The 144,179-nt window shown below is 36.3% G+C and overlaps 8 protein-coding genes across 16 annotated transcripts in view; 2 read left to right on the forward strand and 6 right to left on the reverse strand.

The window, feature by feature from the left end:
• The window catches only part of ret (ret proto-oncogene receptor tyrosine kinase), a 31,711-nt gene extending 7,491 nt beyond the window's left edge, over positions 1-24,220 (reverse strand). The window contains exons 1-8 of the mRNA XM_067422510.1: positions 23,970-24,220; positions 11,067-11,303; positions 9,603-9,896; positions 7,777-8,015; positions 7,460-7,655; positions 6,819-7,018; positions 6,078-6,360; positions 95-223 (exon numbers count right to left, since the gene is read on the reverse strand). Of these exons, the coding sequence (XP_067278611.1) occupies positions 95-223; positions 6,078-6,360; positions 6,819-7,018; positions 7,460-7,655; positions 7,777-8,015; positions 9,603-9,896; positions 11,067-11,303; positions 23,970-24,033 (1,642 nt within the window). The 5' untranslated portion in view covers positions 24,034-24,220. The remainder of the gene's footprint in view (positions 1-94; positions 224-6,077; positions 6,361-6,818; positions 7,019-7,459; positions 7,656-7,776; positions 8,016-9,602; positions 9,897-11,066; positions 11,304-23,969) is intronic.
• Positions 24,221-27,519: 3,299 nt separating this feature from the next.
• si:dkey-192p21.6 (uncharacterized protein LOC565246 homolog) lies at positions 27,520-60,261 on the reverse strand. 6 transcript variants are annotated; one of them, XM_067422512.1, is made up of 19 exons: positions 60,059-60,261; positions 59,482-59,505; positions 59,292-59,386; positions 58,933-59,051; positions 57,728-57,846; positions 54,221-54,290; positions 53,409-53,475; positions 52,066-52,145; positions 48,328-48,404; positions 47,057-47,087; positions 46,479-46,639; positions 40,471-40,583; positions 40,129-40,250; positions 38,294-38,417; positions 37,801-37,887; positions 36,560-36,637; positions 30,198-30,268; positions 28,625-28,737; positions 27,520-28,539 (listed from the first exon to the last, which is right to left on the reverse strand). In XM_067422512.1, exons 2-19 carry the CDS (start codon positions 59,501-59,503, stop codon positions 28,358-28,360), a joined length of 1,731 nt encoding a protein of 576 aa, XP_067278613.1. In that variant the 5' UTR covers positions 59,504-59,505; positions 60,059-60,261; the 3' UTR covers positions 27,520-28,357. The 6 variants fall into 6 exon arrangements, with proteins under 6 accessions (XP_067278613.1, XP_067278612.1, XP_067278616.1 ...); XM_067422511.1 differs by having other exon boundaries at positions 59,482-60,261; XM_067422515.1 differs by lacking the exon at positions 59,292-59,386 and having other exon boundaries at positions 58,998-59,051; positions 59,482-60,261.
• A 127-nt stretch (positions 60,262-60,388) lies between these two features.
• Positions 60,389-64,992, forward strand: pcbd1 (pterin-4 alpha-carbinolamine dehydratase/dimerization cofactor of hepatocyte nuclear factor 1 alpha). The gene is made up of 4 exons (XM_067420965.1): positions 60,389-60,549; positions 63,983-64,114; positions 64,227-64,307; positions 64,534-64,992. The coding sequence occupies exons 1-4, from the start codon at positions 60,547-60,549 to the stop codon at positions 64,624-64,626; spliced, it is 309 nt and encodes a 102-aa protein (XP_067277066.1). The 5' UTR covers positions 60,389-60,546; the 3' UTR covers positions 64,627-64,992.
• A 279-nt stretch (positions 64,993-65,271) lies between these two features.
• Positions 65,272-78,470, reverse strand: sgpl1 (sphingosine-1-phosphate lyase 1). The gene is made up of 14 exons (XM_067420962.1): positions 78,209-78,470; positions 73,889-74,054; positions 72,718-72,785; positions 72,087-72,234; positions 71,759-71,838; positions 70,365-70,493; positions 69,950-70,038; positions 69,654-69,762; positions 69,444-69,542; positions 69,192-69,338; positions 68,342-68,580; positions 68,043-68,189; positions 67,770-67,890; positions 65,272-67,216 (listed from the first exon to the last, which is right to left on the reverse strand). Exons 1-14 carry the CDS (start codon positions 78,218-78,220, stop codon positions 67,052-67,054), a joined length of 1,719 nt encoding a protein of 572 aa, XP_067277063.1. The 5' UTR covers positions 78,221-78,470; the 3' UTR covers positions 65,272-67,051.
• A 4,287-nt stretch (positions 78,471-82,757) lies between these two features.
• neurog3 (neurogenin 3) lies at positions 82,758-83,408 on the forward strand. Its single transcript, XM_067420964.1, has one exon. It carries the CDS (start codon positions 82,758-82,760, stop codon positions 83,406-83,408), a length of 651 nt encoding a protein of 216 aa, XP_067277065.1.
• An 825-nt stretch (positions 83,409-84,233) lies between these two features.
• On the reverse strand, positions 84,234-97,626 carry pdlim1 (PDZ and LIM domain 1 (elfin)). The gene is made up of 7 exons (XM_067421795.1): positions 97,381-97,626; positions 94,741-94,892; positions 93,242-93,329; positions 90,755-90,939; positions 87,439-87,584; positions 87,105-87,222; positions 84,234-84,931 (listed from the first exon to the last, which is right to left on the reverse strand). Exons 1-7 carry the CDS (start codon positions 97,471-97,473, stop codon positions 84,745-84,747), a joined length of 969 nt encoding a protein of 322 aa, XP_067277896.1. The 5' UTR covers positions 97,474-97,626; the 3' UTR covers positions 84,234-84,744.
• A 12,474-nt stretch (positions 97,627-110,100) lies between these two features.
• Positions 110,101-121,436, reverse strand: rel (v-rel avian reticuloendotheliosis viral oncogene homolog). Its single transcript, XM_067422242.1, has 10 exons — positions 121,317-121,436; positions 120,602-120,637; positions 119,643-119,782; positions 119,388-119,536; positions 118,789-118,880; positions 114,154-114,294; positions 113,025-113,129; positions 112,316-112,531; positions 111,631-111,774; positions 110,101-111,530 (listed from the first exon to the last, which is right to left on the reverse strand). Exons 1-10 carry the CDS (start codon positions 121,324-121,326, stop codon positions 110,755-110,757), a joined length of 1,809 nt encoding a protein of 602 aa, XP_067278343.1. The 5' UTR covers positions 121,327-121,436; the 3' UTR covers positions 110,101-110,754.
• Positions 121,437-124,525: 3,089 nt separating this feature from the next.
• The window catches only part of papolg (poly(A) polymerase gamma), a 24,163-nt gene continuing 4,509 nt past the window's right edge, over positions 124,526-144,179 (reverse strand). The window contains exons 1-22 of one of the 4 annotated variants that reach the window (XM_067422239.1): positions 139,945-140,091; positions 139,140-139,307; positions 137,541-137,607; positions 133,189-133,270; positions 132,942-133,051; positions 132,802-132,855; positions 132,601-132,712; positions 132,415-132,504; positions 129,330-129,468; positions 129,113-129,185; positions 128,897-129,017; positions 128,724-128,808; positions 128,592-128,645; positions 128,087-128,206; positions 127,751-127,860; positions 127,504-127,625; positions 127,237-127,403; positions 126,696-126,805; positions 126,374-126,576; positions 126,117-126,197; positions 125,919-125,978; positions 124,526-125,845 (exon numbers count right to left, since the gene is read on the reverse strand). In XM_067422239.1, coding sequence (XP_067278340.1) covers positions 125,747-125,845; positions 125,919-125,978; positions 126,117-126,197; positions 126,374-126,576; positions 126,696-126,805; positions 127,237-127,403; positions 127,504-127,625; positions 127,751-127,860; positions 128,087-128,206; positions 128,592-128,645; positions 128,724-128,808; positions 128,897-129,017; positions 129,113-129,185; positions 129,330-129,468; positions 132,415-132,504; positions 132,601-132,712; positions 132,802-132,855; positions 132,942-133,051; positions 133,189-133,270; positions 137,541-137,607; positions 139,140-139,307; positions 139,945-139,961 — 2,244 coding nt within the window. In that variant the 5' untranslated portion in view covers positions 139,962-140,091 and the 3' untranslated portion in view covers positions 124,526-125,746. Of the gene's footprint in view, positions 125,846-125,918; positions 125,979-126,116; positions 126,198-126,373; positions 126,577-126,695; positions 126,809-127,236; positions 127,404-127,503; positions 127,626-127,750; positions 127,861-128,086; positions 128,207-128,591; positions 128,646-128,723; positions 128,809-128,896; positions 129,018-129,112; positions 129,186-129,325; positions 129,469-132,414; positions 132,505-132,600; positions 132,713-132,801; positions 132,856-132,941; positions 133,052-133,188; positions 133,271-137,540; positions 137,608-139,139; positions 139,308-139,944; positions 140,092-144,179 lie in introns of those variants that run through there. The other 3 variants (XM_067422238.1, XM_067422240.1, XM_067422241.1) reach the window with 3 other exon arrangements.

The following is a 144,179-nucleotide window of genomic DNA, read 5'->3' on the forward strand; positions in this document are numbered from 1 at the left end:
TAAAAATTGTCCTTTCGAATGATAGAAACAGCTCTACAGTAATACGGTAAGTGCAGTGTATTTGATTCTATGCCACTTTAGAAGTCAAGGTAACCTTTATTTGTCCCTTGTCTCCACTGGCATCTGCCTGTGGGGGCTCCCAGGCCTCGAGACGCCTCACACTCCCCTCGCTGTCTCTTCTCTGAACAAGCCAAAACCCGCTGCTCGTCCATCCTCATGCGATCTGCCACACGGCACAGTCAGATAGGAAAAAGCAGAGCACAAAATCACAATCCGACTAGCACTTCCCTTGTGAAAAAGAAGTGTGCTTAATTGTATTGAAAGTGTATTTTTTGTGCACTTAATATATTTAAAGTATATTTTTTAAAAACTGCACTTGTAGATAATATGATATAATTAAAATTAAGTGCCACTTAAGTGTACTTAAAGAGAATACACTTTAATGACAATATTTCTAAACACACTTAAGTACACTTTTTTAAAATTCACTTTGTAATAATATCAAATTAATTTGTATTTTTAAAAAGTAGACTTTCATGACAATATTTATAAACACACTTTAGTACACTTATAATAAGTGCACTTTGTAATAATATATAATTAATTTGTACTTTTAAAAAGTACACTTTCATGACAATTTTTATAAACACACTTTAGTGCACTTTTAATAAGTGCACTTTATAATAATATCTAATTAATTTGTACTTTAAAAAGTACACTTTCATGACAATATTTATAAACCCACTTTAGTACACTTATAATAAGTGCACTTTGTAATAATATATAATTAATTTGTACTTTAAAAAAGTACACTTTCATGACAATATTTATAAACACACTTTAGTGCACTTTTAATAAGTGCACTTTATAATAATATCTAATTAATTTGTACTTTAAAAAGTACACTTTCATGACAATATTTATAAACACACTTTAGTACACTTATAATAAGTGCACTTTGTAATAATATATAATTAATTTGTACTTTTAAAAAGTACACTTTCATGACAATTTTTATAAACACACTTTAGTGCACTTTTAATAAGTGCACTTTATAATAATATCTAATTAATTTGTACTTTAAAAAGTACACTTTCATGACAATATTTATAAACACACTTTAGTACACTTATAATAAGTGCACTTTGTAATAATATATAATTAATTTGTACTTTAAAAAAGTACACTTTCATGACAATATTTATAAACACACTTTAGTGCACTTTTAATAAGTGCACTTTGTAATAATATATAATTAATTTGTACTTTAAAAAAGTACACTTTCATGACAATATTTACAAACACACTTTAGTGCACTTTTAATAAGTGCACTTTGTAATAATATCTAGTTAATTTTCACTTAAAGAAAGTACACTTGTATGACAATATTTATAAACACACTTAAGTGCACTTTTTAAAAATGCACCTTGTAATAATGTCTACACCTAAATTTACTTAAACCATTTTGATTATGAGTTTGTTTCATAAAGTGCACTTATTTTACTAATGACAAAGCACATGGAAAATAAATGATTTAAAAAAAAATGAGTTGTCCAAATTTACATTGGTTAATTTTATTTTTCTTCAAAATTTCACTCGCTTACACTCCAGTACAACATACTGTTGAAATGTTATAACTAGCTCCTATGAACTCAACTACAAGTGTCAGTTTTCTACATAATTTGACATTGTCAATCTTTATGAGAGGAGTTGCCTATACTGTAGGCTACTTTACATCTGTGTACAGAATAACCTGCTTTAAATATTATGTTGTTGTATGGCGATTAAACACACATTTAATTGCATTAATTGCAAGAAAAAGTTGAACAAATCTAAACCAAATTAATTTGCATTAAAATTCAGTTAAAATAGGCTACATGTAATTTTAATCAGACTCTAAACATGATTGACTTTTAGTTAGGTGAATGAGTCAAGTTCTCTGAAATACAGTCCAACTACACAGTGTGTTAGAACAACCTGAAGAGAAAGGGATGATTAATACGTCATTTATAATCAACATTTAATGCACGAAATATCTTATTTTATATGTATACTTAATATTTCAATGCGCATGCGCCAAAAATACTACGTCATGATTTTGAAAAATGCGCGGTCTGCCATGTTTGCGTCATCGCGATGCGTAATGAAGCTGAAGGACAACAGACAACAGAGGAGCGAACCGTTTGGATCATTACAGATGAGACGTTATATGCTACAAATAACGATTCAAGTAAGTATATCTAGATATAAGCTCTCTTGATTTTACATTTTCACCGTAACATGGTAGCTCTCTATTACGGTGTAGTTATTTAGTTTAATCGCAGATAGGGGACTCGGGAGGTGAATTCATCATGTTTCCTATCATGTATCTAACGCCGGCTTCACACTGCACGCGTAAGCAGGGCGTAAGCAGCGCGTATTTTTTTCGGCGCTCATGTTAACAGATGAGTGCATTCACACCGGCAGCAGAGGCAGCGCAGCGGCGCGTAGCAGGAGCAGAGCAGAAGCGGCAGTGCCGCGATCGTTTCGGCGCCAGGTCTATTTTTGACGCGCTGCTCACGATGAATTAAAGCCACACTATATTGTTCTGATCAAAATTAACCTGGTTAACATGAAAAATAACACATTTAATCGTGAAATAATTTAGTGAAGTGTTCCATGTGTTTCTCAGTCACCATATGACATCCGGCGCTGTGGAAAAAGAAAGAAAGTTCTACACAAAAACCGAAGTCACTGCCATAAGTTTTTGCCTGAACAACAAAACTAATTTTAAATAATGTATGCCAGTTTAGCTTAAATTAAATATGAATTAAATTATGTATATATTATATCTATACGCTGGCATAAAAACAGAAACGATAAACAAAAGCACGTGGTGTCACAGGCAGTGTTCTTCAGAGTGCACCTGCTGCGACATATTTGAAGGACGTTTTACCAAGCTTAACTCTAACAAAGGGCACACAAAGATTATAATTTGATTCAGAATGTAATATATAATTGCCTTGTTGTTTCTGTTTAATCAAACGACAAAGAATGCTGTATAGTGTAGACTATATAGGGAGGCCTTACTTGCACTCCCATTGTATGCAAACGTGTAAACTTCTCATAAGACCGTTTTTGCACTAACTTATAAATCTAATTATAGGTTAGATTTTTTTCAGGTTAAGTAGAATATGATGAATATATAGGCTAATATAATGCATACATTTAGTGAAAGAGTTCATCTCTCCCGTGTTTTATCGACGTCTTTCTGCTGTTGAAACACTGAACGATTACACAATGTGATACGTTTTAGTAAGTTGTAATGTATCCTTAACATACCTTCTGATGTTAATTCATGTTTATTCTTTGACTATGACAAGGTGATCACATTCTGTCGTGCCGCGTTGCTGCTTGAACTGATGTGTCTTTACAGTGATCTGTCATGTCACATTAAAGAGCATCAATATGGCATCACTTGAATTTAATGATTAAATTGACAGAATACATATGTTCTTATGAAAACTTGTATTGAAGTGTGTTCCACTCATTAAACAAGCCGTCTGTTAACTGTTAAAGATTGCATTCGTACTGCTCGGTACACACGTGCACTGTACCGGAAGTCCTTTACCGAACCTGTTTGGTATGAATCATAGACCGTAAAAAAATATGGACGACTCGACATCATCTGTTTCCGCTTGCCATATTTGAAGCTTTCAGGCGGGGGTGCACGGCGCGGACATCTTGGGACCGAGTCTGCGCAGTAGCGATTTCGGGACCGGAGTTGTGCAGTAGAGCGCAGGAAGTAGAGCAGGAAGTACAGCTGCGATATCAAAAGCCCGCCCACACTCTCGCAGATGCAGCACAATTAATTATGTTTGTGTGAAATAAACAGTTATGGAAATGTAGAAATTAAAGCTAAAGCACCAATCTGCTCCCAAAAATTCCGAAAAAAGTCCGTTAGTGCCTCAGTGACAACTTCACTCAGAGAAGCCATCAGTCTCAGCTGTCAATCATGACGTCACACCCCCTGTTTTTATAGCATCAAATAACTAACTCAAACTAAACTTATTTTAAAACCGAACACTTGAAATGAAATCATCGTGATGATTACTGCCTTCAATGACATAAACTAACTTTGGGAAAAAATTTTGAAGTGTAATTTTATTATTTAGTTTGCCTCGCGTCTATTAGAAAACACAGAGGGGCGGCTATACTGGGACCGGTCACCGGGGGGGCGATCGAGGCGCGAAAGCTTCAGTAAATGAGAGGGAGACTGCAGGCTTGGTATGAATACATGTGCCGTTACACCCCTAATTAGTAAATGTTGAAATTAACATTAACTAAGATAAATAAATGTTTATATTATTATTCATTCTAAGTTCATGTTAAATTAAGTAGTTAACTAATTAAACGTTACCCAAAGTTTTGAATCTTAGTGTTGTACATGAAACGATTCTTTTCTTTCCATTTGTTTGTATTTATTCATCTGTTGTGTGAGGTACTTTTCTGTGACGGGTAGATTTAGGTACCTTTGAATGAGGGAGATATATAATAATGCATATAATTACATATAATTGCATATAATCCTCATTGTCCTCCAGACTCTTTCTAAATGAATTTGTGTTTGTGTAAATAGTTTTTTGGGTTTTTCTTGGGCATCAAAAAATTTTTTTTTGTATATTTGTTTTACAGATTGTTTTGTCAATAAATGTGGAGGATTTAAATTTGGATGTGTTTATTATACAAAATTGCAGCTGTATTATTTGAAAAATTTAATTATGAATGTATTTCATTATATTAGAGTGTACATGTAAATTACGTTAAGGTATATTTTAGTTCATATTAATTGCTTGTTTTTAAGACAGTAGAATGGATGTCAGTACATTGAGCAGTGCACTTTAATTACAATTTTAATACACTAGAAGCGATTATGAAAGTACATATAAAGTTGTATTTAAGTACCACTTAAGTTGTTCCAAAAAATCACTCTTAATTGCAACTTATTGTATTTTATTTCAACTTAATATGTGATAAATTTGAAATCAATTACATATAATGTGTGTGAAGTACACTGAAAACATTGCATTTAATTCACACTTAAGTGTATATTTAGCTGACATTAAAGTATGTTTTAGTTCACATTAATTGCTTGTCAGTACATTGAGCAGTGCACTTTAATTACAATTTTAATACACTAGAAGGGATTATGAAAGTACATATAAAGTTGTATTTAAGTACCACTTAAGTTGTTCCAAAAAATCACTCTTAATTGCAACTTATTGTATTTTATTTCAACTTAATATGTGATAAATTTGAAATCAATTACATATAATGTGTGTTAAGTACACTGAAAACATTGCATTTAATTCACACTTAAGTGTATATTTAGCTGACATTAAAGTATGTTTTAGTTCACATTAATTGCTTGTCAGTACATTGAGCAGTGCACTTTAATTACAATTTTAATACACTAGAAGTGATTATGAAAGTACATATAAAGTTGTATTTAAGTACCACTTAAGTTGTTCCAAAAAATCACTCTTAATTGCAACTTATTGTATTTTATTTCAACTTAATATGTGATAAATTTGAAATCAATTACATATAATGTGTGTTAAGTACACTGAAAACATTGCATTTAATTCACACTTAAGTGTATATTTAGCTGACATTAAAGTATGTTTTAGTTCACATTAATTGCTTGTCAGTACATTGAGCAGTGCACTTTAATTACAATTTTAATACACTAGAAGTGATTATGAAAGTACATATAAAGTTGTATTTAAGTACCACTTAAGTTGTTCCAAAAAATCACTCTTAATTGCAACTTATTGTATTTTATTTCAACTTAATTTGTGATAAATTTGAAATCAATTACATATAATGTGTGTTAAGTACACCGAAAACATTGCATTTAATTGCACAATTAAGTGTATTTAGTATAAGTATATTATCTGTGTAATAAGTACACTTTATAAAAGTACACTAAAGTGCACTTTTTTTTCACAAGGGTTGGATCAGCACATCTGTTGCTTTCACACCTATGGTTCAAGCCCGGTATTCATGGACATAGTCTTGTGAACTTTTGACCTTACCTTCACCCTCAAATATGATGAGAAGCTGTGTCTTGGCCTGAAACTTGCTCTGCTCCTCCTGGGCAATAACTGCGTACTGCAGCACCTGGCACTCAGATCTGCGTAACACCTCAGTGTCATTCACATAGAGAACACCGGTCTTCTCTTTTGGGTTCTGTGCAATGCCAACTGCCATGTAACATGACTGATCATCAGCAGAGATGTTCCTGTCTGCGATCTCTATCTGATATGTGACATCAATGCCCTTAAACTTCAGACAGTTGTCCACACAGACGTTTCCAATCTAATAAAGACACAAATGACACATTAGTGGGGATAATCTGGAGTAATCGGTTAAGAAAATTGTATTTCCGTTTATTATTTGAAAATTGTCAAATAGAAAAAGCAAAAACAACAAAACAGTATAATTCCATGTGCACTAAGAAATGTATTGGTACAGGTGAATTGTGACTGAGTTAGTATTTCTTGTCTATTTAAAACATCTTTAGCCCCTTTACACAGCAAATAGTGATCTAAAAGTCTTATGTTGTATTGAATTTGTACCAGCTTCGATGTCATTTCATAAACTCTAAACTTACCTAAAATGTTTCTTTGTCACTACATAAAACATTATTCTTTATGCAAAGACTGGTATTTTCTTCAGGAATTGCAAGTCTGTTTCTTTATATTGTCTATTTAAAACAGCACTTCTTTACTCCTGCATGCACATGTTCAAAATGATTAAAAACATAATTAAAGCACCTGGGAGTATGTTGTTGCTTTCTTTGAGACAGTGAACAAGTAGGTGATATTGGAGAAGCGAATAGGAACCGGCAGGATAGTCACATTGAAATGTAACAGCACTGTTCCCTCGGGGCCTGGAAAAGTGGTGTCATTGACCAGGTAGTCCAATTGAAATGAACGTTGCTCCATCACAGACAGATTCTGACTGAGCTTCAGCTCTGAGGGCAGACAACATCGGTCACATTCATACACTAACCGTCCTGTATTTCAGAGCTTTAAACATAAGGCTGGAATACACAATCTGAACAAATTTGAAAACACAAGGCATCAGAATCTTCACACACAAAGAAAGGATGAACATTGTATAATAAATGAGTGAGGTACATGACGAATCCAAATAATGCGATCTAAAACCAGCTCAAAATACTCAGATTGGATGGAATCAAAGTGGAATCAAAGAAGCTAAACTACACTTCACACAATCACTACATGATTTTCTGTCAATTCTGACTGGCCAAATTCTGCAGAATGCCTTTGAGTCGACTAGCATTGACTGTAAATCTGGGCAAGAATCTGGAAAAAAAGTTGTGAAATGTATTCCAGCCTTATGTCCACAAAATAACTTTTTAAAAATGTATTCACAAGGAAAAATTACTCACTGTATTCATGAACCGTCCCACGGATATTGCCAAAGATGGCCTTTTCTTCCCTAAATTTGTGTTCAATGGTAAAAGTGTTTCTGATCCAGGAGTCATTCGTCTTTAGGGTGCCCACCAATTTATTTTGAATTTGGTTTGTGGGATAAACGGGTGTTGTGTCCCTGTCATATACAATCAGAGTTCCATAGACAGTACCCTATAAAAGAAAACAGATTACCATTATTCAGTCACTTTCATATTTCATATATGAACTCAAAAGGCCATGTATTTGTGAGACAGACAGACAGGCAGTTGTCGTTACAGTGCCTGATACGCACCTCACTGCGATTAAATTCTATTATGACGTCCTCACTGTCAGTCCCGTTCACGTAAGGAGGATTATCGTCCTCATCAAAGACGTTCACGTGCAGAGAAGAAAAGAACTTCTGCAGCTCATCTTCTGTTCGTACCATACACACTATATCCAGATGGTACACTTCCTTCTCCTCACGGTCTACAGGTGCAGTGACCACCAATTCTGAAGTGGAGCCGTCGACCGCAAATGGAACTGGAGAGTCTGAATTGAATACAATAACAGAAAATTAATATCACTGTGCTGGAGCGACTGAGATAGATAAGACACACAATTATTTGCTTTACTTGACAAATAATCCGCAATACCCCTCACACAACAAGCAAACCATGAGGTAGAGTTTTATGGAACACCAGGCCTCCGTTTACTGTGGTAACAAAAACAAATCCTCAAGACAAAACTGGTTAACAGCTCAAGCGGATGTTTCACACTAAATTAACTTTGAAACAGACAAATGTACACTTTGTCAATACAGTCCACCCTAATCCTTTATTCCCTATGTAATCATTTTGTAGTGTTTTGCCTATGTGTTAATCTAAACTCTTTAAATGAACTCTTTGTTTTAGTCTTACTTACATAAGATCACATGTATACCATGTTTGGTATCTAAGGCCTGGTTTCACAGACAGGGCTTTGATTAAGCCAGAATTACGTCTCAGTTTAATTAGGCTTTTATAAATGTGCCTTAGAAAGAAAGACTGGTGTGACTCTTGAGACAAAACAATCATTTAAAACTGTTAAAACAACTCAATAATGCATTTTAGTCTGGGACTAGGATTAAGCCTTGTCTGTGAAACCAGCGGTATTTTACCAGCGGAGTTTCTATTTTAAAATCCTAAATGATCATTAATTACATGTTGATACCTATGCATATTAGTATTATACAAATCTTTAGTTTCTTTATCCAATCAAATTACAAATGCAAAACACCCTGCTAGCAGACAAAAGATCATAAACTTTCCCTTCTAAAAGTTTAAGTTACCATTGGCTCACAGACTCCCTGGAGACTTTATGCTTTAAAAGATCACAGGGATTCTGAGAAATTTGGATGTGAAGATGATGCTGAGCTAAGACTTCTAAGGTCACTCAAGTTTGTGCCAGGCTGAAGCCTTGTCTTTCCAATCATCAAAGATCCTCTGACTTAAACGTATTCTCTCTCATTAAAACAGCTTCAGCAAAAGATCATCTGGAGTCTCAACTAATTGCATCAGGACACTTTTATTTAAATGGGTGAGACATGCAGGTATCAAACGTAGTCTCATTATTTGATACATTAAGTATCCCCTAATATTTTTAAAGAAGGGTGTGTCAGAACCGGTCAGAACTAAGAAACGGATGGTTTGCTATAACTTCTTGCTTTCCTGTATTCTGCTTTAACTCTCTTTGCATTGTGTAGGCGTGTGTGCAAGTTAGATTAGTCTGTTTAGTTAATAAAGTCTTGTTCTTGTCATACGTGAAGTTGTTGTTTGTGGTTCATGCATTCATACTAGAGTCACTAAGCTTGCACATTTTGCAAATACATGCTCCTGAGTTGTTCTGTACAGTAGCAAAGTTATTTCCCATACACGAAATGTACATTTCTTAGAGTTAATAAACAATCACCACAGAGTGTTTGCTGGACAAACAGGTTAGTTGATTGTGGTATTTATTCTGCTACATTAAGCTCATTCTTAGAGCTGATCTAAATATTTATAATGAATTATAACTATATATAATAAATCTTTTTAGGCTAACTTACTTGTTCTGTAATATGCAAAAAGCATTGACATTTACACTGGGTTTGGTTTGTACCTGCTACCACTCCATAACTGATGGTGTAGTTGGGGCAAATGCTCGCGTGTGTATAGCGATGAAGCAGACGTAGGGCCCCTGGCATACGGTTCTCTGTGATGTGGGGGTTTGAAACCCTTTCAGGGTAGCACAATGTGCTCAGCTCGACCTGACCACAGGAGGGCGCTGTGTCGTTAATGAACGTCAGTCTGACCTCCACTGTGGGAAGGAACAGGCACATCACTTTCTGTAAGGGCACTGAAGAGACTCCGACCTTCAGGTTAAGGTCTTTATCGGACCTGCCCAAGCTGCTGCCTGGAGGAGAGAAATCATGAAGAGTGTCATTTACCCTAGTAATCACCTGACAAGGCTCTCTAAACACTGTCAGATGTACATAATAACATTATATTTCACTGCAAAATAAATAAAATAATAATAATAATAATTGTAATCAGTATTTTTGAATTTATTCCTAGAATTATCTACACATCCTTAAAACAAATTACTTTTAAAGCAAAATTGCTTAAGATTAAGAGTAATTAAGACTTATTTCATACCTCAAAGGCAAAAAATGTTCTTGTTTTAAGCATGAACCTAACACATTTTAGTGATATACACACAAAGAAGAAAAACTATAATAAACTTGTATTTATTTATTTATTTATTTATTTATTTATTTATTTATTTATTTATTATTATTTTTAAATTATCTTTACAACTGTTTTAACTATCCTTTTATTTTTATTTTTAATTTGTACACATGTTGTTCTTTTTTCTCATGCATATGTTACCACTATTTTAATTAATTTCTATGAAAAGCACTCTGAATTGCCATTGGTATGAAATGTGCTATATAAATAAACTTGCCTTGATAAAGACATTATCTAAAAAATGGATTTATTATCCTTTTTTTTTTTTTTGCACATCTATCAAAGTATAAAAAAAAAGGATACAATCATTTATTTGCAGTGTTATACTCTAAAAAAAAAATGCTGGGTTAAAAACAACTCAAGTTGGGTTGAAAATGGACAAACCCAGAAATTGGGTTGTTTGAACCCAGTGAATGGACACATTCAATTTCTGGGTTTGTCCATTTTCAACCCAACTTGAGTTGTTTTTAACCCGGAATTGTTTAGAGTGTACACTTTAATACAAGCATAAAACTATTATGGTTCAATCTACTTTTTTTTTTCAAAACAATGTTCTGTGATGGATGGCGTGATATATTAGCAAAATATTGAGTAATATTAGCCTATAATAGTTCACTGTCTGAAATACAATTTGAGTACACTTATGCAGATGAAACTGCTATATAAGAAAGCATTCAAACAAAAATGATGATGTTGGTTTAACTAAAAAAAGTTACATGGTTGCCTTAAAAAGTTTACAATGTATACGTATAAAAAGAATACAATGAAGGAGATTGGTTTATTCAAAAGATAACAAATCATGAAAATATTTTTTTACAGTGTATGTCAAACTCACGTATAATACTACTAAAGTCGCTCCACTCCAGGGTTTTGTTCATTGAAAGAATCCCAGATGCCTCATCCATGTGAAACCATGATGCATAAGTGTCTCTGTGGGAGCACAGGTAGAAATAGGGCCTCTCTGTAGAGCTTTCCAGCATTGAATGGACCTGAAGCACTGGTGATCCCTGCGGCTGACCCACATAGATGCTCTCCGTGTACATCCTTTGTGGAAAATACAGTCCAAGTGAACCTGTCCAAAATACACATGAAATGTCATACTGTGTGCACCGTGGAGATTCATCATTTCAGTTTAATCAGAGCCACTGTTAACTTTTGGCTATACTTTAAACATTTCTTACTAATCCTCAATACACCTGTATTGACAATGAAAAATTGAGTAAGAAATTGAATCACTCCCATAAAAAAATAATAATAATAATACTTTGGGTTCAATAAATGTTGAGCTCAATCGACTTTTGAGATCCGCCTTTTCCTTAAAACAATGTAAACAAGAAAATACTTAATTGCCTTCAAACCTTTTCTGTGTAAAGAAAACTTAGTGGTCATAAAACTTTACACCTAAAACGACCATAAAAATGACAACTTTACAGCTCAAATAACACAGAGATTATAACAAAAGAACAATGTATGTGTAAGATCATAAAATCATAATCCTCCCATTTCTGCTTTTAAAAAATAAAAAAAGGTCCCAGTTCACTTCCATCGTTTCACTGTTTTGTTTCTTTTTGTTTTAAAGATGACAGGCAAGCTTGACTATGGTAAAATAGAACATTTCTTCAAATATCTTTACTGTTTATAGGTGTGCATTTGGTAAAGCAACGCTTGGCTGTTGATTCTCAGTAAATGATAAAAAAGAACATTCTCTTGCAATCATGATGCATTCAATAGTTTGCAATTAACTCCATCAGATCTCTCCTTATTGATCGGCTTCTTATCTCAATCTGTCGTACAACAGAAACGTCCACGCAAGTAGGCAGGTTACACAATGAACTCATTAAACACATCCGCTTTTCTGTTGAAATAGCCCTCGCTCCTCTGTCATCGAAAAATGAAACAGCGGCTCATATGACATTGACACTGGTCTTTTAATGAATTTCTCACATGGTCAATATAATGCGGTCTCCAATTCTCCTTGGGTTCACCTTGAGAAGTTTAATTACAGTGGATAACATAATACTGCCTAGAAATGAATCATTACCTGCAGGACGAGTGTGGATAGAGGGGGGGAAGGGTAATCTATAAAACACTGTAAGATCCCCATGTGTTTTACCAGTAAATGGAGATGCAAGTGTTCAGGCTGTAATTATATCTCTCCTGTGTTCCTGTCCGACGACGGTGGGCGGCCACTTAGGAACGTACTAATATCATTAGCAGACAGCAAAACTAGATTTTCTATTTCTGTTGCTGCAGTTGAAGCCTTGTCTCTGGTTTCAGACATTGATTTAATTTAGCTGTGCTGGGATGACAGGAGGCTGGATTGATGGATACAATGTGGCCAACCTTCCTGAAGGATGGAGACACAGTCAGGAACACTACAACCATTTTTATTAAATGCCTTGTCAAGACACAAAGACAACACAGAACTGGTTTGTGTTCCTTTCCTTTATGGGCTCAACAGCCACATTTGCGGACATAAAACATTCTTTAAAGACCTCATGAATTCAAAATTAAACTTTGGTGGTTTTTAGTGTCTATTAGATTCAAAGCCATCAATACTAGTGTACAGGTAAACGTTAACACAGATCTTTATCATCTGGGGAAAATGGACCAAAATATTGATGCCCATTCACGCCCAACTTTTTATCCAATCGAACTCTTTCTAGAATGAGAATGTTCCTCCATAATACCACCTGGCTCTGAAAGGCAATATCAATAGAGTGCTGCAGGGATGACGTATTTTGCAGGCCAAATTCCGGGAACAAGCATTTTAGCACTTCCAGTTCCATCATCCTGAAGTCAATGAGTTTTTATAAGTTTTTGTTAAATGTCTGAAATAGTTTTGTTTTAAGTTTATACTACAACAATATATATTAGTACATATTTTAAGGTTTGAAAAAGGTGGTTGCTAACAACTGGCTAAATGGTACTACAGAGGTTGTCAAGGACATTAAACAGGAAACTCATCTACTCACTAGTCCGTTGTTCTTGTAACCTATTCTAAATTAAACTCAAAGGGATAATTTTTTAAATAAAGACTGAAGAGAGCTTAATAATGGTGGTGATGCTGAAGTCATGTGACTGTGCAACGCGATCACATGGTAATGCGTATCAATAGTACGATTGCAAAATCTTGTGGAATGGATACGCCAAAATGAGTTTTGGCGTGCATATGCTATGCAGTTTTTCGCGTGCATATGATATGCACTTTTTGGTGTGCGACACACTCTTGGGTAGGATTAGGATGGTGGGGTGGGTGGTTCTTATGTATAATACGCCATTAGCCAATTGTATTTAGGCTTTAAAATGCATAAAAGTTGTGTTTAAGAAGACCACATACTGGAATGCTGTATAGACAATTAAAATCAAAAGAGAAATTTAGCGATTTCAGAGTGATTTCTGCGTATAAAGATCACGGCAAATTAAAGCACCAAACTTGTGCTATAGATACGCAGTCCCAGGAGATTGGAAAAAAAATTATCATGATGAACAAAACTTGTAAAAATCATGATCTTTTGTTGGTCGCTAAGCTTATTTTTTCTTTAATAATCTAAAAATACAACTGGGTTTGTATACTCAATAACCTTTTATGGTAAAAAGGTGTAGGGAACCAGGGTGATGCTAACTTCTTACTCTATAAAGTAATAACGGTTTTATATATATATATATAAAACAAAAGATGAGTCTTTTGACATGTCCCACCACATCTTCCTGTTTCAGTTCAGAATGTCTATTCAAGAAAGAAAAGACATCAGGCCATTTAATAGATTTTTACAAAGACAAGGTGCATGTGCCAACGACCAGGCTGTCTGATCCATGTTGTATTTCAGGTGCACTTTTTAGAGAAAGTCAATAGTACAAAGAAAGGCTTGTGTGCTTGGTTCATAAACCATAGCTGCAGGAGAGCTGAGGGATGGCATCATTAATCTTAGCTGATGCAGATACTGTGTTGAACAAGCCAGTGGATTTGCTGTGACACTCATTCATCATCCTGTGTCAGTGTATCAGGTGGAGTGCTTAGCAGCGCTATGCCACTCTAAGATTTAGAGCAGGGCTGATGGCATTTACTTTCATTTGGACTTAAATAAACGCATGAAATTGGAGAAGTTGTGTGGTCCTCCTGGGACAAGGATTCCCAGACTAAGAACATGGTAATGCAAGCAAAACTCTTTGCCTTGTTGCTCCAACGCAGAATTCAGGGATCGTGACTGACAGCTTTATACATCTGGAAACTGCACAAGTTATAAAAAAGTGTAGAAGCGAGGGTGATCACTTATCCTAATATTTATAAATATACTATTATATGTCAGAATGTGCAGTATACAGCAGAGCACACTGAAACACTGTATCCCACAATGCAATAGTCTCAATTTGACCCACCATTTCCTGTGTTATGAATAAACCAGTAATTACTTTTGACATTACTTAAACGGACAGCCAAAAGTTGACATTATCATACATTTTCATGGCTTAAAATGCAATAGAATATCAGTTATCAGTCAACATAAAATATCTGTTAATTTATCATTTTTGGTCACTGTTAAAATACCTATTGGCCAGCACTGGATATTCAATTGTGCATTGTCATTTCTCCTATTTTTACATTTACTGTCATCACTTAAAATTAACTTTAAAAACACCAATAGTTTTATGTCTTTATGTACATTATAATGTTTTGATGCCATCATTTTTATTTTAAATTATTTCAGACAATTATACATTATTTTAGTATCAGTCATTTATCAGCTATCAGCTAAAATTATTATTGGATTATGAGAATTAGCCAGAATGTCAGAATGCTATTTTTATTTCTAACCAAAACAAAGTAAGACACATAGTGCTGTCAAATCAATAAATTGCGATTAATTTTATCCAAAATAAAAGTTTGTGTTTACATAATATATGTGTGTGTACTGTGTATAATTAATATTTATATATCAATACACACTCAATTGTGTATATATTTAACAAATATTTGCATGTATATACTGTATATATTTATATAATTTATATACACATCATTATTTTATATATAAATATAACAAAACTTCTTACATGCGTGTGTGTATTTAAATATACATAATAATTATATACAGTACACACACATATATTATATAAAAACAAACTTTTATTTTGGATGCAATTAATTGTGATAAATCGATTTGACAGCATTAATGACACACCTTTAAGCTAAGCCTAAAAACTCTTAAAGACTCTTAAAGAGTCTCCAGGCTCATGGTGTCCTGAACACCAATACTTACACAAAATATGAATCACTGTCTGAGATTTCACAATAGATTTATGTTAAAGATGTTTCAGTAGCAAACTAGTACACTTTCATGTCATCCCCTCCTTTCTTATGATAAAAGATACCTAAATCACAACTGCAGAGGCTTTTTAAAAAGAGAAGAAAGAACACTTCTTTTATAATCACTGAAACGTCAGTTCAGCACTTTTATGAAAATTCCAATTAAAAAGCACAATGTATTGTTACAATGAGAGCCTTTGCAAGAACACAGGACACGAGCATTCGCTGTGAGCCGGATCTGCTCTGATTGGCCATTCCGTTATGTGCTAAACAGACAGCTTGTGATTGGCTACAATTCTCAGTGCTGAAAAAAACATATAAATAGAAACCTTCGATGCAGCAGGAGTACATTTAATTGTTAATTGTGTGGGAGATCCAACCTGTCATGTGGTTATAATAGATAAACACGAGATAATGGCAGAGTGTAAACAGAGTGTAAATTGTGCTGACTTCAGAAAGTAGTCAACACGTATTCCAATCTGAAGATAGAGAAGTGTTGGCAAAAACCAAATGCTTCCAGTGATTAGTGATCAAACGTTGACAAGGATCCAACAAGCATAAGTAAATTGCTCTAACAACACTGTTTAAACTGTAATTTCAATGTATCGATCTGTTTCTCTGCTTAATTATTCACGTAAATGTTGTGATTAAATGTAATGAAGCACAAAGTGATCAGGACAACAACTTTAAATACGATGATCTTTTTCAGGTTCAAAGTGTGTATGCATGTATTCATTTTACATTTAATCTTCAATCATAATTGTTACTCTTTTCAAGAAGCTTTCAAGCTCAATAATCAGTGATTTGAGGGTCCTCCTTGAGGTAAGAGATAATCTTGAGCAAACATCAAGTCATTTGAGTTCTAAACTTTTACGTTGTGGCAGCTGCAAACTACAGTCTATCCAACTGATTTGAATCATTCCAAATTCAATTTATTTCCAGGCCGGAAGCCAACAGAAAGCAGTTTATATCAAGCTAATTAACTCAGAGAATCAAAAGCAGTACACAGCAGGAATGACTCTGTGACATCACAAGATTGACATACGGTATTTAGGGAGTCGAATATGACAGGATGTGACACGTGGATGAGAATTCTGTGAGTATTAAGATGATGGTAGAAGGATGGATATACGGAGTTATGGCTGATCACTTGATCAGATTGGGCTCACTGCTCCGACCTCTCACATCCACATCATGGATCATGGTTGTAAACACTATGATGCAATCTGACATATTGATTTCAGCTCACAGGAGAATCAACTTTGAACTTAGCACACGCCTACGCACAAACAACACAAGAAAAGCTTAACGGGTGAAATCACGTGTCATATTATTTTTGAATTAGGAATTATATGAAACATCTGCAAATAATTTCCATTAGAAATGTGTTCATTGATGTCATGGGTCAAAAGACGGTGTGCCAGCTCTATGACTCTCGAGTCTTCTACTTGAAAACATTTCTGATGATGCAACAAGCTTCAATAACAGGAGATCAATCAGTTCTGAATATAAATAAACCGACGATGATTTCAGAGCATTCATTTGGAATTAAATGGACATATACACAATGTCCTGAGTTACGGCATCAGTCACTGCTTTGTTGAGGTCTGCATGTTTTCAAGCAAGATCTCTCAGCGAGAGAACAGGTTAATGGGGGGACGACCTCTGGACCGGACTGCTCAAAGACAAGAATTCAATTAGCTCAACATGCACACCGCCGCACAAATGTACCATCTATGAGATCATGGGAGCTGGAAGAGCGCATGGGTCTTTCTTGCCATTTCCTTGAACTCAACTCAAAGGCGGAAACAAGCTAGCAGTCAGAGCAATCCACTTTCCATAATCCACTTACTCCTCAAAGGGCTCCATTCATGACATGCTGTATGTAAACACAGGGATGTGTTTGTTGCAATCACTAGCATTGCCATCTAGCTTTATATCTGCAGCTACAACGGTTGGAAATATCACCAAAGTGTAATCTTGATAATGATTCGGTCTGACAATCCGAACTTCTTTCTGCTGGGATCATCATAAAGCAAGCTGATGTCGGCCCCTTGGCCCCTGCCAAGGTCAATGTGCAGAGCATCCGTCCCCAGTGATGACCAAATCGAGAAGTAGCAGGCCAATCAATAGCAATATTAATCAACAGCTGCACACATTCAGCCGATAACCGTCCTGCATTAAGCAAATATTTGAGCAAATATGCAAAGGACATCACCAGACTCTCGCGTTGAAAAAAGCCACTTAGTTAAAATCAGCAAAGTTAGTAAGTAGTGTAGTAGCAGCACACTAAACCTACAGATTTATAATCAAAAATGATAAATGGTAAACATAATAAAATTTGTTCTTGTTATTATTAATATATATTTTTTTACAACTCAGTGTTTCTAATAAGTAATAACGATAAAAAATATATAAATTAAGTATAAAAAATATAGTATTCAGAGCAGCTAATGTCTTGAATTAAGATAAATATGTGACTGTGTGGACCACAAAACCAGTCATAAGGGTAAATTGAGATTTATACATCAATTATACACCAAGCTTTCCATTGATGTATGGTTTGTTAGGATAAGACAATATCTGGTCGAGATTCAACAACTTGAACATCTGGAATCTGAGGGGTGTAAAAAAAATCTAAATAGAGAAAATCACCTTTAAAGTTGTCCAAGTAAAGTCCTTAGCAATTCATATTACCACTGCTAATCATTTTTAAAAATATATATTTACAGTAGGAAATTTACAAAATATCTTCATGGAACATCATCTTTACTTAATATCCTAATGATTTTTGGCATAAAAGAAAATTGTATCATTTTGACCCATACAATGTATTGTTGGCCATTCTCACAAATATACCTGTGCGACTGGTTTTGTGGTCCAGGGTCACATATGACACACTATGGACACAGCGTAAGAGGACTAATCAAAGCAAACATATTTAATTACAAAGCAAAATGATTAAAACTCCATCTCTATAATATACTAATGAGAATCATTACTCTGTGACCACAACCATTTAATTAACTAAAAGGCTGCCAATTACGCTATAATTCAATACGGGACTATTATTATTGATTATTATGGTTAAATTCCCCTAACTCTAATGTGCACGGGTTTCTTTTTCTTTAGTATGTGACATTGAGAAGGTTTGAGATGGCGGAGTGATTTGCAAAGGACAAGAATTGTACAATTAGTACACATTTATCGAATTAGCCAAATGCAACATGGTAGATTTCTATAACAGAATCTGAAAAGAGCACAATTAAACATATCTAAAGTGTACATCTAAAGCTGTTATCAAACAACCATATAATAATATTCATCATCATCATCAGAAATTCAATGTCAGAAATGTAATTCAGCATCCCATCAATGTAAGCACGGAATGGACGTCCGTCATTAAGAAATCTAATTTCACATCTCCTGTGGGATGAGGAAGTATGCTTGAATTTACTTTATAATCTCTTTTGGGATTGGATGGGACATTAGAGCTCATAAATGAGGGACCTTTGAACAACATGCTCTCTTGGATGGTATCATTACCATAAGCAATTACCAACATTATTCACTTAATGTTCTAATATAAGCCAGAGACAGAGACAAAACAACAATCAAGATTAGACTAAACACAGAAACAAAACATGAAGGCCTTTTCCCCATTTTTTCCCAATTTTTGTGCAATATTTTGAAATAACCTCCACAATCCAGTATATTCCTGTGTTCACCTCCACTGCTTCAAACTGCACTTTTTTGTGACTTTTACCTGCTGAGTCTTAAAATTCACAGTGCATGGTTGAAATGGGCCAGTGGGTGAATTTACATGGACTAGTGAGTTTGAGTCATTAGGTCATCAAGAGCTGACATTTTCCTAAATGCTAGGTCTAGAATTTTAAGTGTGCAATGTAAAGCCAACCATATACTGATAAATATTTGAACATTCATTTGATATTCAAGTCAGACTATTATTCACAATCAGTGAAACAAACAAAAAAAGGATTACACCAACAGCAGGTTAGATCAGGTATAAATAAGGCAACAATGGCAGGTTACCACTTTTCACAGTGAAAAGGGTCTCATGATGCCAATGTTGTGTGTGCATTTCTAAAAGTTGTGCAGTTGTGGTTTTAAGAAACTCCGCTGACTCATTTTCAGGTAATGAATGAATCTCAACATGACACCCATTCACAATCCAGCACCCTTCCCCCTCCAAACACACTCAAGACCAAACGAGGACAGTTAAGTCCTAACTAAGCCGTTGTGTTGGTTGCTCATTGTTGTAAATGATCAGTCAAACACACCATGCATCAATGACCACTAGAAAATAACACGTAAAGACCCATGTAGAAATCGAGAGCCCCAAACGCCCTTGGGACACAATTTCAATCAATGTCTTTTTGTCCTTCCACCAAAGCAAATTAGATTCCACTGATACGTGGAGTGGAAATGTGACCCATACCAATCTGAAGGATCTGGGATATGACACCAATAGGTACAAAATTAGTCCTCTGCACAATTAGTCTAAACAAGGTTTTTGATAGATTCATTAATTTAATTCACTAATATCCTGAGGAAAACAGCCTTCAATGTGACAATACTGACACAAGAAGTGGCACTAAGGCACTGAAATTACACTTAAGGAGCTATTTCTACCTTATTAACTTTTAATTAAATAATGGTGTTTCCTAATGCATTTAGATTGATTTAGTAATAAATAATTGTTCAGATAAAAAAAAGTACAATACAGCATTACATGTGGTCAAACTGTTGCCTTAAAGGTGCAGTGTGTAGTAATTATGAGGATCTACTGACAGAAATGCGTATACATAATATACATAACTATGTTTTCAGTGGTGTATAATACCTTACATAATGTACCATTATGTTTTTATTACCTTAGAATGAGCCATTTCTATCTACATTCACCGCGGGTCCCCTTACAGGGAAATCACCATTTTGCGCCATCATGCTTAGAGTAGCCCTAAATTGACAAACTGCTCTACAGAGCACTATTCACTCTCCACTCTCTCCGACGATGACATTTTTTGTCCTGTGTTGGCCCCCGTAGCTTCTATATGTGCTTCAAAAGGGAGAGGTAGGCGCTGGGTTACTGCAATTCACAACCTCACCTCTAGATGCCGCTAAAATTCACACACTGCACCTATACTTAAAGGCCTTATAAAATGTTGTGAAAATTTTGAAAATAGTAGGCCATTGAACTTTTTTAAAGATTAGAAGGAAAAAAAAAACTAAAGTATATTTTGCTTCTTTCTTTAAGGTATGAACAATCTGCACCGATAATACAAAAATTAAACAATATATGTTTTTCCATAATAATAATCATGATAAAATTAGTGATGACGGTGGGGAAATTGGCAGGATTGACTGGTTTCAATAATTGTCCTGATGCAGGATTGTGAGGTGGTTTGAACTTGATTCCCTAATGTAACTTCTCATTGGATGGGTGATCTGTGGCCTGATCGTGAAAAAATACCTCTTGGGTGAGGGTTTCAGAGGTCATAAGCCATTGCACTCCAACAGATAAAGTAACAGGGTCAAAGCTGTGTATCCACAAATCAATGCCTCAAACACAATACATGACACTGGGTCTGGACTTATTTCATGCAAACAACTTGCGTGATGGAAAGCTATGTGACTTTAGAGGTCAAAGGATATATCTGATTATCAATCACAAGTATACTCTACTTCATTAAAAAAGCTCATCACCTTATTAGTCGTCTATTAATTTAAGCATTTTTTTTTGCTTTATTTACAATATGCAGCATTTATTGATTAAAAAAAAGTCTGTCTACCATATATTTGGTGACTATAGCATAGCTCCTGCTTTTCATGAAACAAAAGGACAAGACAGTAAACTTGAGCTCTTATCAACAACAAACAAGAGGTCTTACATCACTATATTAATGACGCATTCAAGGACAAACTGTATAATCCAGCCAAACAAACTGTATTTTAAATGTCAAACCATCAAGTGTGGCGACACCAGACCGAGATACATGATTACATGTATCCCCAGAATGGACAAAACCCATTGCCTTTGTCATCATCCATTTTCATGGGATGGCTTGTCATAAAATAGATGAGATCCATTTTGCAGGAGGCGCTGCCAACCATCCTGTGTCTTTAATGAGGGGTTTTAAGCCTCATCTGTTATCAGAGCTGTGTACTCTATTATTTTACTGGCAGTATTTTCCTTTCGGAAGACAAACACAATGTGTTTGCCCAGAGCGAAGCACACCTGCTGCACACCTGCCCTCTGACCACCTCTCGGCTCCAGGCTTTTGTTTTTCCTCACGGCAAAGAATCAAGGTGCTTCCGCATCATCTCGAACAAAGGTTAAAACAAGAGCCATTCAATATGAGATCTAACCCTATTGTTCTTTACCACCTGGTGATTACCAAGATAATATTTACGTAAATGCTTAAGCAGAATTTGTGTTGAGAACGATCAATTAAAATGTAATTTTTTTACTGAAAAATAAGACAAGCACATGATGAGCCACTGCCCCCAGAGAATAATAGATGAGCAATGAATATATTAAATAAACAGACCCATACAATTCAAAATTATTCCTTAAATGATCAAATCGATTATTAATAAATTAATACATAATACTAGAATAATATGATGTATTTGTTTCGGATATGTGGTTATAGTTTACTTTGTATTTTTAGCTCCCGAAAATGCTTTATTATAATTCAATAAGCTTAGCAATCAACCTTCAATCATACCACAATATGCATTATGTATTATAATTCAATCTAGTAATATGATAATCAAAAAGCACAACAAAGTATGTAATGCACTTTGCACGACAACATGCACATCACTTAAAAAACAACAACATTAAACTGTGTCCAACAGATCATGATACTTCTGATTTTACTTCCATTTTAGGAAATTTTGTATTTGATTTTATAATTCCTGGTGATTTACTGGATGGATGAATACTTGATGAGTCAACAAGACCAATCCAATTCAATTTCCCATTATCATTTAGACTGAGAGATTCAGTTGCATCTTGTTGTTTTCTTACTTTGGACTCTTTAAGTGATTCAGTCATCACCGCTATTGAGCTAAAACAAATGCAACACTTTTGCATTCACACACTGCCAAATGTCTTCCGAATGACCAGAATAGCTGTGAAACCTTTGCTATGTTTCACTTTTGTCAGTATTCAGGCTGTTGCGATGTGACCGTTCCTTTTTAATGCAACAGGCCACAGGATCTATTCAGGAACGCGTTCAACTCTAGTTAACTCCAGTTATTTTGAGAGAGGTGTGTTAGTACAGTTGGGCAGAGAGGTTTTAAATGGGATTATAATATAATGACGTATATAGAGACATGCGTATTCCTTGCACGGACCATGTGGCACATTAGGGTTGCACATATTTTGGCTTCAGCTCCAGATTGCCTTTATGAAACTGTCTGGCAAATCTCTCCAGTAACACTCAGTAGCCCGTGTGTGGGGGGCAGATGCAGACCCCCCTGGATATTCAGAATTCTGAATTTTCTGATGTTTGTATAGCCAACAGAGAAAATAAGATGCAAAATAAAAATAAATACAAGATACTAGGTATGCTAATTTGGATGAAAAAATATGTTTTATGAAATGTAATATATTTTAAAATGGTGTTAAAAGAAGTGACAAAATTGTGCAATACATTACTTTGATCTTCAAATCCATCATTTCCAGGAAGAAAATGATTTTAGATTTTCATACAGTTTTCGATAAGTAAACAGAGTAAACAGTAATACTTTCGATAAGTAAACAGTTAAAAACATCTTTGAGAAAACCAAAATGTTTTTCAAATGTTCTGCTTAGCTTACTGTGTTTCAAGATTTATAGATTTATATCAATTATTTTAATACACACTCTAAAAGCATGCAGCAAAGAGCTTATGTTATGATATCACTGCGTTGTCTCAAAAACTAGTGAACCACCTTTGTACACCCTTATTTTTTTCAGGACCTCGGTTTCAGTAAAGAACCCTCTCTTTATAAAGAACAATTAGAGTTCTTTGGAGATTAAAAGAAGCAGCCTACATTATGACACATAACAGGTTCTTCAGATCTGTGGATCAAGGAGGACTGAAGAACAAGGGAATAAAAATGTCTTTGAGGGACTTAAGGTTCATTGGAGATGCTACAGACAGTCTAGGTAGGCATCTCTCTAGATTTTGACACACAGCCCCTGTGTTGTCACTGGTTTCTGAAGGATGCACAACAGAGGCGACAATTCTATTTAAGTTAAAATACGACAAGTGTTCAGCTGAAGTGCTGCCTCTGAACAGTAGCCTAATTCACCAATTCTAGATCTCAACACAGTTGTTTATCCCATACAAAGAGGGCTAGATATCGTACACTTCGCGCGAGGTGACATCAGACTGTTATGGAGTAAACCATTACCTTCAGATAGAAGAAGCAGGAGCACAGCGATGTCTCCCCAAACGATTCCACGCGTAGTTCCCATACTTGTCAATCATAAGTGTAATTTCACAATGAACAGGCAAAAGTATTTTGTTTCCCAAAACAGAACTTAAGAGTGTTTATGATTCGCGCGAAGGAGCCACAAAAGTCCTTATCGTGAGTGTCCCATTGACGGGAGACTGCAGCGCGAGCTGCTGGACCGTCAGCGCGCGCACACACACACACAGAGCGCAGCAGGGGGAGGTTCACATCACATCCAGCCAATTTCCTCAGATGTGTGTTTCCGTCCTGAATCACATCGGCGGCTGTCCAATGAGTCAAAGATACCCTAATGAATTAAAACTACATTTTGGGGACATTCAAATAATGTGCGTGGGTAACATGACATTTTGGTGTCCCATTATGTTATGCAAAATATGCATTAGGCTATTAATTATTGATAGTTTTTTAAAATTAGGCTATGTAGTATGAGAATGCTCACAATACCAATATGTTACAAACCCATAAACTTTATCGTTTTTTTCCTGGTCAATAATAGTTTTTTTATCCAAGACTTTCAGGAATGTGTTGATACAGTGACTTTTAATGACATGTGTGTGTGTGAGTGTGTGTGTGTGTGTGTGTGTGTGTGTGTGTGTGTGTGTGTGTGTGTGTGTGTGTGTGACAACTAGCCCTACTCTATACTAGCCTATAAAAAAAATAAAAAAGTTAACTGTTTAAAAGCATGCACTATGAAGAGAACTGGACAAACTCTATGTCAAACAGAGGTGCAGGGCAAAAGTATGAGCGAAATGAGATTTGTCAAACTAATTCACAATAAAATAAATAAATAAATAAATAAATGAAAGTATTTAAAATACACTAGCAGATTAATTTTATTTGCTCCATAAAACAGTGTTGAATAAAAATCAGATGTACAGATACAATAATCAACAAGCAGGACAAACCACACCCAAAGCCTATTGTTCCTATCATCCTCTGAAATGTTCTAGAGAATTTAACACTGTCGGCAAAGACCAAGATTTGGATTTAAGAGGGTTGTTGTTGTGAGTTCAAGATGGTGTCGCCTCGTTTTGATGTCTGGCAGTGTCTAGGACCAGTCTATGCCTGTGCTGGGGTGCTCTAGGACCAGCTGACTGCTTAGCTCTCTGTGAAGAGGGGTAAGCATGATGCATTACTCTGCCTCTAGGGCAACCCACCAGTGCATCACAGGGCAATCACTCCAATCAACGTCTGCCCTGATGGATGCCAAATGAAACTATAGTGGAGACCTCAAATTAAGAATACATAAGAGAAAGAGGGCAACCAAAGATTCTTTGGTTTGGTAACAAAATAGCTTTTCTGTTGCTTTGGATCCAAAATAATGATTGAGGTATTTTACATTTATAAACACCCAATTCGGGTATTATGAAATATCAAATCTAAAAAAAAAAAATGTATTAGATTTTATATATATATATATATATAAAATCTAATAAATTTTTTTTTTTTAGATTTGATATTTCATAATACCCGAATTGGGTGTTTATAAATGTAAAATACCTCAATCATTATTTTGCAGTAATATTAATATATATATATATATATATATATATATATATATATATATATATATATATATATATATATATATATATATATATATATATATATATATATTAATATTACTGCAAAAGTTCAAAATTTGCCTTTTTACAGTGTAGGCCCTTAATATTTAATTTAAATAATTAGTTTATAATTGTCTAACAGAGTTAAATGAATTTAAAGACTGCTTAGAATTGGAATTGTGTATATCGCATAAATATTTTTTAATGCAAATAAATGATGTTGTGACAACAACAATACACAACATGGCCCATTAAAAATACAAAGAGCACAAAGGTGTTGTTTCCAGCTCTACCTTTTTGTTCAGATGTTTGTTATGCCGTATAAATATTTCACTTACTCTGCATATTAGCCACAGGATGGTTTTATTTACATAGCGGCATGCAGGCTCATAACCATATACATGATGCAGATTAAAAAAAAGATCAGGTTACTCTAAACCAGACACACAGTGGTATTTTCAGACATATGGTCGATGTAAATCAATATAGATAGGCAATGCATAGGCAGATTCATGACATATACCTCCGCATGAGTTCTTTTTGAATGTGGTTACTTAACAAGATCATTTTCAGATGAAAGCTTGTTTTATAGTAGATAAGATCACAATTTTTACTGTCAAATTCTGTCAAACAGATTCTCATTGCACAACAATAGGAGAGCATTGTTTACATCAAACATGGTGGAGCTATTCTCAGTGGTATTTTGCTAATATAGCTGCATCTATATGCCGTGCATTAAATAATAACGATGATAAGTACTTGATTAATAAAATATTGATTCAAAAAGTGCTTACTGTTGTAGATAAAGCTATAGCCTTTAAAACAGGTCCATATTCCCACTGGGACATGGAGTAGCACAACACTAGTCATTAGTCCATTCCCAAAAATGAGTTGACCAGTTTGCTTCGCTCATAGGCTCTACTTAGTTTAAATGGGTAATATGATCCTCAAAATGAAAAGCTTTCTCATTAACTAACAGAGAGAAAGGAGTTCAATTGAATTTCATGTAGAGTGAACAGGTTCACATGTTTCAACCACTTATGTAGATCATAAATATTATACAAATTCAGAGATCTGGTGCACTAGATTAAAGATGATATAATAACTATATATAACATAATTTAGCCTGTTTGTTTACAAGCTTCTGCAGAAGTCATTTATAAGTTAGAGATGCAGCACAGAGTCATTTCTGAGAAATCACTGAGATTAAATCTTTGTATCCTGACAGAATCTCCACTGACCACTTACAGCCATATTTGGTGATACACTTCTAACCTCTGATATTATATTATGAATTATGAATATACTGTATTATAGCATGCATTTGTTATTGTTGTTTAGTGGTTCTGAGCAAGTGGGTCATGACCCAAAAAAGTGTTGAAAGTTTGAAAGTATAAGAAAATTATAAAAATTGTTTGCATTATTATGAATATAGCAAAATAAATACACTTCTCACACTTTTAAAAAGGAGGAGTAAACATATATTTTGTTGACATCAAGGGTTGTATGTCCAATCAAACTCTACAGTATTTAGGTTCAAATCTATCTTAAATTTGACAGGAGTTCATATATTACACAATGACACCATGAACAAAACTTGTTCGTAGGTCCTAATAAATAATACAATCTAATAATACATTTTTAATTCACAAGTCTATCATCCAGTATCATACGGCTTAATAGTCCCAGACTAAAATGCATGTTTGAGCTGTTTTAACTGAAATAAATCAGCTCATTAACTTAAAATATGTAATATATATATATATATATATATATATATATATATATATATATATATATATATATACATGCATGCACAAACACACATATATTACGTAAACTTATATTTTGGATGCGATTAATCACGGATAATCAATTTGCCAATATATATATATATATATATATATTTTTTAGGATGGCACACTGCTTAAGTCTTAAACATCTTTAAGAGAGATTTCACTCTGAAATATTATTTGCTTACCCCTCTTGTCACTCCAAACCTGTTGTTTTTGGAAATGTTTTACCACAGGGTCTTATAAACAAATCTTGGGTCAGGATCTTAATGCACACCACTGCTGCAGAGTTTAGACACTGCTGAGACTTTATTCAATCTCATGAATACAGCTTGACAGAAAACATCAGGTTTTTTTTTGTGTTACATGATTTCCGTATTGCATATATCTGATGGTGTAATTTCCCATATTTTGCATTAGTGTGCTGGCCCCAGAAACACTCCTCAGTGAGCCGTCCAGCTTGACCCCTATTAAAGGGCTGTCAGTTGAAGAGCAGATGGTACCCACTCTCTGTCTCACAGCAGCAAGGGGGGGGGGTGACCATGGCAACCGATATATAATGGCTACCCCTCAAGTGGCAAAATAGCTTGTTCTAATTTGTTAAGTACCACTTCAGTGAATTTGATTTAATCACTATGTTCGGGTCTTAACAAAACTGACATCAAATAAAACATTGCAGGTGTCCATGAAAGACAGTAAATCTGATCCCCTGGTCTTAGTTCTTATGCCTATTAACTAATTGAACTCAGGAATACACCAAATTCAGATCCTCACCACTCACACATATAAAATGTATAAATGGATCTAATACGGAGCTGTTTAATGTACATCAAATACCATGCATAACATGAAACATCATGTTGTACTTATTTAATAATTTAATTGAATAATCAAGACTTTATTTTATCCTCTAACTTAAGCTAAAGAGAAATCAATTGACTTTTATGATACAAAATCCCCAGAAGCATTAGATTTTAAGGAAGAATTTTTTGCGGTAGAGCAGGTAGGCAATGAAGACCCAAAGTGCGGTACCCCACATGTTCTGGAAAAGCTTCTCCCAGTGACTGTCCTGGAAACGCATCTCCCAGCTGAAGGGAAAGTAAAAGCCCAGCAGAGAGTGGCCAACATAGACAAATATGGAGTTCATCCCTGTAAAACAACATTGCAACATTGTAAGCTTTTATGGATTGGATTGGCTTATAAAACAATGTTTGAAACAAGTAAATTCTCGTACCAGGATAAATGAAAGGTTGGCCGCCCCACCATTCCTTAACATCCACAATAATATACATCACACCCAGCAGCAAAAAGGACATGCAGCCCATGCAAGTCACATATGACAGGGACCTGAAGACAGAAAATCGGTGTTGTACGATCTGAGACACTTCAGGCCACAAATTATCTCTGAAAGATATGCATGAAGGACCGTAGGTGCATTGCGCAACTGAAAAACCTCTGCCAAACTTTTCTTGTAACAACGAGGACAACACCGTGCAGAACTGGGGACTAAATAATGGATGGACGCATAGTAGTTTCTGTGCTTAGAGTAAGCCAATAAGAAACATAAGCATCCAAAGTGAAGCCTTGGCACCTGCTCAGTACAACCATGTCAATAAGTCATGTGTCTTCTGTGTTCCTAAGTGCCAGGATGCTCGATGGAATTTTATCTAATGTAGAATGGCTGCATCCCAGAGCATCGTTTATATCAGCTGAAGTCGAGCCAAAAAAGACTCTTGGCTGGGAGTTAATTACTTTTAGGGATGAGGACAGACATACTCGGGGGCTCAATAAGCTGGTAGGATGGACTGGCCATAAAAATTCAAGCAGGTATATGCCTGTACTCAAACAGGTACAGTAGAGCAGGGTCACAGAGACAGAGCACATACAGCAAAGGCAAGATGAGGTCAAATTTAAAGCAAAAAACATCCTTAAAACAGTGTTATTGTTAACTAAAACTACTAATATATATATTAGTAGTAATATATATAATAATATATATGTCTTTTTTTGCTAATTAAAATAAAAGTGAAATAAAACACAATTCAATGTTTTTATGTAAAAGGCAACTAACTGAAATAAATGAGATTAAGTTGAAAATACAGTAATACAAAAAATACTAATAAAATTACTAAAACACTTTAGCTAAAATGAAAACGGACAAAATAAATAAATACTGTAATGTATATAAATAACATGAAAAAAACTGCCTTAAAAATATAATTAAATATATATATATATAAACTTATATATATATATATATATATATATATATATATATATATATATATATATATATATATATATATATATATATATATATATATATATTATTAATTTAAAAATATATATATTCTACTTATTATTTTTGCATACACTGTAAAATAGATCAACAATGGTACAAATGTGTTTTGAACATTTCTGTTATATGCATGCCATTATTTACACTGAGGTGTTAGATGACAAATAATTTAATGTGCACCGGTCTGAAGATGTAGGGCTGACCTCATCCTGCTCAATTTCACAACAGGCGGATGAGATAAGCCAGATTTTGGCAAGATATATGGTTGGGAAAATAAAACTGCTCACTCTCTCTTGGCTGTAAAGAAGAGTGATCTAGTAGGACAGTGGATGTATCACCCGCCGCGTCTCACTCCTGTGCCAGTGGGGGTGATCATTTACAGGACGTTCTGTCGTTAGAGGTAAGTAAACGCGTGTTTTAGCAGCCTCTGATTTGTGCCTGCTGGAGTCTCATCCCTTCTTTTGTGGATGGAGAAGTGGCTGGATTTAGAGGGTCAGGAAGCACTTACCAAAGGTTTTTATTGACAGGTATAAATCCTTCGTCTCTTGTGCACTTAGAAAGGATGGCTGCAGAGATTCCCTGAGGATCAGAATAAAACAGATTTCAAATCAATGCAGACCTGTAAAGCAAGCATTATCAGACAACCCAAATGCAGCACCGCCATGAAGTATCAAGCTAATTAGCTGACACTCCCGGGAGGTGAAGCCCCTTAAACTAACACACCAAAAACACAGATCCATCTCCTCATGCCTACTGCAAAACTCGCAGTCTTTTCACGTTTTACATTTCTTTAAATTGCCTTATATTCCCAGTTCTAATCCTTAAATTAATCTGAAACAGTAAATCAATTTCTTCCTCAGTATTTTTGTCTTGCTTACCAGATAAAATATCTAAACATTTTTAAAGTAAGATATTGATGACAAGATATCAGGTCTTGATAAAAAAAAAAGTGACAATGCTTAAAACAAGAAAAAAATATATGCCTATGGGGTAAGAAAAATAAACTTGCTTTACATTTACATTAAGATTTTTCTCATTGGCAGACATTTCTTTCATGTTTTAAAGGGTTAGTTCACCCAAAAATGAAAATTCTGTCATTAATTACTCATCCTCATGTCGTTCGACACCTCTAAGACCTCCGTTCATCTTCAAATTGAAAACAAATGAAGATATTTTTGTTGAAATTCGATGTCTTAAAAAGTCCTCCATTGGCAACGATGTAATTTCCTCTCTCAAGACCCATAAAAGGTACTAAAAACATTGTTACACTCACTACAGTGACGATAAGAGTTTTTGTGCCCCCCCCCCAAACCCCCCCCCCAACTTATAGTGATGGCCGATTTCAAAAACAAAGCTTCAAACCTTTATGAAACAGTGTATCGAATCAGCAGTTCATGAATCGAATATGCTGATTCATTAAGCTCCAAAGCTTCAGGAAGCCTTGTTTTGAAATCGGCCCATCACTGTGCAAGTCATTATTTCGTTTTTTTCCCACACAAAACCTATTTTCGTCGCTTCATAAAATGATTGTAGAATCACTGTAGTTAGATGGGCTTTGTAACGAAGTCTTTATGGGTCTTGAGAGAGGAAATGACATTGGTGTCAATGAAGGTCTTTCTGAGCCATCGGATTCCAACAAAAATATCTTCATTTGGGTTCCGAAGATGAACAGAGGTCTTACGGGTGTCGAATGACATGAGGGTGAGTAATTAATTACAGAGCTTTCATTTTTGGGTGAACTAACCTTTAAAGCATAAAGCAATTTAATTTGGATCAATTTTACAGAATTTTCTCAAGTGATGCTGTGTTAAGTATCATTGTTAAAACAGGCTCATTTAAAGAAAATCTTGTGCTTGTGAGGATAGACAGTTCAGCATCCAAACCTGCTTGTTAGGAGGATATCCATCATTTGTATAGATGACAGAATCAATGGTGTGGAAATAGCCTGGCTGGCTCTAGATTGAGTCTCCAGGCTATGCAGGCAGGATGTGGGACAATCATTGCTATGTGGGCCAATCGCTCAATTTCAATCTCAAACTACAGAGTTGTGATCGTTGAACTTTAATTAAATCAGGGGCCTTGTTTATCGGGATGCCGAGGCACAAACGGCTTCAAATCATCCCACAATCTGACAAAGGACTCATGCAAACTGCGACAAGACCCCTAGACGCGCACCATTTTATGACTGTGGATGTGGTGGGAGGCAGTTTTTGTTTAACCAGGATAACGGGAATGTGAAGAGCACATTAACAGCACAAGAGGCTGTTCGAGATGTGCTGCTTAAAACATTCTCAGACCTCAGAGCTCTCCGGAGATGTCAATGATAATTGATTGTTTGCTTGTGTTATGAGATGTGCGGTGTTTATCGTGAAGCATGAAGCCTGTAACGTGTCTTGTTGGTCACATGAATCCAATCCACAATCTATATTTTCACTGACGTCAGAGTAGGGATGAAGCTTAAGAATAGCGGAAAATAGTGTTTTCTGTAAAGAAAACACTTTAGAGCATATACAAACAAAGAATTCTATTGCTATTCTAAATATCTTGGAAAACATGATCACTTATCACAAAATAAATCCATTTAAATATCATGCCTGTGCTATATTATACACCAACCATCTTTGTTTTGCACAATCAGAGGATGAGGCAGTGTGTGAACAGAGGTGGCATAATTTTTTGCCTTTGGCTAGTTTATTTTATCATGCTGCACCTCTAGGTAAAGTGAAATAGATCTCTGTTCATTTATTTCAGCACCTCGAGCAGTGTGGCCTCATAATGCTGGCCAATATGATTCAACATACAGCTATAATGGCCCGATTTGTCATAGGGCTTGGGAATAATGAAATTTAAAATACTGGGATCAGGCATCTGCGTACTGTGGATCTGGGTTCACAACAAGAACACTATCATAATATACTTCACTGCGAGAAGGGGGGATGTGTGGTTAGGATACTAAATAAATGTATATGAAAAATAATATCCTTCAAATACAGTATGCAAACGAAAGAACACAAAATAACCTAATAGAATATACAATATAAAAAAGTACACTGTAAAAAAATTTGGTTGGTTTTTGTTGGTTTAACTTAAAAAAGTAAGTAACCTGGTTGCCTTAAAATTTTGAGTTTCTTGAAATAAAAAAATTGAGTTGATACAATGAAGGAAATTTGTTTAATAAATGGAAACTCAAAATATTATTGTATCTGAATCACATAAAAAAATTGATAAATCATGAAAATAGCACAATTTGGCATATTTCACTGCAACATCAGAAATAAAACACACAATTACCCAATATGCTTACAAAATCTTTTAATAATATTTTAATAAAGTTTGTCGAATCTCAAAAAAAAATTGTCATTGTATTAACTCAAATTTTTAATTTCAATGAACTCAAAATTTTAAGGCAACCAGGTAACTTTTTTTCTAAATAATTTTTTCAGTGTATATGTATAATGTATCAAATCAAAATTACGGTTTTCAAACAGGTTTCTCAAACAATCCCTCCATATCTCATTGAGATCAAGTTTTCACCCCCTGGTTCTTAATGCACAGTGTTTCCTTCCGGAGCATCAGTGAATGTTTGGAAACTTTTTTTAATAGTTATGTTTAAGTCTAAAAAGATGGACCTCAAAATCAAAAAGTCAGCTGGAAAGGGTTCAAATATGCAAAAGATGCTGGAAACCTAAAGAGAAGGGAACATAAACCTTTGAACGGGTCATTTTTATAAAATCAGCTGTTTATTTTTGTCTTGTGGACTGTATGTAAACATCTTTTATGTAAAATATTTTATTCAGGACAGTACTAAACTTTTTTAATGTATTTTGTATGATCTCTCTTATTTTGTTAAAATGATTTACATTTTAACAGATTCCACAAGGGGTGTGTAAACTTTTGAGCAAGACTGTATATATATCTTGGCATAAAGAGAGTCTTTTGAGTAAGAAAGTGTACAGTACATTGCGTCAGCTTTGCAGGTGCTGCATTTGTCTGTCGTAATTTAATGAATTGAATTCATAAAACAGACGTCGTACGAAAGAAACATTAAAGAAATATGGACTCATAAAAGGCCCATCTTCAAAAATGTAGTCCTTAGTAATTAAAAACAAATGAGATGCAAGCTTTGATAAGCTGCAACATTCTTGCTCATATTAATAAGCCAATGGCAAGCAAAGCCATTGCTGAGAAATGCAGGTCATTTGCCCCCGTCATCCACAGCTTTATGTCTTGAGTTTGCCAGACAAACCCCCTCCATCAACACCTGTTGTCTCTAGAGAGGGCATTCCAGCAGCTCTGCCTCCAGAAGTCCAAAACAAAACACAGCAGCAAGGTCTTTCATGGAAAAGAATCCTGTAAACTCCCTTTTTGTGTAGATCCTATGATCAACATATGCTGCATTGTGCAGAAACACGATTCTCCCTTAATAACCTTGAATAAATGGCTACATAATTCGCTTTAGATTAAACATGCCATATAACTCGAGCTTGCTTAACTTGTCATGCTGATTAGAACTAGAAAAATACAGAGTGGGAATGAAGAGAGGGTAAATTCACCCCACATGGCGCAATCAAAAATAAAGCTTTTCTGCAGGGGAAGGGCAGCAGTGAACAGTGACCTGTGCTGTTTTCTTTGCCATTGAAAAACATTTCTAGTAGCACATGGCTATTTCCCCTGAGACGGGGTTTAAACATCCTTATGCACTTCCCACCCAGTCCAGCTTCTGCTCCTTTTGTCTGTGGGACCACCCAAATGGAGCACTTAACCCGCAAATATACCAGCCTTTCACTATCGTCATCTCAATCTAAGATCTAATCACCAGTTCATCTGTTTCACCAGTGCAAATCTCAGCGACAACCAAGAAGAGGTCATAGTTTAGTTTAACTGAGATTGATTTTACATGTTTGGGGTTTACAATGTGATGTGTAAAAATGATTAATTTCAAAATTGCATCATTTTCTCAGAGACCCTAAAAATGATACATTATCCACTTCAAAATTTGAGGTCAGTAAGGTTTTTTTTTTCCTTTCTTTTTTTTTTTTAAAGAAATTAATACTTTTATTCAGCATTTAATAATTAAAAGTGACTGGAAAGACATGTATATATTGCAAAATATTTCTATCGCAAATAAATGCTTTCTAACTTTCTATTCATCAAAGAATCTTGGTTTCCACAAATACAACATTTACAACAAGAAGAAATTCTAAATATCAAATCAGCATATTATAATGATTTATGAAGGATCATGTGACATTGAAGACTGAAGTAATGATGCCATCACAGGAATAAATTACATTTTAAAGGTGTCATGAACTGGCTTTTTATTTTATTTTTTATGATGTTTTAAGATGTTACATTCAAAAACATCATAACTAATAAGTAACAGGCTATTTTCTACACTGGTCTTGAGGCTCTCTCCAAAACTCTGGGTTTTGATGGGCGTGCTGCACTTGCACTGACGCCCACGGCTAGGATTGGATAAGATTTGCATATTTAATGAGCTTCTGCTCCCTTGTCAGTTGAAGTTAACATGAGGGAGGGATCGTTTTGAAAGTGGCCAGAATAATTATTTGACGGGGTTCAGTCTCAAAACGTATTTATCTCTCATCCACCTGTGATTTAATTAATTTTTGTATTACTTGGCCTGCCCAATCGGTGGATATAGCGCAAAACCGGAGATTGAGAAACTAATGTTATTTCACTATTTAAGATTCACCTGTCGACTTGCTTATGTTTTGGTAGCCTGTCTGGAAAACACATAGCCCCGCGGGACGTTGGGCTTTGCGAGCACTGGGAGTCTGATCTTGCAATGAACCAACAAATAAAGGATTCTCCAGCCCGTGACAGTGTGCTGGTACGCTCTATTAGACACGTACACAATCTGTAACAATGCAATTAGCTAGTAGCTACTATTGCATATATAAAAAATATATGTGCTGCACCATTCCTGTCTTATCCAATATAAAAGGCACAGCATTGTGTTTTAATCTCAATATGTCTGTAAATCCAGTGTCAACTTGTGACTTATGACAGAGTGTTTATTGCCGTGTATCGTGATCAGTTTAGCTCCATGAGTTGGTGGGCAGGGCTGAAGAAAGAGGGTACACATAGAGGCGGCGTTTCCCCCTTCAGATACAACAATGATTTGAGAGCCTTGTTTTCTGATCCTGGTGTCTATAAAAGCTTTTCTTTGACTAACAAGGAAGTTTTCAGCTCTGAAACTTACAGGATATTCTTATACTACCATGACCTTTTATTTATCAAAAGCTCAAGGGAAAGTTGATTTCTCAATTCATCACCCCTTTAAGATATATTATAATATAATATAATCTGCTATTTTAAATGTGTAATATTATTTCACAATATTAGTGTTTTTTAAGATATAGTTTAATCAAATAACGTTAGCCTTGATGAGCATTAGAGACTAGAAAAAGAGAGAGGGATTTTTTTTTTCACGCAGGACTAAGGTGTTATCAAATAAAATAATAATAATTATCATGAGATTGGCAAAAGTCATTAAGTATAAACATGATTCCTTAATTCCTAAGTTATCAAACATGATATAAAACAGGTTGTCGTGCATGCTGAACCAAGGAACCAGTTGAAATGAATATGCAATAATAGCGGTTAAAAAAAACAACAACAGACATGCATGAGCCGAACAAGCCATCCGGTTCAGTCCCGAGAGGGGTGTGATAGCAATCTCTGCCACGGAATTCATTCAGTGCATAATATATACACATATCATATGACGTCCACCTATTTCATAAACTGTCTACAACTACAAGCAATATAACACTTTGGTGAACTGCTCAGTCATTGCTGTTGAAATCTGCTTTTTTAAAATTCTCGTACAAGTGTTTGCTCACGTACCAGGATAAGGGCCCAAATCAGGAATCGTGTCAGGATAGCTTTAGTCATTTTACGATAAAACAGAAGAATCTTTCCCGCCTGTGGAGACAATAACAAAGATTATTTCCAGTGTGAGGATAAATACTTAAACGTGAGGTTTTTTTGTATAGCAAAAATATGTGTATTAGGCTTGCACTTTAAGCCAAATAGGTCACAATCCTCTAAGCAAACTAAAATAATGAATAGCAAATAGACTGCTGGACAATAATGCTTATTATACGTCATATTACTGCTATCATGTTCGGATAGAGAGAGAGGATGTGAGCACTGGTTGTGGCCCTGAAAAAGAGCTCAAGTTTCAACGCTCCCTGCGCAGCCATGCACGGCTGTGGACTTGGCTGCGCTCACTGATTAATTCGGTGATGACGAATGAGCCTCAGCCGAGGACGCTGGAGCGGACGGACACAGACGGAGAGGCCGACACCTGCCGTGTTCTCAAAGACATGCTGATTGACGGGCTTGGCGCTAACTGTTTTTTGCCTCCACCCACAGGGATTTCAGCAATGCAACCGAGTTTGCACGGCTAGTTCTCACCGGTCACCGGGGCACTGTCATCATCAAAGGGTGAGAAACTTTTCTGACCTTTGGAAGAGACGCACACATCTGTCCACAACAGCAAGGACCACTGAGATACAACAGCTGTTTGTCTAAGAGTGTTGCCAGCAAATCCAGTTCAATATTATAGATTTGTCATTGTTAGTTGAACTAAAAGGGAATTTCATCAATGAGTCAAGAAGAGAACATGGTGAACAATCCAAAGATCTATAGTCTGTCAAATACACGGTTTGGATAAGTCACATGTTGGGCTTGTGTTTGGGTTTTCCCTCTCATTTGTCACGGGATCTCATTTGTTCAGTTGTCTTTGGTGCATTTTCTGCAATAAGTGAAATTATTTTTTATTTATATGCACAATTTTTGGCATACAGTTAGATCGGATCCTTGAATATGACTGGACAGCATTCCAAGAGTGTTGCCATTTTGTTTTTATCATTTTAACCGTCTGTGTTTGCGGCATTCCGGACAAGATTTTAGATTGCATTAGGAACTACTTTTGTTGAACAACAAAATAACCGTCCAATTACTCAATTTTAACTTCTTGTTATGTATATTTTTATATATTTAGATCTACTATTCTTGTTTATAGAAATATTGCAATTACTCATTTAAAAAATGCTTGATTACTTTACCATATATTCAGTTACCTGCATGCCAAAGAATCCCATGACTATGGAATTGATTGTACCCAGAACACCCTCTGGATCAAAGGGCTCGGTTGTTTGATACAAGACCTAAAACAAAGAAAGTTGTAAATGAAGGCAAAAGAGAACAGAATTTATACACAATACCAATATTAATGGCATTTTAATCATTAAAACTAGAACTGTCCTCCCACTTAGCTGGTCATTATCGCAAATAACCCCATGTAAATTTTACTACATGACTACTCATTAAGTATGTCAATAAATGGATATATTGATTTGCAAAACCATGGAGTGATACAAGAGACCAAAACTCATAGTGTAGGATATTGGTTGCAAGGCAATGGTCATATATATATGATCATTAGGACTTATATATAGATATATATATATATATATCTAATCATAACCAATTAGCCAATCACAATCAGGTAATAATTATCAGATATTTAATGCATTGAACTGGTTAAAGATGATCAGTACGTAAGTCTCTTACCTTCCATGTTGGATACCAGAAGATATTGTCTCCAAATAACCACCGGTCTATATACGCGGCTGCTCCTCCTGTGCAATTGGGGTATAACCCATCATCTCCAATACCACCAGCTCCTAAATATCCACTAGCAGAGGAAACACAATGGAAAAAACACTACAGTTCAAAATTTTGGGGATATTTTAATGTTTTTGAAAGAAGCATTCTATGCTGTCCAAAAATAGAATAAAAAATAATATTGTGAAATATACTATTACAATTAAGAATAACTATTTCTAATTATAATACATTTTAAAGTGTAATTTATTCCAGTAGTGGCAAAGCAGATTTTTCAGCAGCCATTACTTTAGTCTTCATTGTCACTTGATCCTTCAGAATCCAACTGGATTCTTTGATAAATAGAAAGTTCAAAAGAACAGCATTTATTTCAAATGATCTTTTTTAAAACAAAGTCTTTACTGTTATGTTTGATCAATATATTAAGTCCTTTGTGAATAAAAGTATTCATTTTATAAAGGGAGAGAGATTAATAAAAGGGTAAACAATATTTTCTGACCCCAAACTTTTGAATAGCAGTCATCAAATGAATATATTACACAAATGTAAAATAATTTATCATTCACTTTATTGTTATAGCGCTGTTCATGTCAAGTCACCTTCATTTATAAAGCAGTGGAACATTTGAAATTAAAGGAAGAGAGGTTGTTTTTGCTGTACATCGGCTCTCATTTAGTGCTTTGTAAGTAATTAGCCAAATCGAAAAATGTATGCGGTGTTTAACAGGGAGCCAAAATTGTATGCAGTGTTTAATAGGGAGCCAATGCGGTGTTGGCAGAACTGGGCTAATAGAGAATTCTTCCTGGTTTTAGTAAGAACTCTAGCTGCGGTGTTTTGGACCAGCTGGAGTTTATTTATTAAGCGTGAGGTGCAACCACCCAGTAGAGCATTACAATAATCTAGCCTTGAGGTCATGAATGCATTAACTGTTCTGTATTTTGCATTGAGAGCATATGTCATAATTTAGATATATTTTTAAGATGGATGAATGCTGATACAGCATATAAGCTCAACAAGAAAACTTTAATTATTTAGATGAAAACGTGTTAGGAGGCAGCACAATTTGAATGCTGCACTGTGCTGCAACACAAGGACAATGATTGTGAGGTCAAAATGTTTTTTTTTTCATTCAGGCGGAATTATCGGTGCTCTGCATGTGATCGTCAATGTCATGCAGGGTCAGACACATTGAAAAAAAACTTGAAGGAGAGGAGGAGGAGGACATAAATGGAAGGTTGAGCAGATACAGGGAGAAAAACTGAGAGAGGCAGAGAAAGGATGATGAATCCTTTCTCTCTGCCTCCTTTTAGTGCACATGACAGACTGAGATTGGCTAATTATCCCCTCTGAAGCGGCCGCCAAACACTCATAAATCACAGATCTCATAAGAGCCGCACAACATTGGCTTGTACGGCACGAACCCTCATGCATTCGAAGACTCACAAACAAAACAGCACACAAATGACCATATTGCAATGCATATACATGCGCATTCATGATGTAAATGTCCAACATTACCGCCGTCCCACATATATTCTCAGCGGCGCGCTTGTGTAATAATGCTAGCATATATGTCACCCAAGGAATTAACTTGATGTATGAATGACATGATTATTATGTTAATAAAGGGATGAACTGAAGCTTTGACAGACACATTACACATTAATTATTGAACGCACAGGATTTATATTCCATATTACCATGTTTGTATTGTTCAATGCGATAGTTAATCTTCATCACAAATGTGTATGGGCAAAGCCTGACTCTTAATACGAACTCACGTGGGGCAGTTTGGAACGGGGAGCAAGAAAGTAAGACACAGCCAAATGGTCTCCAGGAACACAATGATGAGCCACTCAGGCCAGTATAAAACCACATCTTGGATGGGGTTCCACCAGTTATGCTGAGGGGAAAATCCAGAAAACAGGGTTAGAAATAATTCAGTCTTGCATGTACTGTTATAAACCTCAATAGTAATAAGCTAATATAAAAAAAATAAAAAAATCAGTCAACACATTGACTTCATTTGACTGTAACCTCTGGCAATTAATCATTCCAGAACAAGTGTCTTCCTGTACAGATGTCTGATCTGAGAGAAATGTGAGCCGCAGGGTTTAACCCACCTCCCTCAAGGGAATCTCTCTGTGGGGAGAGAAAGTCTGCATCAGTGCCAGGACAAAATAGGTGAAACCCAAACGCTGGAGCACTCCGGGTATCCGTAGCCAGGACCATGATACTAACACATTCAGGCGCACACACACAAATATAAACATACAAGATTACTATTACAGACTATTGATGGAAAAACAGACTAATATAATGTATTTTTAATAGTTTAAAATGTATTTTTAATAATGTATTTAATAGTAGTCAGCAAGCAAGTCAATTGTGGGCTTTAGTGTATTAAGCTGCACACTGTAAAAATCTTTGGTTGTTTTTTGTCGGTTTAACTTAAAAAAGTAAGTAATCTGGTTGCCTAAAAATGTGAAAATTTTGAGTTTATTGAAATTACAAATTTGAGTTGATACAATGAAGGAAATTTGTTTAATAAATAGAAACTCAAAATATTTTTGTATCTGAACCACATAAAAATGTGATAAATCATGAAAATAGCACTATTTGGCATGTTTCACTGCATCATCAGAAATAAAACACACACAATTACCCAATATGCTTAAAAAATCTTTTAATAATATTTTAATAAAGGTTGTCGAATTTTAAAAAATGTTCATTGTATTAACTCAAAATTACAATTTCAATGAACTCAAAATTTTAAGGCAACCAGGTACCTTTTTTTCTAAATAATTTTTTACAGTGTGCAAGTGCTTTTTTAAAATAAAGTTTAAAGATTTCTTCGGATTGAATTCTGTCAAATATTTGAAGAATTTTACGGGATTTTACTTTATTTAGGCACTTTCTCTAAAATCTGTGTAGGCAATTCCTTTTCCTGTTCAAAATCACTGCATTGTGGGATTATAGGTCAAATAGTGCAAACTCAATGATGACGATAAAAGCAAAATATTTTAGATTAAAATAAATTCAGAACAAATGTGTAGCCAAAAGTGACAAAGAAAGTAACAAATAACAATTGTAGATTTTGTTGGAGTGATAGCACTTTTATACTCACACTTTTATTCAACAAGGATGCTTTGACAAGGATCTTGACCGTAAAGACATAATGGTTCAAAATATTTCTATGATTCTTTTGATTCTGAAAGATCATGTGACACATGAACACTGGAGTAATGATGCTGGAAATACAGCTTTGCGTTCACAGGTATAAATTACATTTTAAATAAAGGGAGCAATTCCAAGAGGGTCCTTGCACCTTGGTGCTCGGGCCCTAAATATTAAATATAAAAATAGAAACGTTATTTAATGCTTATCTAGCTGTCATTTAAACTTAGAACTATTGTGTATCTTTTACAGTGAATATACAGCAACTAGTAGCAAGGAATATAAAATAAATGAAAATACATTTACTGTACATCTAAGGTCTACAGTGTTATTTTTCACTCAAGAGAAGATTTATGTTTATAACACAGACTAATGATGGTTATGCTGACACAGACCCAGGGTGAGGTGAGAAGTCTTTCACTGCAGGACAGTAAAGGTGTGATCTACCCTGCCGGAGACTAATAAGGCTTATCTGAAGAGATTCTGACGGGGAGGGTGATGTGAGCGAGCGATATAGAGCGAGAGATTGATGGTAATCTGCACATTAGTTAATTGAAAACCTCTTTGTGGCACATACGAAGGGCCACAAGAAACAATATAATACTGATCATTGATCCAACAAATCAAATAAAAAGCGGAAACACTCCACCTCTGCACATAGAGAGAAAGGAAGTGGTTCGGTGACTAATGGTATCTGTCAATTAAAACCCCTATACACACACTGCTCTGTAATTTATCAAAGAATTGACATTTAGGAATTTTGCAAAAAGATCCATTTACAATGAAGAATGTAATGATTTAATTTTTTTAATTTTAAATCATTAAAATTTGATTTAATTTAAATGTAAATTTAAAGGGTGATGAATTGAGAAATCAACTTTCCCTTGAGCTTTTGATATATAAAAGGTCATAGTAATATAAGAATATCCTGTAAAATTCAGAGCTGAAAACTTCCTTGTTAGTCAAAGAAAAGATTTTATAGACACCAGGCCCAGAAAACGATTGTGTACCGCATCTTGACGTCATTGTGTGGCGAAACACCGCCTCCACAAAATAATAAGCACGTTCGGGTCACGCTAGCCAGCAGCAACAAACATACCGAAGAAGTTAGCAAGATTTTTCACCATTCCTATTTGTGGAAGAACAGTCGCTGCATAAGCTTCCTTTGGATCCTAATATTAGGAATGTGTGATACTTCATTTATTTTGAATGTAGTTCCAGCTCACGTGGGAAAGACATGTACGCGTGTTCGCTTCATTTCACTGTGGATTCGTTTGTAAACTAGTCTCAGGTCGATGCTGGATTTGCAGACGTAATGAGAATAAAACACAATGCTGTGCTTTCTATATTGGATCCGACAGGAATGGTGCAACACACTTATGTGAGTAAAACATTTTTTTTTAATATGTAAGTCTTCCCGGGGGTGTGTGTTTTCCAGATGGTCTACCAAAACGTACGCCCGTTGGCAGGCAGATAAATCTCTAATAGTGAAATACTTTTCTTGATCTGGGTGCATACTCGCACGTGTGTGTGTGCGTGTGTGTGTGCGGTTCACGCTTATATCTAAAGATCGGGCGGGCCAAGTAATACAAAAATAATATTCCAATCAATTGTGGGTGGATGATAAATAAATCATTGTGTTTGTTTGATAAAGAGGTTTAGGAGCCCTGTGATCGAGATTCCGGTTGCCGCTTTCAAAACAATCCCTCTCTAATGTGAACTGAACTGACAGGGGAGCTGAAGATCATTAAATATGCAAATCTTATCCAATCCTAGCCGTGGGCGTTTACTTCCAAGTCTCCAGTGTGGCACGCCCATCAAAACCCAGCGTTCAGGAGAAAGCCTCAAAACCAGTGTAGAAAATACCCTATTACTTATTAGTTCTGATGTTTTTGAATGTAAAATGTAAAAACCACATGAAAGTCATTGGTTGACCTCAGTATACAAAAATTTAAAAAGCCAGTTCATGACACCTTTAAATGTGTTTACCTGTAAGCTATGAAATTATGAAAAGAGAGAAGAGGGTAAACTGGGTCTGTTTTGGTACATAAAAGCATTAATGCACCATGATTACGCTTTTTTTCAAATTAAGTTCCAAAGGATGATAATGGCTTCAGTGGCCAAGCAGAGACAGACTGACTTTAAAATCTTCACTGGTGCCATGTTTAAATAGATCAGTGAGTCAAATGATTTTCAATGAATTGTAATACATTTTGTTGCATTTGAATGCAGGTATATTGGGGGAAAATGGTTTCTAAACATCATTCTGAGTGATACACAGGGTGAGGTATCAGAAAGAGAGAGAGTAAATTTTGCATTTTAGGGCAAAAGCTGTAATTACATTACATGACGTTCCATAAAATCCACTGTGCAGCTGGCATGATGAAACCCTATCTGTGATAATTGACCATTAACGCCAAGCTTGTTTTTGCTCTATGCACCTCTGTCCAACAGCCCCAGATATTATGATTGCCACTGGATCACTGGAAAGTATCACAATATTTTTGTTAACTTAGTTACACATCCATCCTGCCAGATAGCTAACTGCTTTGGCTAATGTATGAGCACTGCTCTGCACTGACCTGTCAGATGGTCCTCCCTGCCCTAGCTTAACCCTGATGGTCCTAATGTGCTGCTGCGAGGCCCCGGATTAGAAACGTTGGCTTCTTTTCATCATTAACAGAGGCTAATGGACTTCATTTGTAAAACAAGGATTTGGTGACTTGAATATGTGACACTTCGGTATACGCTAGAAAATTTCACAATCGAATTGAAAGGTGAAATCATTCACTGCCACCCAGAATAGAACAGCCACTATAAGGAGATTTCTTGCTTTCTATTGTGCTATAATAAATCCAATGCAATACAAGATGCATGATGTCATTTCAAACTTTGTGTATGTGAACCATTGACTTCTTAGGACTTGTTGGATATCAGTTGTTAAATATATCCAAAGTTCGTTGGAGTAATATAAACTTGGTGGTGTGTCTTATTAAAACACTGGACAAATACCAGTCCTTTGCTCTCTTTTATTGAAAGTTCAGAATGCTTAAGTCTTGAGCCATTCACATGGCATTAAGTCTATGGATTCACATGGAGCAGAGTGACAAGATGTAAGTGGATGGATGTTGAGAAAGGGACAAGATGAACAAGACCCACAGGATGCACATGGTTGTTTTAAGACATTAACACATCCTAAGGAAAGGATTCAAAGGACATAGCTGGGTGTTGTACATAGTTAACCAGGGGAATATAGGTAATGTAGTGCTCTAGATTTGCTTGGAAATGTGGGCGATGTAGTACAAAGAAAATGAAAGGGGAAAACAGCAAAAATAAAAGGCAAGACAATTAAAGAGGGGGTCAAATTCACAACAGGGCTGGCAATGCAATTTATAAAAAAAATATTGTTATCACTAAAAATTAAATTGCTAAAATATTGACACTAAAAACTTTCTCACAAAACAAAGGCAAAACAGCATCACTGATTTTCTTTTTCAAACTCCCTCTGCATTCAATTGGATAGCGCTACAACCAACCAGAGCAACGTGAAGCGGAGATAGTTGAAAGAATAAACATTCGTTGTATCTGGTCGGCAAAACTCTGAACACATCTTCCCTTCTTAAAGGCCCACTAAAATCAAAATGTATGTTTTTTAGCTTTTAGTATGACTATGTTAGCCTTAAAGTTATGAGCAAGCTGGTGTGTTCCAAAACAATGACAAAATCTGCATTTAGGAGATATAAGCATTCAAACGTACGGTCTCTCACTTCCGTTAAAACAAATCCCAGATTTTGATATCATCGCACACTTCACCTTCTCATCAAATCTTCTGTCCAATCAAATGCTCTCTAGAATATAAATCCTGCCCCTACACTGATGAAACTGTGGCTGAAATTGGTCAGTTGTTCACAAATTTACTAATTTCTACATGGTGAAAGGCACATAGCACACTATATATGCGATAGGAACCGATTCAGTGTAAATACGCTTTCAGTTGATGCGAATGAAGTCTGGTTTTATGTTAGTTTCACACACCGCGGCAGCGCACACACACACACCAACAGCTCTGGTCTAAAGTTATACTACGAAGGTAGTATAGAAAATTACGTTAACAAATTGAGCGTTTCAAGGCAATTCAGTGGGCCTTTAAGAATGATTTCAATGCTGTTTTTTGTTCTTTTCTCAAACAAAAGCTTAACTCCAAGTCTTCCTGAGTCACAAGTAGCATGCAACTCTGGCGTCATTATGTTAAGCCCGCCCACCGACTCTATACACGATGTGATTGGCCTGACCAGAGTTTGTTTTTTCCAGCTCAGAAGCAGCAGATTAGATTAGCTGCCGCTAGGGTGCGTCTAGATTTCTAGGCTACTTTCCTTCTACACAAAAACTATAACACTATATTCCATCTGACATTCATATAAAAGCTATTCAGCAGTTCAAAGTTAATTAAATGCAAAAGCCTACCCGCACACTGACGTGATTGGTTACATCGTTTGTGACGTAAGAAACACCAGCGATTTCAAACCATCGAAAAAATTAAAAAAATTGAGAAAAAAATCTCAGCAATGGTGTTGACTTATGAATTGCACATGGAGTGTCTTACATAATATAAAAACACCACATTGACATAAAAAAACATTAAAAACTAGATTTTAATGCACTAACTAACAATAACCAAAATGGCAAGACATTAGTTACAGTATTTATTAAGCCTTGTTAGTGTTAGCTAATAAAAATGCCACTGTTCATTGAAAGTTCATGTTATCTAAGTTTAAAATAACATTAAGATTAGCAAATGCTTTAGAAGTATTTTTCATTGTTAGTTCATGTATGTAGTTAACTAATGTTAACAGTTGGAACCTTATTGTAAAGTATTTCCCAAAATAAATAAATAAAATAAAAAATATAAAACAAAATTATTGTGGTGGAAATAATGTATGCATAGCCTACTCACAAAATCCATCTCTTGGGCTGTAGTTCATGAAGCAGAACCCGATGAGCATCAGGACGATGGTTCTCCAAGAAACCTTGCGAAGAAGCTGCAGCCATGGAACACCTTTTCTATGCATCGAGTTGAATGCTAGCACTACAGAAGTACCTATGATGAACACAAACCTTGCCAGAGGATAAAGACAGTATTATTGTCACATTGAGAAACAGTGATTCTGTTTTATTGATTTTTGTATGTCAAAAAACATTGAAGGACTGAGGATTTCTTCTTAAATATTTCAATAATAAACAAACAAACACACAATTTAAGGTTGATGCTACATTACTGGGCCTTTAAATGCAGGCTGTTTTTAAAGAAGTAACTGGTTATTACAAGTTTTATGTATACTCTCAGCGACAGAAAGATTAATTGGCATAAGCAAAGCATTATAAATGGTACTGGGTTGGAAAAGCCTTAAATCTGAATGGTTCTGAAGGCAGATCCAAACTTCTGGACTGAAGTCCCACTCTTTTCCATATTAATCTCAAAAATGGAAAGTAATAATTCTCCATCGATTCGTTGAGTACATGCTGGCAGCTCACCAAGGCATCACAAGATCAGCTACTGTGAGACCTGTAACATACATGGAAAAAGACATTCACGCACATGAAAACCGCACACACTTCTGGTGCATGCCGGCCTACAGTTGCTGGAAAGTTAGCTGTTTGAATGACACATATTAAATGCATAATCTAATTGCTGAATGACTGACAAAATGACTTTTATCCTCATAACCACCCTTAATTGTAAACAAATGTCATTAAAGAGCATACTAACTGATGATAAAAGATTGTGTGCCCTTAAAAACATTGTTGTCTCATTATTTTTCGATTTTCAGACAGCAATGATTTATAAATGCTCACACAGCCATGACAGAAAAGGCCTCACAGTAATATGAAAATCCATCTGCTTTCCCTTATGATCAATACAATTCTGCTGATATGATGAAGAGGCCATTATGATCCTTAAATTGAGTTCATCTGTGAATACTCTAGGAGATGAGCTTCGTAATAGACCCCCATTAAAATTTAACATGTAACCCCTTCTCATCTGCGTCCTTTGAGGATGTTCATCCAAACGTCATGCTGTAGATTTGAAGTATACAATTCAAACTGAGTTAAGGCGCAATAAAGCACTTTAAATGTAACTATTGGATATCAGTAAATTGCATCTTTGGTAGTCTGTGAAGATTTATGATTTATGTATAACTTTGCCTTTCATTTCATATTAGATGCCCTTAATTAGTGGTATTTATTAAAAAAAAATACCAAATCAATATCTTAGAACACATAAGTGTGTATTGAAAGCTGATTCAAGGCAAACAAATAAATAAAAACAAGCTACAAGGGTTGAAAAATGTTAAAATTAGCCATTAAGAGTAAAAAAATAATTTTTAGTCGACAAATTACAAGCCAGCTCTAAAAAGAAGCACTTTTGTTCATTGAGTGAATGATTCTTCGTTCATTTCAAGTTAGACAGAAGTAAAGAAAATGAGGGAGAGTCGTTTCTGAACTCAATAACAGCTCTGAATGATTCACTGAATGAGTTTGATTAAAACCATTAAATCACAAGCAAGCTTGAAGCTGTTTTGTGAATCTTACAGAATGACTCATTACAATCAATGAATAATACAGATTCATTAGTTTAAGAATCGGACATCTCAGCTCAGAAAAACCGCCTATACATACACAAAAAAACCTTTTCCTGATTAAATTATTGCATTTTTTTTCACATCTGCAGTTTAGTCGCAATATAAAGCCTAAGAGAGATCATCACATATCATTATATGTAACCAATCAGCAAAATAACCCACCATTCCATGGTGCATGTTGGAAAAACCAGTAACCACCTCCTCCATAGTTCACGAATACCATGACCGTCAGGGAGAATCTGTAAACACAAACAAAACTGAAAATGTAATCAGAATACATAAAGCTATTATACAAAAAGAATATTAGGCAAATATTAAGCCAATTAATTAATCTTTTCTTTCGATCGAATAAAAATTAGAATATTGTTACAATTTATAACCTACAGCACTACCATTCACAAGTTTGAGGTCAGTAAGAGTTTGTTGTAAATAAATTGCTAGTTTTATTCGGCGAGGACAAGAGGTACAAATAAACAAATAAAGAATTTCACAAAAATTGCTGTTTATTTTAACAATTTTAAGAATTCTGAAAAAATGTACCACCGTTTCCACAAAAATACACTGTAAAAATGTATTGTTAGTTTAACTTAAAAAAAGTAAATTACCTGGTTGCCTTAAAATATTAAGTTCATTGAAATGAAGGAGATTGTTTTAATCAACTAAAACTCAAAATATTACGTTATCTAGACCACTTTAATTACCCAAGTTGATTTGACAATATTTTTTTGATAAATCATTGAAAATGATTCTTGAGCACCAATAATCATCGGAATGATTTCTGAAGGACACTGAAGACTACAATAATGGCTGTTGAAAATTCAGCTTTGCCATTACATTAAAAAATATGAAATGGTAAAATAGAAAAAAAAATAATAATAATAATAAACATTATTTAAATGGTAAGTATATGTCTCACTTTAACTCTGATCAAATAAATTCACCCTTAGTAATAATAAGAGACTTCTTTAAAGAAAATTAAACGAATATTACTGACCCCAAAGTTTCTAACAGTATACAAACAAACAAACAAAACAAATCTACACAATATTCTCCGGTGCATCAACTCTCACTTGTACAACAATATTATGGATCATAAGGCAAGAGGGTTTAGCATTTATTTTCTATATCAAAGGCGAAATGCTGTGTAAGGTAATGCAACCTAAGCATTATGAATCACTCAGGAAATGAACGGTTGTCCTCTGAATCGCCCCACCCAGAAGTGCTGACTAAAGCCCTCCGCTGTAATTTATTGTAGACGTGTAAGTTAGAGCAAAGAAGCCAAGCTGCAACTTATTGTGCATGATGGAACACTACATTGAATTAGCAACAGCAGGAGATGTTTTTTATTGCACGTCAGAAAATGCATGTTTGCACTATGCAACATAAATATACCCGTGGACACGAAATTGATTTTGGTGATCAAACTGACAACACTTAGTTCACGGTGTTGAAGTGTGTTCTCTTTAGTTTCTCTGTATAAGAACATACTGAGACACCAAAGCACTGTACAGACCTTCAGATAAACTTCACTCTATCTAACGATCTAAATTTTTCCTCACCAAATTCAATTAGGAGATCAGAACAGAGACCATTACTGCTCCTTTTAGGCCTAACCTGCTGCTGATACAAGATTTTAATCACCATCCTCTAAAGAGCACTATTAAAGTAAGCATGTCTTTGTCTTTCTCGTTTCTCTTTCTTTCACACACACACTTTCTCTTTCTCGCACACACTTTGCGACTGCATCCATCAGTATCCATAGTAACAAAGACAAAGGTTAAGTCATTTTCAAGATGAGACTACAGCACAATGTTTGCAATATAGCATGTTATAGCCGATCATTTTAATTAAAAAACCCTCAGTGTTAGGGAGGCGTTCACTCTTTAAAAAAAGCCTTTCAGGGCACATTAAATATTTTATTGCTTTAAGCTTCCTTTGTCTTTCTGTCATAACCTGAAAGTAATCAAAAAACTGAGGCAGACAGTAAAACAATGTTGTGTTTTCATGTTGCTTCTCATTATCAATTGTTGTTAACAAGTAAAAAATGTATTTTGGCAGGAACTCCCAGTGTATATTTGTCATTGTCATTTTATCCCAGAGCTATAGCTCTTTGCAATCCCTGAATGGGCACATCTGTGATTTATATACACTGCAGTTCTTACTGTAAAAAGCCTGTGATATCAAATAAAACTAGTAGCCTATAATTATGACAAATTATTTAAAAAAACCCCGGAGGAGTTGCAACAGGAGTACAATTTACACTCAAGTTACATAAATGCCAAACATCGAAAAAAAAACTATGAAAAGTAAAGAGTTGTACATATAGAAAAATGTCTCGTTTCCTGCTTAGGAAAGTACAGGGTATATAATTGGGCATATTTTGAAAGTACATTTGCTCTTAGTGTAACTTATCATTACAAAGCCACCAAAGTCAATTTGTAATCACAAATACGAGGAAACTGGCTGCATGCTTTGGCTGGCGCGATTAAAAACCAAATCCTTTTAAAAAAATTAAAATGCAAACAAAGTCTACAGTTATACTATATATCATGTTGATGGCATCTGATGAATTGAGGGCGCTGTTCTTCAGCTCTGAGAAAAAAACGTAGCCGCAACAATTTCACCAGGGCGGTGGGCAGATGACAGATGCTTCTGTCTTCAGTGAAAAGTTTTGACTCACGGCTGGACAGGCCATATTTCATGTTATACAACAAGGGAGTTGCAACACTACAGGCTATTCTCACAAAGAGCCAAAGACATCTACCGACATTGTTAAGTTCCACTTATAGCCAAATCAGGGATCCCATGTGTACTTTGCACAGTGTTGATTTTGTTTTTGGACCTTCAATAACTGCAGCTCTTGTGAAATATCGTGCATTTGCTGCAGAATCCAATATTACCTCGACATTATGAATCAACAGACCTGACAAGCCAGCTGTGATGTCAACCTCTGAGACTATGACTATATGTATGACAACCTCTGAGAGTATATGTATGAGATGATGTCTATCATATTCAAAAATTCAGCACTGCAGTTCCAGATTACAGAATACTAAGGCTGAAATGAAGGAAACAAAGAACCAAAGTCTCCAGCCACACTGATAAAACCATTAGGCTTAACAAGGAAATGGACTGTTTCATATCCAAGAGCAAAAGCAGGTGTAGACCGAGTGAAACATCTGTTTTTATCAGTACTGCGGTTTACAGGGAATATCCTTTCCAATGTGAATGGAGCATTTATGAATTGCGCTAAAAGTTTCACATAAAAAGGTGGGAAAACATTATGGTGACGCGCAATTCTAAGAACCATAAAAGCTTGGTTATTCTTACTGTCATTGATAGTACGAATTGCCACTGGTGATTGCTATCTGAAAAGCACTTTTGCAACACATGGATTATCCATTACACAAATCTTGATCTGGGAAGTCATATCCTCTACAGCTCCAGATCTACAGCCTGCTGAATATGTGCTGATATGATGCCTGTATTATTACATCAATTACTGGGATGTGAGAGGTCAAAGCCACAGCAGCTTCCTGTTTCGGGAGAGGCGTGCTTATGTGTTTGCCCCCAAGCCACTATCAAGCCCTGCCGGGCTTCCCGATTAAATCACATCACCCTTGCTCAACAGCAATCCACTGTTCCCCACCACAGAAGCAAAAGATATTAGAGATGATGCCTAGAGCGACCACTATAAACAATGGCTCGAGTGAGTATATGTCCAGCCTGTGACCCTTTACAATCTCCTTAGTCTCACAATACATTCTCTGAGTTAATGCGGACATCAGATCAATGACAGTTGATAGATATTAAGTTCATGAAATTTAGAGAGTTCAACGGGTTCAAAATTAAGTTACCATTTTAGTCCAAATAAATGAAAAGACATTTTTTAGCACATACCCTCGCAACGTGTCCAGTGACTTCAGTCTTGATGATTTTGTTTTGCTTTTGTCAACAGAATTTTCATTATTTGCCTCCTCCTAAAATAAGCAAAAACAACCAATTCACTTTCAAGACATTGTAATTTTACTAAGACGTATTTGTAAATAAGCCTTTATATATATATATATATATATATATATATATATATATATATATATATATATATATATATATATATATATATATAAAGGCTTATTTACAAATACGTTTTAGTTATTCTTAATCAGCATGCCTAGAATGTATACCAAGAATTCAGGCCAAGAATGTTTTAGTTTAAAAAAATGCCATAGCATACTTATAAGCCTACTAAAATTTTATGTAAAAATTATACAATACAATTTGATTAAGTATTCTAGGGACATAATCCATTCGAGACTGTTGAATGAAGCCGGTTTCAGTCGCTACCCAGGTAATTTTCAGATTATTTAGAGCAAACTCAAGGAGGTGGATTGGTTTTTAGCACGTTTTAATGCCATTGTAATTTAAGCTACACGATTAACCGGCTCCGGAGTATGTTTTATTCCGAGTAAGAGATTGGACCAAAACCGGACCATTCAGCTGTCTGGATTTAGAACTCTAAATAACTTAAATAAATGTTTTAATGTTTGGGTAGTCATAGGCAGTCTTTTCAGGCGTTTTTTCTTCATGTTTCTGTAGCATGAGCAGCCTCAAACATGTTTGGAGAGTATGAATAGATTCTCTCATTTCCAAAGGAAGATGTTCCCATTCACCATATGGTCTTGCAATGGCAGTGAGATCCATCAGAAAGAAATTAGCCTTACCCTCTTCCTGCTCTGGCTCTCCAAACAACTGTATGATAGGCCGCAGACAAAGCTAATCAAACTTTCGGACCAGGACAACAACAATACCTCAAATTAAACTATAACCACTACAAGGTTCCAGAGACGTCTCTATGAGCCATTTGCCTTTAAGATGTGATCATCCTGGAAATGGCAGATTAGGATTGCTACACTCTAAAAAATGCTGGGTTAAAAACAACCCAAGTTGGGTTGAAACTGCACCGACCCAACAATTGGGTTGTTTTAACCCAATGGTTGAGTTGTTCTTACCCAGCAATTGGGTTGTCTTAAGCAACATTTAACCCAACCACTGGGTTAAAACAACTCAACCATTGGGTTAAAACAACCCAATTGTTGGGTCGGTGCAGTTTCAACCCAACTTGGGTTGTTTTTAACCCAGCATTTTTTTGTGAGTGTATGAACTAACCATAAATAAATACACAGTGTTTGCTGCCTAACACCTGTTCCTATTGTAGGATGCATGAACCGTTTTGCCCTCACCATTTCCATGGAGTTTTGAGACCTGCGACAGAAGAGGCGATTCTTTAGCCTCCGTGTACAGCTGCATCTGTAGAGGTATAAAATATTCATGTGAAATCAGCTTAAACAAATGTTGTGTTTAAACATAAAAAAGCTTACATACACTACCGTTCAAAAGTTTGGGGACAGGGTTATTTTAATGTTTTTGAAAGAAGTATCTTATGCTCACCAAATCTGCATTTATTTGATCAAAAGTACAATTTAATTAGTAATATATTTTATGTTATATGTATTTTTTTCCTGTGATGACAAAACCTGGATTTTCAGCAGCCGTTACTACAGTCTTTAGTCTCACATGATTCTTCAGAAAACATTATAATATGCTGACTAGCTCAAGAAACATTATTATTGATGTTAATAACAGTTGTGCAGCTTAATATTTTTGTTAAAGTTATCACTGTGTATGAATATGTTTACTTTCATTCTGTATAGTAGGTGAAAAACAGGATTTGTTCATGAAGGTGAAGCGATGTAACATGTACATTTCATTCATAATTCACACTTACATTACAGATCATACTTTTTCAACGGTTGCAAATAATTTTAAAAAAGTAGTACCTACTGCACAAATAATTTTTTAGGATTCTGAACAGAATGTTCAAACGAACAGCATTTATTTGAAACCTTTGAAATCTTTTTTTAAAATAAATTTAATGCATTGTTGCATTGTTAGTAAATAATAATAATGATAATAAAAATCTTACTGAACCCAAACTTTTAAACGGTAGCATAATAACTCAAATTTGGAAGAGAAAACCAGGTAACATTTTTACCTGAGTATATAAGGCAATGAGGCCCAAAATACAGCGACAGAAGCCAGAATCAAGAATGCCGCCAACAGTGCTGAAGAATCAATATTAAATACATAAAAGAAATGGTCATACACACTTTTTCTACTGTTTCTGCAGTTATTGTGATGGGAACTTGTTTTTAATATTTAAAAATAAAACAAAGAAAGCAAATGTTAGAGTAATTAAACATAAAGGGTTACAAACATGTTCAGTTTATGCGATTTTCTCAGCCTTTGCTCTGAACAGCCTCTGTCACCCATGCTATGCCACAAGGGAGCTCTCAAGGATCCAGCAGTGTCCTTTTATGTAATCTGAAACCAGTCTATAGGCGTACAATCAATCTATGAAACCCTAGCTTTGAGACTCTAATAAGGCCATGCACTGAGACAATATTTTCACAGTGCATGATACAATGGATCATTTTGGCTGCAAGAGGCGTCCTCCATGACACTGACTGCTTAGGGGAAGGTGTAAAACAGGAAGCAATAATGTGTCATATTCCAAGCATTTGGAAGCTTCAGACGTCTTTATTGAGTTTGTGTATTCTGCAAGATAAAACTTAAAATCGTAACGAAGTGAGATCAGGAGCATTTGATATACTTTTTCACTTTCCATAAAACCAAACTGAGTTGTTACATAATGGTTACATAAGGCCTAAATTGGAAGCCCACCGTTTATCATCTTTTACAATCAAAACATAGACAACAGCCCTCACACAGAATATCTAATCAAATGGACATGCTACACCCGGTGAGCTCAAGCGATCAGATGGGACAGTGGAGGCCTTTTGCGGAAAAACAAACAAAGAAAGGACCTTTAATCAAAGTGTGAATACACTTGATGACATGAGAGGAAACAGTGAAGCTGTGATGATACTATAGTGACGACTGAGTTCAGGAGCCTGGACAAACTGGCCCTGAGATAAACAAACACTGCATGTACATCCAACACTCTGCTCACTAAAAAGTACTTTTAAGTATGCCATGTTTGTCATGCCTCAGTGTCCTTTAACTTGAGAGGTCAGAGAAACTGACTGGTTGCTACTACAGAAAACAAACTAAAACAGGTACTTTAATGAAGCTTTTTTGTGTTTATGTATCTTTAGGGCTGTCGAAGTTATAATTATATTTAATGCATTCATTAATATAATTTATTATTGTTATTATTAGAAAGAAAAGAATAGTCTATTTTTTTTAACCTATTGACAGCAACAAGAAATAAGGACATAATCTGCATATAAGTTTTGTAGGGTCCAAAACTATATGCAGCCCAACCTTACACTTGGGCTGTCCATGTGTATGTTTTTAATCTTTCTTTCTAAAGACAGGTTGGAAATCATTAGGTTAATCATATTTTTGTATCTACTGACAGTACAGTTATAAATAAAAACCTAATCTGCATATTATCATTATTATTATTTTTGGGTGTTATGGGTTTGCTTTGGCTTTAGTGCAATGAAAACATCAAAATTAATTATTCATTTTTAGAGGCATCTTTTCTTTACATCAACACTTTACGCACAAAGTAAAAAATAGGTCTGTATACTATACCTAAAAATATACACAGATCAGGCATACCATTATGAGCCTTATGACAGGAGAAGTGAATACCGGCACATGTTTGTGGGTGGGATATATTAGGCAGCAAGTGAATATTTTGTCTTCAGAAGTGTACGAAGCAGGAAAAATGGGCAAGCGTAAGGATTAGAGCGAGTTTGTCAAGGGACAAATTGTGATGTCCAGGCAACTGGGTCAGAGCATCTCCAAAACTGCAACTCTTGTGGGGTGTTCCCGGTCTGCAGTGATCAGTATCTATCAAAAGTGGTGCAAGGAAGGAACACTAGTGACCTGGCGACAGGGTCATGGGTGGCCAAGGTTTATTGATGCACAAGGGGAGTGTGTGGTCTGACAGCTACTGTAGCTCAAACTGCTCAAGAAGTTAATGCTGGTTCTTATAGAAAGGTGTCAGAATACACAGTGCAGTTTATAGCGTATGGGTCTGCATAGCCACAGACCAGTCAGGGTGCCCATGCTGACCCCCGTCCACCGCCAAAAACGCCAACAACTCGGCACGTGATCATCAGAATTTGACCATGGCCCAATGAAAGAAGGTGGCCTGGCTTAACCAATCACGTTTTTTCTTTTACATCACGTGGATGGCCGGGTTCACATATGTACTTCAGCAGGATAATGCGCCCTGTCACAAAGCAAAAATGCTACAGGAATGGTTTGAGGAGCACAACTAGGGGTTTAGGTGTTAACTTGGCCTCTAAATTCCTCAGATCTCAATCTAATCGAGCATCTGTGGGATGTGCTGAACAAACAAGTACGATCCATGGAGGCCCCACCTCGCAACTTACAGGACTTTAAGGATCTGATGTTAACATCTTGGTGCCAGATACCACAGCACAGGGGACTAGTGGAGTCCATGCTTCGACGAGTCAGGGCTGTGTTGGCAGCAAAAGGGAACCAACACAATATTAGGAATATAGTCATAATGTTATGCCAGATTGGTGTATAAATCTCTTTATATTTTAAGAAGGCAGTCATCATTTTTGGAAATCCATGGCAGCATAATGTTTGAAAACCTTTCTGTAATCAAAAGCTACCAACCTTCTTTTAAAAACAAGCTTTGTAGACAATTGCTGTCTTGTAGTGAAATGTAATACAATCAATGCTGATCATCACTGTCTAATATTCATCAGTAAATTATCCTACTCTTATTTCACAGTAAATTATTTAACACTAATTGCTTATGTTGAGAATCAGCAACTATTAAATTTGCACAGTTCAGTCTAAATGTTAACTGGTATTTAAGGTTAAGCAGGCCAATTACTGCATGTTTGTATCTTGTTTCCATCAGATTGAGGTCAGAGTTTCAATTTTTCAAGCCAAGACTGAGGGAGGGGGAGCACATTCAATTGAAAACAGCATGTGGTTGTTTTTTTTGCTTTGTTTTTTTGTGCAGTGTCCCCTTCATCATTTCTTCTTAACATCTACTGATGACTAGCACCCTCACTTAAGTTGTGAGAGCCCTTTGGAGCTAGACTGTAATCACCAACCAGTCCGGCTAATGGAAGCTCATCATATAGCCGAGAGTTTAGTCACACTGGCCATATATCTGACAGATAATGGCTACTTGCCCTTAAAAGTCTGATCTACAACATAATCTGCACTATTGCAAAGTAGACTGCACATTATAGAGCGTGGTGCTTTCAAAACCCCATTATGCTTTAATCCTTCACGCTCCTCTAATGTATTTCCCACAATGCTCCCCTCCCGGGGCATCTTCCAAAACAAACATGGCAGAAAAGCTTTTCTTTGAGCTGTTTTTTTTTTTTTTTCAAGAAACAACCAGTTCATTGGATCAATACAGTCTCATCTGACTCCTGGGATAAGAGAGAGGCACTTCCCTGCTGAACTTTGGAACACGATACATGTCTTTTGGTGACTTATTTAATGTTTTTAATTACACAGTATGTATACTTACGCAGGTACGCATTATTCGGGCTCCTATCCACAGTGAGAGAACAGGTTACATCATTTAGCAAGTCAGGCTGCCTCATCCAGAGAGAATAATGGCCAGCTTCCTCAAATGTCTGACTCAGACTAGGGAGGAGAAATAATGTCATCAACATGTAATAAAACACTGATCCATCCATCACATCCTTAAAGTCATGATGACGGTTATTGAATTTTTAATGTTTTGTTTAAAAAGCATCCCTCTTAAGTCTTATTTACATTTTCTGTTACAAGTCATCAATAGCATTTTAAGATTTTTAAATGTTGTTTTCTTGTTAAACATAAATTGTTTGCTGACTTATTTATAAATAACCTGTCATGTAGCTGTTTACCTAAAGTAGTCCAAAAATCAACTTTCATTTTATGTTTATTAATTATATTTAATTATTAATTATATAATATGTATATTTTCTGATTGTATTGTATATATAAATGCCCCTCTGTAGCAGCATGAAGCAAAATTATAACATAAACAATGACATACAAGAGGCTGAAGGGGGCCATCTAGAGGGCATCTGAGAAAATTGCAACTTTTGAACCCATTTCACCTTTTTCATCTCCCAAAATGTGCACTATAAGCTTTTATTGATCGACCTGGGAATGACATAGCGGCCAGCACGTTCTTTGGGGGAGAAGGTAAATCGATAATGGCTCGGTCTGGAAAGGGACCTCTGTATCGATCTTAAAGAAGCCCAGGACTAGACCTCAGCCATAGGATGGGAGAGATACAGTGACTTGTCTTATGAAATCAGACACCCTTGACAACTCATTTGAAAACAGCCCAAAAATGTTTGAGGTTGTTTGTAAATATGATTACGGTTTCCTGCTTCTAAAATCCCAGCCTGGGTTTGAGAGAGGACCACGAGCTGATGTTTTAATATTCTTTTTCATCATTATTTCAGTGTCAGCTTGTTAACCCCAAAATGCAGTGCGATCAATATCAGTGAGGAATTCTCCAAAGGGCAGCACTAAAGCCAGGTCACATTCAAACACATGGTCATAAATAGTCTTACTGACTGCAAATGCAACTGGCTGCTATTAGGGCTATATATCTCCTACTTTATGTATGGGTTTTCTATACCATTTAAAAAAAAAACAGGGTTAATGAAAACATTCAGGATGATGCATTCACCTTCATTAGAAAGTTAAGGTGTATTTCAAGGTGATTCTTACCCACACAAAGTGCTGTTTCCATCCAAAGGTGTGATTCTTAGAGTCAGTGTGAATTGTGTGCTTACCACCACAGAAATATCATGACCATTCCCAACCGTGACAAGAGGCTGATAAAGACACTGTAGAAGACGTATATTTGTTATTTAACATTTATTTAATATAAGCCATTTTTGACAGTTTAAGCAGGTTCTACAGGTTACTATGGGAAATTATATAAAGGTATTGCTCACTAAATTAAACCTGTATGTATAGGCTATGTATAGGAACAAATGTATTTATATTTCGGTTTCTTTCTTTTGGTACAGAAAATTCTCGAAGCATTCATTAGTCACAATCAAGATAAGAAAACAACACAATACCTTATAACAGTAATCTGAGGTGTAGTAAACACTAATATTGTATGGAAGTTCGTTATGGAATATTAGCAGCGCCTCATCCATTTTCAGCTTGTAAACTAAAAAAGGACAGAGGCACTGAGATTGCAGTATCCGAACAATACAATAAATGGACTTATTTTATCTCGAATTGCCTATCATAATTATGACCTACCTTCTTGACGCCTCTCACCCATCCCTGCTGAGAGAAGAGTAAAAAAGACAGCATTCAAGATATTGATGATTTTCATTGTCAATTCCACATCTGCTGTAGCTATTTCTTTTTCTTCTTTTGTGTAGGAAAATAAAGAGAGCTCAAAGATCACTGTAGCCACATGTGATTAGTGATCTTTGAGATATCTTGGGAGTTTTATTACCAGAAGACATAAGATTGACTGAAGATATGAAGGTTGTGTAGATAAAGAATGGAGAACACAGCTAAAAAAACTGCATGTGTGAAGATACTTCATTCATAAAAAACCCGCGAATAATAAGGATCTGCATCATATGTGCATACTATTAGGCTACTAGTAGAAAAGAGAAAAACAGAAATTATGTTCTTCACAATATTATCTTATCTAGTAGGCCTATGGTCCATTTGTGCCAAAAATAAGTCGACTGCTTAGTGCTGGAAATGAGTAATAATTTCTCATATTTGTAGCCTACACACCGTCATTAATTAATAATTATTCCGCTTTACTGTTTTTGTTTTCTTAAAACGTGACCCTGGACGAATCTAGCTTTCACTTAACAGATAATTTTTCGTTGTGCCAAATTCAGATCGTTTCAGGCATAAACAGCAGTCGTTACAAATGTCATGAAACGCGCATCTTTTTTCTATGATCTTAATAAATCAAGGTGCTTTGATGTTAGAAGCCATTTGTATCTGAAGGAAGTAGGGTCATTCTTGCTGTTATTATTTGTTCATGGCTAATTGTTTTCTCTCACTGTCTGAAGCCTGGAACAACCCATTGCAAACCGCTTCATAGCCTAGGTTTCATACTCATCTTTTGTTCAGGCTTCTGGCAGGGCAGTTAGCAATAGGGCCCCCATATTAATATTAAATGTTGCGTCATGACGTACCCTAGTAACGTTTCAAGACCGTCCAATACGCAACTTAGTTAATATTCATGAGACGTCACTTCACCATAGTAGGATTCGTAAATTCGTGCTCTGGCCTCAGGTTCAGGTTCAGCTACTTGCACGAGACCAGCAGCGCTACACGCACAACACCTTCAACATGGTAAGAGAAAACATTTAAAAAGTTTTCTTTTTTAATTCTTTTTGCATGTGGATTAACAACCACTTTATAGTTGTTGTACATAGCTATCAACTTTGCATTTAAATGCATAACATTGCCACAAACGAGATGCTTCAAATATACTGGATTGAACAGAAAGGGTGTCGTGATATTTTTTTTTACATTAACAGTTAACGTTATTTAAAATCTGACGTTTTACCTGCGTATTATTATAACATTTTTTTAGACAAATTCGAGTTTATTTTTTTGTGTGTGTGCAGATTTCGTGTTTTTTCAAAAAATTGTTAATGTAGCCTATATTTTTTTTAAAGCACATAGTGTGTTATCGCTAACAGTAAGGTCTGTTATTCATTTTTATAGAACATCGCCTTCTTTGTCAGCCGTGTCTGTTCCATAGGTCTGTTCGTGCAGCAGCATTAGTTCAACAGATTACACTGTTGCTAAGAGACCTGTTGATGTCAGTCTGCTTTATCTGTGTGGGCTTCATCATGACTGACATGTGTTTGCACAGGCTCTCTGACACAATATGCTGATGGTTCATTCAGCGACTAGTGTTTGGATAGTAAAAAAGAAAGGCTGACACAAATCAACTTAATGTTCCTTTTATTTAATTAAAGGTGCACAGAATGTGTCACATGAAGCACATCGGAAACCTATATTTTCAATTCAGTTAACTTTTTATAAATGCATATTTAATATATTATAATAATGTCTTTTTTTTATAACGTGCCTGTTTATAGCTCATGTGATATTTACTTAAAAGGGAAGGGAGAAGGGTTAAGTTGCTTAGGAAATTCATTGCCCCAAACAGTAATATGATGGAAGCTCTTAAAAGTGAAAATGCAAGTCATCATTGTTTCCATATGGGGCTCACAGCAACCAATCACAGTGCTTTTTCTGAAACATCCCCCTTGGAATATGTTTGCTTAAGAGTGTGAGTGTTTGGAAAACTGTCCAAATGTTATTTGTTCTATTAACATAATGATTATATCTCTGAGTATGTAAAATATTATAAAAAAAAATTCAGACATATTATTAAGAAGAGTCAGTGTTGTTGCACTCAATGTTGATGGCTTTAAACTGTTCATGCGTAGTTGAAAAATGTCTCCCAGTTCGTTTAAGTTTAAATATATACTATATTTTTAAATATATACTATAGGGTTCAAATCTGGACTCTGACCAAGTCAAAAACATGAGCCTGGTGGACTTGTTCCAAAGCCACTTTTTTGGTTGTCTTTGGCAGGATCATTGTCTTGTTTATCTGATCTTTCCACTTTAGATATCTTTTCATTTGTCGGAAGCAAGCAATTCTGCAATATCTTTGTTAGCATTAAATTACTTTTCACAGTGAAGTAACTCACCGTTACCAGCAGCTAAAAAGGCTCCCCACAAAATGACACCTCTTTCTCTGTGCTTCTGTGGTAGAGATGCATTTATTATTATATTTCACAGCAGATATCAGTTGTGTTGCGTTTCATCACTTCACACACAACTTTACATATTCTGTCAAAAAAATTATTCTGTCTTTGATGTTTTTTTCTGAGACAGTGGCTTTTAAAAGGGATAGTTTACCTAAAAATGGAAATTCTGTCATTAATTACTCAACATCATGTTGTTCCAAACCCGTAAAACCTTCGTTCATCTTCTGAACACAAATTAAGGTATTTTTGATGCGAGAAGATTTTTTTTTTAAATCCGAGATCTTTATGACCCCTCCATAGACAGCAATGTAATTACCAATTTCAAGGCCCAGAAAGGGAGTAAAAACATCATTAAAATAGTCCATGTGACTCCAGTGATTCAACCTTAAAGGGGGGGGGGGGGGTGAAATGCTGTTTCATGCATACTGAGCTTTTTACACTGTTAAACACTTGGATTCCCATCCTAAACATAGACAAATTTTCAAAAACTAATGTTGGACGTTTGATAGAGTATTTCTGTGTCAAAAATACTCCTTCCGGTTTCTCACAAGTTTCGGAGAGTTTTTTTTCGAGTATCGGTCTACTTGACGTTAATAGAACGGAAGGTCCTTGTATGGGCCGTACGGGCTCTTCTCCCGGTAGGGTGCGCGTGCGCGTGACTAGAGCGAGAGAGGAAATGCACGCCCGTAAACACTCTCAGGTGCAGATCCAGTCGTCCGTGAACACTTATGTCACGCGCCGCAATCCACTTTATTCCTATGGGTGACGTCGAGCGACTACAACGCTTCAGCACAGCATTCCGGGAAGGCAGCGCTGCATTTGAACCGACTTGAACGCAACGACGGGAAGCTTCACAACATCGTTTCAGTCGCATCTCAAAGTGGATTTACACGCCACTGCTGTCACAGGACTTCACCAAATCATACCAAAGAAGAGTTTTTTGATGGAGCGGTCCCAGCAATAAAGGTTCGCTCCTGCTTTGGAAGCAGCCGGTGAGTAAAACTGCTTCAAATGTCTCTGCTATTGGCTACCGTCGCATGAGTAAACATCAGTAAACGACACGATCGCGTGCTTCATCATTCAAATGCGCTAACGGTTACTCCATTGCTGTTCTATATATAATGTTACACTAGTCTGACGTGCAAAACCATTTTGCTTACTACCTCTAAGGTCTAGTCACATACAATAGTCCATAAACCGAATCATGTCCTCATAAACTGCGAGTAAAGACACACAAATGTTGACATGACACTAAATACAGTACATACCACAGAGACGGACGTCCTGATGTTGCTGTTTCTTCTGTTCAATTTATTTCTGCCTCAGATTTGATTCTGGATCATTATTTGTATTAGCTGAGATAGCCATGGGTTTCTCCACGCTTGAGGACGTCACCGTTTTGCGCATTCGTCATTCTTTAGCTCCGCCCACACGATACGCCTCCAGCCGCTCGTTTTTTTTCCGGAAAGACTCGGTACAGCCTATATTTCTTTTATAAATATAATTAAAAAAAGACTTTTCGGAGATATGAAGGATGCAATACTACTCTAGGTACTCAAGATTGACATGAGATTGACTGAAACTGAGTGTTTCACCCCCCCCCCCCTTTAATTTTAGCTTCATATAATTAAGGTTGAACCACTGTATTCACATGGACTATTTTAATGTTATTAGTGATGTCTTAGATTTCTTTCAAATATCTTTGTGTTACGAAGATGGACAAAGGTTTTACAGGTTTTAAACGACATGACGTTTAATTAATGACAATTTTTATTTTGAATTGAACTATACCTTTAAGTAGTGCATTTTGCTTGTATTTGGCTAATTTCCTTACCAATAATTTGTGGTTACAAAGTTTAGTGTTTAGGCCCATTTTCTTTTTTGCTCTGAGTGTATATAAACATTTACTCACAGAGATGTGACATGCTTTGTAGCATGCATACTTACAAACTACACTTTAGAATATTGTCTAACAAGAGCTGTTTTTAACTAAGGCTGGGAAGATTCAGACTCTTACCATGGAGGAGAGGGAGCACCTCCTGCCCATGATGAGGAATGCTCAGTGGGTGGAGGTGGTGGGGAGAGATGCCATTTACAAAGAGTTCCTCTTCAAAGACTTCAATCAGGTAATTACCTACTGTATGTAAAACTGCCAAGAGAGACTACGGCTATAAAGCTATTTAGAGTTAGATACTTCAACTCGTATAGTTACCCCATGACATGCTCTTTTCCCTTTAGGCTTTTGGTTTCATGTCCCGAGTAGCACTACAAGCTGAAAAAATGGATCATCATCCCGAATGGTTTAACGTGTATAATAAGGTAAATAGATTATAAGGCTCATGATCAATAAGGCAAGAATTTTTAATCCAGTTCATTGGGTGTCATGGCTGTGAGAGCTTTAGTGCTTGAATAAGAATTCCATTTTTTGTAGTAATATATACTGCTTAGTTGTTAATAAGACCAGGAATGTGTGTGAAGAAAATAAATGTGGCTAATTTTGATTTTATTTTGACTGCATCCTGTCTGCCTATTTTCTGATTGGTAGGTTCAAATCACCCTCAGTACCCATGAATGTGGAGGAATCTCACAGCGTGACATCAACCTTGCAACCTTCATAGATCAGGCCTCTGTCTACTGAATTGATCCTCTTTTTTGACAGCTTGTCAAACAACCTTTGTAGCCTGTAAAACTGGATCAAAAAAAACATATTGACTGTGTGTCGTCTGCCTGTTACACTTGATCTTTTCCCGATGAGTATTGATAGTAAAGTCAAGACCAATTTTATATATATTTTTAAAAATCATTTCACATACACTGTACATAAATGTACTACAGATCAGAGAATTGCTAGAACACTAAAGAGACCGGTGAAACACTATTAGATTACTGTGTTCTGTGGCTTATGTTTTTTTTGACTAAATGTAATGGTGCCTTTATTTGCATTTGATCCAATGATAAAATGGTTAGTGCCTCAGTGAATTGGAATAAAATGAATGTTTGTCAACTTTGGCATTGTGAAATCAATATATCATCTGTCAAAGCACTTACTTCCTGTTTAAGCAATGATGGCACTAAAATGCATTTTTGGATTGCATTTTTGCATTTTTGGAAACTGTTCCGAAGATGAACGGAGGTCTTACGGGTGTGGAACGACATTAGGGTGAGTCATTAATGACATCAATTTCATTTTTGGGTGAACTAACCCTTTTAACATTATTTAAAAGGTTTAAAAACTGTGACATGTTAGTGAAAAGAATAGTAAACATATTATGTGACCAGCATATTCATATTTCTTTTAGGACCATGTTTATTGGTTTATATAGGAACAACAAAACATTACAAGAAAAAATAGAAATGGACTGCATGATGTGGTAAAGGCCTAGTCCCTGAGGCTGATTTAGCTACTGTATTAGCCTAATAGCACACACCCTGACAACTGTGAAAGGCATGTAGGTGAATGCTTTTGTGCTTCATACAACCATAACCGTAGAGGTCATGCAATGCAATTCAGATCAAGGTGCCTCAGTTTCAGTAGTTACATTAATTACAGACTATTATTGCATAATGACATTAAAATGCTTCATTTAGCCAAGAAGGGTAACTCTGAAGACAAATATTCAGCCTAAGGCATGTTACAGTTCTTGAGAAAACACTGTACTACAGTGGTATAATAGAAGAAGAAGAAAAAAACTAATCTGCCACCTACTCAAAGCCCCCCAAAAGAGGTTAAAAAGTACATGGAAATGGCTGAAAAAAAAACAACAACATTGAAACACGAGACGTTATATTAGTGATTTCAAATATAAAACAAAAAACACACAGTGGTCACAAATATTATAAATGCTTATGGGATTACGTTGCTGACAAGATCTGATGTTTCCATGGTACCATGTCATCACTTCCTCATATCACTGACTTCACGCACAAACATTTTCCCTTCTTGTTATTCTAGGGTTTAGCTGTCATTCAGTTGAGTTAAGCTGGAATGAAGAACCCAAACAAATACAACACACAAAAATATAACTCAAAGGAAAACTCATGAATAAATTGGAATGACAGCAGGGTCTTTGACTCTCTGAAAACCGATGAAAGGGTGTACCACAAGCCGGAGCATGGCATTAACTCATGATCAAAATGTCCACTTAGGTGACATTTCTCAGGATTTAGACAAAAGGGAAACAATCAATGATTGAGTTTACAATTATTTGAAATAGATTTGAGGTAGATAGGGTGAAATGTGGTCATTAAAAACCCATATGGATGGGAATTTGAACCAGGTAATATTGACTGGACAATGTGGTGAACGGATTTGTTAAGTTTTGCCCTTCCATCAGGTCATTTAAAAACAGCGAGACATATTCTCTTCAATAAATTGGATTTTTGTGACTGGATTATCAAATGTAAACTAGATATGGGGAATTTCAAATAAATAAATACAACTAAACAATTGTAATATAGGTTCACCTGAGCAGCCCTACCATCCTAAAATGGTCTAGGTTTTCAAGTTTCTATTGAGAATGAGATATTGGAATATTTAAAAACTAACACTATGGTTTTCCCATGTTGATCATATGGATTTTATCCTAATTTGCATTATTTAACATTTAGAAAACATTAAAAACGGTCAGTATTTTCGGTGAAAAATCACCAGATGTTGAATTAATATTAAATCAACATTATTCCCTCAACATTATATCCTGAGGTTAAAGTGTCAGAAAACACTTCCAAAAATAACAGTGGGAGTGTGATCAAAATACATATGGTGTGTGCACCAGTCATAAAAATAAGAAATTAAACAAGTAAAACTGCACTCACTGCTCACCAAAATTAGACAGATGTCCCAGACCCTTCACAGATTCACATAGATACTTGTGCAGCTGTCTCCATAGTCTTACAGACAGGATACTTTCGCTCAGTCACGAATCCCAACATATCAGGTGACTATGGCTTATACATAAAATAGTTAGTTGTAAATAGAGGACTGAATGAAGTAAATGAATGATTAGATGATTGTGGTGAGCATCCCTTCAGGCAGCTAAGGGTGGAGACCCTGGCAGTCAATCTCAGTGCACTTTGGAGTTACCATTTATGTGGTTCTTATGGTTTTTGTGGTGCTTGCCCTGTATCTTGGGCACCTCAGTGCTATAGAGGCAGTCCAAAAAGCCCTGAGAGACCTCAGTCACCATCGATCGGTCAGGAATGGACTGGGCCATGCCATAGATGGCTCCCTGCAATATGAAGGAGGAGAGTTTACAAGGGTGATTTCATTGCAGTTTACTAGATGAGATGAGTGTACAACTTGACTGAAGTAGACTGAAAGTGCAAAGATAGGATTTTTTTCCCATCTGCTTTCAGGGCACTGAGCATTTTGCCAAAAAATGTATATAAAAAGTACTAAAATGTGAAGTTTGCACTTTTTATTAGACAAAAATCTGTTTAAATATATCTGTTAACTTATGTGAATTTGTTCAACATTTAGGAGTGCAATAACATATGAATTACTTTTCAGAAGTTTGAGGTCAGTAAGATTTTTTTTCTTAATAAAATAAATTAATACTTTTATTCAGCAAGGATGCATTACACTGATCAGAGGTGACAGTGAAGACTTCTACTTAAATTGTTGCTGCTAGTTTGACCATGAAAAATGTATATTCTGTTGTCAGCATTGATAATCACAAAAAATTGTAAGAAAGTTGTAAGATTTTGACTTTTTGCTACGCCAAACTTATGAGTTGAATTAAGAGTGAGCGAATGGTATGTCTAATGAAAAAGTAAACTCACCATTCCTGTGGTCTTCTCTTTAGGACTCTTCATGATGATGGCTACTTCTCTTTTCACATCACCAACAAACTGCTCTGCTACACCAGGCTGTGTGTGTAGCATTGTGACACAAATATGAATGCTGAAAGGGAACAACAAAAACTCAATGAACAATAATCTAAGGATCTTTTGATGATTTATGTTTATGTGTATTTTTCCTAACTTTCAGTTTGTTTCAGCGACAGTACATTCATTTTAATAACTTGCAAATTGAACAATTTTTTTTAACCATACCTAGATGGGAACTGCAGAGTGTTAAGATTCCAGCCCTTTGAAGTCAGTGCATTAGATAAGCGAAAGATATCAAAGTCATCAGAGCCTAATGCCACCACAGACACCTCTGGATCCCCGAATACAAACACTCCATCTATTTTACGGATTCTGTGGGAAGAGTGTTTTATTAGATGTGGTTTCGGTGCACAATTTCTTTCCTGCCATGCAAATGTATTTGACACAGTTGATATACATTCAAACCCCTTGTCTGGGTCTCATTCACTATTATACGTTATAAAATAAAATTACATCATACTGACCCTGCTTTAATTGTGCGGGCTGTCCCAACAACTTTCTTGGTGGCCTCAACGTATCCGCTCTCACCCATGTGCATCATAGTAGCCCAACAGGCTGCAATTATGCCTCCAGGCCGAGAGCCAGCCATGGAAGGAGATGCATAAATTCCTCCCTGCCAATCTGGCGCTACGAAATACTGGTAGTGGCGAAATCTCCTTTCACTGTAGAGCACCACTGAGGAGCCTTTGGGAGCATAACCATACTGTGGGGACACGATGATTTAAAAATAAATAAAAGTAGATTGCATTTTTACTGTAATGCTCATGCAATAACATCTGAATATATTACCGGTACAATAAAAATATTAGTTGACAGATTTTTCCTTTTTGTTTTTAAACCCCAGAATAAATGTCAAGAGTAGTTCATTTGCACAATTGATATACTCAATTAACAATAAAATGAAAAAAAGAAAGAAAACAAACACTACAAATCAAGTCTTCAAGGCCTTGGAAAGACTTTTTCATTTTGCTATTTTGAAGTCTATTTTGCAGAAGCATTATGAAATATTATTATATACTGAAATAGAAAGATGTTATTTAAATAGTTTGTAATTGATTCTTGCCATGACAAAGCTGAATTATGAATTAATACTGATTATGTGCCCATAAAACTCACCATCAATGTTAAAAACAGTTAACATCTGTTAACTGTATCTGTAGCATTTTTTTAAAGATGCATTAATGATTAGGGAGTTTTAGATCAATTTAATGCATTCTTGCTGACTAAAAGTAATAATTTCTTACCGGCCACAAACTTTTGAACAGTAGTGTGTATTATTTATTTTAAAAAAAATCCTCACTCTCAAGTTCTCACCTTATGTGTATCAGCTGAGATACTGGTCACACCTTTGACCCGGAAATCAAAGGGATCAAGTCTGAAACCCGCTTTTTCCATAAAAACTATAAGGAACCCACCCAAGCATGCATCCACATGGAATGGGATGTTGTATTTTACGGCAAGCTAAAAAAATAAAAATAAAAATAGTTATACTATACATTTCAGATTCATTTATAGAATTATAAAAAAGCACTGGATTACATGCCCATTATAAGAAGCAAATATTACCTTTGCCACTTCTACTATAGGGTCCATAATTCCATGGGGGAACTGAGGAGCAGAACACACCAGCATTGCTGTGTTTCTAGAGATAGCCCTCCTCATGGCCTATGGTCAAGAGAAAAGTAGTCATTAAAATAAGACAGATGTCAATATTCACAAAACATTGAATGAATTATAAATCTACCCGATTACTGTAAACAAACCAAACAGCAGTACCTTCACATCAACTTTCATGGTCTTCTTGTCCAGAGGTACATGAATGAGCTTCATCCCAAAGTAATGAGCAGCTTTGTCAAACGCAGCATGGACGCTCACTGGAGCAACGCTACAGCATAGACAAACCAAACAATACAAATCACTTCATACAGTGGGTTTGAATATAATGACTGCCTTTAAGGTTCACTAATTATAAATGGATTCTTCATGTAAAATAAAACAGTAAACATTTAAATAAATTAAAATAAATTGCACATACAACCACTCTTTATTTTGACTGCAAAGACTGTACATACATCTCTGGGTGTTTGATGCCACGTTCATGAGCCATGTCTCTGTATGCCTTGCATGCCATCAGGATGCTTTCTGTTCCACCTGAAGTAACCTTTCATGACAGGAACACACAAAACAAATAATTCAATTTCATGTCTTTTAAATGAAAAACACTGGACTGACAACCTTATTCTGTTGCTGTGTGAATGTAGCCCATATAAGAGACCCTCATAGCATTCTGTAGATTTGGTTAATATTAGCTATTTAGCATTTTTCACATTTAGCTATTTTCTTAAGTGTAAACAACTGTATTAATATGCAACAGAACCCTTTTAACAAATGAGTTTCAGTGAGTGAGCAACAGGAAATTGCAGCAAATTATTTCGGACGGCACACAATCGCATTATTCCATCAGAGAAGATAGAGAGAAGAACTCACTGTGCCACAGGAGTCTGGCCCGCCATTAAATAAAGCACACGCCATCCGCACCACTTCTGCCTCCATCTTCCTAACCCCAGGGAACAGGTCTGGATGGAGCGGGTTGCTCCATGCAAAGTCACCATACACCTACAGACCAGAGGAACACAAAATCCAGTATTTATTTAGTTTCACTAAGCTTTTGCTAGACTCAAAAGTAAAGTGAACATCTAAACCAGTGTTTCCCAATATTGTGTCATATGTATCAATACAACCCTATCAAGTAGCACTTCATCGACACAAAACCAAAAATGTCCCATTAACTCTTACACTACAGTTTAGGGTCAGTAACATTAAAATCCATTTTTAAACTGAAAGCAACTTGCAGTGACATTATGTTAAAATAAGTTGGCGCTATTGTTTTGTCTCAAGATTCACACCAGTAATGTTTTTTTCTAAGACATGTTTATAAAAGCCTAGCCTGAGATCGTCTGATAATGCTCCATTGGGCTTTAATTATGGGCCGTGTTTCAACTGAACCTGGAAAGACATCAATTGGATAGACCTACAACCAATCAGAGCAATGAAGCGACGCATAAGGTTAGTTGTCAAATGTCAACAGAACTCAACTGCACTGTGTTGCCAAGTCTGCAATTTTCCAAGTCTGCGGGTTGACGCAACCTCAATGATGTGATATATAGCATAATATTAGCGTATAATTCATTTTTTATTCCAAATGTGATCAATGTTTGCATACGTACTAGATGTTTTGGGGAATTTAACATGTGACATTTTAATTATATTCTCTTAAAATGAACGAAAGGATTTGGAAAAAAGATTTGTTTATTTGGCTGTACGAGATTCAAAGAGCTGTAAAATGAGCTTCCCACTACTATGCGTCGCTCAGCATACGCCATTTAAACCGTTGCTCTGATTGGTTGTAGGTCTATCCAGTTGAGGTCTTTGGGAAGCTTAAAATGTAGCTTTGGTGAACATAAGAGCCTTTCAAAAACAATACAAAAATATTACAGACCCCAAACTTTTAAATGGCAGTGTATATTAAATTAAATATACTGGATACAAATACATTATTATTTTTTAATAATTCATATAATCATCATCATCATTATTATTATTATTATTATCATTATATTGTGTCATTAAAGTCACAAAAGGCAAATCAATACTTTGGGTGAAAAAGACACATCAGATATCACAACATTTTTTTTGGTGTCCTTTCCTCGAAAAAGGAGCTAAATCTAGAGACTAATCTTCGTTATTTACAAGCTAACTCAGTTTAAGCAGGTTAACAAAGCAAAATCAAAGGTACCCCGTTGAACACACATAACCACTGTTGAGAATTATTGTTTATTATTGTTTTTTTAATAATCTATATTATTTAAAGACCATTATACCTTCACCAGGAGATCTGTGAGCTTCTCATCCCCCCAGTAGACTGCACCTGACACTTTGCCTTTCGCCCAGTCTACTTCACCTGAAATCATAAATATTAAAAAAGATTGATAACTGAACAACAGTGGGACACTTCTCATATAAACCAGTGGCATTATACCCTAGTAAATAAACTTGCTCTCAAACAAACTCCACCCACATTACTATAGGGCAAATTCAGTCTGAGAACATCTGGCTGATACTTTAAGAGTTTCTGATTTATCTTTAAAGCCTTTGGGCTCTTCGTCATTATAAAAGATGGGAGTTGGGACAGGCTGTAGGGTGACTCACTCAGTGTCTCATACTCCCTGATCTTGTCAAGGAGCTGTTTGTGGGTGAGTCCTTGTGCTGGCAGCAGTTTGGTATAGCTCATGCCTTCCTTCAGAGTGCACAGACTCACTGACATGTCATCCAGTGCTTTGTTGAGCTGAGTCTGAATCTGATGAGAAGGGGGAAAAAAAGTGTCAAAACCCTCTGATTATCTAATATAACAAAAATTTAGGGGATAGAGGAATTGCGGGGGAAATAACCAATTGCTGTATTATTTATATGATGTAACTTCCCTCACTAATTGCATGTAGAAAAAGAGATCTATTAATGAATTATTATTTATTAAATAATTAATCATCTAAGTCAGGGGTTCTCAAGCAGAGGGCAGAGGCCTATTGGGGGCTACTAAAACTTCTAAAAGAGCGAGAGAGTATTTAACTTTTTAAAATATATATTCTGACTGGATTCAGACATATTGCAATCTATTCAGGTTAATGACCCAAGGTAAACTCTGGTATAATCACATGATCATATTATGAAAGTGTGATAAAATTTTCTCTTCAGCATGGAAATGGTGACTTAATCATCCATCAGTGAGTCAGAAAGAGAAGTCTGATGAAGAAAGGGAACTATAAAACCACCAGATGCTTACAGTTGCTCCGACAAATGGGATTTTTCTGATGATTTTAAAGAATTGCTTCTTTACTCTTGACGTCAGGCCTGGAAAACACAAACAATGAGCAAATTGTGGTGAAGAGGAAACACGAAATGACTGAACGCAGAGACATTTTTTTCAAATCAGAGTTGCTTTACAAAATTCCAGATTGTCAATGCTTGAGACCTTCTAAACAATCAATAGAAATGTGGGATATTTAAAATGTGGCATGTAAAATTAAACAAATGAGAGACCTCAGTGTAAATGTTTTTTTTTTCCTCAGCTCATACAAAATCATTGTTTCTTGATAACGATGCAATGCATTAAAAACAAAGACATTGTGTTTAGGTCAAAAGTAGAGTATGAAGCTTACAAGTGCAACATATTTTGTTATTCTTCAAGTGGCCTTGACATTTTGCAACTTTGTTTAGACTTCCTTACTGATGAATAGCAAAAATGGAAAACATGAGACATTTCCTGCAACTACCATGTGACATGATGTTTCAGATTGTTTCACTGTAACACTGAGAACACTGTAGCTTATGACTGTGAAAAGACTGCTGATAAATTAACCAAAATATGCACCACAGACAATTATTATATTAAAAAATATTAAAACACAACAAAAATTCTTTGCATTTCATTGTTTTTTCCCCCCTTCTTTATTGACTCAGAAAAGATACCTACTAGATCTTGTATACACTCTGCCATTCAAAAGTTTGAGGTCAGTAAAAACCTTTTGAACTTTCTAATTAAGAATTCTGAAAAAAATATCATAGTTTTCACAAAAATATGACTGTTTTGAATACTGATAATAATAAATTTGTATAGAGCACCAAATCAACATAAAATTATTTCTGAATGATCATGTGACATTGAAGTCTCAGAAAATCTGCTTTGTCGTCACAAAAATAAATGATATTTTAAAATACATTAAAAAAAGAAGTTATTTTAAATTGTATATTATAATATAAACATACTTTCATATTATATTATTGTAAACATTTCACAATATTACCTTTTTTTATTAAAGAAGACATTTCTTTTAAAAACATTTAAAGAAATCTTGCCAACCACAAACTTTGAATGTAAGTGTAAACCTGACAACACATTTAATATGCCTGATGCATTCAGACGTTCAAAGGCATGAATGATCAATAGCACTTACTCTCTTGCTGAAAAAGGAACTCCTTTAGCCACACCGCACCGAGCGTGGACAACAAAGTGGCCGCAATGATCTGCCATGGCTCCAGACCAGCACATTGAGAATTCACAAAGCGCCGAGCCTCCTCTATGTACAGCAGCACCATCTCCTTATACACCTCTAAGGCACTCTGCGTGAGGAAAGGAGACATGTTATAGTCAATCAAGGTTACTAGACAAGAAATTAACCCAATCTGATTTCAGTAAACCGCTGGAAAAATAAAACTTAAGCTGATAAAGAACTCAACACATGCAGACACCAATAAGTGTCTATTTACCAGCGATTAAGCCTAAGCCACATAAGTTAATCAATAAACATTGATAGAAGATTCAATAAACAACCTACTTATTAAATTCTTCAGGGTTAGATACTACTAGAAGAATAAGTACAAACATGCTGGCTAGGAGTTACCAGATTTGCATGATAATGACAATTAACAAAATTAAAATCTCAATAAAAACCATTCAAATTATACTTAAATACTTACTATAGAGGATTGACTCATACTTAATTGTCTCAAGAGCTTGGCTTCACTAATGACACTTAAGTAAACTGTGGCAGGAGAACGTCAAACTTCAGCCACAAAGAATCAGGGAGAGCTTAGCAGATAACCACTTTCACAGATATTGTTCCTACTGACCACACCTTATTCATATATAAAACTGGACTCAGAAAACCAAAAACAATTAAAATGGGCTTCTAAGGATATGGGTGCAATTAAAAAAAAATACCAAGAAAAAACAAATAATAGTTCAAGTCTATTTTACAGAAAAGTCCATAATTATTTATAAATGGTTAGTTTATGTTATTTAAACGGGTGGTAAAAAAAAAGCATATCTGGTGGATGCATTTCACAATCGCTATTTTTTACAGCACAATGTGGTCTTTCTTGATAACAGCGCAGATTGTGTCCCAATAGCATCGCCATAACAGCATGCAGGAAACCTGGAGGTCAACTGAACAAAGTCTTAGCCAACCATATTCATGAGTATATCCTTGTAATCTGCAATGAATGACCATCTCATTTCTTCCTCATAAGCCTGACTAAAAGCTATAATTTGTATTTTGAGCATGTAAAGACCACTAGTTATATTAGAACCATATGTTATCTTGAATGTAGCACAATAAATGAGACGAAATCAGACATATTAAACCAAATTAAAAGGTATTTATTTTTAATCTTTTTGTCATGGAGCTAATAAATAAATCAGACAGGAGTTAAACAACACCCCCTGAACGGAGTTCTAAGTCCATGACAAGCTCTCCAACAGGTTTAGCAGGGTTTGCAGTGGATTCAGAGGAGCAGGTAAACAGGTCATGAAAGTGAACAACTGAAACTTTGACCAGGACTGAGGTGCATCATATGCTCAGGACTCAAATATAACAAAAGCATGAAATGTGGAACGTCAGCTGCACTGAAACTAAATCTTTAAAGGGCAGCATGCCTATCAGTCTTGCGGGAATGTGATCTCACCAACATGTTCCTGGATTAAAGGGTTAGTTCACCCAAAAATGAAATTTATTTCATTAATGACTCACCCTAATGTTGTTCCACACCCATAAGACCTCTGTTCATCCTCAGAACACAGTTTAAGATATTTTATATTTAGTCCAAAAGCGTATCCAAGTGTATACTGTCCATGTCCAGAAAGGTGATAAAAACATCATCAAAGTAGTCCATATGTGACATCAGTTGGTTAATTAGCATCGAAAATTCATTTTGGTCCAAAAATAACAAAAAACATGACTTTATTCAGCATTGTCTTCTCTTCTGCGTTTGTGTTCAATCCTCAAATAAAGCTTCAAACGGTTAGGAATCAGTGAATCGATCAATGATTCAGATCGCCAGTGTCACGTGATTTCGGCAGTTTGGCATGCGATCCGAATCATTGATCGAGTCGCTGATTCACAACCTGATTTGAATCTATTACCTTTCTGGACATGGACAGTATAGTGTAGATTTGGATACACTCTTGCACTAAATATACAATATCTTAAACTGTGTTACAAAGATGAACGGAGGTCTTATGGGTGTGGAACAACATTAGGGGGAGTCATTAATGACATCAGTTTCATTTTTGGGTGAACTAACCCTTTAATATCTTTGATAATTTGGGAGAAAAGTTTACAATTTATGTCAAGTTTAGGCAAACAACCAGTAGGAGCTTCTACATCAGTGTGATTCACCAATCATTTTCTCAGATTTTAGGGAGAAGTTATGGGTACGGTTAGTTTTTGGGGTAGGGATATGGTTTGGACTACATACACAAGGAACATGTCTTACTTAGCAAAAATCCTGGTGACCATCAGTGTTATGTAACAAGACCTACAGACAGCTTCTCAGTGCATAATGTGCCATAAAATGCAGAGATTATGTTATCTTGTTAAAGGAGCAAAAGGCAAAGACAGCAGAAACACATTGCAAAAGAGATGAAGAGATGTACACGTCCGACATGTTATACAACACATATTCTGAACATGACAGAGATCACGGATTGTGGTAAAAGAACATGAAGCACTTGGATGGGTTTAGTTTCAACCAATACGTTTATAGAATACACTGTGGCCTATAACTGTTTGCTTTCAGGTCCGAGTGTGCTACAGACAAATCCCACCCTCTTTAGTCAAGCTTTGATTATTTGTCTATTGTTGAGTCAAAGAGATCATGTTTCCATCTTAAAGAGGAACAGACAGAAAGTGCTACAAAAGCTCAACCCATCTTTTATAACAAACTATGTCTACAATAAAGCATTTAATAAATAAAAAAAGTTGAAAGTCTACATGAAAAAGAACATTTTGTTTAATTGTAATAATTTAAATAGCTAATAAAATGTCAAACAATGTGCTTTTGAACTTTCTATTTAATCAAAGAATACTGAATTTTTTTTATCAGATTCTACAAAAACATTAAGCAGAACAGCTGTTTTCATTATAATACGATATGATGATAAATAAGAAATGTGTCATGATATTGATATTTTTGTTCCCATTTTACTGTTCCTTCTCTCTCTCTCTGTGTGTGTATGTGTGCGCATGATATATGATGCTCTGTTCTTGTTTTTAATGCTAACTTTTTTGTCAAGGGTCTACACATTTACATTCTTGTTTATTATTGTGCACAGCCCCTGTAAACAAATAGACTTAAACTTATGAACAGTAAATCTGCATATTTTAATGATTTCTAAAGGATCATGTGACCCTGAAGACTGGAGTAATGATGCCGAAAAAGATCTTTCATTTTACATTTAAAAACATCACCAACATCAAACATTTGAATGGTAGTAAACATTAAAGCATTAGCTTAAAATATATATTAATATATCACTAAATGGCGAGTGGGTGACTAAGGCTCTCTTTGTTTCTGACAGCTCCTTTTATGTTTCACAGAAGAAGTAAAGTCCTACAGGTTTGTAACAACATATGGGTGACTGAGTGACTATATGACAGAATTTTAATTTTGAGGTGAAATATTCATTTCCTTGAGCCCCAATGTTTATTCATACATATTTAATAATTTAGAGAATCTATGTTGTCCCTGAGCACACTCACACTGTCTTTTTAAAGTGTACACTCTATGCATGTTGTCAGAGAAATGAATGAGAAGCAGACTAGCCAAAACAGTCTCAACATATGCTGCTGGACCGCAGTCAAAACAGATTTGCCCCATTGTACACAGTCTTGTTAAGAATAGCACTTCCCCTGGGTTTGAGCCTGTCACAGGAAGGCTTCTGATGAACACACACACAATGAAACATAAAATGTCCCTCTCTGCACCTGGTTATTTCACACAGAAAAGTGATTAGCCTATTACAGAGAATTATATGAGGAACGGTTTATCTCTCACTAAAAGGCTATCACTTCAAAAACTGACCAACTGATGTGTCTCCTTTACATAGCACAGAAGACATACACAAAATGTGGACAGGATATAGGACATGATAAACTATTAGCCAGAATGACATTTGGTCCCACTCTAAACTTCAAATGGATAATTATCTTTCTACATGATAACGTGAATTCCCAGCAGTGAACGTGAAAACATGTTATATCAGATAAAAGTATCACCTATAGATCTGATACAGTGGGACATTGATACAGATCTGCAGTGTAAATAAAGGATATCGACTAACAAAACAAAGTAACAAAATACGATGGACCAAAACGGACAAGCTTATTTTCTATAGTCGAATCTTTCATTGTGACATAACCATTATCATGTTTGGATAGCAGGAACAGACTATTTTTAAAGACAGCTGATTTGTAATTGACTTCATGCCCACTCACCCTGTAGTCCATTTTGTTTGCCAAGGTTACACTCTGTCTGAAATAGTCGCTTCTTCACCTACTCCGGGAGAAACGGGAAAGACAGCCTGGAAGATCTTTGTTCGCCTTGTTTTGAAAGAGAATGCCCCGTTGCATGACACAATCAGGGGAGCGAGCTTATATCAGGAAGTGCCGTGTGAGTAAAAGGGACCCGATTTGCTTTCAGGCGTGACTCCGCATTCGCTGATCTTCATATACTGCAAGCGTCTTTCCTCACAGTGATTAGTCCAACACACATGCTGTTAGAATTATGCGCAAGACACTACGTCCTGCTGCTGATTCGCAGATTCGACACGGTTACATGACCAGGGAGGTCTGTGTTTATGCCACCTTCACGTGCTATCGGAAATTTGATAATTCCCACTTCTGAAGTCGCAATTACGAGCGCATCGCATTCAAATTGTGAAATGGGAGGGCGTTCATGTGCAATTTTTACCTAGGGATTCGTATTTTCGATAATTCTGACAGCACGTGAAGGAAGTGTGCGAAATGTTTTTTAATGTAGGTTACTGTATTATTTTTTCGTATTTTTATATACAATTTGTTATTGTAACGTGCTATTTATTAGTATAGTTGTTGGTTCATGTCATGTCAATATCATGTTATTTTTTTTATTTTATTTTTATTTATTTTTTTGTAAAATTATTTATTAAATCCCAGGAAACTCCACATGGTAAAGGGACAGCAGAAAAATGAATGTGCTTTGAAACTGTAATCATACAATAAACGATCTACTGAGTTGGGTATTTTGCATTCGTATTTTCTTGGATAACTTTTGTGTTGTTTTATAGCCTACAGTAAATGGTCACTTGATGGCGCTATTGATGTTTTTAAAGGAAAGACTGGGGGTGCGTCTCAATCAGCTCTTAGCCCTAGGCTAGTTCAGTCTTATCAGGGAGTCAAGCCTATGGTTCCCTGATCAGTGCCCTGACTACTGAGGGAGCTGATTGAGACGCACCCTGGGTATTTTTTAATTTTTTTTAAGCGTTTCTTTCTTGTATTATTTCTTTTTTTTCTTTCTTTTTTAAACAACTTGCGTATATAGGACGTTAGTAACCTAATTGATGACATTTATTACAGTTTGTGCGTACACGGTAGAGATTGACATGTTTCATTGTCTAAAGCACTTATTTATAATTACAAAATGTAAAGTTTGTTTTAATTTAAATGCTTATGTGTCTGTGTGATTGCATTTGTTTAAAGAAAGTTAGGCTACATTAGCTACACGTAGGTAGGCCTATTTAGCAGACACTTTTATCCAATGTGACTAACAATTACCAAAGCAATTCATCAGGGAGCCAAAATGATAACTAGATTAGGCTAATAGATATAGCCTACATGTTTTTTTTTTTTTTTTTTTTTTTTTTTGAATTGGTTTAAGGGGGTGGGGTAGTTAAGTTTTTTGTGGAAAGTAAAAATGCACCATTTAATTATATTTATAATTTAATTCTATATAGGCTAATTCTATATAATTTTTCTTTTCTTTTCTTTTCTTTTCTTTTCTTTTCTTTTCTTGAATTTAATTTAAAATACTTGGTAAAAGGAGGATACATTCCATAAATAAAATATGTGTTTATTATGTGGGGCTTAAAAACATTGGTAACCAAGCATGAAAGGCTATGCTAAATGATGAATAAAACTTAAGCTAGTAAAAACCCTTGTTAGTTTAAGATTATAAGTCTGGATATGTGATAAGGAAAACAACATAAATATATTAATGCAATACCTTTAAGAAATGATGAGAGCACGGTAAACGTTTCCAAGACAGCTTTACAACAAACAAGTTGCAAATTCTGCTAATTCAACCCAAGGCACAAAGTGCCCAAAATCAAATAATAATAATAATAATAATAATAATAATAATAATATAGAGATTAAAAAAATACTTACATTTTTTTCAAAGAAAATAGTCAAGGTGTATGAGTTTTAAAACTACAGCTATTACCATAATCCAAACAACAATAGCTATATGTAATAATACAACATAAATAAAATTGAACACAATTTAGAGTTTGCAGAACAGTAAAGTTCATAGTTATAATAATTTTGACTACTATAAAACTAGTCAAAAATATTTACAACACTAAATATATTTATTTACTTTTTAATTTATTTATACATATATATTGTTTCATCGTTCCATAGTAAAAATGTATTTTACCCACAAACATAGCAAGCAACAGCAATAGTAAGATAAAATTGATTCAAGTCTGTGCTGACGGGTCCTACTATTTGGAGAAAAGCTGCAGTTGAACCCACGCATTCACAGCACTACCAAAGCTTAATTATTGAGGGTGACCCCCGATTGCTCAAACCAAATAGAGTTTTAGCAAGAAGCTCTTGCCTATTCAATTATAATTGGTGTATTCGGTCATAACAAGCATATGCGTTTTAGCACAATGGGTGGACTCTAAAAGGAACCTCAAAAGCACATTAAAACTGCATTACTTCTTCCAAGAAGTGTACTCAAGATCTTTCTGGTCTCGATGCGCACACCGTTCCAAAAGCGCACACGTCTCCAAAGGTGCACGTTTTGCCACACAAAAGAGTTGACATTGTTTGAGTTTTAACAAGAGGTGTACATATGGCATCCGGGTTGTAATTAAATGTTTTTAAGTTGTTGTTTTGTCTTCTCGGTGAAGTTTCCTTTTCTTCTTTATGTGCAGCCTTTTCCGCGTCTGAACAAGAGAGAAGAATTAAATAGCTTTTCTGCCAGTTTGGGACAAATGGATGGCAAAAAGCTGGTCAGCGAGTTTTAGTCCTTGATTGCCTTCTTCAGATGCCCTTCAAACAAAGGCTGGGGATGAAAATAAAGCCCCACCTGGTACTTCTGTTTCTTAAAATAATAAGAAATAGATTTCGTTTCATAAATAACAGATTGTAAAGTGCAGCAGTTGAAGACGTGGCCTATCAATCAAGAGCGAAGCCAGGTATCACCTGCTCTTCAGTATAGGGAGCATTTATTGTTAAATCGTTCTTTGCGATATCTATGATTTCCACAGCAGCAGGTCGCCTATGTTTGCCCATACTTTGCATAACAAGCAAGATATAACTAGGCACTGATAAAAATCGGGGGACAAATCTGACAGTCCCAAACTGACACCTGTCCCGCGATATCCCAATATGCATCTGGCATTAAAAGTTATTTGTAAAGCGGTAATATTTGGTTTACTTTGGATTATTTCGAGGCCTTTATAACAGCACGACAACATTCCCTATCTCCTTGCTTTATTTGTCCATTTTATTGAAAGCATATGGTTATCAGATGTCTTACAAAATACATATTTAGTTAGACTGGCGACGAGTGTCTTTGTGGACACTTGGGCACCACGGTAAATATGTTGCGCCCATAACAGGGCCCTTGGTCTCTCCAATAAATGAAGATTTATCAAGACTTGAGGTCAAGTATTAACTCGTGCTATCCGACCACGTTGAAAGTCCTTTGTTTGCAACTGTGACTATATTTACGACGCGCACTTAATGTTCCTAATAACGGATACCATTTGGAGACATCAGTGCGCACGCATTATATTTAATTTGCAAATTTTGTTGTGCATGATATTCTGTGTCCCCAATTGCACTAGGAAACTGATGCTGCACATAGATTCAATTTTTCTTCAATGTTCTTCGCTTAAATATTATTTTCCCAGGGCTTTTTGCACTACAACACAATTTACGCACATGAATATCACGACAAGGCGCACAACGGCAAGGACACTAAAATATTGTTTATTAGTAATTATTTTCAGCTCTGATTATTGAACGTTGCTTTTTAAGAAGAATGTGTCACAGTTTGTTCTCGAAGCATGTTCATAATACCCAAATTGTTAGTGTGTTAACGCAGTGACAAGGTTACCAAGTCACCAGTTGCGTTAATGCGTTCTTTTACTACCATCCATTCCAGAAAAAAAAAAAAAAAAAAAAAAAAAAACACTTAATGCATATTCAGTGCCATTATTAATTCGATCGTGCTGAATTATATCATTCATTCGTGGGGGAAAAAGCTTACATGCCACTATATATTTGCAGTTTCGCGTGATGAAATTCTAATTTTAGATATAAATGAGATAAAAGTATAAGAGGGCTAGTATTGAAAACGAAAGACAACTGTAGAAAATGTCACCCGACATTTTCTATCCTGTTTTAATATATTCTCTTAGTATGTTTCTGAAACTAGGAAGGTACATTTTGGAAAGCGCCATCTCAGTTCTGATTGGCCACTTGACTCCAATTGTTTGTCCTAGAGCGCAGACAGGATAAAGGGACATACATGACGAATGGGCGCATCACCCTCTATTGTCCCTTTGATTTATATATTAAGGGAATGAATAAGAGACTGCATGTTGTTCACTGTTCGATAGGACACCCTGTAGACCAACACCCTTTGCGGAACTTCGGGTTCACTGAGCCAGTCTGCAAGAGGTAAGCTTCTAAATTATGATAGGTTTCTTATTGATTATAAATCGAGACCTTGGATTGAGAATGACCTGTGGTGTTTTACGATAACAGAATGACTCCAAGATCCACGTGCGTGTCGGGAGGAAGGAATGGGACCTTTAAATCTAACTGGAGTTCGGCAATAGACCTCAAGTCCGGATCCACAGACATTACAAAAGGTCAACAAATCAAATACAGAAGAGAATGTGAGCTTGGCAACATAGACTCAGCGACTGAAGAGTGCCCATCGACTTTCAGCGAAGAGAACGCAAGCCATAAAAGAATGAAGATAAAGATGCCAGTTAAATCAGCAAGCAGACACCGTGGGAATCGCAGAGTGAAGGCAAACGATAGAGAAAGGCACCGCATGCATAAGCTGAACTCCGCACTGGATACTCTGAGAAGCGTGCTTCCCACTTTTCCCGACGACGCGAAACTGACAAAAATTGAGACTTTGAGATTCGCGCACAATTACATTTGGGCATTGTCAGAAACTTTGAGAATTGCAGATCACGTTCGACAAATTTCAAATCACTCTCGGGATCAGGGAAACCTCACAGTGCCAAGCCCTTGCTTGGATGCGCGTTATAGCGCAGCAAACGCATGCGCATCCAAGTGGCTCTCCACAAACTCATCATCAAACTGGCAAGAATCCCAGGGCTACTACACTGATTTGTTGCTAGAGGAATTTAACTGCAATTTTCAGGACAATCTGACATTTTGATCTGCAAGTAGCAAAATAAATCAGGCAAAAAATGACTCTTGAAATTAGGACCACGGGTACCTATTCCACATTTCAGGGCAGCTCATAAATGTATAAATTATACTTTTAATTTATGCCTGGAAAAAAACAACATAATGATTTAATCATTTTAATTATTTAGACGATGTATTGCATGCTTATGTCTCAACATATAAATGTTGTAAATATTTCTTCCTTTTGAATTCAAGCAAATAAATACAGTTATTTTTTGAAGTCTATTTTTATTCGAGTGCATCTATAGAAGAGACATTCTACAATCAAGGATAATAAATTCATCTTTAGAGATTCGTTAAGCAAGATTGCATGTTGTAATTTTACGGACAGGATTCTGCGCATGCGCATCATCCGCGCTTACCAGAGCAACAAGTAAATTCTGCTTACAATAGAGAAGACCAGGCAATATCGCTACTGGAACAAACGTTAAAATGAGACCTTTATTTCTTAGGTTAAAAAACCCCTAGACACAAGCAATGTCTCATAAAAAGTAAGCTTTGTCATTATGCTTGGTACTTGTATTCTCTATGCATATGTTCTGTTAAATTGCATACTGTTCAGTTAGTATATTCTTACAAGAACTGAGTAATTGTGATTACAGTTTCACTCTTAAGATTTCTTACAATTTGTAGTTGCTTACAATGCAACACTCAAATATTCAGTCATTTATTCTGCTTCTGCAGAAAGCCTTTTATTTAAAAGGGCAGCGGGATTCAAATGAATAAACATTCCTAAACAAAAAAGCCTGTAACAAAACTCAATCTTTAAATAAATAAACCATAAAAACAAATATCACAATGGATATGCAACATTTTATTTTGCTAGCAAGGATGAACAAGTTATTTTAATAAAAAAACATGGAGAATGAATCCAAAAGACAATAAACATACAGAAAATGGATTTTACATACCGTTGTGAGGAATATGACCATGATTACATACATTTCAATGATCAACTTTTTTGGAAAAACTGCAAAGGCAGAAAGTGGTCTTAAGATACCCAAGCACCAATAATATAAGCCTATTACACAAAGAGATACATGAATGGAATGACTAAGACATTGGAATGTATGAGAATAGCACTTAATCTGGATAGATCCTTTATTCACATCTTCAGTTGATGTCTGATGTTGCCAAAGTCCATACAAACCCATGCACTTCTCTCTGCCCATGTAAGAGATGCTACACACATTCACGCTGGCAACAAAGCAGCCTCATTTGAAGACTATCCAAAATAAAGTGTTACACATTTTTGAAGGAACTCCCCACATAAGGGAATGTGCAGTTTTAATGTTAGTAACAGTCTACTTTGGAAAAACAGTGACAACGTCATAACCCTCTGGAGGAGTGACGCGTTCACGTGCGTGTTTCTCGCAGTAAATCTTGTCCTCAACAAAAAAGTGTCCTTTCTGCTTAAGATTGATCCCGCAGTCTGTGCAAATGTAGCATTCTGGGTGGCGAAACTTATCTCGAACTTTGACAATCATTCCCCTTTAAAACCAAAAAAAGAAACAGAGATAAAAGTTAGTCACAATATAGGGAAACGTAGTGCTGAGCGGTATACCGGTTCATACCGCATAACAGTGTTTATTTTAGCTATGATGATATAATATGACCACAATACTGGTTATATACCACAATACACAAACACTCAATGTTCGAAACGCGGCGCATCGTGACACCGTTCGAGAGTGGTCCCTTTTCACTGTTACAGAGAATTCAAACACTATGTGGCATGCACAAGAGTTGTTTCTGTGTGGAGCACTACGATGAGATTAACAACCCTCACCACATGGATCATAGAGATCATATACAGAACAGAGTGAGCTTGTTTAAGATTTTATGGACATATTTAATAATTTGTAGTGCTCTAAACATAAACCAGCAGTGTGTACGTGCGCATATTTCATCAGGTCTTCTTCAAATGAAATATATGTGCAAATCAGGACACTGATACTAAAGCCATACGTCTGATAACGACCGTGATGACATGATGGGTTATTCTGTTAAGACAATGATGTGAGTTAAAGCTACACTATGTAACTTTTCCATCCGCTAGAGGGCACCTATTCAAAACAAAGGCGTAGTTTTAAGATGCTAAGTTTGAGCGCAGAATCTTGGGACATGTGGTTTTCATATCTTATAGGACTTAGGCAGAAATCAAGTTCATGAACGTGAGGATTAACGTTACTGTAGTATGAAGCAGAGCAGGACAGATTGTTGAGGGAGCTGAGCAAGGCTGCTGGAGCAACTGGTACACAAACACACGTTGCCTTGAGCAGTGGGACTTTTATTAAGACGGGACACCGTAGATGGCGCCATTTCCGCTGTTCCGATCATGAGTATGAGGTAACACTGTTTATCTTATTGGATAGCTTCAAGTGTGTTTAAAAAAATGTTATGATGTTACTCTGTGTGTTCACTCAGCCGCTGCTGTGACACTTGTTGCACACTGGTAACTAAGGGGAAACCAAGGGTAACGCAGATATGACGCAATTGACAGGCGACTCCCTCAGATGTCCCTGCTCCTTGGTTAAAATAGCAATTCTCTCACAATTTAAAAATAATTGGAAACATTTGGGATATTGTAAGAACTCAACTGAACAAAATATATAACACTGGCCTGGTGGTTTTAGGATATTTTACTGCAAAATACTACATAGTAATAGACAATACAAAGAAGAATGGGCAAAAAGTAACTGCTTTATTCTTTCTGTGTTAAACTTGTGTGTAATTTGTTCAGAGACTTAAGTGCTCTTAAATGTATTCCTTAGATCTTTTAAATGTTCTTTGGGGTTTCTCCCTCATTTTGGCAGTTTGTTGTTATATAGGGTTAGATTTATTAAGGAGTTATGGTGCCCTCAACTCAGTTTTTTTCCTCTCTCCGTAGTCATATTTTAATATTCATGTATCTGTAATAAATGCATTGCAGGTCTGTTTTATTGGTTGTTGTCTTCAGTGCCGCCGCTCCCACCACGTGCTGCGCGTAGGGCACTGGTGCTGAGGGGGGCACCACGACAATTTTCTCTCAGAAGAAATTCCACACAGCATCATTTGGTGGGGCTTTGCAAACCTGTATTAATTCTAGTGTGGAATTTTTCTACAATATTCACTCATCATGACAGTAAAATAGGGCATTCTAGTCAATCTACTGCACTACATCCTCTCTTAATGAGTAGAAAAATGTGGTTAACAGCCAGTCATACTCATGCATAGCGGAATCTTTTTTGTCATATACCGCAAAACTGGTGTAATTTAGAAAAATACAGTGTTATACATTTTTGGTCACCCCAGCACTAGAAACACATTTGGGATTTTTTTTTTATTACTATGAGAGGCTGCTCACTGCAGAACCAATGGGTGCAGCTTGACGTCCAGGTCACCCTCTTTGGATGAAATGGGTGGAGCAAAAAACCTCTAGCCACAACCTCTAAACCTAATTAGTTTAAGCTCCACCAATTAGATCAACAGAGAGGGAGCCGGACCTCATTGTGCTCTGCAGTGAATGCCACTAAAGATATTTTAAAGAGATTCAATTCCAAAGGTTTCCACTAGATGGCGACACTGGCTTATTACAATTGCTCATGAAACTAAAAAGTACATGTAACTGTTCTTGGATGCATGCACTTCCTTAAAACTCCTATAAAGATATAATGAAACTTACACAATCCCTGAACCACATTTTTCACAAAGAGAGAGCTTTTCAGGATTCCCAACTGAGGCTCCAATTTTTGTGGAGGGGGCCTTGACACTTCTGAAGCCAGAGGGTTTATCTGCATCACCTGACACAAAGAAAAAAAGATGCTTAGGCTTTGTTATAGGCCAACAATCATCTGATGGCATTTACAAAGTGTGTTTCACAGCTGTGGTCTTAGAAACTAATTATGAAAGACTAGAATTGCAGACACACATTTTGTCAACAGAAGCTAAGGCCTGGTCACCTTCATGTAATTTAGAAACAATGTAATAGGGTATACAATGTGTGTATGATATTATACCAGTTTCCAGGATCTCCTGTAGAACTTTAAAAGAGGCAGATTGGCGAGGAGGCTCATTGGATTCTTGATTCTCCTGAAGCATTTTGTACACCTCAGAGTCTGCAGGTAATGCAGGCTTTGGCTGGCCAGGTCTACAGGGATCTGAGCTATAATACAGGAAGAAGATCACACATGACAGTCACAAGACAAACAACGTTATCTTAATAGTTTTATGTTATTCAACCCAATCCACACTGGCTAGTTCAGCCCTGACAGCCATAAATTCAAATAACTATCCTTAAAAAAACAGAACTGGAATGAATGTTTTATGTCTATGTCTAATATATATATATATATATATATATATATATATATATATATATATATATATATATATATATATATATATATATATATATATATTATATAAAGACATGGTCAGAAACAATGCCCAGGTAGGCCGGGGCATTTAAACAATGCCCAATTGGCACTAAGGGGCCTAAAGTGTGACAAGAAAACATCCCCCACACCATTACACCACCACCAGCCTGCACAGTGGTAACAAGGCATGATGGATCCATGCTCCAAATTCTGACTCTACCATCTGAATGTCTAAACAGAAATCGAGACTCATGAGACCAGGCAACATTTTTCCACTCTTCAACGGTCCAATTTTGGTGAGCTTGTGCAAATTGTAGCCTCATTTTCCTGTTTGTAGTGGAGATGAGTGGTACCCGGTGGGGTCTTCTTCTGTTGTAGCCCAACCGCCTCAAGGTTGTGTGTTGTGGCTTCACAAATGCTTTGCTGCATACCTCGGTTGTAACAAGTGGTTATTTCAGTCAAAGTTGCTCTACTATCAGCTTGAATCAGTCTGCACATTCACCTCTGACCTCTAGCATCAACAACAAGGCCTTTTCACCCACAGGACTGCCGCTAACTGGATGTTTTTCCCTTTTCACACCATATCTATAGCATCTTGCAGTTGATGGGGATTTGTGGGATGCACATCAAGGGCACGAAGCTCCCGTTCCACCATCCCAAAGATGCTCTATTGGGTTGAGATCAGGGATGGAAATTAACTTTTTTGTCCACCGGCCACTGTGGCTGGATTTCAAAATCTACCAGCCACTCAATGTTTTAACCAGACACTTTCTTGTTTTTAACTGACAATGTGTAACTACATGTGAAAAATTAATACTACAAGCGCTACAATACTTAAGCAGTTTATTTAATCTCAAGTCTCAATGAAATACTGACATTTTTTCTTTCTCTTATACACACACAAACCATGAACTGAACTTTTTTTTTACCTTGATGTGGCATTTGGATGATTTGTGGTCTTTTATGGCTTCCAGTTTTAGGTTTACCAACAATGAAACTACTAGTTTTGGCATCTTCTGAAGCGTGTTGACGACACACTGAGCAGAACATTGTCAGTAGGGATGCACCGAAATAAAAATTATTGTCTGAAACTGAAACACCGAAAGAAATTGTGCCAATTATCCATTGCATGAGGCGAATGCTATGACTGTGTAACTTTACTAAAAATCAAGGCATTGCAATTGCATTAATTAATATTTAAGTTTCAAATAGTAAATCAATTACAAATTATGCAAATATTTATCTAGCACATTGCAACAACCCACAGTATAAAATAAAATTCAAACTAAAATGTTTAACCTGACCTCACTTACGTGTAAATGAAATAATAATGTACAGGCCTGCAGAAAGGTACCGAAATTGAATAAAGCAATCAAATGTAAATTAACTGCATATTTAACTGTTTAAATTAAAGAATAATCCTTATTAAACTTACAAAAGCTATTCAATCAAGAGCAGTGATGTCCTTTTGTTTGACATTAAACAGAGCAGTAAAGGCCACTGCCCCTTTAAGACCTAATAGAAGGAGATGCTTGTCTTTCTCGACTGTATACAGTTCACTTAAGTAATATACAGACTATGTCTGCTTGGATACTCATCAAGATGGACATGTTGACATACTTTTTGTGTGAGTTTGTCCGTTTAAGCGCAAGACTTGAAAGAGAACTCAATATTTGCGCGTTGTGAGACGTGTGCGCGCTTTCGGATGATGCACAGTGACGGATCTTCTCTCAGCGCGCGCGAGTTTTATTCGCGTCTTCTGGCACTACATCCGGGTAATGACGGCGAAAACTACTGGTCATATTCGGACATACGGCCGCACTCGCATGCATTGAACAAAGTTTACAACGAGGGGATACATAGTATGCTATTTTTATTTACCCGCCACGGTGGCCAGTAGGTGAAGCGAGTTTACCTGCCACAGCTCAAAATCACCTGCATTTGGCTGGTGGCGGGTGCTAATTTACATCCCTGGTTGAGATCTGGTGACTGTGGGGGCCATTTTATTACAGTAAACTCATTCCCTGCGTCTCAATCAGCTCCCTAGTTCAGTAGTCAGGGCACTGATCAGGACATAAGTCAATAGGCTGACTCCCTGATCAGTGCCCTGACTAGTGAACTAAGGAGCTGATTGAGACGCACACATTGTCATGTTCAAGAACCCAATATGAAATGATTCAAGCTTTGTAACATGGTGCATTATCCTGCTGGAAGTAGCCATCAGAGAATGGGTACATGGTAGTCATAAAGGGATGGACATGGTCAGAAACAATGCTCAGGTAGGCCGTGGCATTTAAACAATGCCAAATTTGTCGCTCTTATATTAGCTTGAATCAGTCGGCCCATTCTCCTCTGATTTCTAGCATCAACAAGGCATTTTCGCCCACAGGACTGCCGCATGCTGGATGTTTTTCCCATTTCACACAATTCTTTGTAAACCCTAAAAAATGGTTGTGCGTGAAAATCCCAGTAACTAAGGAGATTGTGAAATAATCAGACCGGCCCGTCTGGCACCAACAATCATGCCATGCTCAAAATTGCTTAAATCACCTTTATTTCCCATTCTGACATTCAGTTTGGAGTTCAAGAGATTGTCTTGACCAGGACCACACCCCTAAATGCATTGAAACAACCGTCATGTGATTGGTTGAGAAGATAATTGCATTAATGAGAAATTGAACAGGTGTTCCTAATAATCCTTTAGGTGAGTGTGTATTATATATATTAGATAGATAGATAGATAGATAGATCTTACAACCTTTACTAACCTTGCTTTGTCATAAAAAGTTCTAATTATTTGCTATTTTTAGAGACCTTTTCACAGTTATTAAGGTCCCTCCCTACGTGTTGGCTCTATAATACAATTTTTTTTGTGTGTTTTTTTTTTTGCATGTTAGTTGCACCATATTGTGGCATATGTGACAAGAATGTCAGTGAGGTGTGCAATCATGCTTACTTCCTACTGGCTTCATTGGAGACAGCAGAAGTCTGGACATCATCCACTGCACTGTTGAAACTCTTAATGTTCTCAGAGGAATACAGGCCAGCAGGGTTATTGTACAGGTTGGTGACCACCCTGGGACTGCCAGAATTGAACGGAATGGCACTCCTGTTATGAGCAGAGCCTATATGTTTGACTTCCTACAGAAAAAGACAAACCAGGAACTATGAGACTACAATTCTCAAAAACACAGCAAACAGAGGAGAGAGGTATAGCTTTAAAAGCATAATGAAAATTCTATCATCATTTACAACAATCTTTATTTATAAGAACATTACACATTAGTATTTCTGTATACATGCCAATATTAGCCAACTGACTAATTTCTAACTGTAGTCCTTTGCCTACATGCTAAAAGAACCAGAAAAACATTAACATTTAAAGACATAAGTACAGAGAGAGAAAAAAACTCTCTTAGAAACGTCTTTTTAGGGTGAGTAAATGATTTAACTTTTTGGGTGAACTAAACCTTTACAGCATATAAACAAAGGCAAAAACAAAAGGGCTTTCACAGACAGGGCTAAGATTAAGCCAGGATCAGGCCTTAGTTCAATTAGGACATTCAAGTGGCTTTTATAAATGTGCCTTGGAAAAGAAAAACATTACTGATGTGCATTTTGAGACTAAACAAAGGCACTGACACATTTTAAAGGGGTGATGAATTGAGGAATCAACTTTCCCTTGAACTTTTAATATATAAAAGGTGATGGTAATATAAGAATATCCTGTAAGTTTCAGAGCTGAAAACTTCCTTGTTAGTCAAAGAAAAGCTTTTATAGACACCAGGATCAGAAAACGGTCCTGTGCTTTATACTGACGTCAGTGCGCGACGAAACACACACCTCTACAGCGCATCTAATCACGACTCACGAAGGGCTTGTGCTAGCTGGTCAACAACAATAAATATGCCGAGGAAGATTAAGATATTGCACTATTCCTGGTTGTGGAAGAACACTGTCGCTGCATAAGCTTCCCTATGATTCCTTCTAGGAATGAGTGGTTGAACTTTATTTTTAAAGAAGTTCCAGCTCACGTGGGGAAGACATATTCACTTAATTTCACTGCGGGATAATTTGTAAACAAATCTCCGGTCGATGCTCGATTTGGATCTGACAGGAATGGTCCAACACACGTGTGTAAAACGTGTTTTTATATGTAATAGTACTGCATTGTTATAGATCGTTTTGCTTATGTGTATGTGTCTAACAGAGCATACCTTTAGTACGCTGGACTCAGACGTACGGGCCAGGGCTCAGCAGGCCAGCAGGCAGATTAATCTCTTCGTATTCCATTCTTGTTCTGCTATTCTCTCTCTCTCTCTAGTTGACATCTGAAGGGTGGCGCACGTGCCGAACGTGTATGTGTGTGCGTGCGGTTCACGCTTATATCATAAGATCGTGTGGGCTATGTGTAATATGAAAATAATAGTCCAATCAAATCGCGGGTCGATGAGAAATAAAGCATTGTGTTTTTTTGATAAATACGTTTACGAGCCCTGTGATCGAGATAATCATTCTGGTTGCTGCTTCTCCCTCATTCTCTCCTCTCTCATGTCACTGAACTGACAGGGGAGCTTAAGCTCATTAAATATGCAAATCTTATCCAATCCTAGCCGTGGGCGTTTACCTCCAAGTCTCCAGTGCAGCACGCCCATCAAAACCCAGCGTTTTGGAGAGAGACTCAAAACCAGTGTAGAAAATAGCCTATTACTTATTAGTTATGATGTTTTTGAATGTGAACATCATTAGTTCACCTCAGACAACAGTATACATTTTTAAAAAAAAAGCCATTTCATGACACCTTTAAGATATGTCTGTGCAAGTTGCTTTCAGTTGAAAGATGCATTTTAGTCTGGGACTAGCTGAAGTCTTGTTTGTGAAACCATGGGTAGATAATTTAATAAGGAATGCGTTAATATATTAACTATTAGACCAAAAAAAGAGATCTGAGAGTGTAGATATTTTTAACCAAGCTGATGTGAACCAAGACCATTAAACTAAAGGAAAAAAATAAAAACATGGAAAAGGTTTTAATGACACTGTGAAACTTTCCTCTGTTATCAACATATTTAGCAGTTGTTTCTTATTATGTTTCACTCCCAGCTTGAATCAGGAAACATTTATAACACTGAAACTATGTAGTCAAACTCCAGACACTTCCTATGATCACTCACATTCTGACCCTAAATTTCCAACTTAGCCTGCAGGATGTCGGTCTTGCGTCATGCTTTTGGCTGATAGACTCACTGGTCTCCATGGATAAGGCTTGTTAGGGCATAAACAATGACTTCACTTTGGCAGCCTATAGTGGCGTGCCTTTATTTGTTTAGCGGCTATGGTCCTGTTATGTATAACAGCCTAAAGCACAAAGAATGGCTTTAAAGCTCATTGAAAATGATCAGGGGTCCATTTAAAATCCCAGTTAAGCAGAGCTGAAACGCACCTGTGTTTCTGTATTTGCCAGATTCATCTTGTATGGATTGGGCTTTCCTTCTTCAGTGACCAGTGGGGACCACATTTTTGACTCTGATCTAAAGAACAAAAAAGAAAAAGAAAAACTGTTATACAGTGAATCAATAATGGATTTAAAAAAAAGTATAAAATCAAGGCTGAACAATAAGAGAGTTTTGGGCAAGTTGATGCAATTTTACTGATCTTGTATTTTATAAGCTTGTAAGGCATAAAACACTGGGTTTTCTGACATGTAATGAACTGATGTTGCAAGACCTGCTTATTTAGACACGCCACAATGGTTATCTACTGACCGACACAGAGGATATGTCGAAATTGTAAAAATGACTAGTAACAGACCAATGAAAATTATACCCAGCAACATTTTCCAATGTATGCCATTATTTTCCACTGTGTCACTGAATTAGATTATGCTTTCTAGCTATTATAACAAATCAATATAAAAACCTATTGATTTTTGTAACATTTCATGAAAAATATTTTTCAAGTAGAAATAAAAAATCCTAACTGTTGAGTCCTTATTTATTTTGATAAGGTTGAAGGGCTTTATTGCAAGACAGGATATCTTGACAACAGTGTAGGCTTTTGTTCTCTTGTTGAATCAGTTATGACCTTCAATATTGTATCCTGGTTTAATTTTCTTTCAGCATTATCCAGAGTAATCAAACTTGAATCTAAAATTATTGGGGCCCCACAGATTCAACTTGTTGATCTCTATTACTGTGCAGTAAAGAGGAAAGCAGTTTCCATTGCCACTGACCCCTCTTCATAGTCTGTATCCCTTTTCCCAGCTACTGCCTTTAGCTTGCCGCTTTAGAGCTCCTTTGGCCAAAAAGAAAACTTACAGGAACTCTTTTATTCCTACTGCAAATCTAATTTAAATAAGACCAAATAGTTGTATTAGTATATTGTATTTTAGTTTTTCTTTATTTATTACATATATTTGTTTTGGATTAATTGTGTTTGAGACGTGAAATTTGTATTGTGTGTATATGTAAGTCTTTTTAAACTAAGACAAATTTCTATAACTGGTTGATAGATAATAAAGTTTTATTGAATTTTGAATTGAATTAAAGGTGCATGGTCAATTTCCAACTCATAAAATCTCCACTTCCAAACTGTCAGCAGCCATTGCAATTAAAAAAAATTATAATAAAAAAGGAATCACTAAAAAATGCACTAAACACTAAGAGAAGACCTCAATATTAGGACCAGTGGTGTAATAGCACCCTAATGGTTAAAAATATTAAATATACAATGTTTGGAAGAAAAAAGATGCTTTGTTAAAGTATATCATGCTTTTCTGTGTGTTCTACATACATTTAGATTTATGCATTTAGCAGATGCAGATGTCAAAAAGCCAACACTATTTGTAATAAACAACATCTGGTTTATTAGTCAAGACAAGATTACTCATGCCTAATGATGCATATTTCATCATTCAGACAAACCACAGCATGTTCCCCTCACCTGTCAATGGAAAGCACCATTTCCTCCAAGCAGGCTTTGATTTTATTCTGTGCTTCCAAGTGAGTCATGCCTTCTGTTGACTCTCCATCTATGGCCAGGATCATATCCCCCAAGCAAAGGTCAGCCTGAGCCGCTTTACTTCCTGGTGTCACCTAAATAAATAAATAAATAAATAAAAGCCAAAAAAAGAGTATCATCATCATAGTATAAAAGGAAAAATAGGCTTTTTAGTGAATGCAGACAAATCGTCCTTTATGTGTTAAATGGTGCAATTTTGCATGTCCAAATATAAACTTAACAAAATATGGTAGCATTTTGACAATAACTTTGGATCAGCTTTCACTTGTTATAAGAAACTTATGTTTCCTCTATAAACATAAGGGTGTGCCCCTTATTTATGAGAATAATTGTGGCAGATGACAAATGTAGTGCCTGCTAATGAACATAATATTATCAAGCATTATTTTTGGAAGATAATATATTTTTCTCTATAGTTATTGGTCTAGATGTGAACGGGCATTCATTACATTTTTTTTACATTGAGCGCTGACAGGAAGTGTTATAAAAAGCTAATTATATAGTTTTATGCGATTTCAACATAGCTGCGCCCATGATGGGGAGACACTCTCTGGGCCTGTCCAGATAACCACACTTGTGGTCTTTGCACTTGACTACTTGCGTACTATGTATTTCCTGTATTTTGTCCCAAAGTGTTCAGTAGGCGTGGAGACCACATGCGTGTAGAACATGTGATTACCTGATAGGACACACTATGGTGCCTCTATGATGTAGTTGGATGATAATATAATGCATGATGGGATACGCTCAGCTTCAAATACCGCTCCGATGATGTATTCAAAATAGTGTGGGTTTAGTGTGCATTCAGGGCTTTGGCATTAAATGGATAGTTCACCCAAAAATTTTAATTTGATGTTTATCTGCTTACTCCCAGGGTATCCAAGATGTAGGTGTGTTTGTTTCTTCAGTAGAACACAAATGAAGATTGTTAACTCCAACTGTTGCTCGTATAATGCATGTCAATGGGGTGTATTTCTATGAGAGTAAAAAACTAATATTATATATATATATATATATATATATATATATATATATATATATATATATATTCCTCATTAGTGTATGTGCAGGTCCATCACATGAGAATATATCTATGATGACGCCGGTATTTTGACCTTCTTCAATGGAAGAAATGGCGGTGGGGAATACTAGATGAGATTCGACTGTTATGGGGTAAAAAAAATAACAAATACTGTTCAGTTTTTCAAAGAAACCGATCGTTTTGCGTCTTAAGACGTCAATGTGTCGCCACAATCCACAGGGTTTATTATGGATTCGTATGTCTTTATTTTTTACTCTCATAGAAATACACCCCATTGACATGCATTATACGAGCAACGGTTGGAGCTCAAAACCTTTACTTGTGCTATACTGAAGAAATAAACACACCTACATCTTGGAGGCCCTGGGGGTAAGCAGATAAACATAAATCTTTCCTTTTTGGGTGAACTATCCCTTTAATAAAGGCCTTCTGAAGTGAATCGATGGGTTTGTGTCTATATTTAACATGTTATAAAGTAAAATATCTAGGGGAAAAAATGCAACTTGCGACAGATGACGGACAAGTAACAAGAATTTTTTACTGCATTACACTATCTATGCAAGTTAAATACTAAACGCAGTCTGGTGGAAGCTATCTTTAACTTTATTTAAGGTTTTATTAAAAAAAATGTTTACGTTTTAATTTAATTTTTGATATTTTTCTTACACAACCCATCAATTTGCTTCAGAAGGGCTTTATTAACCCCCGGAGCCATGTGGATTACTTTTATAATGGATGGATGCACTTTTTTGGGCTGTCATTTAGCTACTGCTGCCATTATAATGCTTGGATTAGCCAGGACATTTTTTAATACAATACTGATCGTATTCGTCTTCAAGACGAATGTCATATTGTCTCCATCAATCTATCCTATAGGTGTATAAATAATTAGGCAAGTTTCATTTTTGGGTGAACTATTCCTTTTACATGGGACAGTTTTGAGCACCTACTTCCTGTCGCGTGCACGCGCTCTCAAGTGGCAAAGTGTGATTATTTGGTCAGATAGGCGCTATGTAAAATAAAACAGCTTCTTCTAAAAAGCTTGTTTTGAGGCTCCTTCTAATGTTACTAAAGATCCCTGTAGCCAAATAATATTTCTATATGTGTAAATACTTTAATGAACAAAACTGAGTGCACCTTTAAGAGTTGACAGGCAGATTGTTGCAGAGGTAACTTAGGCTAGCCTACACGTTTGAAACGCGCGCGTAAGTGGGACATTATTACCATTGTAACATGTCATGCACTTATGCCACCGATACTTGTAATGCTTTGAAATGAATGCAGCTTCAGACTATATTTCTACGAAACGATTTGGAATCAAGTAGCCTACAGCAGTTCTAATTAATCTGATTTCGTGTCCAGAACTAGTTTCTATTTGTTCTAGACACTTATGACACTGCCGATTAACCTTAGAAGGTAGCGTTTCTTGCGAACGTTTATTCGGTTTATGAAGCCTGTTATTTTGGCCTAGTTGTGTCTATGAAAGCCACCTTTTTCGAAATCCGAAGTTAATTTCTTACCCTCGAGATTGTAAGAGGCTGCTCGAAATCTTTCCCTCCGACCAGGCGGAATCCCCACGGTCCAGGGCCTTGTAAAACAACCCGTACAGGCATTTCCAACACTTAGCCTAAACGGCTGGCGTAAACTTAATCCTGAACTGGTGCACTGTAACTGCTGTAAAGTCTAGTTTCGTGTAACTGTAGCGGGACAGGGCGTTCACTTTGAAGAGATGATGCCTGGGCGGAGCTTCCTCAGAAGTGAGCGAATAATGTCAGGTCTCTGTGCTGATAAGAGCTTATTTCCTATGTTTGTTTAAGGGTGGAACGTTACGTCATCTTATCAAAGTTTACCATGTATGGAAGAGCCAAATCCTGGGATTTGGTATGTGCCACTCCCAATCCAGTCGGATTCCTGGCGAATTCCTGTTCGCTCATGCTTTCCAGGACTATGGGTCACATTCTCAGCATTCCCAAAAAGTGGATCAAGTGCAGACGAAGCGGGCAACTCGGTTGCACAAGACAAACTTTTGATTTATATTAAAGGTGTGTAGACTGTATAAACTTAATAAACAAGTAAAGACACGCTGCATCATGATGGGCCTTTGAAATAATGAGGAGGACATTTAAGTGCTCCGCGATTCAGTTTTACCAAGTTTCAAAATGTTTGTGAGGACATTTTCAAAGGCCTGGCCCTCAAAAGTGTAACCAAACATAAATAGACCTATAGGCTACTCTCTCTTTAATAGTCTAGTAGCCAATGCAAAGAAATGCAAAAAAAAAAAAAAAAAAAAAAACAATTGTCAAAGATTGTGGGAGTGCATGCTCGGAATATGTGTACATTTGTTTGTAATTGCGTTAACTTTTTCAGATAAACTGTATTAGTAGGGTTGCATTACAGAAACGTTCTGTCTTCATTTCTTACTTTTCAATATTAAAAAAATAAGTTCTTTTCCTGGCCAAATTATAATGGTTGATAAAAAGATATTCTGAGTCCGGTTGGTTTTGTAATATCATCCCAGGGGCCTATCTTATCTGTTTAGTAACCATAGTGATTCCAATTTTCATTTAGAACATAATGGTTTTATTACTTAAGATAGGACGTTTCTGTAATACAGCCTAGTTAACACCCTTCCTGCAGAGTTTAACCCTGCTTCAGCATACCTAATTATATAAAATCTGAGAGTCTTTCAGCAGCAGTTTTTCAGGCAGTCTGATACGCTTAACTAAACTACCGGTATGCAGAATGGAAGATCTCCAAAATGAGATATTTGGCATATGGACTCATTTCTGACAATGTGTCCCCTTCCTCAAATTCAATGTGCTTTATCACATCTCTGAAGAACGTGCAAATGAAAGACTGGTAGAGTATATGTTAAATTCCAACACATACAACATCCATACAACTTTCAAAGAGGGGGAAACGTATGGATCTAGTCAGAGGAAATTAGAAGTCAAATTATAAGTCAGAAACTGTATGAGAAACCTCATCTCAGCTTTCTTGACTAGTTTTATTTTTTTGTTTAGTTTGTTATTTTTTGCTATTTAATGCCAGGCTAACAAGATACAGGGATATAAATGTTCATTAAGATTTTTATAAATGTGAAAAAATAAATATAAAAACAAAAGTTAATTATTTCGTATTTTGTATATGCTAGGGCTTGCAGTAAGAAATAGTGCAATTTAAAATAAAAGTAAACAATAAAAAGTAGGCTAATATGAACAAATGAAATAAAATATATAATAATATAAAAGTAAATTAAATAACACTAAAGGGCTAAAATGTAGACTTATTTATGACATTTTATTTTATAACACTGGATGGATTTTACATAGGCCTACTTTGTAATCAGTTGTTTTACTAATACACGTTTCCTCTATCATCCTGGGTTCCACTGTCCTCGTATGAAGAAGACATTATATTTTAGTGAATTTTTCTGACACTATACATGTCAGTTTTTTAAAGGGGTGGTTGCATGCAATTTCACTTTTTTAACTTTAGTTACTGTGTAATGTTGCTGCTTGAGCATAAACAGTATCTGCAAAGTTACGGCGCTGAAGGTTCAATGCAAACGGAGATATTGTCTTTTAATGTTGCCTACAAAAACGGTCGGTTTGGACTACAACGAGCTTCGTCCTGGGTTGGTGAGATCATAAACCCTTGCTAGTCACCGCAGATGTGACTTCTGCCTGTAATGGTAAGGGCCGTGGCATTTCAGACAACCTCTACTTGGCACTTCAGCCAATAAAAATACATATTTACATTTACATTTACATTTACATTTATCATTAATCTAAGACCATTGCGTTTTTCGGAGGGATGGGCTTCATAGAACCAGGAAGCAAACGAGCCGTTCAAAGGACAGTGGAGACAGCGGTGTGGAATAGGAGAAAAAGACAGTTGAAAAAGTTGAAAAATATGGCGTTTAAAATAAAGAAGTATTTATTAAGACATGTTATACTGCGCCCCATAAACACAACCAAGCCAGAAAAAAAACACAGAACCACCCCTTTAAGTCTGGATGTAAAGAGTACATTCAGGGATTTTCAGAGTTTCAGCAGGACTACTTCTTGGTCTTTAAATATGACTGAATTATCAAATTTAGCGTTCTTATGGAAAATAATAATATTTTACTTTCTGTTACAAAACAGGGCATTGATTTCATACGCACCAGGGCATATTTATCAGGCTTCTTGGGAGACACAACAAGTGAAGAAGGGAAAAAAATTACATTTAAAATATAAAATATATATTATTAGACTATGAAAATGTTGCCAACTATTACTCTCAATATTAAGCTACACTTCTTTTTTTATTGCATGTTGCTCAAAGAATATATACATATGCAAATTAGATACGTTGCATTGAATGGGAAAACCCATGATTAATCATTTTACCCACATAAAGTAAAATGCTATGACAATTCATTCCATTATATCTTTCATAACATAGTTTAGAATCGCCTTTAAACAAAGTTTGGAAAAACAAAAATCCTGAAAACTAAAATAAAAAAGATCCCATTGTTTTTGTCATTATGTCATTTTACAACTGAGTCCCGGGGCCTATACCCTGAAGCTGGTTTAAATGGCTAGTCAGATGGCTATGGCTTTTAACTGTGTTCATCGCCATAGTAACTTACATGGCTAACCTGCTCCAGGGCAGGTTATATTCTGGATAAGATATCTCAAACTGAAATTGGACCAATCAGCTGTGAGTAAAGTCACACATTTCTGATGCAATAAAGTCACTCCCCCTGTTTCTGCTCCAAATTAAAGGTCACCACACATAGCAAAAGACTAAAGTGTCTGGCTTTTAACAATATTATAAAACTGATTTTGAACGATTTAATATAATTGATGTTATTATTATACCTTTAGTCAATTACACATTTATAATTTTAGTTAATCAATCATTAAGAGGCACTTTGTTAAAATAAATATTTTAGCCTATATAAAGTCAAACAAATAAGCTTTAAAATTGATAAATAAAGCTATTAAAAAAGAAGCTTATTGAGTTTAAATGTTCAATTCTCTCTCTATATCAATTAACTTCCTAATTTTTACTTGCTTTGAAGATAATATTTGTTCTTAAAGTTGTCCTCTTTCATAGACAGCTCTTTTCTTCTTCAATTATGTAATCTGCAGAAGGGAGATATTAATCTCACTGCTGTGAGAAGTGTATCTCAGTTCCAGTGATCCACAGAATGTGATTGGCTGTTCACTTCTGATGTCACAGCTAAACTTCTGCACTCAGGATCAAAGCCTGAGTTGACAGAGAAAGCTGATGATCAGCATCATGGTACCAACAAAGCCTGAATAGAATGGTTTGGTTTTGTCAACTCAAAACTAATCCTCTAACCCTGAGTTTGTTAAACTACAATCATGGTGCAGGCCCCCGGTGTCCACTTACGAGGACATAGCATAACATGAATAAAATATTTTTTTTCAAATAATGTTTCCTTTTATTTCATACAACCTGTTGGCGGCACCACCGATTAGAGAATAATGTAGCTCGGAGTGGATTTGCATAAATAAGGTGTGATGTGAATTCACGACCAACAGAGGTCAGCCTCAACCCTTTGCTCTCAAACATACCAACAGTTTTGAAATGTCTGTTGTTTTCGTTTCCACTTATTTTTTCCGTGATGATAGCAGCACCGTGAATGACAGAATAACAAACACACTTAACGTTCTCATATTATACGTGTTTGCGTTCGACCTCAAAACTTAAAGCGTTGGGAGCCTTTACGTTTATTTTTGTCTTCAGGAGAGTGTAGAGTCTACCTTGCATACAAAACACGAAGCCAATACAGTATTTATATGCCTTATAAAACCAATATTTTAGTGTCTGCATCATGAGATAACAGTATACAGATAGAGAATTTCTAAGTTCCCTATGCTGTTTTTTTTTTTTTTTTTTTTTTTACATGGTTCCTCTTTGTATGTGAGCTCTGCGAAAAGCAGAAGTAAAGCATGTGACCTGAAACTATCAGTACGAGTCGGTGAAAGTAGCAATTCTTGTGGTCAGGCCTGAAGCCCCATGTCCCTGCTACCCATCAAACAAAGGAGCCTATGTCACGAGCGCCACTAGAAAGGTGTCTTATGATGTCATTGTGTGGGACATTATGGTTCACCAATGACAGGTGAATCTCAAGAGCATGTTGTTGGAATACGTCACCGCGTGGGAGTGGGCCGTTTGAGTGCGGGGCCGACGGTGACATTTTAAGCTTCTATAACACCTCATCTGTCAGTCCCGATCCCCCCACCCACGGACTGTGACGCAGTTAGACTTGACCAGCAGGAGCCGGTGCTCAGTGTGGCCAGATCCAGCTAGAGGTGAAGGGCATGTATTCTAGAAAAAAAAGAAGATGAAGAATGGAAGTATTAAAGCAAGGTGTATTGAGATAATTACAACAATTTCAACAATTTCATGATTATTATATTCCTTATCATATCCTTATTACTTGATTATTTTCTTACACCGGGATACTTGTTAGTAAAAGTGTTTTTTTTTTTTTTTTTTTCAATTAAGATTGAAGTTGTGCACTTTTTAAATAGGCCTATTTCACTCCATACATATTTGCATTATATTTAATTAAATAAATAAATAAATGCTCATTAATATTAAAATGATAATTTTCATAGTTTTCAGAATATTTCATTAAATACTGCGGTTTTTGTCAGCTGTAAATGTACAAAAAGTGGATGTCGTTTACAAAATATAGCTTACTTTTTAATAAATCATTATTTCATGTTACTGAACTAATTAAAACATTTAAATTAGCCTAAGTTGTTAAATGTAACGTTTTACAATGTAATCCTTGAATGCAATATATGCTGCCTGCCAAACAATTGTACTCACAAAGTCACACAGCGCAACATTTTCTGGTTATGTCAGGTGTGTGTAGGAATCTGTACAATGTGTCTTTACTTGTGTTATTTATTTACAGTGCACTCATACACACTCAAACAGCGGGTAGTTTGAGTGTGTATGAGAGCAAGTGTGGCGATATGACATTAAGTAAAGAAAATACATTGATGGAATTTAAGATTTGAATGGTGAGTACAGTATGGATCAAATTCAGCTCAGAGTTCTTATGCAGATCTCTCTGAAGGATTATAGGGATTTCCCCTTTGTGCTGAAATTCGAGATTCACTGCACATGAGGTAAGCATTTCAGTCAAGCACACAAGCAATATGTAATTAGACAGACCTTCAGGACAGTTGTATGCTTTTTCTCCAAGCAAAACAGTTTAATGGGTACCCTTGAATTTGTAGCTGTTTCTTGGTTGCATGTGTATTCTGAAGCGAATCCAAATGGACGTGATGACATTTGCTTTGTTTGGTGTCCTTTATTAGATAGATCAGAATACAAACCAGATTCCAAAAAAGTTGGGACACTGTGCAAATTATGAATAAAAAGAGAATAAAACAAGTTTCAAATTTCAATAAGTTATTCAGAATACAACATAGATGACATATCAAATGTTTAAACTGAGAAAATGTATACTTTTAAGGGAAAAATAAGTTGTTTTTAAATTTTAACACATCTCAAAAAAGTTGGGACAAGACCACTGTGTGCATCTAGTTGCTCAAGTTTAGGAATAGGAATGTGCTCCCCTTATGGAATCTTATCTAATACAAGTTTCCAGTTTCTCGACTGCCTTAGGTCTTCTTTGTTGCATCTTCCTCTTTATGATGCTCCAAATGTTTTCTATAGGTGAAAGATCTGGACTGCAGGCTGGCAGTATCCAGATCCTTCTTCTATGCAGCCATGATGTTGTAATTGATGCAGAATGTGGCCTGGCATTGTCATGTTGAAAAATGCAAGGTCTTCACTGAAAGAGATGATGTCTAGATGGGAGCATATGTTGTTTTAGAACTTGTAAATACCTTTCAGTATTGATGGTGCCTTTCCAGATGTGTAAGCTGTCCATGCCACACACACTCATGCAACCCCATCAGAGATTCAGGCTTCTGAACTGAGTGCTGATAACAACTTGGGTTGTCCTTCCTTGTCCTCTTTAGTCCAGATGACATGGTGATCTAGTTTTAAAAAAAGATCTTCAAATTTTGATTCATCTGATCACAGAACAGTTTTCCACTTTGCCCCAGTCCATTTTAAATGAGTCTTGGCCCAGAGAAAATGTCTGCGCTTATGGATCTTTTTAGATATGGCTTCTTTTTGAACTATAGAGTTTTAGCCGGCAACAAAGAATGGCACAGTGGATTGTGTTCACCGCCAATGTATTCTGGAAGTATTCCTGAGCCAATGTTGCTATTTCCATTACAGTAGCATTCCTGTATGTGATGCACTGTTGTCTAAGGGCCCGAAGATCACAGGCATCCAATATAGTTTTCGGGCCTTGACCCTTACGCACAGAGATTGTTCCAGATTCTCTGAATCTTTGGATGATATTATGTACTGTAGATGATGATAACATAAATGTGCCCTAGAATGATTTGAAACAATATTTTAAATTGTTCTCTGATATATAAATATCAGATATGTAGCTTATTTAAGGTCAAAAATTGTTCAGATACGGTTTTACAGGTCCATTTACAACCCTAGAAACTGTCCCTTGGATGTAATGCTCTGTTTTTGCCTTATTTGGAAGGGTCGTGAATATTAATGCAGAGTTCTGCTCTGATAGCTAACACATCTATACCATTCGTCATGGCAATAATTTGACAATGATAGCTTCTTAACTTTGAATCACGAACTGAACTGGGTAGCGCGTAAATATGTTGTTTGTACAGTAACGTTACAGTTTGAGAGTAGAGTAGGCTACTGATTTAAAAGTTAATTTAATTAGCCAAACAAAGTAATGTAGAAGCCACAATAGTCAGTGTCATGTATACTACTCACCCGCTGCAAAATAATCATACTTCAGTGCTCAAAAATGTATATTTATTTAACAAATTGACTAGAAGCCTTGTCAAATGACTATCGTTTCAACTTAGATGATGAAGAAGGTGACGTTAGCTAGGATCGAGTGAGCTATAGCAACTAAACAGTAGTAGTAGTAGTAGTAAACGTAGTTAGATTCTGACTTATGTGTTGATGATAAAATCAGTCAAAAGGGATCGACATACGTATCTACTGTTGTTTTTTATGACAACACTGGCAGGAAATAATATTAACCTTTGTCATTTGACAAACTGTTATGTGTGCTACTTGGAGTTTCCAATTGTTACTTTACTAGGATCTTGCGTTGGATCTAGACAACACAGGGGATATTATCGTTGATGCTGTCTTACTAAGAAATTTTCAATTTAATCAGAGCAAGAAGTGGACAAAATCACTACTTACTGCTTGCAGGAATATGGTTGAAATCGGCCCTTTCATCAGTTTTAGATGCTGAGCAAATCCTGCTTGATATTGTCCCAGGTTAGAAAAACGGTCTATGGTGAAATGGCACTTTTAAATTTTTCTCTGAGAAACTCCTTTCTGATATTGCTGCACTATTTTTCGCCACAGCATTGGGGGAATTGGTGATCCTCTGCCCATCTTGACTTCTGAGAGACACTGCCACTTTGAGAGTCTCTTTTTATACCCAATCATGTTGCCAGTTGACCTAATAAGTTGCAAATTGTTCCTCCAGCTGGTCGTTATATGTATATTTATTTTCTCCGGCCTATTATTGCTACCTGTCCCAACCTTTTTGGAAGGTGTAGCTCTCATGAAATCCAAAATGAGCCAATATTTGGCATGGAGTTTCAATTGTCTCACTTTCGACATTTGTGAAATAAATTAATCTATTGTGAATAAAATATAAGCTTGTGAGATTTGTAAATTATTGCATTCCTTTTTTATTCACAATTTGTTTAGTGTCACAACTTTTTTGGAATCGGGTTTGTGATTAGAAAGTGTATTAATGTTCGTATAGGAGTACATCTTTTTTTATATATTTTAATCAATAGTAAAATAGTTTTACCAATCCTTTTATCTCTATATAAAATAAATCACTGTCTCTCACGGGCACTAGATAGCAAACTGTGGCACTGGAGCTTTCATTTAATCACCATTTATAAACATCCAGTACATTATTAGACTGTAATATGATCTTTCCTTCAGAACTTCCTCATTCTCCTGGTGAGAGCAGAGCACAAGAAAAGGCAGCTCTGTGAGGCATATCATCTATTTCCCATCACGCAACAATGTGTGTGTGTGTGTGTGTGTGTGTGTGTGTGTGTGTGTGTGTGTGTGTGTGTGTGTGCTTGTGACGGAGGATGGGGGAGGAGCTTGACTGGAACTGAGAAGTTTGCTCTGTTGTGTGTTGCCAAAAAAGCTCTGACCGAACATGCATGATTCTAAGGTAGACTCACTAATGACAAATAACTTTGGAATCCCTTTTTACTCAGTGCAGCTCAGTGTTGAATGCAGGTAACAAGATAATGATATTGTGTTAAAGGTTTATATGCTCTGGCCAGGAGCCAGAAATCTAACTGTGTTAAACATACGTAAAGCACGTATAGATATGGCATATAGTGGAAAATAAGTAGTATATGATTATATTTATACAACAAACCGCATCTCTGTGGTCATTTCATCCTAACACATCTATATAGATCAGTGGTTTATTTTTGCAAATATATGTTGTCATAGTGTTGGTGGTTCATATTTTCATCTTCTTCATTAGTTCCAGGAAGGTAGAACAAACAAACGTCACTTATTTAATTCACTGACATCTGCTCAAGTATTTCCCCTCAGATCTGTAGATTACCTCATAATGGTAGTTATGACAACATTAGGTTTTTGATATGATCAAAGGAACTCTACTGCAACATTAACCATTGCCCTCATTAACATGCATAACAAAAAACATTTTCTAATGACAACCAACTTGTTAAAATCCTATCACAATGATTGTGCTTTCCCTGCGTATGATTGAATTGTTTCTGTTTAGGAGCTACATTGTGGTTTGCTACAGATAGACTGACAGGAAGCCACAATTTTAAACGGCATTATCTTCCAGGTAAAATGAGTATTTCTTCAAGTGTGTCCTGTGTTCACAGGTGTTGACGTCTCTATGGGGAAAGCAGCTCCTGTTGCCTCTGGGTCATACTGGCTATAAACCACACAATTTCAAGAAATGTTGTGAGCATTATTGGAATATAGAATAAGATTATTATAAACTCCATGTATTGACACCATTGGCTTAGAGGTCTATACGATTGTTCCTGTTTTCAAAAGCATTTTTTTTTAAGTGTAAGTTTCTCTTGCAACATATTAATCAAACTGTGTTTTGAGGTGTGCTTGTTGTCAACGATGTGTGTGTTGTAATAAAAATGGCATTATTTTATTTTAAAAAGTTAATAATTGTATTTTATTGACAAAAATATTTGAGTTTGTCCTGGATATTTTTTTTTATTATATCAGATAACATTTTATGCTGTCATTTACCACACCTATGGGGCATGCTGTCACATTTCACTTCCATTCTTTTAGGGTAAATCAAGAAAAAAGTATACACTGTATTAATGAAACAAAACCAGATACTAGACGTGTGCAATTAATGTGGGGAAAAAATACTCTGAACCACAAGTGAATTTTCACAAACTGAGAAAGTCAAAAAGTGTTAGATTAGCACAAAAAGTGTTAGCCCCGCTCTCCCCTACTGTAATTTTGTGCTTTCTGTGTGCATGCCATAGATCGTTAAAAAACATGGTTGATGCGTCTTTACTACCTCCCACTAAAGAAAAGTGAAGCCGCCAGCTTCTGAATATGGTGTAGTTTCCAACAGGGGCGTAGCACCAAATTTTGGGCCCTGGGTACAAACCATCTTGCTGGGCCCCTGTACCATGTATGTGTATGTATAGAAAACTGACTTCTAAGGCCCCCCCCTGCCTCGGGCCCTGGTTACTCAGTACCCTTTATCCCCCCAGTCCCACGCCCCTGGTTTCCAACAACATCTTGTGCAGATTTTGGGATAGAGTCTGTGCCATAGTGACTTCGGGACCGGTAGAGCCACCGTATCAAAAAAGCCTCTACACACTCTCGGGATGCAGAACAATTCATTAAGGTGGTGTGAAATAAACAGTTATGGAAATGTAGAAATCCCTAAAACAGTCTATAATTCATTACATTTATAATTTAATTTAAATAATAATAATAATTTAATTTAATAATTCATTACATTTATATAGCGCTTTTCTAGACACCCAAAGCGCTTTACATATAGAAGGGGGGAATCTCCTCAACCACCACCAATGGTCTGTTATAGTGCAGGATACCAATGGTCCACCAATGGTCACTAAAGTCTGTTATAGTGCCTCAGTGACCACTTAACTCAGAGAAGCTGTCAATCTCAACTATCAATCATGATGTCACATGATTGACAGTTGAGGAAAACATCTGTGGCAAAAATGATTTGAAGTGTAATTTGGTTATTTAGTTTGTCCCCGTGTCCATTAGAATACATAGAGGGGTGGGGGTTGTGAGCTCCTGGGACCAACCACCTGGCGATAGAGACACTTTGGCTTCAGTTTTCAAAACGACTGCGGCAGGCTTAGCACATGGACAGAAACAGTCTGCGTCCGAAACCTGGAAAATGCTGCCTTTAGAGGACACATTTCAAGGCAGGAAGGCATCAAGCCAAGTCCAAATGTAATGTTAGCTTCAGTTCCTGTCTCCGAGACACCTTCATCTGATGGATTTTTGAATGCAGCATATGTATCCTTTGCAGCCTTTAATATCCCACAATTCCGTGCTTTCCTTTCAGTGACAACTGAGCTGGGAAAAAAAAGATGGCATCCGAAAGTTGCGTTTACTGGTCAGTTTGTGTGTAAATGTATGTTTTTTTTTTACCAACATTTTCCAATTTCTAGTGAGAAATTACTAATTTAGTAATTAAATATTTGTTTAGTTCTCACCAAAGCTCACTCTATTTTGCTGTAGACACTGCCTTGTCGTGAGGTGACTTCATGCACAAAAATGACCTTACAAGAAGCCACTGTCTGATAAGGCAGCGAGGCAACGAGTCAGGTGCCTATCCTTTCGTAAGCAGCCATGATCTTTCACTGCACATGAGTATTTAAAGAAGTTATTTCACGGCATCTTGCGCTTGAATGGTTTAAAAAACACTTGAATGTTTAAAATGATAAGACTTAAAAATTATTAACTTTATTGAAAGTTCTGGCCTGGTGATTAGTTTTAGGTGTTTGAGACTAAAACGGTCTAGAAATGCCCCTGCAAGAGAACCTGCTCATTCACCTGAAATCAATTCTAACATAAATCAAAATATAAACTAAATGTTACTTTATTTACTAAATTTACACTCTACTTGTTTTCTTCAAAATATAAAACAGCACAACTTTTTTCAACATTGACAATAAAAAGAAATGTTTCTTGAGCACCAAATCAGCATGTTAGAATGATTTCTGAAGGCTCATGTGACACCGAAGACTGGATAATGGATGTTGAAAATTCATCTTACCATAACAGGAATAAATTACATTTTAATCTATATTAAAAAATAAAACTTTTAAATAACATTTCTCAGATTTTACTGTTTTTGATCTTAAGAAACTTAAGTCAGAAACAAATATACCAACTCCAAACATTTTAACTATAGACTTACAACTTTAAACACCTCAGGAGGGTGATGGACATTTATGAATGTTACTCCTGTAGCTTATTGCTAATTTATTATAGCTTAAGTCATTCGTTAAACCAAGTAAATTTTTTAACTGATGGTATTCAGGTTATGGTTACAAATCATGCCCTGTATACACTGTAAAAAAATCAGGTCTCCAATGACCTATTGAATGACTCTAATGAAAAATCTATTTTTTTTAGTTGGCCAAATTGAATTAAATTGCATCAATTCACAGAAATTCAATTTGGCCAACTGAAAAATTTGTAATCCTAAAGTACTGAAAATACATAAAAACAGAAACAAAAAGTAAAATAGTACATTTCCAAATTGTGGAAAAATGTGAATCAAAAATTAGGGTTTAGGAAGTCAAAAATTCCCAAGTTTCAAAATCAATTGAGTAACTCATCAACATAATGTGTGTATATATATAGACATGTTGAGAGTTGACGCATCTTAAATGACACAATGACTGCGTCATTGGTTTTCATATTCTCATTGTTAAGAGCACATGTCAGTTGCATCACTACTGCATGTCACAGAGCTCCGGGTTCAGAAATATGAAAGCTGAACTGGACATATTCGTATCCCAAAGGCCCTTTTCATTCTGAATGTTGAAAAAAAAAAAAAAACGAAAATAACTATGTCAAATCAGAGAGTTTATTATTTTATTTACCTGCACTCATGGAATGTGAAAGAGAAACATATGAGGGAATCAAATAAATGAAAACAAACATGTCAACTCCACATAACAGTGATGTAGCCATAATTAGGCTCAGAATGTAGAAAATCACAAAATACATCAGTAGTATAAACTTACATTTTTATAAAAATACTAAAATTTACCCACAGAAAATGCAATGTAAAGACATTTTAAAATTAGCAGATGTATGATGAATAAAGTAAAAACAGAACGAGACATTGGTAGTAGTTTTCTAAAGCCATTATATCACTTTCGAGTTACCAATGAAAGACCTTATTTGAACAATTTGAGAACCTTGGAATAGAAGCATGTTAAACATGACATAGCCATTACCCAGGGATAATTCCCTGCTAGTTCCCACGTCTAGGAACAATTACCCTGCCATACTTACGCGTTTGTGGACAAATGGTCCCAAACATTTCCAATATGACCATCAGATTGTTATACATAAATGTTTCATAAAATCTCACTGCATTATCAAATTAATGGCAGCACCAGTATTTCCAGGACAACCAACCCTCCTGATCTTCAGAAACATACATTCAGTGAACACGAATCAGAGCCTTTTAAAAAATAAACTAAATTATGTTGAACACGCTATTCTGGGAAGTACTGCCAGGTGTAAGAATCAAGTTGGTTCTCCTGCCCCATGTTGCTGGAAGGGTACGGTATCTGTGGCATCATCTGATTGGGCCCACTGGCTTCCATAGGTCTCATGTTCTCCGGAGTACTTCCATTGGTGTTGGGGCAGTTCAGGAGGGCGGTGAAGGACTGCACACAGTCTGAAGATGAGGTGCAGGCGGGCCCCAGCACAGCCATGTTGCTCGGCCCCTGATTTTCCTGTTTCAAGTGATGGTGGCCTATGAGGTTTTGAAGGAACTCTTCATCTATGCTGCTTGCATACGAGTACCCCGTTCCCATTGACCCACTGGTGCCTGTTGCTCCATTTTGTGTGCTTTGAGGCTGTTGGGAACCACAGTTATACCAGGTATGCGTTCCGTCCAGTCCTTGTCTTTGAGATGGCTGCTGGGATTGCTGGACTTGCTGGTTCGGTTGGTCCTGTCGAGGGTGGGTGCTTGTTGGGCCATTGGGTTGAAGAAACTCCAGATCCATAGATGTCAGTAGAGGGAGGCTGTTTCCACTTTCCCCTGTGGTGGGCATGCTGGGACTAGGGTTGATTTGCTGTAGGCCCACCCCATTACTAGCTCCGTTGCTGTTGACTTGACCAGCCCATGCTTGACTGAGCGTTCCTAGTGTTGGGGTTTCTGATAGGGGTGGCACCATGGGGCAGGACGAAGGGGCTCTGTTATAACAGCCTGACTGACTTGGGCGCACCACCCCATGGTTGGAAGGACGGTAATAGTTTGGAGGCTCTGTAAAAAGAGTAAGTTGTATTGAGTGCTTTTGTTTGTATAAATCAAAAGTTCATATATTATTTAGTATAGGTTACATTAAAAGTGACATGCTTCTTACCGATTTTGATTCTCTGATTCATCAGGTTGGTGGAAGGCACAGCTTTTGGTCTGTTCATGAAGCTCATGGCTCCTTGAGAGAAGCTAGGGAAGGATTTCATCTGGCTTTCAATTTTACGTTTCTTCTCTTGACAGCCATATGGATCTGAAAAAATAAACGATGCTCATTTTTTGTCTGCCAAATCAACATAAAACAGGAATATCATGATCATTTGACCTATTTATGACAAGGTGAGGTTAGGCTGTAACATGTGGGGCAACTCCTCAAAAATGGTATTTGTAAAAAAAAAAAACATTAACTGAAAAGAACGTTTTTTTAAACTTAATTGTGATGTGCACAGCTGTACACACGAGTTTAAAAAACTCATTGGGTGCAACTCACCACATATTTTTAAAAACATATTTGATGTTTTCACTCACATTAGTTTTTACTACCACAAAATGGAAACCTATCTTGGAAATGGTGTTTTTCAAAACTAAATGAAACCTATACTATATGAATACAAACAGTACATTTCTAGGAAGTTAGCACGTGTTTTAAACCAGATTAAAGAAAATATTTTTTTGTAGATGACTCATGGGTCATACTTTCATTGACCCACTTGTAACAACAAATACCACATGGGCCAAAATCATTCCAGGATGTGGGTAGCATGAAACTGTCGGTTGATTTTTTTTTTTTTTACCTTTGTCGTCGGGCAGGTATCTGAACTCCATGGGCTCACTGACCTCCTGGTCTGTGGGACGGCGCAGCTGCATGCGCACTGTGACCGGGGCTGTGATGGTGGTGTCACAGTAGGCAGGTGTCTTGAACACTATGGCCACTTGCCTGTGTACGTCTGCCTGAGAGAAAGAGCCTTTTGCCTCCCAGGTCTGAGTGAAGAACCTCACCTCAATGTCATCTAGAATGAGGTGATGTTAGGATGTGAGAAATGGGTGGAATGAAAGAATGGCATAAAAACTGGCAATGGAAATGGGTAGATTGTTTTCGATAAAATAAATAAAAAAGAAAACAAAACAAAAAGATGATGAAGAGAAAAGGACATACGAGACCAAATGAATGAATGACTTAATACATATCTAAATTAATTTAAGATCTGTACTTCAGCCTTTTTTCTTAAAATGAAGGTGCTGTAAGCTGTTTCTTTAAGCGAATATAATGCATAAATTGTAAATAGCTACATATCTCAGTGACAGACTGGTGAGTCTGTAAAACGCATGTGATTTTTTTTAGCCATTCAGAAGAGTGTTTCTGAATGTTTGGGTCTGCCGACATATCTTTGAATTTAAATTTTTGGATAGGACGTGTGCTTTAAGGGATGGGGTGCTCTCATTCAAGTAAACAAAATAGCTTAAAATGCTTAAAGCACCTAAAGATTTCAAACGGTCCTTTACCTTTCTGCACTTTATCGCAGAGGAGGAAAATCTCATCACCTCCCTTCACACTGCCACTGTTCTTGTTCACCCGGCAGATTCGCAGTTCGGCTGTGTTCGGGGCCCCTAAAAAAAAAAAAAGCAGTTTAACAATCTTGAAACACAGACATGCGCTGCTGTTAGCAGTAGGAAATAATCTCTCCCGTTCTATGACTTTATCTGTGTATCTGCAGGCACAGCCACAATAGTAAACATTATGTCCTGAGACTAAAAAAAGCAGTCAAACCAGTCATGATTTACAGCGAGGGCGAGGTTGTTTATTGCTTCCTCTTTTCTGTGGCTGATTTCATATTTATGGTTAGATTTATTTACCAGCTACCGGTATTAAAACTGGCTGCAAATACATCAACATTTTTTAGGTCAAACATACCTACTTCGTACACATACCTTACATTTTCTAAGAAATTAGCCTAATTTACTGCACTGTCATGAGAACGACATGAATCAGCCTCTACAAGCAGATAAAAGAGTTTTAACCTATTAACCAAGTCATGGCATGAGCTTTTTTTTAAAAATCCGCTCTGACTTATTTAGCATCGCAAACCACACAGACACACTCTGCAAGCACCGCTTTTCTGCTCGCGAGCTGTACAACACCATCACGTGAGGAAATGTTGAAATGGACCATGCTCACTTCCTGTGGGATGTGGCCACTGACAGCTCTGTCACCTAAGCAATGCATCGCTTTATCTTCGTGCTCTGTGGCAGCAGTGACTTGCATCATGCCAAACAGTAAATTAGTCAAAAGTGCTGCAGAACTGTTGCATTCTGAAGGGTTTTGCCACACCACTTTCTTCTAAATCTAGAATATAGCAGATACTGAAAACCAATACCATGCAAGCAAAGTTTTTTTGTTTTCTCAGAACAAAATGTAATTATTAATAGTAAATAATCCAAGAGGTGTAATTCTGTGTGACAAGTAGCATCAAACACAAGCACAGAACAAAAAACAGGTCGCCACACCCCAAATTCGTATCATCCGCTGAGTCAAAGTTATGTTGTCAGACAAACAGTTTGTAAGTTTGTTGCCATGCATAAATGACACACATTAGTGTTTAATGCTGTGCGCTTCTTGTTTTTGTCAACTCACGGTTGTCATAGATGGGGTTGGAGACGATGGGAGGCAGCATGGTGTTGTACATCCCGGTCTCATCTTGCAGGTATATTTGGAAGCATAGACGCACCACGTTCAGATCATACTCCTCAGTCTGTAGCAACTGTTCCCGGGAAACTATGGACGAAAAACACACGTTCAGGATCGCAGTGCGTGCAAAAAAACATAACATATTAACCGTAGGTGTCATTTGAGTCAAAGCTGAACAGGAGATAAACAGAGAGGCAGGTAAAGGGGAAGAAGGAGAAGAGAAGGAAACAGGCATGAGAACGAAAACCAGGTCAGTTTGTTCAAAGCTAGCTGACACAGTTGAACAACTTGTGATATGTTTTTAGATTTGTTTTAATTATGGTATTATTTTCATGATAATAAAGCATGCTTAAATTTCTCATTTGCCATAATGCAAAATGTATAAATATTTAGTACAGTCTACTAAATATTGTACCGTATTGCAACGACAACATTATTTGAAATTACTTATTTTTTGTGCTTTTTTGCATTGTCTTTAGTTTGATGATTTAAATAACGAAGAATATAACAGTACTTTTTTAATTATAGTAATTTATACAATATATACACATATTTATAATAAAAATAAGAAATGTATAGTCATTTTACAGTAAACTGCAAAAAATTATTTTTGTCTTGCTTCTAGTCCAGACATCTAAAAATTCTTAAAAGAAGTATTTACTAGACAAGTCTTGTTTTGGGAAAAAATAACTAAAAATTGAGAGAGTTATTATAAATCCCCCACTGGCCGATTATTTTACTGATTTTAAGCAAAAACTCTCTCAATTTTGAGTAATTTTTCCCCAAAACAAGACAATAATTTTTACGTGTCTAGTAAATGTTTCCTAATTTAAGATTTTTTTTTATTTAGAAATTTTTATTTAAAACAAGACAAAAATACTAAGTAAGAAAAGCATTTTTTTGCAGTGTAAAAATTAAAGTATGAAATCTTCCTATCTTCTGCACTCACTGTGAGATGACAATTTGAGACTGTGTATTGTGTGAGGAGAGACAAAACAGTGTGGCCGCTTGCAAGGGCCTAATATATTTAGTGCCGTCCACTTTGGACCACCCACAACTGCTCTTAATATAAAGTGTAAACGGAAAAGCAAGCAGCATGTAGTGCTCTTGCAGCTTCTACACAGCAGCATCACCAGAAATGCCACTGACACGTCAGCCCACAAAACACCCACAAGGTTGCTCGTGAAGACATTTCTCAGTGTGTGCTCCTCCACCCACTCTCGCTCTCAGGAGTCTGTCTCTCTTCACCAATGGTATCCCCCCCACGGCCGTGACGAGCGCTCTGAGGTCACAGCAGGTGGAAATATCGCGGCGGGTTAGAAAGAAGGCTCGAGTGACAGAGTATCGTTGACGACTCTGCAGAGTCTGGGGGCTGACGTCCTGACGTGAAGAGACACCTCCGTCCAGACCACAGCCCCAGAAGTGGGAAAGAAAGATGGAGATGGAGGCCAGGCAAGTGAGGAGCACAGCAGACAGATGTGAAACAGACAAGATGTATGGCGAAGCAACAGAGATAAAGTGGGAGGAGATGAGTGGGTGCGGAGATAGCGAGAGGTGGGGAGTGAGAAAGGCAACTGCGAGCAGTGTCGTGGTCATGTTTATTTGCGTATATGTGCGCCTCGGGTCTGCATTGGGTGAAATCAGAGAGCAAGATTAACAAGTGGACAGCCGATGCAGGTGGCGGATGATTTAGGTTAGTGTGGGCTGGTGGAAGGTAAAGCAGATGGTGAGAGCTAGAGAGCTAGAGAGAGCGAGAGAGAGAGATAGATAGAGAAAGAGAGAGAGATGGGGGCGAGCAGGCAGGTGAAATGTCTACTTTCTGGCTGAGACTCATCTTTCGTCACCTGAACCCACCAACGCCCACTCAGCACCCATCACGGCAAATCTAGATATGGGCAACCTCACAGACAGCACATGTCTGTGCAACTAACAAACACTTTTCACAGCATGACACGTATGCCTACTAATTGTGAATTACTGTGATCTTTAAATTCAAGTCACACATTAACATCCAGATAAGGGAATTATAAGCAAATGTAGAAATGTTCAAATATTGATGTGCGGTTACACAGAATTCAAACGCTCAGACCAAACGACAGAATAAAGTTTTAGGTGTAGCAATCTGGATTCAGTGGCGACATTTTTGTGATGTTACAGTTGGGACCACAGTTACACATGAAAATGACTAAATGAATTACTTAAATATATTATATTACAGCATACACACACACACGTTTGTTTTTGTGAAATGTGGGGACTTTTCATAGGCGTAATGGTGTTGTACGGTACAAACCATATTTTCTATCCCCCTACACTGCCCCTGCCCCTAAACCTTCCCATCACAGGAAACATTCTGCATTTTTACTTTCTCAAAATAATAATTCTGTATGATATATAAGCCTTTTGAAAAGTGGGGACATAGGTAATGTCCTCATATTTTACCCTTACCTTATAATACCTGTTACCGCACACTTAGAAGTTGTGAACACAAAAAAAGTATGTTTATGTTTAAAAAATGGTGTATGTTTTACAGAAAAATACAATTTTTGACTAAATGTCACGGTTAAATTCAACACGTTACTTGCGGTTTCTTTGTAATTGTTTGTGAAATCTGCTAGCAATTTCTGTACTGGCAATTTCCGAGTGAAAATGGTTTCAAATTAAAGCATAAACCAAATGTTTTTCAGAGTATGAGTATTAAACTGAACACGAAACAATTACATCATTAATCCCAATTACTATGACGATTCATCAACAACTACACATTCATGTTTGTGACGGCCCTAATCGCAAAATGAATACCTCTGGCCTATTACCCAGTCAATAATCGAAATGAACAACAGTATATATTCTATATGCATGCGTCATCGTTAAAATCATTGTGGGATTACAACAGTGCAAATGAGGTCATCGCTGGCAGGTCATCCCTGACACATGACAAAATTTCAAAAGTAATATCAAGACTAATCTCACTACGACTGTCATCGTGACTAATCTACATAATTTCAGGGGACTGTTAGTGTTTTGCAGCCAAAGAAGGAGATCTTTATTTGGTTATCACAGCAGAAGTGAGAGCAGCGCCTCAAACAGTCCTTCACCACAGAGAGCAGCGGAACATGCATGCGGAAGCAAACACAGATCGGAAGTCACTATCTGATATTCCCTATGTTCGCTAACCATATTGTGTGATGACCTGTTAAAACACTTTCCTAATTTCTCAAATGTTGTTCGGGTAGACAGTGGAATTAAACAACATACTGATTCTATACCAACTGCTAACATTGTGTGACATGTTGAATCGATTTATATATAAAACTATGAAGAATATCATCATAATTAAAGCCGCATTTCAAAGTGGAAGCCAAGTGATGGTCAACTACTATGTACTTCCAGGGGTTTTAGGGGGGTTGGAACCATTAGGTTAAAGGGATAATTCACTAAAAAATGAAAATTCTCTCATCATTTGCCTGGATGAATTTATTTCTACTGCTGAACACAAAAGAAGACATTCTGAAGAATGTTGGTAACCAAACAGTTGATAAGCCCCATTGACTTCCATAGTATTTTTGTTCCATGGAAGTCAAACTGCTTACTGACATTCTTCAAAATATCTTCTTTTATGTTCAGCAGAAGGAAGATATTCATACCGGTTTGTAACAACTTGAGGGTGAGTAAATGATGACTGAATTGTTATTTTTGGATGAACTATAAAAGAAGTTTATTTTAATAGTTTATACTGTTGTTCATTTTATTATTGAATAGGTTATAGCGAGGTATTCAGTTTTGTGATTTGGGCTGTCACTAACACAAAAGTGTAGTTGTTGATGAATTGTCATGGTAATTGTGATTAATGATGTTCTGCTTAATACTCATACACTGAAAAACATTTGGTGTATGCTTTAATTTGAAACCATTTTCACTCTGAAATTGCTAGCACAGTACATTGCTAGCTAAAGCACAAATAATGTCAAAATTCCTTATAGACTTCTACATCACAAAAAACATTGCTCATGGCGCCTTATAAAATCACCTAGAGAAGTTCCTTTAAATATGTCAACCCTGTTATAATTTCCTCCCACACGATAGTTTGCATGGAATTCCTGAAGTATTTGCCTATTTGCATACTCGAGGCAGAACAACCCAAAGTTATCCGTTACACAAAAACGTATAGTTTACAGTTCCTCTTGACATTCCTCCCTCTCTGAATAAAATCCCCCCGATCATATGCCGCTCAATACCGCAGCCAGTTTTGCAACATCTTCACTGAATAAAGAGAAGTGATTCTTTCTCTACTCTACCTGCATTGTCAGATAGTTTGTGTCATATAATACTGAAAGAAAATGTGTAAGCATTGTGTTTTTAACAGCGTGATGTTGTCCACCATCCTGTATATACAGTGTGTCTGATAACGAGAGTAAAAGTGAAAGAAACTGGGTCAGTAATAGTGATAAGACGGAAGAAAGGTTAGAAGGCCCAGATGGAATCTGCATTTTGTATTCATTTTGCCTCAATTGAGAGAACATTTTAGGAATTTTAATTGGGGCCTGAGAAGAAAATGAGGAGGAGAGAGTTGGATCTCACCATTAAAGGGGTTGATTCCTCGTGTAACCCTCTGCATTATGGCATCTCTCACTTCTCTTCTCCGCACACACTGGATGCCCAGGTTCTGGAAACTGGAAAAAAACAAATAAACAGTCTGTTAAACTGTGTAGTCTGATTTTGAGCACCCAGATTTGTTTAGTTAAATGTATTGTCCATCTTGAATTTTGATCCCTAAGACTAAAGCTTACAGGAAGAGTGAGGTTAGAACTAACCATACTGACACACTGTTTAAAATTGAGGGCAGACTGGAGCTCTAAGGCTCTCATTTTGCATACCGGGGAATCCCCTGCATGGCTCCCTACTCTGAAACAACATGCTTCTTTAAAAACATTTTTAAAAAAATCAAAAGAAGAAGAATGGACAGCCCTTCGGAAGAGAACTGCGGTGGTGTGTGGGCTGGAGTAATACGGAAAGCACATTGGAATGGTTTTGATGTGGCGCACAGAGATGTTTCATTTCATTAAGAGGAAAATAGCAACAGGACCAAACAAGATTAGAGCAAACCATGCAGATAATATATATATTAAATCAAAAGGTTTTTAACCTTTTGTATTCAAGCATTAAAAGCATCAACTTACGCGATGACTCTACGTTCAGGTCCAAACTCTGCCTCGTAATAACCATCCTTGCAGTCCTTTCCCACTAAGTCATGGGGATGGGGTTTGTATGGGTCGCTTTTGGTCACCAACGTAACACGTACTTTTCCTTTCCTGTTAACATTTAGTATCTAATAGAAAATGATAGGATGAGAGATGTAATTTATAAAATGTCTTCGTAAGTTTGATTATACAGTAATTTTTTCTTCAGTAGTGTAAGCCTTTAAAAACAGGTACCTGAATGCTTGGGTAAGTTCTGTTATTGTCAGAGCTTCTTTCTCCCGGTATGCTGCCCGCTGAACGACCCTCACATTTGTACCTGAAGCGCATGCCTCTCTGTTTTGGCTGCTCGAAGATCTGAGCACAGGGCTCTCCCACTGCACAGAAACCGGCAAAATGACATCAGTCAGTCTCAGAGATCTCAATTTCATTCATTTGAATATTAAAAATGATTTGACAGACTAAAAGCATGTTAAAAACAGGCAGACATGCCCAGCAGGTGGGCTCACCTGTGCTTATATCTACTATTTATTCAAATGGCAACATTGAAGATGCATAAGAACCTCAAAACACCTGCAGAAACAACATCTTGGGTCTTTCACAGAACCTGACCATAATCTGACCACAAACAACACAGCCTGCTGGTAAATAATTCCCCGCTCTCTGCACCTGTCAGCACAGACCCTTACCGAGCTCACCCAGGTGCCATTATGCCAATACACACTAATCATAACTTTGCCAAACACCTGCACACACAGCTGGATTTTCCATGCAATCTAGATTTGGTTGTTTTTAACACACTTGCTTCTGACACCCACACAAATAGGTGAGATCCATTCGCATATGCATTCGTACACTGTAAAATATTATAAAATAAGCTAAGGAAAACATTACATCTATAGTTATTATGAATGAAATGGATCCAAATGTATGATATAACGTAGTGTGCAGATGTCACTCACTATACTGCCTGCTCATGAGTTTGTCACTTACAGGAAGTCATATCTTTATCAAACAAAAGAGGAAGCAATGTAAGAAAATCTGAACATTACATCGGTTTTACAAGGGCAACTGGGTGATGTTTGAACATATTTGATTAGTCAGAGTTCCAGCCTAAACTTTACTCTAAACATATGTTGCTAACGACAGAATGTGTTTCCCACTCGACACATATGGATATAATGTAGGCTACTTACTTAGACTGGGATCCCTGTGCATTGAGAGGGGATGCACTGTACAAGAAAGCATAGACAGAAAAGCATAAATAAATATAGGAAATCAGTTAAATATAGATTTCAATGCATTTTATATCGTACACGAATTAACAAACTGAAAGCTGAAGCAGCTTTTTTGAGGGAAAAAGTTCCTCATTTTTATTTCCTGGTGTTACTTTGTCTCTCATGCATTCATATACTCATAACTCATTTGATTTGTTTAGTTTACGAGATGTATCTTAAATTTAAAAGACTTAACTTTAGAATGTGGTTTTCAGGTAATGAGAATCATATTGCATTTCTTTCCCAATAGCTTTGTGATTGTACACTTGCAAAAAGATAACTCTGCGTTTCATTCATAATAGGCCGATGTAAAACTACAAGCCTGTATGCGTTCCCATTTTCGATTAAAAACAAACTGAACAAATTTCATTGTGAAGATTTACAACTGAAGACAATAGATTAAAACACGTTTTTACTGAGACGGATTCTATATAATAAAACTATGAGTTGATCTGTAATTGAAAATGAGCTGATCTACCTACACAACTCATTAAAAATAACCACGGTGCTATTCCGATTCGACTATCACACAGGTAGCCAAGGAATTGGTCGAATAATTTAATTAAACAGCAAAGAGCAAGAACGGGAACTTAAAAAATAGTTACTTGTTTAATTTAATAATACTGGTACTCACCACCATCCATATTATGCGAACACCCTTTTGTATTAGGTTTGTCTTGCGTCCGAGCTCTAAAGTGCTGAACAGAAATACAGTAACACTCAACACAGAATAGTTCTGACTGGGAATTCCCCACTATATACAAATACCCGCCCACTAAAAAGATACTCCCCTATGCTATGGCAAGCCGGTTAAACATTTAAATTTACTTGCGATAATTTACAACACAAATTTTTTTTTTTTTTTTTTAAATTTCACTAACAACTATTTATTAGATGCTAGAACACATTTATTTACTACTACTCACTATTATAATAGTGACAAGTAATAATCCCATTGTTAAAAAGTTCACATTTTGCCTTTCAATTGTATAATATTCTGTATTTTATATATTCATAGGTTACTAATAACAATTCATTAGGTCCAAGTATGTATTCTTTAATTAAACATTTTAAGTAGTGAGTAGGCTAGGTCTAATATTAATTAACAACATGTACTTACAGGGTTAGTTATATGTAATTATGCATAATTTAATGTTATTGCTGCAGCAGTAAATGTAACGTTACGACCCTAAAATAAAGTGTTATCCTATTCAAATAGTGTGTCCAGTTTTACTACTAATTAAATGGGCACTCGTTTATTCCAATTGTTACTTGCTAGTAACTAGTAAGACTTTTAACAAACTATAAAGTAGCCATTCTGTATAGTACTTATACAATTAAAAAAGCAATTGCTTTTAATGAAATTAAAAATGTTAAAAGTAACAATTGGGATGTATTTGTTCCCATAAATAGGTACTAATATTATCTAAAAATGAACTAAATGCTAGTAGGGCTGCAAGATACATTATTATACAGAGATATCGCAATATAAAAATGTTATATATAGCAATATAACAACTATCTATTTTTGATGTAAACAAAATGATTTGCGATATAGAGATATAGTTATACCCAAGACTCAGCTTACTATATTTATAAGTTATATTTCACCCCAAAACATAAATTCATAAATCATGTCATTTAAATCCTATGTGAGTAAATGTAAAAAAAAATTATTTGTGGATGAACTAAATATTTACATATTGGGAAGAGTCATTTTGACAGGCTTTCTTGCGACTGGAAGAACTGTGATTGATTGCAATGATCAACTGAAGCTCATATAGCCATGCACTGGAATGGCACTCGTCAAAGTGAAAGGGCAAACAGCATTTTAAATATCACATTTAGATTTAGTAGTAAGTTTATTTTTATATTGTGCATTAATAGCAGGAGAGGCGGGAGTACTGGGAGTCATGCAGGCACAGATTGGCTGTGTAAAAGAGCCAACAAATGCCTGCATTCAAAGTGAAAATACTGTGCGAGAGAAAAAAAAGAAGAAGAAAGTTTACAGTTTCGGTAACATTACTACATTAAACTAATATTACACATTGACTTTGTTGAATATAATATAAAATAATACAATAGGGGAATATCTGTGGTTCCTGATAATAAAATATTATAAAAAAACACTCTTTATTTGGCTTAAAACATTGCAATAGAATCATATTGTGAGATCAGTATTGTGATTTGTATCGAATCGTGACATGAGTGTATCATTAACCACACTCTAGTAAATACTGTAATGGACACTATGTGGATAGTTACTAAGAAAGACCCAGAAAGCAGACTTTTTGATGTTATGAAAAGGTTGTGCTAATGTTTCGTGGAACCTAAATCACCACTTTCAAAATTTTGACATAAAAAAAGTGTTTTCACAGAATTTAAATTTCGAGATCCTCAAAATAGAGATCAAATATTAGACATTTCAAATTAAAGGCTATATGGAAAACCAACATATTACTAGTGTTCTCATGAATTAAAGGGTATTATGCTTGTTTTTTTTGTTTTTTTAAATCTTACTGTCCCTTTCATGTAATAAAACTGTTTGTGCATGTAAACAATCTGCAAAGATACAAAACAGAAAACATCCACACCAAAGGGAGTTAAAACTCTTAAAAGCACCTGCCTCACCTCACGTCCACAGTGTCCACAAATGCATAGGTGATTATTTTGAATACTTTACAAAAGCTAAAAAAGTATGTTCTATATTGTATGAATGTGTATAGAATATAATCTGAACGTACTACATTGCACAAGTTGTCATTATCATGTGCCCTACCAGCATACATTTGCATGATGCCACCTGCTGGCTATTTTGGCTTGCCCTCAAACAATAGATGTTGTAGGGCCAATGGAAGTGTATCACTATTTCAAGGAAACACTTTAAAAATAAAATGTTTTATTCACTGCACATTACATAGGCCAAAGACTAGACCAGGCAGAGTGACTACAAGCAAAAGAAAGAATGAATAAATAAACAAACCAATGACTAATTGAATAGATAATCACTACTGGATTACATATTAAATAGAAAAGTACTAGCAACTAAAAATATTTATTTGTTAATCTGGCTTGCCATACTTTTAGTGTATATTCGCAGCCAATCCGACGAGGGACGTGCTTAGTGAGACGTCAAATTCAACCAAAATTGAAATGAGAAACGTCAAGGTGTTAATGTTTACATTTTCTTGTTTGAGATGGAAAGACCGAAATACTTATTGAAATCCCACGGAACATTTAATTTCGTACAATAACTTTCACTTCAGGAAGTTAGACAGTTGGGAGTTTTTACACTCTTTATGCTCTCCTGCATTTTGAATGGAGTATAACAGGATCCCTTTAAGAAGCAACACCTTTTGACCGAAACTGTTATTTACATAGTTTAGTGGGCATTTTTTGAATGACCAGTATTATAATCATATTGTTCTTTAAAATGGGCGACTCTTATACTAAAGTTCACGCAACTGATCAACTCATTTGAGGGTAATCCCCTACAAGCAGTGGGAATCTCCCACGAACAAGGAAGTTTATTTCCAACAACAAATAATAACACGCTTTGACTCTAAACTGTTAATTACAAACATATTTTCCCATAGTTATTTATAGCTTATTAGTAAATATCCTATGGGAGGATAGTGGTCAACGCGACGTGTTTACAACTTCACTAGTAAGATGTACGTCACAGGGATCGCCCATAGAAGCTGACGTCATCTTAAGCAGTGGCACTATTACTTGCAACTTGATAACTTGCACTGCATGTAAATAATATGTCCCGTTTTGTCTTTAAAATAATCGTTGTCATGAACAAAAAAGTTTTGAATAAAAAGGAAAGACAGGAGCCACTTGGGGTTTTGTGAATTTTATGTTCTCAATGTAAAGAAGGCAGTTTACATTACATACAAAAATACCCTTTCAAATACAACGTTTGCCCTACAAAAAGAATATGACAAGTAGATTTTTTTTGGAAATTGTCCTAAAGGTAACAGGAAGATTCAAACTGAGCAATGAAATGAATGTCTAGAAGAAAAGATGTTAAACTGCAATACCTGTGATATAAAAAATTATACTGGTACAAATAAATAAAATGTTAAGAAACCTCAAAATGAATAGTAAGCCTATGTTCTCTGTACACCGCAACAGGGCAGGACAGTAGGTTGTGAAAAGGAGGGGGGAAGGGAAAAAAAGGGAAAAATAAATGGAAAGAGGGCAGAAATCTCATTTAGTCTCTGTTCTTAAAGTTCAGGAGACACTGCCATTCAGACCTCCATGGGAGGCGCAGGGGTGACGCCCTAGACACAGGGAATTACAATCATGCACATGCACACATAAAACCAACATTGACTCGTTTATCATTTAGCAAAACTCACAGTAAAGCAAACCTGCTTTGAAACATTGGCCCAACAAACCCAAACCTCAGATCTAACACTGTTCTTTTGTTCTGACCTGATAACGGAACTATGGAGTGGCAGCAGAGTTTGTGAATGGTAATGGGAGTCATGGTTTTTAGTTACAAATGCTGGTCCAGCTACACACTCACACACATACGCACCCCACACAAAAGGTCCTCCCAGAAACTGTACCAGAACCAATACAGCGATTACAAAAAGACTGCAAGGAAAACCTTTGGACAAACAAAGAATCTCATTTACAGTGACAAACAGGACAATTTTTTTTAAACTTTTTTTGTTAATAAAAACTACATTAAGGAGGCATAGAAAGACTAACAATGAATTTTAAAGTTATTTACAAAACTACTCTACTGTACAAGTTGTTTCAAAAGCTCAAATAGATGTCTACAGCAAGCATTCGGACACAGTAAGGCATAAAAAAAACTGGGGAAGAAAAAAAAACAATACTTTACAATAAATCTGTAACAAGCAGGAAGACCAGCCAAATATCAGTAGCAGTTTAAAAGCAGCACTGCTGTTACACAAGTGTGGTTCCACTCTTTAAGGGAAAACCTGTGTAGACAAATGCTCAAGAAAAGGGGAAAAACAGATTAAAGGGCAAATCCAAAAGTTGCAGCAAAAGTAACAATTCATGTCACCTGTAGATAGCTCACTGTTATCGGTTAAGAGTGAGTCTGATTGAATTTTTAATCACACGGAGGTTGCTTGTGGGGATTGGGGAAGATGCATCCGGAAGCTCATTACTGGGTAGTCTCTGAAAACACAAAAGACTAATCAAAAACTATTTCAATTTTTACATCAAATTATGATAATCTCATGTCAATTACCTGCGATCTTGATGTATCAATTGTTGGTATTGGCATAGGTTTGGTTGCTTCAAGATCCTCCTGTGTCAAAGAGTATTAGTTTTTGCACAAACATTGCATGAGGTCTTATTTTGTTGATGCACGAAAACAGTTTCAGTGAAGTGATCCAATTGTGGTTTAGACCTGTGGCTAATGAAAAACATGAAAAACATTTTTTACCACGGTTTGCCCATCTTCAACATCCAAGCCATTGATAGTTGGAGGGTATGGTTCTTTAAAAGCAGAGTCATCAGACAACACCTGAAGCAAAATATAATTCATTCACATATTAAGGCATGATTGAAGTTAAGAATTGATATTTACATTTTTATTAGTTGACCATTCGTAACAGATTTGTTGGACTGCATTTTCTTTTCTCTCTTTTATGAGTGCTTTTGAATAGTATAACAAAATGCAAATAAAGAGCTTTGCGAGACCTCCGTGTCTTTGTGCCTCTTAGGTGGATCCTCCAGAGATGGAGAGTGAGGTCTCTTTGGTGCTCCATTGACACTGTTGGGCAGGTCAGTCGGGCTAGGGGAAGACGACGTAATGCGTGGTATAACACTGCGGCCCACAACTGTAGGAATGGTGTTGCCAGCGGGAGGTGTTGGTGGCTTGGCAACTGGAGTGGCGATGGCCTCTGAAAAGAGAAAGTGCTAGATGAGTGGAATAAATGCAACTTGCAAAAACAACAACAAATGTGTTTCCCCGTTAGAAAAACAGGAACAAGTCCATTACAGACGATATGATGGATCTTACTGGAGCCGATGACTGGAATGGACATTCCCTGTTCTGGTTTTGGAGGAGACAATTCTGATGCTGGTGGGCTGTCCATGAATACAAGGACTGGATGACTGGGTGGGCTGATACTACTGAAAAAAAAGAAAAGATTAATACAGAAGAAGCAGAGGGTTCATTTTTATTTTAAAAGTCAATGTAGAAAAATTAGGTAATAATTGTAAAGTTCATTTTATGATAACAGCCATTGTAAAGTTCATTTTATGATAACAGCATTTTTACTCTATGGTCAACTCCTATTTTTGTATTTCCTGTGCTTGAGAATGAGGACATTCAAATTAGCTTGACCACAAAAAACAAACTGCATTTTGTGACCTCTTAAAAGCCTGCTGGCAGTCATGTGAGATGCAATAAACTGAAAATGCCGTTTGGTCCCTTTACTTTACTATATAAAAAAAAAAAAAAAAAACCTTTCTTTCAGAAATCCTTTAGAATACTTTGGTGTAAACCAGCTAAATCAAGTACAGTAAGTCACAATTATTTCATCCCAATCATTGAGTACCTCTCTTCAGGTGTGGAGGAAACAGGCTGGCATGGTTTGCTGACTGGCGTAGGTGAGCTGAACGGGGTGCCGATGTCTGTGTCCCTGGAGCTGTCCAGCTGACTGCCATCTAGCGAGCAGCGCTTTGACCCACTACCGTTTGAACTACGGTTTATATCTCCCAAACTCTGTCAAAAAGAGAGATAGGATACAGGAGAGATATAGCTTTTTTAGGAGACCAAGAACATTGATCATTACCGTAAACACTATAAGACTGTGTGTATTTACCTTCTTCTTCCTCTGCACAAGTTCAGGAGGGAGGTAATGATGCAACTGTTTCTTCTTCACATGTGTAGCCTCAATAGTCATGCCATCCTTCAGCATGTTAATGTTGCTGGCCTGCCTATAAACTACAATGAAATCCGGCTTTTAGACGTTAAAAGACCACAAGTGCTCTCAACTACATCCAAAATAAACAGTGAATTTAACAGGACATGAAAAAGGAGGAAAACAGAATAGAGACTGAGCAGCTTACCAGTATCGGTGAAGGACTGGATGTCGTAGGTCAAGTCAATATTCACACAGTCAGAATTGTCCAGTTTTTTGAAACTGATTCCAATAAACCACATGGAAACAAATTCATTCCTATGGAAAAGCAGCATGCAAATTGATAAATATTTTTAATTTCTACTTAGTAGTATGTATATTGAGGCCATTAAATATCTGCAAAAATAGTACCATGTTTATTTGAAATGCATTTTCACTATGAATGAATATAAAAGTTAAACCATACAAAGAAGAAAAAAACAAACAAACATAGGGTCATACCTAGACAATTTTGTTTCATGCCACCCACTTATCTTACACTTACTCATTACGGTTCTCCTTTGACCCCGGAAAAGACTGTGGGTTGACATGGGCAAGGGTGATGTACTCATTGCGCTCCAAGTTTCCAACCAACACTCTTATCTTTGATTCCACCAGTCCAATCCTGTTGAAGCCAGAACATTATTATGTGAAGAGTCTATGGTTCTAGAAACAGAACCCAACAAACTAATTTCAGAATGTAGGTTGTTAAAATAAGTTTGTGTGTAGCCTTTTTTGTTATTGTTATGGTTTTTAAATCTATACAAACAAGCCAAACTATAGTCCATTTTTTGGTGGTGGTGGGTGTAAATTAAATCTGACAAATATTACTAAGACCAATTAAAATTATAATTTTTACACACACACACACACACACACACACACACACACACACACACACACACACACACACACACACACACACACACACACACACACACACACACACACACACACACACACACACACACACACACACACACACACACACACACACACAAGCTTTTTACCACTCTAGATGGTTTTCCTCAGTGGATGCACTGGCAGTAAGGACAATGTAATGCCTGCAACAAACAAACAATCATTCAGTTTAATCTTTACTGGAATTGATCAATCATATGACACTATGGACATTAACTTACTTGTACTTCTGGAAAAAGTTAGGAGGTTCAAACAACTTGGACCAGTCGGCTTTACCCTGAAGAATTTCATCTGTAACAGTGAGTCCTTAAAGAAAAATGGTAAACATGAGCACTGGTCAAGGGAGATGATCAATAAAGAGCAATCTGACCGGCTCTGATTTAAAATTACATACCATTCTTGAACTCTTCACTCATGATGGTGCGTGTGGAAGTAGACACGTTGTAGGTAGAGTTCTGTTGTGGATATGCAGGTGTGATGATTGGCATCAGGTGATACCTGTCTGATGGATTCACCTGAAAGTAAAACAACAACAGATGGTATGTTGAAATCATAAAATGTTCATAAAGCCAAGAAAAATTGTATACAAAATGAACATAAGGATACTAACCCGTGGATCCCAAACTGGCAGATTCAAATTGCTGTCTTCAGGTTGTTTTAAAAGCACAGGGTTTGGCCATTCCCTGATGAAGTAAAAATGAGTGAAGAGATGATGGGGGTAGGGGGGCAGCAATGGACATGACAACAGGATATGGACTAGATATTAAGAGCACACAATACGTGAAATTTCAGTTGCACCATATGAACCAAATATGCCGTGACCTCACCATTTAGAGAAAACCAGAAAGAACTTGTGTACAAGTGTTGCGGCGACAGCATTTGGATAAAGCTGACATGTTCTGGCCACCAGCATAGCCCAGGAGACTCCACCCAGAAAGCCTAGCATGTTGGAATAGATTCCACGGCCTAAAAACGAAATGAGAATTGCATTCTTTAAATGTTTTAAAGGGAATCTTCAGTGCAAGCCAAAATTTAGAACAAAAGAGATCAGAAGTTTCAAATTCATACCAGATATCAGAAACTAGAGGTTAAAGGTATCACCGCAGAACCATAGCGCATCTGATATGACTGGCATAAAGTTGGCTTGACGTTCACGATTCGCAAATTTAGGGACCGTCTCTAAAGTAACATACAACATTGGTATGCATGCATAAAACTGACTGTAAAGTGTTCATAGGTGTCGGGTATAATGCACACCTTTTGAATTTTTGATATTTAATAAAATATGGATATGATTTATTTTATTGGGATGTACTGGCTGTTTGGGCTCAAAATATGCTATATTTAAATGCGTCATAGCTGATAGGACACTGATGAGAATATAGCTTGAACATTTTTATAGAGATAAATGTTAAGAGATTATATTTACACCAAATTATTATTTACCGTAATTCCTCAAATAAAGACCGGGGCCTTTATTTACCTAAACTGTCGATGGGAACCAGATTTTATTTGAAGCAGGCTTTTATTAGGGGCAGGCCTGTATTTCTAATTTCATCTGTTTGAAAAATATTTGCTTTAAATAACAGTGGATACAAAAATATCACCATACAACAACAGCCAGAAAGGTGACAAAGCAATTTGGGTCAGAATTACAGTAGCCTAATCGGTAACCACAATTAAGTCGGTTTGAAAAATGTCAAATGTTTATTCCGCTCTCAATTTCTATGTTGCGGTTCCACGTGAGGTTATTTTAGCCTCTAACCCAATGGATGACTCGGTGCTTTATGGTTCCATATGAGGGAAAAAGCTTCCTTCCACTTTAGTTGTGTAGGCTTTTAAGCACTTTGTATTTTTTCATCTCTTTACATAAATATTATTTTCTTCTTTAAAAATAATAATAATATTGTTATTTTTCTAATCCAATGACGCGGTGCCTTCTAAAGCTGCACGTGAGGGAAAAAGCACTTTCTTAATAGCCTACAGTATGTCTCTTTACATAATTTTTTATACTTAAACTATAATTTTGTTATTTTTTTTGACCCAACTAATTACTCATCCACACTTCCAATAGTTTGCACGCACTTTTCTCAACCCATTACGGAGATATAACATTTTGATTTTGCATATTGTTTTTCAAATGGTCGTTCATGTAGCCTAGTTCATGTGACCACTTTACAATATTGCAACAACATAGTTGAAATACAGATAGGCTAAAAAATAAACAAAATGCCCTGGGGTCGGACACAGGACCTGCCGCGCCTTTAAAACACATTCATTGAGTGTAAACACACTTGGTGGCGGTATTCGGCGCCTGTCCGCGGCCATTTCAAGGTATTATATTAAATGTATATTATATTTCTCTCAAATCATCAATGTACTGATTTCACTCTGTGCTACAAGATACACCCATCATGCAGCTCTTCTGTCAGAAGTCGATTCAAAATTGAGCTCGCGTGTATATAATGTGCGCGGCCGATGTGCGACCCTCTTCAGATACATGAGACGTAGCGCTGAGCTTTGCGTCTGGTGTGCGACCCCCTTTAATCAGCTCCCTAGTTCAGTAGTCAGGGCATGGCACATGCCTCCGTTATATTCTCAATTTAAATTCCAGAGAAACCCCTGCAAAATTTTTAGGTTAACTATAGAAGAGGATTAGTGTGTGTCGCACTGGCAAGACTCGCATCGGAGCGCGTGGCATCAGGATGGTTGCGCTCCATTGTGATGTCAGTCAGTCGCCACGGCACAACCCTACTTAACATTACGATGAACTTGAATGCACATTAAATGAAAGGCATTTAGGAGATTATCCACAACTTTTCCCCCGGCCTTTATTTGTTCGTGCCGAGCACGCCCCCGACCACTATCAGAGGCCCGGCGTTTAATTGACTACATGCTTTTATTTGAGGAAATACGGGGTATGCTTTATGTGGTGCTATTGACGACGGGACGGCCAATATAAGGAAGAAAATCCCACAGAATACAATCTTTCTTTTAAAAAGTGTATAGAGCTGCTTGATTTATTTGTTGTTTGATGATTTTTAAACATAAAACTTGTTGATATGTTTTCAGTGTGTGCATTGGTTCTTTTAGAACAGTTTATCTAATTTGAACAAAACTGTGATAATATTGATAGCCGTGATCATTTAGGTCACTATAACCGTGATGTGAAATTTCAATACGGTTTCATCACTACTACACAGTTCCCGCTGCCTCAAGAGAGCTTACAGCATTATAAAGGACACATCTCACCCAGGTCACTCTCTATTCAACCTGTTACCATCAGGCAGACGGAACAGATCAATTAGAACCAGGACAAACAGACTCAAAAACATTCCACCTAACAAATGTTACATTCCCAATTTATACACAGGTATGCAATCAAATGTCTGCACATATCTGCACTTTACTGCTCATATCGGTCATATTTGCATGAGTTACTTTGTAGTTTGTAGAACTAAATGAGTTAATTGCAGTTTCTTATGTGTATGCACTTGTAAAAGGAGAAAAAATTCAGTTGTACAGCTGTACAATGACAATAAAGTACTATTCTATTCTATTCGGAAAAACAATTCTTAAGTACCTTTGAGTAAAAACAAAAGACCTCAGGCCAGAATTTACATATTTTTGGGCAGAACCATTGGACTTGCATTAAATACACAAAGGTGAGACAGAGGGATATATAGTATGTAACTTTGTACGGGAGTAGTGCAACCTATGCACAGCTTTGTATTGTATGAGTTGAAAATTAGAACAGATGGAGCAAGACTTAATACACCCGAGAACCTTAGTCCAGGAGTCTTCTGAAATATCTATACCCAAGTCTTTCCCTGAGGACATCTTTAAATGTTGTGTAGGAGGAATAGTTATAATTTTTTTTTTTTTTAAATAAAAAATTAAAAAATCACTTACGTTTGGCCCACAATTTAATCGCTCTCAATGTTAATCTGAAATTCTCTTTATTAGGCACCAAATATAGGATCTCATCTGTAACTCGGCAACCTGCAAAATGCACAAAACAACAAGGAAATATATGAAATAATAAACTAATTAGACTGTACAAGTGACATTTAAAATCAAAGTCTTAAAGAGTATTACCATTTAGACTGCGAATGCATCTGATGTCCAAGTTTCTGAGGAGAGAGTCTCCTCTCAGGTCCAGGTTATCAGGAATGGACTGTAGAGCAAGCCTGGCAAACAGCAGATCAATCTGGGGGGAGGAAAAAAAGGAGAAGATTAAAAGAAAACATCAGGTATGCAGGCTTATACCATAAGCAATTCTTCACCAAAATGCTTTACCTCAATGCCATCAAACTTGAATTTGATCACTGGCACAAATGCATCCTCCACAGCCTAAACAGGAATTATACACAAGATAAAAAGTCACTCTTAAAATAAAGCAGTGGTAGAAATTATGAGGAACTGGAAAAGGTACCCACTCGCAGATCCTTAATCTCATCATGTAGTTTAAGTTTTTCGAAGAAAGATGAAAAAAAGTCTGTTCTTTCAACATGACGTGGGGCAACACACAAAGCATCTATATCAGCACCTAAAAAAAAAAACACAACAACTATATTGTGATATGCAAATGGTACACATATTCCTCTTTATAACTTGAAAGGTCTGCAAACTTAAAGAAAGGGTCATTCTGCTGCTTTACAGTATAAGGAAGCTAATCAAATGTACCTTTTGTGTGCACTCCCAACCTATATGACCCAAAAGTAAAGATTTTGCCACCAACATTCGCTACTGCTGTAGGTGGAAGATTCTGTGAAGCAAAAGAGACGATTTAGAAATGCAACTCATCATGTAGCGTCTTGACGTAACAGGTCATGTGATGATGGTGTAACAGGCCAAGAGACCTGGGGTGTATTCAAGAAAGCAAAGTTAAAGGACAACTCCGGGGAATTTAAGTTTATCTTTATCGTTATACCTTTGTGAGTACAGTCTATAGAAATAATATAGATGTGTATAGATAAATATAGATGTCTTCAACCATGGAATGGCATTTTTCTTCAACCGGCCCGGCTGTGTTGTGTCTGTGTAAGTTAGTCAAGTGTTCGCTGCAAATTTTTATATTCTGTTGCCAAGATTCGGAAAGGCATAGCCTGACAAGCCAGACCCACATCAAGATGTTTGGTCTGGAAACTCACCATAGACAGGGCTCAATCTGAGGGGCGGGATAAACTGTTGTCTTTCAAACTCCCTCTGCACGCGATAGGATAGCACTAGAACCAACCAGAGCAACGAAGGTGAAACGGAGCTCGTTGATAGATTAAACATTCGCCGTATCCGGTCGGCAAAACTCCGAACACATCTTCCTTTTTAAGAATGACTTCAGTGCCGATCTTTGCTCTTTTCTCAGAGAAAAGCTTAAAGGGGGGGTGAAACACTCAGTTTCAGTCAATCTCATGTCAATCTTGAGTACCTATAGAGTAGTATTGCATCCTTCATATCTCCGAAAAGTCTTTCGTTTTATTATATTTGTAAAAGAAATATGGGCTGTACCGAGTCTTTCCGGAAAAAACCGAGCGCCTGGAGGCGTATCGTGTAGGCGGAGCTAAAGAATGACATATGCGCAAAGCGGTGACGTCCTCAAGCGTGGAGAAACCCATCTCAGCTATCTCAGCTAATAGATATGATCCAGAATCTAATTCGGAGGCTGAAATAGAAACAGCAACAGCAGGACGTCCGTCTCTGTGGTAAGTACTGTATTTAGAGGCCTGTCAACATGACATGATTTGGTTTATGGACTATTGTATGCGACCAAACCTTAGTAGCACGCAAAACGGTTTTGCACGTCAGAGTAGTGTAACGTTATAAGTTACATAGAACAGCAATGAAGTCCGTTAGTGCATTTGAATGACGAAGCACGCGATCGTGTCGTTTACTGATGTTTACATACGCAACGATAAGCACAGCACAGACATTTGAAGCAGTTTTACTTACCGGCTGCTTCCAAAGCAGGACCGAACCTTTATCGCTGGGACGGCTCCGTCAAAAACACACTTCTTGGAGTGTGGAGATCCACTTTGCGATGCGACTGAAGCATTTCTGCGTTCAAATCGGTTCAAATGCAGCGCTGCCTTCCCGGAATGCTGTGCTGAAGCGTTGAAGTCGCCTTAATGTCAAAGTGGAGGAATGAAGTGGAGCGCGGCGCGGACTATAACCGGCATTAGTGTTCACGGACGACTGGATCTGCAGCTGAGAGACTGTTTACAGCGTGCATTTCCTCTCTCGCGCTAGTGACGCGCGCGCGCACCCTACCGGGAGAAGAGCCCGTACGGCCCATACAAGGACCTTCCGATCTTTTAACGTCAAGTAGACCCATACTTGAAAAAAACTCTCCGAAACTTGTGAGAAACCGGAAGGAGTATTTTTGACACAGAAATACTCTATCAAACGTCCAACATTAGTTTTTGAAACTTTGACTATGTTTAGGATGGGAATCCAAGTGTTTAACAGTGTAAAAAGCTCAGTATGCATGAAACAGCATTTCACCCCCCCCTTTAACTCCAAGTCTTCCAGAGTCAGGATCAAAGCTGAGTCGAAAGACCAGCTTCTGTGTTTACCAGAAGCACGCAAACGCAACTCGGCTGTCGTCATTATGGCCCCGCCCACCGACTCTATACACAATGTGATTGGCCCGACAAGAGTCATGTAAGGGCCCTGTTCATGTTGGACAGACATTTTAATTGCATTTTGTGTCTGTTAGGAGGCACAAAGACACCCTTTACAATTATGCCCCCATAGCTGCCGTTTTAGCTGAGTGGGGGCTCTGGGCATTAACTGTAACAGCTCTGTGTTGCAAGCACCAATCCGGTTCGTTTTTTTTATTTTTTTAATAGACTGTACTCAAAGATATAACATTCAAGATAAACTTAAAAATTTGCAGATTTCGAGTTGTCCTTTAACTTACCATCACATATACCCTGAACTCTCGGTTGATTAACCCAAACCTTGCTTACTCGAGGTATGCTGGTTCCAAAAACGAGTCCCGGAGTAAGTTCAGACAACATGTTCCTGGTTAACGCCCGTTTCACACATACTCCGTCTGCAGTGCGTGTGCGTTGCGTATTTTTTTCCGTACCCATGTTAACGGATGACAGCTTTCACACTGCACACGGATGTCAGTCCGTTCCAGGAGCGTTGCGTCTGCAGCAGTGCACGGATCGTTTTCGTACCGAGTCTATTTTTTGCTGCGCTGCGCTGCGTTGCTGCATTAAAGTGATAGAACATTGTTCGCATTAAAATAAACATGTACTGACCTGACGCGAAAATCTAGTAATTTCAACACGGATGCATATCATTTAAAATATACTCTTGTTTCAAAGTCAACCCATGGCTTTTTTTCTCAAGTAAAGCAACAAAACGACACCTTACCTGGCATTTAGGTAAAAAAATGTGCCATAATGGAGAGCACTCGTACTTTCTTGGAGGTGAAATGCATAGTTATTTTTGACCTGCAGGATTTCTTTTCAAAGGGTTTAAAAACGAAAGAAAAGACGAGGGTCGGCTGTTTTTGAATAGACTATTCTAAGTTTCTAATTTAAAATGTTTATGATTTAAGGCTATAACCTATGTTTAAATGTTTTGCCTTTTGTGTGAGCTAAATCTAAAGTATATTTATATATAAATATGAATTAATGAATTGAAAAAATGTTGTTTAAATGTAGGCTTGTAGCCTACGTTAACCTGTCTACTCAGAAAGATTAAACAAAGAGAATTGCAATTCTGATGAGCCATGATCAGTAACAACTTCTGGATTCTAAATAAAAAATCATTAATAAATGCTGTGTTTGTGGTATGTAAAAGCGAATCAGTTGCGGCCTGCAAACGCAGCATATGTGAAAGGACTACAGGGTGTGGGGCTCCTGCAACGCACACGCAACGCAGCACGCACCGCACACGCACTGCAGACGGAGTATGTGTGAAACGGGCGTAACACCCAAGACATTCTCAACAGAGCAACAAATCAATGATTCACCATGGAAACAAAACAGACGCTGGTGCGCTATTCGACTTCTTCTTCTTCTTTTGTTTAATGGCGAGTTACACAATCTATTTAGTGCACAATCTGCACACTTGCTATGGCGGTTATGCAATCATTTTTTCAATGTTTTCGTTTTTAATAAGTAATCTTTATTCACTGAGAATAAGGGATTATATTGTTTGTTTGATTCTAATTAATTGAAAGCAGATCCATGTGTGAGATGACAATATATTTGATATAAATATATTTGAATTGCATTGACATTTAAACATTTATTTTATTATCAAAATTCTTTAAAATGCATATACAATATTGTATATTGTATAAGTGTAACAAATTTGGTTATATTATTAACTATATTATTTATATAAAAACACATCTAAATGCCTCAAGCAAACTAACGCCGCATTCACACGGGGCGTAGGCGTTAAAGCTTGACGGAGGGTGTGGCTGAAGCTGGGTGCTGACGCGATCGTCATAGTGACAACAGCCAATCACATTAACTTGCCGCTTGGACCAAAACATAACAAAAAAAGCACCTTTTTATGACAGCTAGTCTGAGAGACGAAATGGATGCCGATCTGGTGTTATGTGTGTATGCGATTGCCTGTGTAGTTTTTGTCAGTGCACTGCACAGGTGCTCAAAGCTGTTGGCTAGCGTCTGCTGTAGGATATTTGCATACGGCGATCTGATTGGATGACGCCTGCGCTGGCGCATGAAAAGTTGAGAAATCTTCAACTTCTGCCGCTTGGAACGCGAGTGAAGCGCCGCGACGGAACCCACAATTCAGTTCGGCAACGGATGAGGTCACCCATTCAAAGTAAATGGGAAGCGTTAACGCCCCGTGTGAATGCGGCGTAAGCCTGGAACATAACTTGCTCTGGAGCAGGTTATGCTCAGATTGAGTTGCCATGGTTACATAACCTGAAAGTCGCCTCCGTTTTTGGAACCCAAAGCTGAGATTATCTGCCAATTTACTATTAAACATACCCAGGTATTTCACACAACCTGCTTTCTGGAATACCCTCTTGTAGTATTATTTACCTTTGATTCACTGATTTCTGAAATCCACTCCTTAACAAATGAATTCAGCTTCCCAAGAACTGCAAGCCTAAACAGACACAAACATCTCTCTTAGTCATCACAAACATACAAGACGGCGCAAAAAATATTTTGGCAGTTTATAAACCTAATACTGTAATAAGTCAAAGGATTTCTCTCTTAACCAGTAACAAATCAAACAATATAAAAACCGTTAGTAGGTCATGACTGAAATATGGGGAAATGTTTTATTTTACCATATACATGCACAAAACATGACGAATAAATACTTTCTTATTGTCTCAACATTTTAAGTGAAGTAAAGTGACCCAGGGTATGGCAAGATTGCAATATTCTAATTTTATGCTTTTATGCAAGCAATCAGGTCTTATTTTGAAACCGGGTACCATTAGGTACTCTCTTTAGAGCCTGCTTGCAATTCCTACAATTAGTTGTTTGAATAATGTTTTAATGACAATTAATATCTGTTTAGTTACCTTGCACATGAAATAGCATACAGATACACAATTAGCCTGATATAAGCTTAGTAATACGCATATACGCATTTGCACTTACTCTACATGTTACAACAATCTTTAAAGTAATTATGTAAAGTGTTTAACTATTACAGTGAAGAAAAATTCTAGCTATATATAGAATTTGATTTGTTTTATGATGCAATATATAGTAAGCAATTATACACATTTTAAATTGTATGTTCCTATGAACAAATCTCCAAAGACACCCAATACTATTTTTAGGGCTATGTTGGTTTCTTGATTATTAAGAAGTTACTGCTATGTCACAGTGACACTAAGCAAAGCACACATAACACAGAATTGGAGGCTGCCACTCAGCGTGCACTTCAATCCAGGGCACTCAAACACTTGTTAGCAAGATTTCAAACACATCTTTTGTTCAAATCTGTGATAGCCTGTCTCTCAAGTTTACACATTAGAGGAGTGACAGTGTTTGGCACGTTTAAGAAAATCACAACTTTAAATCAGAAAATTAACGCTGGCAAGATGGGATTTTAATCAAACTTGGCTGTCAATGGGGGACTTTTTTTTAACAGTGCTACATACTTGAGAAAACAGAAAATGTATATGGCGTTCCCCTTCACTATAAAGATAGGGAAACAACACCTGTAATGCACTGGGTTTGTCTTTCAAAAACATACAAAAAATGCAAGTACGATCTGTAGTTTTAACAAATATTTTAGCGTCATCTGACAGAATTTAGCTGACAAATAAACAGGGATACACATATAAATGCAGGTAACATGGAGAAACACACATTATCATTCAAGGACAAGATAGTGTTGATTGTTGCAATGTGTCCAAACAGTAATGCAGTTTCTAATGTCAAAAACAATAAAAACTGACAACAAACTCTCAAAGACAGTAACCAATAAAGAACATTTTCCATATGCAGAATAGATGGATGACACCTGACATGTTGACTGTAAAGTTCCTTCAAACATTTATGTTAGTACTTTCATCAAAGACAGAAGACTAGAAAGACAGCAACAAACACATTGCAGTCTGCAAGGCACAAACGCATCTCTCTACCCACTGGAGTTACATAAATGAAAGCCCTCACCTGTGATTGAGTTCATCTTCACCCTCAAACACGCCAAATGGTTTCATAGCCTCAGTGAGCTTTTGAGTGCAGATATGGTCTATCTCTCTGGGAAAGGCCAGGCTGATTGAAGAAGTGATGCCATAATGTTTCCGAGGCTGCTGCCCGCCAAGCGTACTGTCACCAGTCCTGCAAATGAAGCCATGACGATGACAAAAATAATCGGTTCATTTTGCACTGTAGAGAAAACAAACCAAATAGTATTGACCTAAAAAAAGCTTTTAAAAAAAACTTAAAAGGGTTGCTCTAATCATAACATATGACAGTAAAAAATATATACAGAAACATAAGTAATAACTTAAAGATCAAAATGGCTGCACGAAAAATGCAACCCAGTACATACAATTAGAAAGGAAAAAATAAATATACATAATATATATACATACATATAAATATATTAATGCATGCTTGACTCAATATAAACAATGTCAGATCATATTGTACAGTGAAATGCGCTTCGTTTCATGAAACGTAAACACGCAGCGAAAGACCCGTTGCACAATGTTTGTGTAAACAAAGACAAGATTACTTGGCCAACACCACCAAAATACTGTATAAATTAACCCGACTAAAACACACGTTTATAAAACCACTATAATGTATTCATTTGTTAAATTAAAAACACACATGCAGGCCGTTTATCAGCTAGTCTGAATTCTCTCACCGTTATCTAAATAAACTGGCTAAACTAGCCTAGCATGGCATTTTTCATGAACAACAAACCCGTTTACCCTAATAGAATCACTCTGAGCACTGGGACACTTACGTTGACATCTCTTTCATGACCTTGCGTAAAAATATCCAAATTTTTTCAAAACAAACGCGCAGAAAACATGTAAACTCAGCCAGCAGCAGCCCCGTCTCAATTTATAACAATAGTTGTTGCTCCAATATGGCGCCCACCGGACAGACATTCCCGACATGCTCTGCGCTCTGACACCAGCAGATGAATGTTTTCAAATATCAATCACGATTTTATTTGACTAGAACTAGAACTAGCATGCGAGACGACTATCAAACGCAGTTTTTTTTATATTAGTGAAGAAAATCTGCATTATCTGGTAAAAAGTAGGATCCTGAGGAGATCGGGGCTTGTTGTTATTTGGACGGATACTTCCTATAGGCTTATTTTTGAAAGTCAAATAACGTTACTGTATAGACACATTTTATAAGCGACTGAACTTTTACACTGTTACTGGCATGGATTTTTTAAACACACGATGGCCATTTGTAACAACATGCCCCTCGCTAGCTAGCAGAATCACGTGACCATCCAACACAGTTAAGTTACACAGTAACTGACCGCATGAAAAATGTAATCCTTTTTCAACATATGTGGGATTGTCGATACTGAAACTTTATTTGGACAGCATTGACGTTGAAGTGGTGCAATTTAATAGCCTAGAAATCTAAACGCACCCTAGCGGCAGCAAATCTAATCTGCCCGCGAGTGTCATCAAACATCTTGATGTGGGACTGGCTTGTCAGGCTAGCAATTTAACACATAACAAAGAAAAATTGTCTAATATTTAATTTAACAAAAATATATAGCCTACAGAAATTAGTGTGGAAATGTACGTGGAAAAATACTACTCCCCTGTATTCATATCTGGAATTAATTCTCCCTTTGGCAGATTGTTTTATTTTTTTTATTTTTTTATTTATTTAAATAACAGGCGTGTCTATCAGTCTATTGCTGACTGGGATACATTTGTGTTGTGTTATGTTATAAATCATATAGGCCTATCTGTTTTGGAGACATGTATGGCCTGATTTATTTTTTATGTAGCCTACAGTGGAATGATATAGTTTGGGAATGGCTTTAAATCATCTTTCAGACTCAGAAGCCTCAACAACTTTCCTGAGGGGCTCAGGCATCCCAATTCTTATGACTAATTCAACTGGATTATTGTTTAAATGGAGGAGGTAGCCTTTACTATAATGCATATGTAGGCTACTTTTCCACACAAGCAATGGACATTTCTTCTAATTCAATAAATGAATGTCCAGAAAATTTTCCAGAGGAACAACTTTCCATTGGTTCAAGGGCTTTTCAATAATTTAGATGCCACGGACCAAGACTTTTTTTGAGAGAAATGTATACATTCAGAAATGTAGGCATCTTTATGTTTTCTTGTATATGCTCTTTATAACATGATCAATAAATAAATATTTGTAAAATATTATTTGTAAAATATTTTGTTTCTATTAAGTTGCGTTTATTTATTTTTTTAGTCTCATTTATTTATTTTAATTTTTTTTCATTATTTTTTTTCATTTATTTATTTGATTAATTGTATTAATTTTAATCTCATTTGCATTTTTGTATGTTTTACTTTATCATTTTATTTAACTATTATTTATATTATTATTATTATTATTAATTTACTCTGTTTTCCCTAACCTTTTTAACTGACCCCCAACTACCACTCGAGGCCCATTGTTTTCAATAGCCCTGGTATACAAACAATTTGGATATTCATTAAGGGTTATAATAGGCTGTATCTGCTCCATTTGATGAAGCATAATAGTTCTATTTAGATACGAGCTTTGGCATATGTTGTGATTGAATCGATTAGACACAAGCCAGGCATTGGCAAGACTGTTCCAAAGAATTTGTGCCGTGTGTAATCGCTTATCCACAGCACCATCTAGTGGCTCAATGCCAGTGGTATGGCGCGATGACTTCCAGCAGCTCTCCGATGAAAACCAGAACAGGACATAGTGAGAGTTCGTTTAAATGCACAGTAGGCTACCGTCTTGTTGTGTTGTAGTGTAGTAAATATATTTTGTAATGTTTTGTAGCGTTGTCACTATAATATCAGAACATTTTAACACTCCATATGTCTGCATGAGTGTGTATGGATGCATAAGCCTATTTAACACTGACTGAATTACACTTTTGCTGTATTCTATTTCACAGACTGTACACCATTCACGACTATATATATATATATAAAACAATTTTTCAATATTACTGGTTCAATATTATATATATATATATATATATATATATATATATATATATATATATATATATATATATATATATATATATATATATATATATAATATTGAACCAGTAATATTGAAAAATTGTTTACACGAAAATACATTTATTTTATATAATATTAAAAAGGGTTATACATGATAATGTTAACAAATTCACTAGGACTGTGTTCTAGTGACTTGAAGACTAAAATTCTACACTCAATCGTTAAAAATGTGTTGTTTGAGTCACTTACGTGCATCAGTTTCAAATGATACTGGATCTTGTATTAAAGGTGTAGAAAAGCCGCTCAGCTTTACATTTTTAATCAAGCTTTCTACTGCGATCACACTGACTTTCGTTGTATTTTACTGTGATTTGACATCCTCAATCCACGGTGAACATTCTAATGTAATGTCTTTCTCCAATGTTGCAGTCTATTGTATAATTTATTTTAATGTTTTATGTTTTATAAGCCATATGTAATTAGCTAATTTAAGACCGCAAGAAACGACTCGCACAACGACATTTTCTTTATTAAGTATGTATTTAATATTTCAATTATCATCTTTATTTTCAAAAACATTTCAATGACACTTTATTTTAGGCAGAACAGCATTTACAGAGAAAATGCTCGAAGCAGAAAGTAAAAGGTCCGAATAAATGCAACTGAATAAATGAAACATGAACAAAAAGCACTTTGTGAAGTATAAAAATGAATATGATTAAGATAAATGCAATACAATCCAAAACAATAGGCTATTAGGAACCACTGTTTTTAATTCTTTCAACATGGCAACACAACCCAGCCTGCTATAATTTCTTTTCTTTACTTTTCTTTTCTTTTCTTTTCTTTTCTTTTCTTTTCTTTTCTTTTCAACAGGTACACATGTGAACGTGCAACATATCCTCAGTCTGCAGGAAAGCCTTAAAGTAATCAGAATCAGTTGTTAGATAGATAGAAAGATATTATTTTTTAGCTGGTCATCTTGCTCACTGAGTGAATTATTCAGCAGTATCTCGAGCCGTGAAAACAGTGTGTTTCCTGAGCATGTCTTCCGTGTTTACAGACAAGCTTATTTATTGTCAGAGTTTGTGTGGCAGTGAGAAGCGTTTGCAAGAGTTGATTTCGTGCAGTCGCTGTCCATGGTTCTGAAGCAATTATGACGACCAGAATATCTCGGACTGATTAAAGTGAAATCAGTTCAATCAACTAGACAAGTTATTGCTGGATGTAAGTGGCAAGCACTGATATTCAGACCAAGATATAAATTGCATTCATTTAATCTCTGATATTTATGATTTATGCTATTTCGTTCTTTGTATATCAAAACTAATGTGACTAATGTTTAGTTCATGTGGTTGAGATTCTTAATTTTAAGGCTGTTGTTGTTGAAAAACATTGCAATACAGTACAATTCGCATAATACAAAACGCATTCAAAAGACAAAATTATAGAAAATATGCTATACTGTTTGCTTGGTTTTGGACGATTTGCAGAATTGATGTCTAATGCAATTATAAAATGAACATTCAAGAAATCTCTTACACATCTGTCAAAAGAAAATGTTAGAATCGAGACCATTTAATTTTCATGTTGTCATATTTTTATAACTAAAGATGGTCATCCTCCTCTTTGTCCAAGAACAAAAACAATAGCCTATACACATTCACGTCCTTGTCTCCATAATCTTCATACTGCAGTGCGTTTCGTAGTCTTTTAGCGTTTACAAATAACAATAATTATTTAGCCGTGCAATTAAATAGCATAGGCTACCATTCTTTATAAGTAACTAAACTGTAAAAAATTGATTTCGAATATGAGGAAAAGAGGCTTCACAGTGTAACGAGGAACCAGAGTTCAGTTTTAAACCCCAACCATCGGTGTAAAAAGTTGTTTATATATATATATATATATATTACTCAGTTGTGTTTAATCTGATAGTCTGTGGTATCATAAAATCAAGTTGTTTCATTGACTTCGCTCAATACGTTTTCTTTTTGTCAAGAAG

This window comes from Pseudorasbora parva, chromosome 17, assembly GCF_024679245.1.
Source record: "Pseudorasbora parva isolate DD20220531a chromosome 17, ASM2467924v1, whole genome shotgun sequence".
In the NCBI taxonomy this organism is placed as follows: Eukaryota; Metazoa; Chordata; class Actinopteri; order Cypriniformes; family Gobionidae; genus Pseudorasbora; species Pseudorasbora parva.

Coding starts and splice junctions, on each gene's coding strand:
- sgpl1 (XM_067420962.1), bottom strand. Junction 70,494..71,758: donor TCACAGATCTCCTGGTGAAG/GTATAATGGTCT, acceptor TCTGGTCTGTAG/GTGTATGGTGACTTTGCATG. Junction 69,543..69,653: donor CCATGAAAGTTGATGTGAAG/GTACTGCTGTTT, acceptor TCTTGACCATAG/GCCATGAGGAGGGCTATCTC.
- pcbd1 (XM_067420965.1), top strand. Junction 64,115..64,226: donor TCTTCAAAGACTTCAATCAG/GTAATTACCTAC, acceptor TTTTCCCTTTAG/GCTTTTGGTTTCATGTCCCG. Junction 64,308..64,533: donor GGTTTAACGTGTATAATAAG/GTAAATAGATTA, acceptor TCTGATTGGTAG/GTTCAAATCACCCTCAGTAC.
- pdlim1 (XM_067421795.1), bottom strand. CDS start 97,473: ATGCCTGTACGGGTTGTTTTACAAGGCCCTGGACCGTGGGGATTCCGC. Junction 93,330..94,740: donor ATGGTGCTTTCCATTGACAG/GTGAGGGGAACA, acceptor TTTGTTCTTTAG/ATCAGAGTCAAAAATGTGGT. Junction 87,223..87,438: donor ACAGGAGATCCTGGAAACTG/GTATAATATCAT, acceptor TCTTTGTGTCAG/GTGATGCAGATAAACCCTCT.
- neurog3 (XM_067420964.1), top strand. CDS start 82,758: ATGACTCCAAGATCCACGTGCGTGTCGGGAGGAAGGAATGGGACCTTT.
- si:dkey-192p21.6 (XM_067422511.1), bottom strand. CDS start 59,557: ATGAAAATCATCAATATCTTGAATGCTGTCTTTTTTACTCTTCTCTCA. Junction 30,269..36,559: donor TGATTTGGGCCCTTATCCTG/GTACGTGAGCAA, acceptor TCTGATCCTCAG/GGAATCTCTGCAGCCATCCT. Junction 28,738..30,197: donor CCTGTCAATAAAAACCTTTG/GTAAGTGCTTCC, acceptor TTCTGTCTTCAG/GTCCCTGTCATATGTGACTT.
- rel (XM_067422242.1), bottom strand. Junction 118,881..119,387: donor CCTGAACGTAGAGTCATCGC/GTAAGTTGATGC, acceptor GTTTTTTTCCAG/TTTCCAGAACCTGGGCATCC. Junction 113,130..114,153: donor CAACCCCATCTATGACAACC/GTGAGTTGACAA, acceptor TTTTTTTTTTAG/GGGCCCCGAACACAGCCGAA.